We start from the raw sequence: 117,300 nt of genomic DNA, 5'->3' as shown, positions 1-117,300 counted from the left end.
TGTGTTTTTAAAACAAAGCACTTATCTCTGTCCTGTTCCACAGGGCATTTTACTGCAAGCACACAGGAACAGAAATAAAAGAAAAAGCCACTTTATCAGAAAAACACATCTACCCAGTAGCAACATTTCATGTTCCATTTGTTCCCAGACTTGACAGAAGCATTGCTGTGATCTGCTGAGTTGGAAGAGCTCCTGGCTATTGGCATCTCAATATGTTGATCATCTTGTTCTCTCCGGGAAGGAAACTTATTCTCTGCTGCCTCCAGAGGCATTTCCCCCCCCAAAATGACAACAGGTTTGATCCTGACTAAGCCTGCAGGCACAGAAGCATGTTTTAAAAGAAACGAGATCTCCTGCCACTACTGAACTGATATCATAGCTCAAATATTGCATGAGAGCAAGTATGTAACGGACTGATAATTGTATGTGGCACAAGAAGAAATACTTCCAGTAAATATTGGGTTTTTTTTAAGTATTAAGAATGATCATATGTTAAAAATTGTTGCCATCCATGTTCCTTACCATAGTTCTGCTAAAATAACTTCTCTGTAGCTCTGAAGTTTGACCAACATTTGGTGGATGTTACTACGTGGTTATCCCAGCACCAGTCCACGAGAGGGTGCTGAGAATCCACTCCTCATAGTTCAGTGTGTTTTCAGTTCATACATGTTTACTTCTGTTAGGGAAAAGTGCACAGTGTTACACTGCAGCTGTCTCATCTGTGCAAATGAAATGTTGGTGATGCTATACGATACACCATGCATACACAGACTGAAACAGAAAATGAGTGCTAGGACTGACAGCTGCTGGTGAGACTGATATGGACTTGCACCTACAATGAGCAGACAGGCAAAGTGTCCCGTTTTAAATACATCAAATAAATCATATTCTTAGAAGTTGTCAGAGTCCTGATGGAGCAAAGTCTTGCATTTTATTTAAAAGGTGTTTTCTAAGTCAAGGCAGCTGCAAGTTCTGTTTCCACATTGCAGAACTGCTGAAGGCCAGGCGACCCAAAGGCCGGGATCCAGGAGCTTGCTTTTCTCCTTCATTAGCCCTTTGAAACTGCTCTGTGAAGGCTTCCTGCACTTAACAAGATAGAGGATGCAGTTCAAGGCTAATTCATTTAAGCACTCATCTTTTGTATTCTATTTGTAGTTACAGGAGGGAAGGAGACTTGCAGCTTCTTCACAGTAGATTTTTCTGGTGACTGTGATGAGCGCGTTGCTTGCATCGTTGTTTTACCTTATTGACCCTGCTGGCATTGCAGACTGTTAATGTGGTTTGGTACTTAATGGTCTTCAAACTGCATGTTTCCAGGCATTTAATGTGGATTAATGATTCAGATGCCTCTTCTCAGAGAGGTATGCATTATCAGCCCTGTTTTTCAGATGTGGAAAAACCAAGAATGGTTTGTGTGGGTGTTAAAGTGTTTCATCTGCCCCAAGATCACTGTAAGATTAGGGCCTCGGAGCTAAAAATGACTTGCTCAGGGCTGCACAGCATCAGCTAATCCCCTGGCTCCCTTGTTCTGCTTTAATCATTTGTTTGCTTAGTGCAGTGTGATTTCAAGTGCAGCCTTAGGAGGTTTGACCGAGATACGGCAGATAAAGGCTCAGAAGCAGCAAATCCTTGGATACTCCAGTAATTAAAGCCATGGTTTAAAAATATATATATAAGGCCACAGGGCTTTGTTGTTGTTTTGAAGGCTGTCACAAAGTTGACCCACTTTTTTTCCTTTTTTTTCCCAGCAGGGTTCTTATCTAGGATTTGAGAGCCCTAAAGACGCCTCTTCTGCGGACACAGGCACTGATCAAAGAACGACAGCAGCTCTGTGTGAAGGGAAAGCCCTTCGACTGAGGGCTCTCTGTGGTCTGTGGGCTCAGCCCTAAGGGCCTTCTCCTCTTCCTCAGGGCTGTGTAACACAAATTATGGGTGCCGGTTTATGGCACTCCGCTCAGCAAGGCTTGATGGATCCTGCTCCAATAAACTGACTGCATACCTCGTGTTAAGAGTGTCTGAGAAGCCAATTATTCACAACCCTGAGAATCAGCAAATAAATCAGGCTGCCGCGATGAACAGCATTGAGAGGGAGGGAGGCAACAGCCCTTGTTGCTGTACTTGAAGATGACAGCTGAGAGGAAACATGACATATTTCTAGGAACCTTGAAGTGACTGTGCCGCAGGTCTGCATGCATAATCCCACACCCCTCCCGGGCAAAGGCATTTCTAACAAGGGGTCGGTGTCCCGGGATGGCTGCGGGTGTTTGTGCTGGGGAAGGTGAGGGCAGCACCTGTGAGGGCCGAGCTGAAGCCCCCCGGCCGCTCCCGCCATTTTCACCTCCGCACGAGGCGCGTCCCGCTCCTGACTGGCGGTGGGCGCCATTTTGGCGGCCTGCAGCCCCGGGACGGGGCGGACGAGTTCTCTTCACTCTGCTCGCTTTCTTCGACGAGGGAGCGGCTGTTTCGGGTAGAGCTTCGCCTGAGCGCCGTGGGACGCAGTCGTGAGGCGTAACGGTGAGGAAAGGCCGGGCTGGCCCAGCTGAAGCGGCCGTGAAGGCTGGGAGGGGCTACCGCCGTAGGCCCTGGGCGGGGCTCGTCTCGTCGCGGTGGTGGGCTGCGGCCTTAGCCGGCTCTGCTGTCTAACCTGGGCCCTCGTGTGGTTTTCTGTGTGAAATAAACAGCGCCACCTGTTTCCAGCCCACATGTTTGCAGGAGGGAGCAAACTTTGGGTCAGAGGCCTGTTTTGTGTTGGGAGTCATAGTGAGACTTCTGAAACGAAGCTTATGGTGTTGAGTCTGTCTGTGTGACTGTTGGACCAATAAAACCATATATAACTGTGGGTGTGAAAAAAATACCGTGCATTTTTGCTTGCTCCTTTGTGTGTAGCTTGGCATGCCAGTCTTGTTCTGATCAAGCAAAAGCTCGTACAGCCACTTTGGCACCGCATGTGCACACCTCTGGTGTGCTAAAAGGCATAACTTTGGTATTTTATTGCTGGAATTGTGTTGTTTTCAGATATAATTTGCAGGAGAGCTTTCATTTTTCTTGCAGAGCTGGCTTTATAAATAACAAAACAATGCTGTCAGACAAAAGTAAAATGTGGTGTGTATGGGGGGAGGTTACTTGTTTTGTGGTTTCTGAGTTACAGGTGGCATTTATATCTTACCTTTCCTTCATTGAGAGGAGAGAGGAGGGAGGGTAACAAACGCATATTTATTGTACCTCCTGTGTGATGTGAGCCAGCTGAGACAGACTGACCTCAGCTGCATGCCTACAGCGGTCTGTCATTCTGCCTCTCAGGTGGAGTGCTTTCATCCAAGTGATTAAAATAGCTTTTGGACTTCAATCTGGTGGTTTTATTCTGCTCAGTTAATGTCGTGGTCCCTAAAGTGACCTTAGTATCACATCTCTTTGAGCTATGGCCTTGCCCAAGTCAGTGTCCATCTCTTCCATTCTTCCCACCTCTTTGTTGTGGTGAGGACTGGGCTGTCCAGCTCAGCTCCAGTTTCAAGAGGCTCACAGAAATGCAAACCAGAGGCCCCCCACAATTAGCATTATCAGAATTAGTAGAGTATCTCCTAAACAAAAGGTGTTTCTGTCTACAGAAAAGTTCCAGCTCAAGTTTATTCTTCTGGAACTGTGCTGTAGAAAGAAGGCCACAAAACTTTTATGTGAAGGAGCTGACAAGGCGTGTGGAAGATGTGGTAAGATGACAACAAAGTCAGTCTCATTTGGCCTCTGTGGCATTGGAGAGCACTATTCCTAGGCATAGCGTGCAGAAGGATGAAGGTCTTGTGGAGGCATGTTAATGTTTTATGGTCTTGTGTAGAAAACTGGGCTAATGTATTATGTTATAATGGGTCTTAGCAGCTCTTTTCTCAAGAGCACATCAGGAGTTTGTGGGTTTGGGTTTAACTGCATGTGTCTGGATGTTCATATTTTGTAGGTTGTCTTCTGTTAAGTTTTTCCATTTTATTATTTATGTACTTGGCTCAATTTTAGCTTCACAGAGCACAGGAGTGATACCTCCTCCATGGTAGTTCAGAGCAAGTTCAGAGCAAGTTCTTCATGGTAGTTCATATTAACTGGACTGAGATGGTTCGTAGTCTTTACTGCTTATTTGCAGGGCGTTTCTTGTTATGTTTCTGTTTTGTGTGAATCTGGCACAGAAGGTGCGATTTTACTTACCTACCACCCCCTTTCTTTTTGCATAATACACAACAGCCAGCGTTCAGCAAAGACGAGCAGTGCTGCCTGTGTCAAGCAGCAGAATGAAACAATAGTAAGGTCAACTTAAATGGACCTTTTCACCCTCTGGTACTATCTTGGTGCATACCTTGCAAGATGTGTCAAAGCAATCTCCAAAAAAGAAGACAAGGAAAAATCTAGGAGGGACTACGTCATTTGTCTTCCAAAGCAAAACAGTACTTCTGTCTATTGTAGCAGCATACTCACCTCCACAGGTTTCAGAGGTGTGCATTGACAATATGTTCAGTTTCCCTGTGTTCTCTGTGTTTGTCATGGAGAGGAATCTCTTCAAGGTCGTTCTCCTGTCGTGTTCATATGCACTGCCCTTATTGTTGGGTTGTGACGTGTATTTGGGGTTTGTAGATTGTATGAGCAGAGCTGGGGGGGAGGGCTGGGAAGAAGAAGGTGAAGTAGCATTTCATTTTCGCCGGCACCTTGAGTCATCAAAGCAGTTCATCCTAAAACGACTTAGTGCCAGGGTTGTGTTGTGGGAAGTTGAACTGCGATTTTCCCCTGTAGGCATGCTAATGTACAGATGTGCTGGCAGCAGGTTCCTTGTTCCACAGTGGAAGTCATCAGGTTGTCAACAGGAGTTTTGTGATGAGGTTACAAAGTGGTGCTTCTAAGTGCTGGCTAGCCTTTTTTTTTTTTCTTTCCTTTTTTCTTTGAAGCCTTGCTGAACAGGAGAACATCCCATTTCGAATGCTGCCATGTTTGTATTTGTCATGGTGCCAGTCAGCCAGGCCGTGTAGTCTGCCTCAATAAATAAAAGTATTTTCTCACAGGAGATGTTCTGTTTGGATCAATGCAGTGCCTTATATCCACTGCCAGCTTCCTGCTGCTTTCTTGGAGGCTGCTGCCTGCATCCCTTTGCTGAAGGGAAGAATATTCCACTTGTGTCAGCCTCTGGCTGGACACGGGGTACACTGCTCCGTTCTTTGGCTCTCCTTAAAGCTGAGAGCTCTGACTCGTTTTGAGGCAGTGTGTATTTGCATTCCCTGGGTTGTCTGGGCAACAGCTAATCAAAGAATTCTATTTAAAATCAGATTTTATCAAAGCATCTGTAAAACTAAAGGGAATATCAGTATAATCGTGCTTCTTAGAAATAGAGCTAGCCAGAACTTTATATTCTGTTGAATGGCTGCAAAATAATTAAGGACCATTTAATATTTCTTAATGTTCTTAACTTTTTTTCTTTTTCCTTTTTAGATGCTCTTGTATCTTTATAGCACACCTGCAGACCCACTACCTGCTTTCCTCTCCCCTCTGCCTCCCCCACCCTGAATGGAAGCTCCAGGTATACAAACGAGCTCCTCACCCAGAGCAGTGACAGGGAGTCATTTGTATCAGAAGAGCTTCTGCTGGCAAAAGCCAGTTCTGCCCATGTTTAAAACATGAATAGAAGTGTCTTTTTTTTTTCTCCCTCCTTTTTTTAAGGAACAAACAGGGTCCCAAGCAGATCATTATGCACGCACTTGTAAATAATCACTACTTAGAAGTAAAAGAAATTCTGTACTTTTCTCCTGACCTCAAACCAAACACAGAACCGAATGGAACCTTCTGGTTTGCTCAGTCTGGTCCCTTCCTGTGCCTTGCACATAAAATCTTTCTTCTCTTTTCAAATGCAACAGACCAATGCAGGACAAAAACAGCAAGGTTTTCTCTTTTTGCTTTCCACTGAGGTTTGCTGAAAGCTGCTTTTGAACTTGGCTGGTCTCGTGGTCAGAAACCTCCTTCTAATTGTCAGCCCTGGGAGCCCAGTCCCAGACCAGGGCTTTCTATACTGGGTGGGGAGACATTGCTCAGCATTTAACCAGACTCAGCATTTGTTTCTGTTGCTGTATAATAAATGCTGCATTTACAACATGCAATTTGCTCTAACATTGGAACAGATGGTTGCAGATTGGTGAGGCCAAGGATGTGCAGTGGGGTGGAAGCACGCACAGGGTCAGCTGTGGGCAGCAGGGATCTCACCAGGGGAGAGAGCCGAGAGCCCGTGTGTGCCACAGAGTTCTGAGAACAGCAGTCAATTAGTGAAGTAGCTGCAGCATGAAGTCCTTCTTATGTGCTTATTGTGAGTTACAAGACGTGTTCTGTTAAAAGTGAGTTTGAGGGAGCTATAAATAAGCAAAAGTGGCAAAGGGAAATTATAGAGTTTAAATACCTGTTTCATAACACTTCTAATTTAGGGCTGAGATAATGGACCAGGCTGCATGCTGAGAACCAGTTTGTCTTGTGTGATACACCGTTCATTAGAAATATATTTAGCATAGTGCTTGGCACCATACTAGGCCTGGGATTTATTTACTTTTCTTCAACTGGTGTCTTGTAGACCTTGTGACAGCCTGTTGTTCCCAGATGGCCCGAAGGTCTTTGCTGAGCTTTCCAGTAGCTGACAGTATTGATGTCGACTTCAGGAGAAACTTCTGGCTGTAAAGAAAGATGAAGCTGGATTTTGCTGGGTATTCAATGTCTGGATTTGCATTTGGAAAGCAATTAGGAATCTGTAACATCCAAACAGAAAAAATTTAAAATATTATACCTAATTAGATTAGAAAAACTCATGAGGATTTTACTTGGGACCTGCTGCAGCAGGTCAGAGCATTCAAGCTAATTGAGAATCTCTTAACAAGGGTACCTGATTGCTTTTGATGTGGAAAGCTGTCATCTTCCCTCTCTCATGCCCATTGCTTGCCATTCACCGCAGCAGGATCCATTCAGAACAGGTTGCCATCGGGTGATTTCAGGTTGCACATTTCGACGTTTTGGTTTGGAAGAAGCGTTGTTCTTTGCAGGATGCCCGTGCAGACCTTGCAGCTGCCTGCTGTGGCAGCAGTGGAAGTTGGTGCCTTTGTTTATACTGCGCCTTTCAGAATCTTAAGATTACAGAAGTATTACTGTGGAATGGAGCAGCTCTTGCTGTAGCTGCATCATGACCTCTGCTGTGTGAGTCATGCTAGGCATTTGTGAGAATCACAGCTCACAGGCTAGATGTGAAGGTCTGCCTTTTCCCTCCCTCCATTTAGAACAACGTTGCCATTTTTTCTGTGAGCAGGTCTGCTCCTCTGGCATAACTCTGCAATGACTTACTAATTGTCTTCCATTTTGTATCGTTAAGGCGGAAGGATTGATATCAATTACTTGCTATTATGGTGTTTCATGTGTGTATCTGTGAGGCTGATTCCATTTCGGCTGGGTAGAGAGTGATCAGAGATATCAATATTCAGTACACTAACGATCGTGTGGCATTCAGGGAACGCATTAAGGTCTGTATTGAGCTCATCAGATTGACGCATCTCGTTCTGTGATTTGGAAGAGTAAAACATTTGCAGATAGGAGTGGGACATAAAAGGCTTCAGGCTGCTTTTGACACATTACATTGACTTGAGTTTCAGCAAAGCCTTGCAGAACTCGTGTAATCTAAGTGATGATCATGAGAAGATTTTACCAGATAGTTTTGACATGGCTCAGTATATGAAATAAATCAGTTTCTGTTTTCTGTATTGTCACATTATGTCCACTATGATGCTGAGGTCTGTTCAGAGCAGTGTAGGTCTGTGACAGCGATACTCAACCAATGAATCTATAACAATAAAGTGAATGAAGTTAATTGGAACCTTACTGATTTGCATGAAGTTTGGGGGATTTGAAGTAGTTTAAAATTTTTTTGAAAAGAGGAGATGCTCCGAAAAATGAAGTATAGCATTGGAAACCACTTGATCTGTGATGCTGTAGGCTACAGCTTGAAGTGTTTTGCAGTCATAGATGTTCCTCAGACTCGTGGAAGAAAGGGAATGAGTGTTAAATGTTGATGGGTTCCAAAATCCAATGTGTAACTGCCCTCAGATTCTTTTTCTTCTATCTTAGTTGCCATAATGCATGTTTCTTCCCATACGTATCCGGTGGCTGTAGGAAGCAGTTGTTAAATCTCCCATTAGGTAAGATAGGAGAATTAGGGTTGTTGTTTTCCTAAAGCAAGCCCAGCGTACTGATTTCACTGATGGCCACATGGAGCCTATCCTAAATGTCAGGGGAAAAAAGTATGAAGGGCTTAAAAACCTAGGAGGTGGTAAATGGGAAATATGGATTAGTCATAAACAACAGTAGAGGGTAACAGCATGTGTTTTGAAAGGCCATGAAAATGTATATGAGCAACCTGAACTTGCAGCAACAGAGGAGGAGAATTAGTACAGCAAAGTATTAAATCACGAAAGAGAAGGTCTAGAAGAATACAGGTTCAGCAGTATTCTGAGCAGAAATTTCAGTGGGTTGGGAAACTTGTGTTTTAATGGGTGCTTTGCCAAGAGAATCTGTACGATAGCCAAAGAGGCAGATGGCATTTCAGTTCTAGGGCTGGCTAACAGGCAGCTGTGGGCATCAGTTAGTAAGAACTGCACTAAAACTTGTGGGGCAGAGAGAGCAGGGAGAAGGACCCACACTTTTCTGTTCTTGTTCTTAGCGAAAAGTCTGGAAAATATTACGAACTCTCAGGAATGATTGTTTTTACCTTGCAGTCCTGGAGTGTTTAACACAGGGGAGCGCACTGTGAGGTGCTGATGCAATAGTTCAGACTCAGACAATGGAAAAACAGATTTGGTGATGTGAAGAGCCACATACTATGCATCCACCCCTGGAAATGGTCCAGGTGTAGCGGTGGTAGCAGCAGCGTGCAGTCAGCTCTACAACAGCAGGGGAAGCAGCAGAGATGTGTCTCTAGTGTCCCGTCTCACAGATGGGGTGGTTCCTTCCTTAGCTGACAGCAGGAGTTGGGTGCATTGTGTTCTTCCTTAAGCACTTGCTTTTCACTGATTTTTTTATTTTTTTTTAAATTTAATTTTTATTTTTCCTCCTTTCTGCTTGTGGAGAAAATAAATTCTTCAAGGTGGGTTTCCCTACCACCTTTTATAAAAGATTGGGGACCATTCAAAAGCACTGAATCACCAAAATGGATTATTTTTCCTTGACGTTCTTCAGTGAAATCACTGGACTTCTTAAGGACAACATATGTGTGGTGTGTTCTTGCTTTTTTTGACTGTCAAACAGTCTACAGATCAGACCTGCTTTCAGTTCAGGGACTGGGAAACTGTTGAGGTACCAAGATGCTGCCCACAGAAGCTGTGGATGCCCCCGTCCCTGGAAGTATCCAAAGCCAGGTTGGATGGGCCCTGGGCAGCCAGGTCTAGTATTAAATGTAGAGGTTGGTGGCCCTGCCTGTGGTGGGGGGGTTGGAGTTTGAGGTCTCTTCCAATCTGGGCCATTCCGTGATGCACGGATAAACTGTTCTTGTGTTCATCTATTAAATGCTAATAGAATGCAATGCAGTGTGAATGACTCAAAGTGAAAGTGTTGGAATGAGTTGAGCAGCCTGTAGCAGGTAGAGCGTATGCAGGGCTTGAAACTGAATGGGGTTTCTGCGCATGGAGGTGTGTGTGCAGTAGAAGCCAGGCTGCTGAATTCAAAGCACTTGGGTCTCTATTGTCTGCAGATTCACTGAAACAGGCACAGCACAATGGGGCTGCACTCGATCCTCCCATGAGACAGCTGGCAAATGTTTAATTAAGATGCTACATCTTAAGAGTGAAACTTTTCTTAGTGATACCAGACTCTGAACCACAAAACCAGAAAAAGGGGACTGCAAAGAAACATTTGAGCCTTGAAATTTTATTATCTTGTCTGCATCAACCAGTAATTCCTTTCAGCACCAATAAAAGACAAAAAAAGCTCTCTCTGTTGTTCAAAATACCTTGTTCTTACCAGGTCAAAGGTTGTGGTTTTCTTACAGGCAAAGAAACCAATGAAAATATTTAATTTTTTATTTTTTAATACATTTATAACAAAATGTCAGAAGGTGTGTGCTTACCATATAAAAACATTAGGTCCCAGAAGGATACAATACCGAAAAAATTATTGAAATAAAAAAAGGTTATTCTTGTTACAGGATTCTAAACCTCAGCAATAATACAAGATTTTAAAATCATCAAGATTGTATTTAAAACATGATGTCATGGAAAAGTGAGACCTTCAGTAACAATTTGAACCTCATAATAATGAATGGTAAAACTGGGAGTTTCTCAGAGCGCTCAGAATTGTAGGTATTTCTGCTCTCGTCCTGTGGTGCCAGGAGGTGGGAATGCTTCATTTCTGAGCTGATGATATGTGCTGACACCGACGTGTTGCTGTGATCTGAGGGTAGCTCAGAAACCAAACTGGAGACAGTCAGATCTGCTTCATCTGGACCACCAAACAAAGGCTATTTAAAAAATATATTATTAATGGAATTCTAAGTTGCTTAAACCTTACTGTCTTATCCAGGTTCTAGCCTGACTAGCTGAGAGTGCTTCTGAGACAAAAACCTTGTAATAATTCTTGCATAAGACAAGTCAACTCGTTACACAAAATGGCTTCCTCCAGGGTTTCTCTAAGCTGGCCATACCTCAGAAGGCTGCAGGCTCCCCTTGGAGCCATCACGTGTTACAGTTTGTTAAGCTGCTTTAGACTGCTTCAGTTAAGCATCCAGTTGGCAATGACGATAGAACTAGCTGGCCACTACTTTAATTATTAGTAAACACTTTCTCACGTAGCATGAAGCATTACTACCCTAGCCCTCATGGCTGAGCTTTGGTGGAAAGGAGGTGGCTCGGTTCCCTTTCAGGCCCTCAGACAAACAGTGCACAAAGGAACTGGCTCTGAATGTGCCTGAAAAGCTACATACTGTTTTCTGTAGGTTGTGTTTTTGAAGTGATCTAAAAGGTACTGACTTTATAAGGACCTGACATCTTTGAATCTTCTGGAAGTTCATCGTTTCCAGCTGTCCTCGTTTATGCCTTTTGTTCGCTTGTTCTAGAACTGCTATTGTAAAATGCAAACTGAACATGAGAAACAGAAGACTTTAATCTAGCTTTTATAAAAGAGATGACACATCATCTACAGTATCCATGTTGAGTGGCAGTTATTAAACCAAGAATAGCATTATCACCCACTTCTTGATGATATCTGAAACTCCTGTACAAAGTGGGGTTAGCGACAGTAGATTAAGCTTAACTCGCATTTCTTATTAATAACATCCTACTAATAAATTGTGTCATGCTGTCCTTCAGCAAAGTAGGACTGACATCTAAAAGCTATCCAGGGTTTAATTTCCTGGGAATATTCTGCCCTTTTTTATTTTGTTATGCGTATATGCTGTTACAACGTATCTGTCTAAGGCTTGTCACGATCGGTATCTTGCCAATACTGTTATTGTCGGAATGATTCTTTGTGAGATAGGGTATGGAGGAGCAGTAGTAGTGTAGATAAACTGTTTTTTATCCAGGATGTTGCTCTTCTGGAAAAGAAGGTTTCTTTACAGTGTACCGGTACATATGCTCTCTGACTTCTGCAAGATTATCAAGGCATCAGAAGGCACAGGATCGATGCAAAAAAAGCAAGGAGCATCTGTACAGTGGTGCCACATAGCTGTACCTCCCAGCATCAGTCTCTTGCAAAGGTAGATCCTTAAGACAGTAACTTAGTTAAGAACTACTTAGACTGGTTAAACGTGTGTGCACTGTTTGAAGAGAACACTTTACATCTATCCATTGAGTGATCACTGAAAAGCTTAGAACATCAAAATCTAAAACAGTTTACTTCAAATTTGAAAAAATATTTCTCAACATATTTCAAAAAGTTGACAAAAGTGCCTCATTTTAGTCAGCACAAAGCCGGTGAACTAATTTTGACATAATTTAGACAAAGTTAGTTTTACTGTAAATAATGAAACATCGTTTGGCAGTAGTTTATGACTATGTCCCACACAGTGTCAAATTCAGCTCCTGCAACTGATACTTAGTGAAACTGATATCAAATTGTAATTTACATGGTTAGGAAAGCTATTAAAAATACTGTACCTTATATTTAATCTTACTACTGAGAAATAGCTGCTGGACAGCACACAAATTGCTACCGATACTGGTTTTTGTTTTTTGTTTTTTTTTCTTTTTTAAAAAGGTTAATAAAATACAAGCAAGGTAGAAAATAGGATTAAAAGCATTGTTTCAGGTACAAGTCTTTTTGAATTGGATGGAAAGATAAGAAACCAGAAAAACACATTGCACTTACGTGCACCCTCTGTATAAAGAGAAACATACAAAGTGGGAAACTGATGGTGCACTGGGACAGTACACTAAAGTCTCTGATGCTGTAAACTTCAATTCCTAATTTTATCAAAAGGGGGAATTAAGTCTGGCTCTATTTGAGTCCCCATGGGTTACGCTTTGCAGAGTACCGCATGGTTTGGCACAGTACACTTGCAAGAGGCAGTCTCTGCTGAAGGGATGCCAGGACTGGGAATGAGGCATAGAACACATCAATATTAGGGGCCCTGGGAGAGTGTGAGCAGGGGCCTACCACCTACTGGGAATTAGTACTGCCTGGTGAGCAGTACTTTCGTGACTATGAGGAGTTTGCAACTTGCAAAATCAGGCTGATTTAAATATAAGTTCAGTTGTTTACTGTAGTTAATTAAGCCAGTACGAGAGGCTCTGCAGACTAGGATTTCTAATTGAAGTCTAATTTCTTTTCATTTAGCTCAAGCTGATTTCTAGCAGGTATAAACTAAACCATAACAAGATCATCAGGAGTTTGTGGACAGCGTAACTGAAAGAAGAGTTTGTTTAATGGAGTTAGTATGAGACTAATTCTTCTCTAATACTGGAGAGAAATTAGGCAGAAGAAACTGAGTATTGGTGAAAACACAAGGAAAACACAAGGGGTTTCATTCTTCTTCCAGCAACACAGACCGTTTTGAATTAAAATCCCTGGATTTTTTTTTTTAATTATTAAAGTTACAGTCTGAGTAGCTCGGGTCATTGGGATAAGATGGGGAGGGGGGAGGGAGCAGCCCCACATTTAAAGAGCTGCAGTGGGAAGAATGTATGAATCTTATTGTAAAACCTATATTGAAAGCCTGTGAGTGAATAACAAATGAACTGCATCTCACAGACCGCATCTAGGCTCAGCTCAAAGGAAGTCATTACTGAATGCTGAGTCACAGTTCTCTAGGTACTCTGTAGCTACCCATGCTGTGCTTTCCCTTTAAGTGTACTGATTCCTTTGGAAAATGAAGTCGATCCTGCCTTATCAGTTACACACTGTTTTATACTTCCCCCAGAACGTCGTTTATGTTAACTCTATATCTAACATGCATTATACAAGCTATTTTCCATTTACTGTTCCTAGCTAAGGCAGAATGTTGGCTCTGGTGTTACCAATAGTACTATAGGAATCTACTCACTCTACTGTAATACATATATCATCCCATACCATAATTCAGAACTGCCCCATGTGTGGAAAGAAAAAACATTACAGGGGAACTGTATTTCTTCTTAAGGGAATGACTTGCAGTTGGAAAGGTGAAGGCCCAATCCTGGAATCATTATTCAGACAAAACACTTAACAGTTCCAGTGGCAACACAGCTGGAAGAAGGGTGATAAAACATCGTAATTCTATTTTTTTGTTATCAATATCCTTAAAAGGGAGAGGAGAATACTGGTTTGCAAATTGAACAGAATTTTCCTTTGTTTCCTTTAATATCTTTCTGTAATGATGGAAGGGTTTGCCAGTCCCAGAATGCCTTGCTTTGGCTGGTATCTGATTTTTGAATTAACTTCCATTCTGATATTCCCCATGGTATCTTACTATTTTATCTCAGAGTGGCATGCAGTGCGGGCGCATGCTACTGATGCAAGCACGCTACTACAACTTCAACAGGCTAAAGAAAAGAAAAAAAGCTTTAGCTTCTTAGTTATACAAAGAAATTAAGCAAAAAACCATTGAGCAGCACTAACTCACAGACTAATTACAAACTAAATTGTGCTATATATTAGTATAAAAACATGTTTTAGTAAGAATGGCACTGGTTCAGAAGGAGTTAGGACTTCCATCTTAGTTCCATTCGGTCCACAGTGAAAACATTGTAGTACAGGCCTGCCCTGTTGCCTGAGCAACTTGTGACAGTGGCTTTTGGCCACAACCTTCAATTTCTTCCCTTTTTTTGTACTCTGTTGTTGGTACATTCTGGGGAGTTGCCTGGGTCAGGTCTGGTCATTTTTCCTAACGTGGCACCAGAATAGTTCATTCTTATCTTGTGATATTTTCTTAATACCGTTAACGTTTCCCTCTTCTAATCTCTCCAAGCTGGTCAGTTTTAAGGGTCATCTTCTCCTGTAGACACCATAAGACGCATTGCTACTGGTAGGTGGTCTGTCAAGCCTGCTAGCTGGGTGATAAAGCTGAACTCTTCCACTTCCTGCAGGTGGAAAGAAAAGTAGGAAAGAAGGAATTTGAAAATTTATCTGCTATAACACACACTAAGATTAATCTTCTGTGCCTCTCTTTAGCTTACTTTTGGTATCCTTACGGTATTAGTAGATGTATGGGACTAGTCTGGCATGGCTGGAACTGATGGTAAATAACTGCTTTGTCACACAGGGCGTGCCAGTGTGATGCAGTTAATGAGGTGCACCACTTAAGACATAGCTGTACTCTTTTCATTCTGCTTATAGTAAACCAGTGTTGTTCCAGACAGGCTTATCTGTAATGCTGTGGTAGGTAATCCTTATCTGTATGGAAATCTCCTCTTGGAAGGACCAGTTGTACTGTCTTGGGCATGGCATACAGCTGAAAGTCTGAATTCGTTAGGCTGAGATGCTAACCCTCATGGGAACATACGGTGGGCAGCACACTGCTTCTTGTGTATCAGTTCGAGCCTTTGTCCTAGCAAAATGTTGTATGATCAAATTAAATTTCTGTATGAAATACTGCTTGCTTCCCAGCTTCTGGAAGCTGAATTTAGCAATCTTAACATTCTCTTAACCCAATTCAGTTGTCCAGTCCTGTAGGCTAGCCACTAACTTTGCCAGGACTCTAGGAATGGCTTGCAGAAAACATAGAGACTGCAGTTCTACAGGAGCTTTTTGGCTAGCGTAAAGTAGCGTGCCCTAAGGGAGAACAGTCTGTAGCCTCTTCATGGCCACATATTTCTTTATGCTGTCAGCATGAGTTTTATCAGAGGCATAATCTGGGTCAGCTCTATTCAGATGTTGGCTTGACTTGCTGATTGTGTGAATGGAAGATGGGTTTATCATACAGATGTACCATGAGCATTTTTGCATCTGAAATGGAAAGACTTAAAAGAAGTTAGCTGCTCAGCAGCCGTGTGATGGATGGAGTTATCGTCTGCTGAGCATGCTGAATTGCTGATTACCTGCTCTTCTGGTAATTGCATTGGGCTATACTAAATAAGTGTGAACTAGTTTCTCATTTCATCAAGGAGTTCTGTTTAAGGCAAGGGCCTCTGTGAGGGAGCAGACAGTGCGCTGCGGGTTCTCATTCTAGTTCCTCCATGTAGCTCCTGCATTTGTATGACAGACTTGGAGATTTTCATAGGCATAATAAAAGCACATCCAGATACTTTAAAGGATTAAAGAATATTCAGACTAGTGGTATTGGGAAGCATGAACCAGAACGTTTTGTCTGGCAAAAGTTTTAAGTAATGGAAACAAGACTTTCTATTTATTTTGGAGGGCAGCATATGGACAAGTGTTCCTACAACTCCATCTAAAATGTATCTGGTAGGCTCAAACTCAGTACTTGCATGTAAATGTAGAAGATACCAAAGCACTGTGTTTGTCTTGGAATGTAAGTTGGAACTCAGGCTGAAGGGGCTGCAGCACCATCCACACAAGTCTGTTGGGTGAGCTATAGCTGTTCTTCATTAACTGTGAAACTCACCACTTTCCATTCCAGGTAGAGACCTTCTTCTGTATAAAGCATATAGTCAATCCTCCTGCCGTTTCCTTTCAGTGATGCCTTCCTCCCCTTTTGACTGGAACTGTGGTTCTTGCTGGTGGGATAGACTAAGTATCCTTTCCTTCCTTCTTCACTTTCCAGCACCCTATTTCAATGGAAAAAAAATATTACATTAAATGTTGGCTCATCCTGTGCCTTTGTGCATTACACTGGATTCTCTCCAACTCCCCAGTAAGGGAAATGCTTGGAACTGTTAAATGTGCAGCATGAAGCACAATTTCTCCTAGATGGATTTTTCAATAGTAGGTTGCACCACTGCTAACAGTGCTCTTAGAGCCTTGTTTGGCATCACTGATGCTGTGTGGTGGTCCTGCAGACCTACCCTTGTAGCCAGGAGAACAAAAATCTGAGAGGAGAACGTTGCTCGCCTGCTCTCTGCAGTGTAATGTAACACACAGATGATTTCCAGCGTTGTTGAATCCAGCAGAAAGGAAACTGTTTGTAGATAACCTTACAACACACCTAAGGACTTTTGATACTGGCCTCTGAATTCTGTGTACCTCCACTTGAAGACAGCCATATTTGCATACGGGGTATGGGTGACTGCATGGTTTTCAGGAGCTGGCATTTGGGTGTGTGATAGTTGGTTTTGAGCAATCCTCTGCATCAGGTTACTGTGTCTTGAACCCTGAGCTTACTTTACTACTAAGTATTTGATTCCTGAATGTGACACTATCTTCAATGCCCCCATCTTGCATGGAGATTACACAGCCCCACACCATGCATGTAAACAGCCAAAATGAAGAATTACTTCTCCAGGTACAAGTCTTGTGTTTGGGTAGATAAGCTGCACCTTTCCCATTGAAAATGGTTGTTTGGGTTCTTAAACCTTAACAGTGTATTTTATACAGAAGGTTATTAAGGCCCTGAGCAACTGGATTTGTTTTGAATGTGACTTTTAGACTAGATAGCCCACAAAGGTCCCCATTATTCTTCTACAACAATTGCGTGTTGCTGAGCTGTTTTGTATTGTTTTACTGGAAACTTGCTTTACAATCTTGTATTCTATTTAAAAGATCTACCACAGTACCTCTGCAGACAACAGGTGATTGTGCACACAAACGCAGGAGCAGCAGTTGTAGGATAGTACTCGGTTGATGTAACAAGTACAATGATAGCTGTTTTGCATGGTAACTGCATGCGGAGAGGGACAGACTAGGTGGTGTTTTTTTTTTCTGTCTGGCTTAAAATGCAGAAGCAAATGTTTTTCAGTCACCTCCCTGAAAATCATTTTCCTTTACTTACCTGCCAAAACCTGAACACAAGGTTCTGTGGCTTCTCTTGCAGAATTATAGAATTACTCAGGTTGAAAATGACCTTAAAGATCATAAAGTCCAACTGCAACCTAACAAAGCTTACCCTAACAGTGGTCTGCTAAATCATGTCCCTGGGTACCGCATCCAAATGGTTTTTAAACACATCCAGGGGTGGTTGCTCAACCATCTCCCTGGGCAGCCTATTCCAGTGCTTAACAACCCTTCCCATAAAGAAGTTTTTCCTGATATCCAACCTAAACTTATCCTGGCACAACTTAAGGCCATTTCCCCTCATCCTGTCATCTGTCACCAGTGAGAAGAGACCAACCCCACTTTCACTGTAAGCACCTTTCAGATATTGGAAGAGAGCAATAAGGTCTCCCCTTAGCCTCCTTTTTCCCAGACCAAACAGCTCCAGTTCCTTCAGTTGTTACTCATAGGAAATATTCTCCAAGCCATTCCCCAGCCTTGATGCCCTTCTCTGGACCTGCTCCAGAGCTGATTGCACCATTAAGCTACATCAAACTGCTGCAAGAGAAATACTGAGCCTGAACTTGGGTCCTGACAGATACAAAGCCTTTAATTTCACCATGGAAAAAAATAAAGTGCTCTTGATCACCCAGTTTAGAATACTTGACTTTGGATGATTTTTATGGGTTTGGGAGATTTTTTTTTATGTGAATATAGAGAATGAAGGAAAAACAAGAGGCAACAACTAGAGCTCCCCAACATGTTTCAGTGTTTGAGATTTAAATGGTTTCTCTGTCAAATTTTATCTCTTTCAAGTCTCTGGATGGTGAGAGAAGAGACAAAGTACTTGCTATGGTTGGTTAGGTCTCATTGATGTTAAAATCAGTAAGATTGGGTCAGTTGAGATCTGCAAGTACTTTACGTGATTTCAGAAGATAACAGTGGCAAAATTATGATCATATAGTTAGTTACTTAGTCAGAAATTGTCTGACTCGCTTTGGACTCAGCGAAGCATTGAAGATTCTTTGAGTTTACTGTAACCACTTTACATAAAAGCAAGCTTCCTTTTATGTACTGTGCAAGTTTAGGCTGTCATCTAATAACTCATGCAAAATTAGCTTACACTCTGCAACCCATTTGCAAGCTGATTTTAGAGAGCTACTGCAAATGATTCACTACCTGAAAGCAATCTCTTTGATGGAACTGACCTCTTCCAAAAATTGTATTTGTATTTGGCAAAGCCAATTAAGAAACAAATTAGAAGAAACTGCTGATTAATGCTGCGGTATTATTCACAAAAACTTGTATGCAGTGATTTAAAAGCTGAATGTGTTTTAGTGTCAGATCTGTCTGTGGATGTGAACACAGGGTGTTCCCTTTACTGAACAACCAGGAGAGGATGCATTGTTTCCAGATACCTGGAGAGAACAAATTGCAAGAGGGAGTGCAGCTACTTCTGACTAAAACTTCTGTCACTTTGTCCACAGTGGTTTGCTATCTCCCCCTACTAGAGATAGGGCTGAGTACCAAAGATCAGGCCATGCTGTTCTAACAGGTAAATGCTCACAGCTTAGGTGAACAGAACAAATTCTGACTGTCACACAACTAAATCTGATCTATTTATTTATTTTTGGAATGGTTGCCTTAATTTTTAGGCAAGATAACAAGTAATTGGGCCTTTTTTTTCCCTTTAAACATCTCCCATCCCAATTAATCTGTAAGTGTGACAGCACTGCTCTGCTGCTAGCCTGTAGTACTGGCTGCAGCTTCTTAGAACAGAGGAGCATGAGGAGCGGTGTGTGTAAGGGAGCCATAAGCTTACTCCTCAAGGGACCACCTCCCATTCAGGTAAGAATCCACTGAATCTAAGGAAGACTTTTTACTGGTGTTCCAGCCTGTAGGCTGGAGCCATTGGTGGCAATGGAGTCAGGAAAAAATTCCTTATAAATCCCTTTTTTTTTTTTTTTTTTAAAGCTGTATTGTGACGTGCTCTTCTGTTCTGGACTCTTTTCAGGGCTTATAGGTTAAAATGGGCTCATTCCAGTCCTAGATTTAAGGTGAATGTTGTGACACACAATCAGCTGTGTACATTTCATGAAGCCTCTGTGCGGAAGCGTCTAGCATTGCTGTAGGGCCTCAGGTCATTACATCCAGCTTATTAATTGTTCTATAATTACAAATGACTTGCTCATTATTTGTACCAAGTAGGTTCTCCAGTTCTAACGTTCTACATATGCTGTACTTCAGAACTGCTTAAGAACTAGTTGTTCTACTGCTTTCATTGTCTAATCAGTTTGCTAATGCAAAACGACTTGATTTTATTTATAAACTACAGAGGAGTGCTGATGTAGAAATAATTCTCTGTGTAGCTTACATTGCTAATTTACACGTCTGTTTTAAATCTCTGTAAAGCTTGATCAAAGTTTATTACTGAAAAATTCAGTAGAATTCAGTAAGAGTGGTTCAATTTCAGGCCATACTCTGTTTTGCTGGGTATCTGAGTGCTACTTGTTAGCTGGAAGGGGCTCCATAGCTTCAGTGCTGGCAATAACACTCTGTAGTCTCTAGGTACTTAATTTAAACGTTAGGAAAATGCTTTTAAAAAATGCTTCCAACATTTTTAAGGCTGTCTTGAATTAATGACTTTGAATTTAACTGCATTTATTGGTAATTTCAACAATTGCAATTACCAGTCCCTTGCAGAGATGAGAGGACAGGCTGTCTTGGCCTCTTCCAGAAGAGACTGTTTCTCTAATATCTACATATCTACATAATTTACACATTCAGATCCTCATTACCCTGCAGATGTGCATAAGAAGCTTCTGCTTTTTTCATGAGTTTAAAAGAATTATCATATATTGAAGATTGCTGAATGCTGCTTTAGTAGTCAAAAAGACTTAACGTGTGTTCTGTTACCAGGACTGGAGAATGTTTTCCAGTAATCTCGCACTGAAGGGCTGTATGTGCACTTATATGCACTTGGGTAGCACAAGGAACATTCTCAATCTCTATGGATCATTTAATGGCTAATTGTCTATCATTCACGTGTATGTCAGTGGAAGAGTTACAAGTGACTCTTAAGGGAATCAAGTAAAATATCCCCAAATTAATTTGGTGACAGATTGGCTCAAAAGGCTGCTTGAAAACAGATTTTATTTTTAAAAAAGTTTCAAGCCTGCTCTTGGAACCATAAAATAGAATGTTACTCCCACATACAGATTTGCATTTGCAAACTTGATTGTAGAGGCCAAATTACCTTACTTTTACTTCCCCAAAATCTTTTAAATATGTACTAAATTCATGTTTTTTAACACGTGAATAGAAATGTCTAAAATTTTTGCAGGTTTTGAATGTGTAGAGCAGGACTGAGTGTAACAAATCCTTATCTTTTGAATATAAATGAAACCTAGATCTTAGAAAGGAAATAACAATGTACAACAGGCATGCATTCAAAACTGCTAAGAGGAAAAGTTCAGGGGTAGCCTTCAATTGAATGTCAATCCATACAGTACGCTGCACTTTGTGAATAAAAACAACGAAGTAAAATGTGTCTCTGTGCTGTACCATTTCCATTGCACTAACTGAAGAATCTGTGCACACTCATTAATTCAAATATCTTAACTCTTCAGTATATTTTTATCTTTTATAGTTAGGACATATTTTATAGTTAGTCATGGTGATAATATACTTCGTTCATGGAACTGGCTGTTAAGGCAGAGAAGGTGCACAAAGGCTGAGCACATCATTAACTGCTGCTCTAAACTATACAAAGCTAATTAATTTTCTCCATCGGTACATTACTTAATATAGGTAATTCATATTCATAGTATTAATGTATAGGTAATCCAAAAGTTTAGCTTAGGGCGCTGGCAAAGTAAGAGGGTTTTTGTATCTGTTGGAAGTCTACTAGCACAAAACAAGTACCTCAGTATCAAACTCTTCTAAAGCTATGCTGTACGAGCATCTCTGAAAGACAGTCACATTCCTAGTTGTATCTGATGTTTTTGTTTTTAATAAATTCCTCTCTGTATTTGTGAGCTTGCTGCTTCTTATTGAGATTTGCAAGCTTTCTAGCATGAGTAATTAGTTAATGGGCTGTTTCAAACTTTTTTTTTTTTTTAAATTTGAGGAAAATTACATTTCGCTTTTGTTTCTGTCCTTTACAGTACAATGCCATTGGAGCTGACTGCCTACAGAGAGATCTTCAGACAAGCTGTCTGCATGCCCTTTTCAGCAGTGCTCAGAGATCCTCCTCCTAGAGGCCTATCCAGGTAGGACCAACTCTAGAAACAAATCACTGTCAGCAGTTGCTCTCATCTTTTCACCCACTGAAGCCAATTCTATCTGGCTTTGAGAACCAGCTACTTTTCCTTCCCTTTCCTCCCTCTACCCCAACACTTCCACAATAATAATAATAAAAAAACTAATAAAAATAACACTGCAATTGATGAAATGTTAAATAGCAAGCAATGTACTGGCTTTTTAAGGAATTGTTTAGAATATGTGGGAGAATTAGGAGTTACATACTTCTGTAGGTTGTCTGGAGTGAAGACTTCTTCATCATATAATCCTTCAGGATCCAGCAAGGTACCTGTGAACGGGAAGGGGAATGTGACTATCCCAGCACATGCCCTGGTGTTTGCCTCTCAGAAAGCTTCTGAGGTACAGCAGTCTGAGGACAGTGTATGTGGTAGGGGTGGGGGACAACACTGTTCTGATTTGAAAACACTTGCTATATTCACTCCTGTGTCACACAAGTAATATCCATAGCAGTTATTACAGAGGCTGCATCTCACACCTGGCTAAATGATGCTTTCAATCTGAGAGATTATTTTTGAACAAATGTAATAATGCAGTAGTAACAGGATGACAATACTTAGTGCCTTTTCTTTTGATGTCACCCTCCATATTTCATCTTTTCCACTTTACCACAACACAGTGCTTAGCTAAGTCTCTTCTGATTTCCTGGTAGGCATTCCAATCAAAATGAACTTTACTCTTACGTGTTGCTGTCTCCTGTTCCTTACTATTTCCTGCCTCAGTTTTTCTTTGTATCCTATTTCAAACTAGGTGCACAAGGAATTAGCAACAGGTAATAGGTTCTGATGGCAAGGAACTGTCCTGTTCATTACTTACAGTCAACAGGAGCAGCCTTTGCTTAGTCTTTCAAAGCAACTTTTCTCTCTAGACCTGTCAAAATATTGTTTGCCCCTTTTGAGTTTAAGGGGCAGAGAAACTTGCTTTCTATTACAACAGAGTAAATCCACATTATGAAGTAGTCCCAAATTTATTTATTTATTTAACATCTTCACAGTTGTAATTGCTCCTCTAGAGAAAAGATGTTTCTTCATTGAAAACTGTTCTGAGCTCATCTGATTCTTAGCATGTTTGAGTATCTGAATTCTGTGAAATCTTATATAAGGTGAGCCCTACAAGTTCCTAATGTTGCTGAATTACTAGTACATCCTCACTGTGTTTCTGTAACACCAGATTGAACATTCTGATCAGAAGGTGCATGTTTTCACTGCATACAGAAAACACAGAAACAATAATTAGGCTCTCTCTTAGCAAAGTAACCTAGATGTTATTTAAAAGGTAGAGTAAGGGTGGGAAGGCATTCAAGTAGCTTGACGCATAAGCTCTAGACTGGACTCATTTTTGAGATATCTATTTCCTTAATTAAAGTTCAACAAAACATTGTCAAGGTTTACAAAATTTGTGTTGCTGCCTTTGAGATAAATTCCTTTCAAATATTTGGTCTTTGTCAAACAGTTACTGCCCATTAGCTGTACTGCCTGCTGCTTATAGGTGCTCTGTGAGTGACAGACAAGAGCTGATAAACTGATGGCTGGAGAATGTCTTACCGATTGCCCATGGTTTATCCTCCCCTGGACCAATTCGACATGGGTCTTTGTAGTGTGTAAACAGAGAATGCTGTTGCTCCAGCTTGTCCTCTGCAGGGAAAGAAGCACAAAAAAAGACACATCAGCATCAGCTGTGTGTTGTAAGGCTGTGGACAACTGTTATGTATGTTGTACCACAAGATAAAAGGTAAGCCTTGCTACTCGGTATACGTGCATTTCCTAGAGGACTGAACTAGCTCAGTAGTTTTACTGCACAGTAATATCCTGTCTTAACCAGAAATTCCAACAAATGCTGCTAATAAATATCTGTTTTCCTACAAAGTCTATCTACAAAAGATAGGATTTATTAGTTTCTAAACTGAAGGTTTCCTGACATATTGCCTTACCCTGTAATTCGTTTGCATTGTATACACTTATACAAAACTTTTTGTTGAGATCAGATGAGGCAGAGATTTGGACTGACTTCACAGTGGCACTGTAAATGGCTGCTGGGGATGTATATATACACCTCAGCAAATTTTGAGATAAAAGCCAGTGCTTCACTTGCTTCAGAAGAATTGACTGAACGTGTTTCAAGCTGTAATAAATAAGACAAAGGACAGGCAATTGATAATTCACTTGCGATATCATCTAAAGCATTAAAGGCATTGTAAATATAATCATGACGATCTCTCAGCTTTCAAATTAATCTCTTCTTAATTGCTACCATGTTTCTTGCATTTAAAGCCAAACAGTGCATCAAGCTCCTAGGATCTCTAAATTTAACCCTAGAAAAATACACGTATAACAATTTCAGATGCTCAGTATACAAATAAGTGAGTAGTAGTTCTGTGCACCGTATCTGACATAGTGATCTATATTTGACACTAGTGAGACCAACCTGACAGGAAAATGGTATTTTAAGTGTTTGCAGTAAGTGAGAATTCACTATTTGTGATATCGTTCTCTAAAGCTGGGAGGGAGAACTTAATTTCAGAATATTTGTCAAAAGAATAAGGTTATTCATGAACCTGGAGGTCTGTGAAAACTGTACTGTAAATACATCTAAGAATAGAAGCTTGATATTCACTGCAACAGCGCTAATTATTTGCCATATCAATCTGTGGAGTGGGAAAGAACACAAAAAAACAACCCATACCCAGAATTACAGAAGGCTCATTATTGAAGGCAGAAAAACCCAACAGTTTGGTTGCTGCAATCCTAAGAAATGTCCCTAAAACAATGAGTAATGTAAAATTGGCAAGAATTCTTCTCCACTTTTAAATGCTACATTAATCTGGTTTAGTGCATAAGGAAGCAAAGCAATCTACAAATAACAAATAGCCACCTTAATTTCAGTTCCCAGGCCAAGTGAATTTTAAAGGGGAACAAAGTGTAAGTTACAGATAACAAAAACATATTTTTATAAGCTACATTTTAAGCAACATTTACAACTACATTTGCAAAAGTTTTGTTTTGTTCCTTAAAAAGAGAAGTCACAAAGACATTGATTTTTGCTTTGTACTTTTTGTTCAAGGGAGTGGTTAGAGTACCAAAACTTTTCAGGTAGAGGATGCTGACCGTACATATTACCTTACAGCTCCACTCATGTCTTTCTCTTCATACCTTATGGCCCTTTACATGGACTCCCACAGTCTGACTGGGCATACCTCTGATATGGTATGCAGAAAATGGATAGTTTATTTCCTTGAAGGATGTATTTGCCTTCAGGCCATCCAAGAATATTGTAGCTGGAACTGTCAAACAGAAGCAGCTGTGCCCATTTGTATCCCCCAGCTCCTGTCTCCCTTCACCGGGACTGCTGCAGTTGCCTCCTCAACCTACTCTTATAGCATTGTGACTAGCTGAAGATGGTTACTGACTGAATTTCCCCCTTTCTTCCCTAAAATCTCAATACTCCTACTACCTTTGTTTTGTCCTAACAAAATTAGTTTCATTGCAGCATTCTGTAGCTGTTACTCCTTCATGTTCATCTCCACTAAGCATAATGGATTCTCTGACAAGTTAGAGAACCTCCTCCAGCCATCCTGAGTTTATATCAGGTTGTACAGTTGCGATTAAATAACTTCTTGTACCAATGAGCTGGAAATGTACAGTAAGGCTGTTTTGGGGTGGTGGTCTCTTCTCAGTTAAATGTTTCTCTGACTTTGCTAAAGTCTTCCACTACAAGTATCTGATATAAGCCATGAGATGAGAGAATGGTACCTATTTTTGTGATTTGACAACACTTATTTTGCTTTGTTTTGTTTTAAATTATTGGAGTTGTTCCTCTCTGTCCCAGTGACCGAGTTTTTTTTAAGAAGACTACAGAATTCACATGTGATGATGTTTACATATTCACTTGCTAATCCACAAACTCAGTAGTCTCAAGAGGTTGCTCAGATGTGTTGTTGATGCCCCATTGCTGGAGGCACCCAGGGTCAGGCTGGATGGGGCTCTGGGCATATGGTTGAGCTGGATCAGAGAGCCTTTAGGAGTCCCTTCCTACTCAAATGATTTTATTTCTCTAACTGCTGAATCCCCAGTTGAAAGCTGCAGCTTGAGCTTACCTCTGTGCCTCTATAGGGCATTAATCTCTTGCATCTGTGTATGGGCACCATCAAAGGGCTATTAATTGCAAGAATTTATTATTATTCTGCAAAAATCCCATAGCACACACCTCTTTTATTAATAACTAAAATTACATGATGTGCTTTAGCACATTTACCTCACACAAGTAACACTAAACAGCTGGATTCTTCTCCATTGTTGCTGTTGCAACAAGTTGCAAATTACTGCCCTTTGTGCCTTAAAAACCATCACGTTTAATAACTTGGCAGAATTTGTGTGAGCTGCTGTTCTTGGCTCACGACAAGACCAGTACTTACCTTAAGATTTTTCTGTAGCAATTAAGCCTTTCCTTACACAAGTCAGTCACTACTTTGTACACTGCTCTAACCCACAAAATGAACATATCAAGAACTCTGCTACTCCATGTTGGGTTAGGCACACACAAGGAGAAGGCAAAGCTTATCTTACCAGAGGAGCAGTTATCGAAGTTGAGATCTCCGCAGATTACATCAAAAGCCACCAGCTCCTCTGGATTGGCTGTGCTGGAGGAGGAGGTAGATTTTCTGAATTCAGACAGCCAATCTTGAAGCATATCCAGTTGCTCACATCGAACAGTAGTGTCTCCTGTAGCAAAGAAAAGAAAGAAATGTCAAGAGATAAGACTTTATTTTAGCGTGACATTCAGAACATTGCATGCCTGCAGTGCATCCAGTGAAATCATGAAGGCCATTGCTCTGGTCCGGTGGACAGAGCAGATCAGGTCAGAAGCTCACCTGTTTCACTTAAAGGTTATTGAGATTAAAGCAAACTAGGAAGACAGAAATAATGTACATCTATTTCAATCTCATTTTCTCTACTTTTATCCATCAAACATTATGCTTTCAGCAGGGCAGATATAGACAACAAAATTAAAGAAGCTCCTTCTCTGGAAAATGAGGAAAGAACCCACCAAACTTAGCACATGCACTGCTAAGCCTAGACAAGGCCAGTCTGAGCCACTGAGGTCAGATTTATGAGAGATGTAAATGGTATGATAGCCTTGCAGGGCCTTATCTGCAACAGAAGGAATTTCACCTACATAATTAGCTATATTAAAAGTTCTTACATAGAATAACAAGAGATGAAAATCCAGCTTTCTGGTTATGAAACACTGCACACGTGAAGTTGTTTATACATAGGGAAGTGCCTTAATCACATGGTTTCAAACAGCTTTTTCTATGGGATACCTGGTACAGTATGAGCAGATAGAAGTCATTAGAATTCCTCACAAACACTTCAGTCAAAGTCAAATGTCTGAAATGAGTACTTAAGGGTGAACTACTTCTGTAGTTGTTTAAACATGGACTTGTTTTTGTCATTAATAATATAGTGATATTATTTGTTATGCTATTGTCAGACATCTTGTAGAAAAAAAGGTGTGAAATTAAAAAACAGGCTGGATAATAGCTCACTCATTACATAATGCTCAGCCTAGTATGAAGTTCATAAGGAACCATGTTTTGATGCTGTAAATATCTTCTTCCAGAATCATAATAGGCACTCCTAAAGAAACAGGAAGACAGGACACTGCTGCAGAAAACTGACCAAAATAATCATGCTCCTTTCCACAAGTGGAAGATGATATGGATACACTAAATTAATGACTGGGAATGCAGAGTACATATCACCCTTTAGCCAAGACTGGACAGCATGTTCTGCAGTAAAGCACTTTAAATTTAGAAAGCAAAGAAAGATCAAAAGTGAAAAATTTAACTTTCAAATGTTACCAGGATATACATGTCAACATTCAATTTACTCATGCTGTAGTAATCCATCCAAGGAAGGGTTCTGTAAGGATTACAAAGCTGAAAGTATTTCATACTTTTAAAGGTATATGTACAACATAGGCTTAGGTAGGCCGTACTTCAGAAATAAATAGCCAGATTCTTCGCTCTGGTTGCGGGAAGTTACGGAGGATTGGTCACCAAGTGCTCTGTTTGTGAAGCTGGTACAAACCAGCTCTTTTAATTATAGCAACTACCTACCCTTAATTTCAAGCACATTAGGTGACAAAGTGTAAGAAAGAATTAATCACTGTAATCATTTTAGGAGAATCAGTAAAAGCTTCTTGTGGGGAAAGAAGCAGGAAGAGACACATTCTAGAAATAACTGTTCACTATATTGTCTTTCCTTTTCTTCTGTTTTCCTGTCCCTGTGATGAAGTTACAGCTTGGCTTGTTTCGGACATGAAACAATATTCCAATTTAGGACATCACTTCTCTTCAAAGAGAAGATTTGTTTTCAAATTCCACAATCATAAGCAAAAACAGTGAGCCCAAAGTCACTTGTTCTCATTAAAATTTTCCTTTAACCTACAAACCATTAACCAAAATGGTTCTACTTTGCCAGTCTGTGATGGCTGCGAAAATGTTGTAAGTCACAATTAGAAACATCAGTTCTGTGTGTCCGAAACTGCTTTCAGTGGTCACTCAGTGTGGAGATCGTGGGTGCAGCCTGCATGCTCACAGCTTGTTAATCAGTCACCTCACCTGAGGCTGCCACCCGCACTTCATAGGCTTTTAAAACGTGAACTCTGCAACACACTGCAACCGCATTAGCACACAGATTTTAACCATCAGCCCTTCATTCTCATAGCACGATTAACTTGGGGGTGGTGCATTTTCCAGAATATGGGGGGCAGTTCTTTTAAAGTAACAGTTAAAGTCAAACAGAATCAAAAACTTTCCACCAAGTGTGTTTTGATACAATCCTAAATAAATATTGAAAAGAACACGACCAGGAAAAGAGACCCTCGAGTAGGTTCTGACAGTGACTCATCTGTTCGGAATGTTAATTCAAACAACAAATAATCTAATTTTTTGTCCTTCTAATCTTCAGTTATTCCCAACAGATCTGTAACAGTTGGGCTGTAATACACAAGCTCATACAAGAGCTTTTTGGAACTATTCCCTGACCTGCAGTTTCTAGTACTTGCTGATAACATTAGATAATACCCTAATCGCACTGCTTGACACAAATCCAGTCCACTGAACTCTTGGAAAACCCCCTTGCTACCAGAGTGCACGTACAGTGCAGAAGTGCACTTCATGTATTTGCTGATCATGCATACCAGTATACTGCACAGCACAAGGAAACACTACAGTTAAGATGTATTTAGACAAAAGCACAAGAAGTAGGTCACATGGAACAAATACAGCCCACAGCAGGTGATAGTGACTAACACAAACAGCGTGCGTGAATAACGTTTGCATTCTTTTTAACTAAAGATGCAGCTTCAGGAAAAGGAAGAAGTTGCAAGGGCCGTTTGGTAACCATCTAGTCCATCCACTCTGCCCAAGCATGGGCACATAGACAGGCCCCTCAGAACTGCCCAGTAGAGCCTGGAGCATCTCCATGGATGGAGACTCCCCAGCCTCTGGGCAGCTTACTCCCCTGCTCAGCCACTTTCACTATAAAGGCGTTTGTTTAAATGCTCTTTCTTGCATTTGAGTTTGTGCTCATTGCCTCTTGTTCTGTATGACCAAGGAGAGCTTGCCTTTGTTTTCCTTACACCCTCACATCAGCCATTCATACACTTTAATTAAAGATCCCTCCAGAGCCATCTCACTCATAGTGAAGCTCATTAACATTCACAGACCCTCCTTTTGCATCACCTGCATCTTTCTATCCTAGCTTATCTCCTTAAGCCAGCAATTCTGGCCTGCCTTGCAACTTCTAGCTTGGTGTGTATTGACAAGACTACAGTAACTTATCTTGCTCTACACAGAGCCCTGGTCATATATTACTTTGCTGTCTACGAGCTATCTAATTCCTCCCTGAATTGTCAGGATTCTGTTTGCATTTTCTTTAAGTATCTATCTGGTATATTTTCATTTAGGATGAGTGATCAGATAATACAGCCATTACCAGTGAGGGCATAAAACTACAATAACATCCTGAAACAAAACACAGCAAAGTCACTTAATAAACATAAAACTCACTTAATAGACACACAAAGGTAAAATTCTCCAAAACAGGAAACTACTGAGAAAAACAAAGAAGAAAGACATGCAAAAACATTTCAGGAAGACATTGTGAAAGACAACAGGCAGCATGCACCATCACTGCTAAAAAAGCGTTAACTGCATAGTGACATACATCTCCCTGGTTAAGAGCCGTGAGCCTTCTATAAGCGCTGCACACCAGAAAGCCACAAAAGAAAGCACTGCAGCTCTAGAAATAGACTAAGTTCAGGACCTGTGATAGTCTGCCGTTTCCAGTTCTCCCCTCTCTGACATCTCTAGTTCTCCCCACTAGAGGTCATGGAAGCAACTGCACTTAAGCGCATGAAGAGTTTGCAATGAAATGAGCTGCAGCTCCGTTACCAACAAAAAAATCCCTTAAGTGTAGCTTGAATATAACAGTTTTCTGAGATAAGTATTAAACTAGTGTTATCTGCCTTCCCATAGCTACACAGCAGGTGCTGTACATGTCGGGATGCAAAACCTCCTAGTGAGACTTTGTCTTAACAGCTCCCTGTAGCACTGGAGATGAGGGTAACTGACCTGGTCAGATACCTAAGTAGAGGAGAAGCCAAACCTGAGTCCAGAACAGTCATTGAAAAAAAACAAAACACTTCAACAATCACAAAAAAAACCCACACTGAAACAACAGCAACAGAAGTACCCTGTTGTTCTGCTGAGTTAAATTGCAGCTAGGTAAGGTCCCCAGTCAAGTACAGCACAGCCTGCAACAGCTGTGTTAGTGTAAATGAGAGGAAAGGCAAGAGCAGACTGATATGGTGTGGATAAGGTAGCTTTGCTACTTCAGACATGTATATAGAATCATTGCCTAAGGATGCTTAACAGCAGAGACATTACTGATCGCATAGCCATGATTTCAAACACTGAGAGATCTCTCCCAGTCTCGAGCTGAGTTCTGCTTAAGCTGCATATGGATTGGTAAAGCCAGTTCTGAAACAGTCTGAGTTGCCAGCACACGTTGATGACTAGATTCACAAAGCAATGCAAAAAGGAGTATGTCTGAAATTATGAGAGAGCATTCAGTGCAAATGATCTGCACCTGGGCTGCAGTAGCTTGAGGCTCCCTCTGTTAGGTCTCTTGGTATGGTGTCTAAAAGGCATGACTCAAAAGGGCTTGGGAATTAGATAGATTCCAGGCAGCAAAATCTTCCTAGAACATTAAACACTAACTGAAAAAGATAAAAGAACCACGTAAACTTAACAGCCCCCTGGAAAATAATAACATTCTAGACTCATCAAGGAACCCCTCATTTGTCACTGAGATGCAGCTGTTTCCAGAGTGGAAATGGAAAAGCTCCTTCATAACAACATTCAGGAATAGGTACAGAATTGAGAGTTTAGTTTAATCTACATCTAATTCTAAAGCTTTAGTGAAAAAGGTGAAAGTCAGCTCTGAAGAAATTGTAATTGCTTAGAACAGGGTTTAGCTCAGCACTTCTCTTCAAAAACAAACAAACAAAAACAAGCATTAGTTCCTCACTGACCAGAAACAGTTGGGTCCCTTCATTTTATACTCATGTAAGTACCAGAGCTGTCAAGTGCAAGTTTATGTATCCTCGAGGGGAAGCCAAATTGCGCCCAGTTGTGTGACAAGATGATTTAATGGCTAACCTGCAAAGCAGCGCTTGTTGCTACAGATAACACATCTCCACACAGTTGAACTTGAGGGTTTTCTTTTGACATTTTTATAAATGTGTGAAATGTTTTGAATCAGATGATAAAAGTCAATGTGTAGCTCTGCCAGACTGTTATGAACTTCAGTTTTCTATTTCATTACATAAACTAGTACGATTTATCAAAGGACATTTAGACTCTTAGATCCTTGTCTGTTCTATCTGAATGTTGCTTGAACCAGATAAACATAAAAATACAAAGCAAGAACATGAATAGGAAAATGGAAAGTTAGTTTTTTACCCTTGGAGAAGCTTTGGACTGACTTTGTAAAAAAGAATGTTAACTTCCCTATATATATACATATATACATACATACATATATCCCCTCCCACTTCTCTTTAGTATTTGAGGGATGTCATAATGTGGTTATAACTAAGGAAAAGAAACTGGACTAAAACTAGAGCTTTATAACCTAAACTATAACAGCATCCAGCTCTACGACAGCAATCTCACAGTACATTACTGTAATTCCTGAGTTAGAAATAGAAAACTAAACAGTGTTACACTGTTAAAACGTGATTGAAAAATTCATGAATCTTCTTTAAAACTCTCCGGTCTCTCTAATGCACGTTAGGGATTGGCAGTATTTTTCCCAAGTCTGTCGCTGCCACAGAAGCACTGTAGGAGGAATGGAAGCTGTCTGTCTGGGTTAACCCAGACATACTGTAAAGAATAGATTCGAAGTTCTGCATTTCTGTCTTGTCTCAACCTGCAGCATGCATTCTGTCCTCAGCTGGTCCAGGAGGGCTGCCTGGTGCACTGCAGCACTCACTCAGGAGCCCAAGAGTCACATCAAGTGAAACTAAGGATATGCATTCCTACCTTTGCACAAAGCAAAGGCTTTTAGACTTGACTGTTACTTCATTACTACACCTGTTATAAGGCCTGAAACTAATAGTTTTGATGCTGAACAAAGAAGGAAGAGAAACATCGAAGGAGAGAAACATAGAATATTTTCCATAGACATTTAATTAACAAGTGTTCATGCCAACAGCTAAAATGGAGAAACTTCAAAACATATGCCTAAGAACACTAAAAATGAAACAGAATGACCAGAAGTTACTAACTTTTCCTGCCCTCTCTTTCTGGAGTTGGTTTGTAAAATGGAGATAAAGTCTGTCTAGCTCTACCTGCTGACATGAGGAGAGCCAAGGTTCTGTCATCAGAAAGTCATAAACGTTTTTGCAATGGTTAAGAAGGAAACAAGCCCAGCCACAATCTGATAAGCTACATGAAATTCCAGTCTGTGTATAATGGGCAGTGGAATCCAGATATCTCACAGTCAGACATCTGCTATTAAAGAGCACCTCATTCCTTTTTGTTAATTCAGTGAAGATTCTTAACAAATCCTTCCAAGCCCCGCTCAACTGTATCTTATCTTTAAGGATCTTAGAAAATGCGGTTTCATACAACAAAGGAGACATAATGTGCTGGCTCATGCTGTAATGAATATAACAGCGGGGCTGCTTTTAAAACATGTCTAAGGAAAAAATTCAGCAATAGTTGGAAATTGCCAGCTGTTTATGTATGAAATTGGCAGGTAACACCAGAGAATTTAGGCTTTTCTCCACCTCTGATTTCTGATGGGAATAACTGCTTATATAACGTTAGTTTATATGCTGGTAGCCACCATCTGGGTTCATAAATGCAACTAATGGTGACAGTAATGTATTTGCTGAAATGGTAGTATTTGGTTAAGAGAGAGCAAAGGGAAAAAGAGTTCTCAAGGGAATTTTTACAGTGCATATCTTGTAATACTTAATTACTCAGACAAAAAATTGAAAGGTTTTATGAAGTACTTGTCTACTTTTCTTTTTTCACTCTTTCACCACTGTTGTCAATGCACACTGCTCTTTGTAGGAAGCACTGGATGCACATTGCTGGCAGCTTTTGCACAATACCAGTTGTAGGATAGAAAAGTGAGAAATTGTGAGAAGCAAATTAGGACGGTACCTGCAATAGCTTGCAAGTGAGTGCAGGAAATGTATCCCACAATTCTTTGGTCCTGAGGTGTACTTCCCACTTGCACCTGAAAGGAAAGGAAGAGATAAAAAGGTTATTAATGGAGGAGCTCATACAGCTTCACTACCAGCCCCAGGGGTGCAGTGCTCATACACGCCACCAGCCTTTTTCTCCATTGTTTCCACCTACCTCTCTTTGGGAACACAGACCCCTCAGGAAACACCTGATCATCACACTTGGTGTCACTGAGGTCCCATTTTGCATTAACACACACACCCTCCTTCCTCATCACCACTGCTTCAAAAAGAAAAGTGAGCCACCATCACACACAGACACAGTTTTGTCAGTTTCCTTGGACAGCTGGAAAGAACCCAATAAGAAAGCTAAGAACCATCTGATCAGTTCTATAAATGCAAAGCTGGCTTTGAAGCAAGTGAATTCAGAAGTCATTTGTACTTACCAATGCCTTGTTAACTTCCAATTTTTGGCCCAGCTAGAAAAGCATGCAATAAACATCTTACATTATTCTGTCCATGGTCTGTTCCATCCTAGTTTAGACAGATTCCAAACCAATATTGATGGTGTTCTTAGTGCTGTTTCCATAGAGTTAACCTCCTTCATGGAGGCTGAAGGCAGAGGAAGATGAGGATGTACACATAAGAGATTGATTTACCTCTAAGCCAGTGGGTTCTGTTAAACTCAAAAGAATGTAGCAGGATCTCAAAGAACAGAGAGATCCATTGGATGGCTGTTACTGAGTACTGCAGGATTTGGGCTGTGCAGAACTCTTCCTCCCAAAGGCTGCCTTGGTCTGAATGTGTCACAGTGTCAGAGGTGAATTAGAAGGAATATCATTCCAGTTTCTTCTGCAATGCATGTGGTTTCAAGAGAAACCAGGAAACCATTTGTTTAAGTCCTTTACTACCCAGGGCAGGCAGGTGCATGAATACTACTTTCCAAACTTAGTGACTCGGAATGAGAGTTTGACATCAGCACCAAAAACTGTCGTAAAGTCTGCTGGTCTACAAATTGCAATGACTCCTGCTGCAGCAAAGAACTGTGCCTGTGAAACATCTTCCATTCTTATCTAACATAACCACACTGCAAATACTGCATGTAAAGTTCTATCTCAGAGCAAGATTGTGCTGCTTAGAATCCTCTTAGTGCCTAATGCAGATGGAATCTTTTTCCAGAAAAGCATAAAAGATTTAAGTCTAAAAGCTAAATGTGCAAATACAAGTTGCAGTCATTTGAGAAAAAGAAGTCAGCTCAAATTGGCTTTAGAATTTCCTGTGCAGCCTTAATGGAGTTCTTCACAAAACCTCGTACTCATAAACAAGTTTATCTGTAGCACCACACACCCATCAATCAGAAATAAGGAATGCAGTGTCCCTGTACTTGCCTATCTAAACTGGAATGGACTTGGGATCCGTAGCTCTCCAAGAATGACAAGAAATGGCCCAGGAGGAGCACCAGCTACAGCGACCTGCAGTGGGCACAACACGCACCACCCAGCGCTGCCACCAGGGGGACAGCACCCCTTGGCTGTGCACTTGGTAGGAACAGAGCGCACCTCTGAGCGAGACGGGAGAGGTGCTTTCATGAACACTGTTCTAATCTGAGAACCAAACCAGAACAAAAAATCAAGAGCAGAAGGCATTAGCATAATTCATTAACATAATTAGAATTTCTTTGGAAAGTGCCAGAATAGAAGTATATCCAAAGCAGCTCGTCTCCCAGATTTCCCATTTCCTCCAGCTTCTTTGACTTGTGGCTTTTATTTTGAGTGGCAGTATTGATGTAATCAGCCAAGCGGAGTCGTTTTGAGTATAATTATAATGGAGGAAAATATAAATATGGCAACTACTAAGAGAGAGAAAATAAATATTCTTGCAGCCTCTTAGTCAATTCCCAGCTACAGGAAAAACATTAACGCATTAAATATGGCTTGAAATAAAATAGTAATAAAAATCTGATTATTTAGTCTAGTTTGGTATTTCACAGATGAAAAAGGATGGTGAGGAAAACTACTTGACCTCCCAAATACTACAAACCCTGTAATTTTGTGCAGAAACATTCCTTTGTGTGGCCAAGTGCTGTAGCTACATTTAGAACACTCCATTTTCAAGGCTATGTTACATTGTGGTGACTCTGCCTAACCAACTTCGTGGCAGTCCTGCAGGAGGAGAACACCCACTGTTCAGTTCAGCCTGCAACGTGGATCTTGGCAGAAAGGTTCTACTTCCACCAAACCAGGCCAGCACTTCACAAGTAAAACATACTGCTGCTTCTTAGTACAGAAGGAACTTCTGAATTCATATTTACATAGAAAATATACGTAAGTAATTAAGCCAGAGTAGTTCATTCCTCATAAGCCTGACCCTAGGTTGACTTCAGTTGGTCTGCAGTATCAATATCACTAACAGATTCATTTATATACGTTTTTTTATAGGGAAGTATTCAGATACTGCATTCTAAAGTCTTAGATATGTTGTGTACCACTTTGCTATTAATACAGAGATTTATAGTAAAGTAATACCTCAATCTGAGTTCCCCTACTAAGTCTGCTGTGGTTGTACTTGTGCCTGGAAATCAAAATGCCAGTTTCCGCTGCAAGATATTTACATCAGTTCCCTGCCTGTGAGTTAAACAAGAACTAAGTGCAAAAACTGACAGCTCTCAATTTTTCAGTCACAGGAGACTGACATCAGATACTTTCCATTAAAAGATTCCTTATCACTTTATGCCACAGAGCATTAGTAGAATACATGGGAAGTACCATGCTGACACTGTCACGGACAGTGCAAAATGGTGTAAATTCCTGTTGCTGTGTATTGAAAGCTTCCCCAAGGCAGAGTACTACTGTGTCCTGCAGTGGGTGGGTAGCAGGTAATAAACAGTGCTTGTGGAAGAAGTCAAGTCCACAAGGCTGCACTGCAAGGATTCGTGGTGACAAATTTCTCAAGTTTCAACAGTTGAAATTTTACAGCCAGAGTGAGGGAAATAACTTTGAATTCAATCCCATTACTCGCTGCCATGGGAATTTACTGAGCTAACTGGAAAATGCTGCACATTTCATGTTTACCATCTTCCTGTATAAGAAGTACACAAAGCCGCAAACATGACAGGTATATTGTCTTGAACAGTTTACGTTTATACACATCTGTCCCAGTAGTGCAGAACAGTGCTATTCTATCTGAGTCTCAATAAGTATGTAAACACAGGAACAGGGAAATGCTGCATAAACACTGGGGGCATTTCAGAACAGATTAACAAATAGCTTCAGATCTGCCATTGCTGTGTCAGCAAATCATCAAATACCTGGAAGTAAACATTCTTTTATGCTTAAAAATGGAGGCTGTGCCATTCAGGAAAAATCACACTCAATTAAAGATCCAAACAAGATTCTTAAACACTGTCCAGTAACACGTAGACAAAAATAAAGAGTTTAAGAGGGAAGCAACCTTTTTGTAGAAGCTACACAGCAGCTGGAGGCACACAACCATTCTGAGATGAGCAGGCAATTTCTCAACTCCTGTGTGTACCCTCTAATATGAAGGGTTTACAGACATACGTGTTTATAGGATATGCCACCGCCTTTTAATTCATGGAAGGAAACCCAGGTGTGCAAACCAGAACTAAGACTTTGGCATAGCAGAGAAAGAGCTGGGGAGCTCATCACCCCAGTCAGCACACAGCCAAAAAACCCAAAGGTAACATTAGGAACTATTCAGGGAGATGGGCTGTTACTCAGAACAGCTGTAGCTTTCACCATGATGATTCAATTACATCTTGGGCTGTAGATGAATCACACCATTCATTTTATCAGAGTATTTGACAATTAAATTGTCAATTTTGTCACTAGGATAAATGTGAATTGTAGTACTGATTCCTGCTCTACTCTTGTGAAGAAGGCCTGTCTCCAGTGTGTAAATAGCTGTATGGCAGACAGGTTTGTGGTCGTGACGTGAACCAAACTAATGATGTTCCTATTACAAATTAAAACTAGGTAGGCTAAAAAGCACACCTGCATTTTCCATGGAAAAAAAAGCCTCTCCTTTGAAACAAACTCAGCAGGAGCATCATCTGTGCAGAGTCCTGAAGTTACTTCATCCAGACACCACAGATAGGATCAGGGCACACAGACAGACTTTACAGTAGATGTGATAGTGACATTCTCCCACAGAAACGCTCATCCTGCCATATGTAGCCAGTTTTAGTAGCGTTAAAAATATATGAGGAGAAATTTAATGAATTACTGCAGGTAAAGCAGCTGTATGCACACACTGTGTCTGCACACTCCTGGGTCCGGCCTGGTTTGATGCTCTGAGACAGCTGTGTAGCAGCACATAGTTGTATCTCCCCTTTCAGCTGCTAGGACAAGGCCATAAGACATCCTGTGTAAATACAGTGAGTAACAGTAGTGCGGTGGAAGAAAAAAAGAAAGAAATGGACAATGCAGCTTTCCTCTTTCAACTTCTCCATGGTCTCTGAGGTTGTATCAATTTTTCTTAGAGTTTTTTCCTTCCTTTGCCTCCATTTTAGCTATTTTCCAAAGCCAAGATGAGCACCAGGTTGGAATACAGAGTCAAACTGCCCTAATTCCCCCTCAAGCTGAGAGATGATGCCAAGGAAAACTTGCAGCTACTTACACAATTCAAACATTGCTGTCCAACAGAGGCGATTTAGATTAGGGGTAACTTCCAAGAACGATGTCCTTTATTCCTGCACCCTGCCCTCTTTGTTGTAGTTATTTTTGGTGAGCACAGACCCATTGCAAAACTACGCGTCCTGTATTAGCACACTGACAACTCTGCTTTTTGCCTTCAGGGACATGTAGTGGCTTCTAAAGCAGATATGTTAGTTAAATTATTAATACATGATTATTAATATATTTAAGCATATTAAATAACTTTTTAAAAAGGTTTTACATGTCAGAGATGAGCACAAAATTCTGTTTGGTGCTTTGCGATTCTTTCTAGCCACAGTAGAACTTGATTATTTCATTCTGGCTTTTTGTAGCTGTTATGTGACAATTGCTGCTCCAGCAGCTGAGAGAATTAGCTATTTGGCAAAGCTTCATTAAGTTTATTTTTGAGGGAAAGTGGCTGTAAATTGGTGCCATGAATGAAAAGGCTCTTCCTCTTCTGAAAAGGATAAAGCCCACAGCTCACTCTCTCCAACCTGCATTTCATCCTCCACAAAAGTTTTAGCACGTCCCTACTAATGAAGGAGAAAAAGGTCATGATTAATAGCTTAAATTATATCAAGGTGAAGTAAACATGGTAAAGTATCACGGGTAGGGTTACCTCTTTACTGTATAAAAAGAAAACCACAAAAAACCTCTCAGCAAGTTTACTGGACTCCGTCCAATTCTTACATTAACATTTTAAAGCAAGAACTGAACATGTGGAAAATGTTTAGTTTACCCTCCTAAGTTAAATGGGGCGGCTTTACAGTTATCTAAACACATTCATGAACAGCACTAGAGATTTCTTTTAACATCCTGGGATAACTCGAATATGGGAGAACTGATCAAGGAGAAGAAAATCTGAAATCTTTAGCTGATCTCTTGTTGGCCTCAGCAGCCACCCTGCTTTTCTGTACAGTCTTTAAGGTTATGTGGGTTGCGCAGCTGCATCAGCCCTTTGTAACCACAGCACAACAAATTTGTTATGAGAATGTAAAGAAAGCTTAAATAACCCAAGCAGAAATTACAGGCATCAGTAAAATACAAAAGAATCAGAGAGGGTAACGTGGGAACCTTCCTTTGAACATAAGGAGCAGATGCTGGGAGAGTAGCAAGCAAGTAAATTCTGCTTGGGAGCAGTTCTGCAGTCAGAGCTCCTTTCACCATCAAAACCACATCACCTCTTTTAAGAGCAAGGCTAGGTTTGCACATAAAGCAAAGGTTGCTAGGCTTCCTTTAAAACAAAGAATAATAACATGTTCTCTGCGCAATTACTGTAATTCCTGTGAACAGCATTAGTTTTCAGAGAATTTGAAAACTAAATCTGTTAATAAGCTTAGGAATTAACATTAATTAGACACGAGTTCTTTCAGAAATTGAGCAAAACCCACAAGACTTGTAATTTTTCCGTTTTGATTCCACCAGTCTATAATTCAAGCTACCCACATAAGACTGTGCTTTGCTTTATGTTATAATACTGCGCTATAAGTCAGAATTCTTATTTTTGCTACAACTGTTGCTCTTGACAGACGCCATTACCATTTAAGGCTAGGGACGAGAAAAATCTGTCTGCAGAAGTTTTGTTAGATGGGTACATCTGGAAGATCCTGGACAGGCTCTCCAGGTTCCCAGCAGGTGAAGTTATGGGTGAATTTTCTGCTTAATAAAAGCCCCGAACTTGCATTGCATCCCTGAAAGCCATCTGAGCAAGGATATTGTTGCATACTGCTAGTACTGTCTGCAGATGAACGCTGAGATTTTGAAACCTTGTAGTAATTTACAAACTGGCGCTCTCACTAATACATTTAAACTAGATTTGACTGCAGTATCATAATCCAATTTCTGCAATGGATGTGTATTTTTAAACTCCCTTTAGACACATCAGAAATACTGAGAATTAAAATCATGTAGTGTCAAACCAGCAGCTGCAGCGAACTGAGACTGCTGCAACACTCTATATATAGTTCCATGCAAGCTCGTTTAGAGTCCCCAGCCAGGGATAGCATCTGTGTCACTCACACTTCCCTCCTCTACCTGTAGCAGAGCAGCCCTAAGAGACAGTAAGAGATATAAGACCTACAAAGCAGGCTGAAGGGTTCTTTTCTTAGGCATTTTAAATTAATGTGAAGCACAATGCCAGAACATAGAGTCACAATGGAGTCTCCCAAGGGCCCTGACTGTCAAAGTATGGAAATGGATTGGCTGATTTATATATTTGCTGACTTCTCCTCCGAGCCTTCAGCAGTAAGTAAGAGCAATGGTTCAACACTTCAGACACAGAATTGTCACTTAGGTGCAAGCTACATTTCCCCCTTATTATACGCTCTTTTTTTCTGTGACTGTGTTCCTCACATGTCCCAGTGAGAACCTGTTATGCTGCACGCAGAAACACTGCCAGAGTTTGAAGAGATCAAAGAGTTGAGTATAAATTAGTCCTCCACTAATGCAGAAAATGGGCTTTACACAATAGCTGCTCACGGCTGTGTCATCCTGCTGCCTTCATCCTGACCTGAAGAACATCTGGCTATCCAGATGAAAAAAACAACCTGTGATCTCTGTCAGGAACATGTCAGCAACTGCACCTTTTGTGGCAGGTATCTATTGGAAGAGAACAGGCCAAGACTAGCAGGATTCCTTTGCACAGGTCTTTGGATAGCTCTTGGGTAGCATGTGGTCATTAGCCTGTAATTTGCTTCCTTGTCTGTTCGGTTTGTTGCTGTTGTGACACCCCAGTTGTTAAAACCAGATTCAAATCACCCAAGCTTCCTGGGCTGTAGCTTCTCCTGTTAATCAGACAGTGACCTTTCCTTATTATGCACTTAGAGACATATGAATGAAAGGAGTACATAAGAGCCAATCATTATCATAGCTACTAATAATAACCCTTGAGCTGGATAAGTCTCTCAGGTAAAATAATTTTGTGTGACTAAGCAAATCTTTCAAATCCTTCCAATCTCAACCTGAACTTTACAACCTCGATGGTGAAGGCAGAGAAGAAAAGATGGGGGCAATGGAAAATTTCCTATTCACTGGAAACAGAACCTATTCCAAAAGGAAAAAAAGGACCTGACAGCAGGTGTCTGTTGTGCGACACAGCTGTCCCAGAACAGTTTTGCCTTTACATTCAAAATAATTCCACTTGTGTTACAAGTTTAATTCTGAGACCTTTTATTTATCTTAATAGTTACATCTGTGGCAAGGAGATAAACAGTATGCACTAACCAACCATCTCCTCCTCTGAACAGTCCTCTGAATTTAGATGTTGGGTCTTCTCTGGGGTTCTGGAAGATTTTATTAAAGGTTTCGTCCTCCCAGTGAGAGGAAACAAAGTGATTTTATTTTACTTTCAGAATGTTCAAGTCTCCCCTCACTTCCTGTTCACACTATTTAAGCAGCATAGAAAGCAACTGGTCCTTTACTCAGGGATGGCAGCTACGCAAGAACAAGCTTCTAAAGTACACTGCAGAAACAGCACTCAAGTAACACATCCCTACTCCAGAAATAGAGCTGTGCTTTCCACCAGAATCAGAAACGTAAAGAACTTGCACAGGTCAGAGACAACTAACACCGTACTACTACTGAATGCAAGGCACTTAGGATGATGGTGTATTTTTGCAAGGCTATATTGCTATCCCTGAAATCACACCAAGATTAACGTAGGATTAGATTACAGCATATACGTAGAAAGTAATCCATGAGCTGTCCTTACATGTAATACATATACGTAGAAAGTAATACATGTGCTGTATCTACAAGCAGTGACACAAGCTGTCTGTTTAGAACAGCAAAGTGCTGGTCAGATGAACCCCGTGCAGCCACCCTCACCGTACGATCGTGGTTAGCTTGCTGCTGTCCCACTGTAAGACCTGAAGAATTCTGGGGTGAAAGAACTAATTCTCAGTGACTTCAAAAACAAGCCAGTCTTTCTGCTTACTGTAGCTTTTGTCTCGGGACTCCACACACATGCAGTTACTGATTAAGCACAACATCAAGAACAACAACCATCAAACCAATTTTGTTTCAAGGCTAAAGTACTTTTTTCTTTTTACTTTTTTTTGGTCAAAGAAGGAACTGGCTACTCATAGCAGTGCACAGTTCAGAAAAAGCCATTTCAAATCAGGACAAACTCAGCTCAAGATTCAGAATATTTTCTGTATAGATGCAGTAATTCAGAATGACGCAGAGCCCAGGTAAAACATTCTTTCAGCAGGGACAGAATTTTGTGATATTTTAGATGTGGTAGTCATCTTTGAATCTTCATATTAATTGGTCCCTATTCCCTGCTTAACTGTAACATTATTTAACAACTCGAATCTCTAATTAAGTTCATCATCCCAGTGGAATTTTTAAAAGAGGCTTAATTTTCTGCAAAAGAAATGGAGACGCTGCTGTGTGCCTAGCAGGGTAACAAATCAATGACTCAGCAACAGGCAGCTGAAGGCAGATTGTTTTTAATCCCTTAATCTGTAATATATGCATATGCTGAAGGGTAGCCTTTCTGACCCTGCACAACACGTGCGTTTTCTGCACCCAGCACTTCGTGATGAAAGAATCAACTCCAGCTGGTTATAAAAAGAGAGCAGTACAGATCGTTTAGATCCAGATTTTTGGAAAACCTGTCTTCAGACATAGACGGGCTTTTGTTTATGCCACATACTATTACAAAGAATGCAAGAGCTAATACTTGATTTCTTATGCAACTCACAATAAAGCAGGAGGTACAAAAACTTGTTACAGTACATACTCTCCATGGCTAAGAACGGCTCTTGTTGAGGATTAGTGAGCGTATGCACTAAAAAGCACATAACATTTTGAGTACTTGATATACTTGGCTAGCATTAGAACAGAGTTCTGTTTGTAATGCATTTCACTCACTAAAAGCTGTGACAAACCAGCAAACCTGACATCCTTATCTTACTTGCTAATAGACGTTTGATTGCTCTGATTCCCTCATAAACACATAACACATGGCCTAGTATCTGACAGTAATGCCCCTGAGTTACACTTGTGTTATGAAGTTTAGAACAGGTGCGTTTTGTTTGATGAGATTTTTGCAAAAAGAAACTAAAATTCCACAAAAACTACTTCAAATTTTGGCACTTAAAATTATACTCTGGTCTTACCTCCCTCATTATTCCACGCTCATCCAACACTTCAACATTCTCTCTAGGCCACAGAACTTATAGATAGGTTATATCAGGTAATCTAGACCTGAAAATTGCTTTCTTCAAACAGAAATGACTGAGAGAAAATAACTTGTCATGTGTGTGTGCAATCAATATTTATGGCTTCAAAGAAAAGGCTCTTACCTTGAGAAATAAGGCTCCCTTGGAAGCCAAGGAGTCCGTTCCTCTTCCATTGGGATAACAGTGATAGGCAGCATCCATAACAGGATAGCGGCTGGCAAAAAGTAGACCACTGTTCACAAACTTAAAGCTACAGCAGGCATGGCAACCGTAGACCCCAACATCATAGACAATGTATTCAAAATAGTGATGAAGCTGCTCTTTCAATTTCTCTGCAGCTCTTTTGTCAAACACTTCCTGCAAACACAGAAAGTCCAAGTTGGCAGGGAAGAAAGCAGAGATCTCGTGATCAAAGGTCTCATCCATATGTTTCTTCTTCCGTACTGAAGTCTTCTTCATGATTGAAGCTTTATAGAGGAGCTTGTTGTTAACAGTGCTTTGGTCCACTGTCCCATCTCCAACACGAACCTTAACTAGTGACTCTCTTGAGGCAGAGTAGCTGTCCAAACTGCCAGAATCTCCATCCTTCTGTTTGTGGTTGGGTGTTTTTGAGATCTCCGTGTCGCCTTCCAGCGCGTGTTCTGCTGTGCCGCTGGCATTAGCCTGGCCGTTGACAATGTCTGTGTCTATGTCTGACATGTGGCTGTTATCCTCTCCATTTATGCGGACAATGCAGGTGTTTTCCTCTCCTTCATTCAGCTCTCCAGATCCAGCTTTATCATCTCTACCATCCTCACTGTTGTTGGAGCCGGAATTGTCTCCTTTGTACTCCATTGATGTTGTCCTTTTCATGCCAGCGTTAACAGTACGATTAGTGCTATCTCCACCCTGGGGGGACACCAAGCTGCTGAAACTTGCTGCACTTATGGACGTGTTGGTAGGAGAATCTATATATATTTTGATCTGTGGTCTGCTTGCCCCATTTCGGATCCTCCGGCCAATCTCTTTAGCCCTGGCCTGTGTATTGAAAACATTATTAAATCTTGCCAGAGAATCTGGCAGCAGGCAAACGTTGGCACTGCCAAAGCAAAAGCTTTTCCCATTCCCTGCAGCCTTCCACTCACTGAGCAGTGCAGCTCCATTGGCATGGCTCTTGTCTTGTAGTCTGGAGTAGATATATGGTCTTCTGGCTGACTGGAGAGGGGACCATAGCAAGAAGCCTATTAGAGCAAAAGGAAGAGAGGCCACCAGCAGCGCCAGGTAGATGGGAGTGGTGATAATGATGCAGAGTGCATGGAAATAGCATGGATCGTCTGCTCTTTGACGTTTTTCATAGGTAGTTGGAACAAAAGAGGCCACAAGCTTATCTGCAAACCAGTAACATGGGAAAATTAGGCCCCAGGAAAAGGAATGCAGGACTGACAGAAAGCTGTTGGGAAATGGGGAAGTATATAAAACCATTGCAACTTAGTTATGACAACAATTCAGGGCCTACTACATGGTGTCACTGTATCAAGCATCCATAGCAACACTGGGAGAAGTTTGGGGGAAAAAAAGGTCCAGTCAGGAGTTTGTTTCTTCCAGTAAGAGTCAATAACAAAACTGTAAGAGCACCATTTCACTGTGTTGGAGTAAAAAGAATAGAAGGCCACTGTTTCTGTTTGGCTTTTTGGCATCTGTATTTGTCAAAGCATGTTACTGTTCACTGGATGCTGCCATAACGAAACGCTCCAGAGGTGAAAAGAAAATCTGTAAGAACAAGAGACATAATACATGTGGAACAGTTACTACAAGTTTAAAGCAAATTTCCTCATACTGACATCCCTTACAGTCTACATTATTTCCCTTTATTATTTAATTTAGAATTTTCAGCAGTCTGTTACAGAGCACGGATCTAGAGCAGCTCCAACTATGAGAGACTGGTATTTCTGTAAACTATGAGAGATGCTCTGAAAGCAATGCCCCCTGTTTCATTATGTTGGCCCAGGATGCCAGAGGCAGATGTTGGTGGTACTTCAGTAGAAGCTGAACCTTCCCACCAATATTCTTTTATGTTTTGTTGCCATGAGACAGATGGCAGCAGAGGAGCAGTCTGATTAAACAGTGTCTGAGATAAGAAAGGAAGCAACAGTGAGGAACTGAATGCCTCTGTGCAGAAAAAATGGCACCCACTGACATTACATTGATGCTGAACATTTCCGGGGAGGTAACAGTGGATGTGAGCACAGCGAGGCAGTGGGTGCTGCATTTCAGCAGTGGCAACAGCAACAGCGGTCACCTCTGATGGTGCAGATTCTTATGAGTGCAGCGTGCAGGCTCTTGTTCATTGCTGGCAAAAACGAACAGCTACTGGCAGTAACTGTTTTGTAAAGTCGTGTCTTGTGGCTGAGAATCTGCTCTATCACACAGTACTGTTGTGCTCCTTGTGTCTGCTGTAGTTTCCATAGACATAAACAGGAGGCATTACTTCTGGAGCAACCTACGTATTTCAGTACATTGACCATGCAAAGGGCTCATGTTGTCATAGAGGACATTTCTACTACACATCTAAGCTTTAAATTGAAATATACTTTGGAGCATCTTTCATCCATTCATGTTAACATTCATTTATTTGTATCAGCTGGCTTCAAACCCTTACCAGCAGTGTGGAGCAGCTCTCTGGGCAGCTCATATTTCACCACTGAAGTTAAGCTTACATAAATTGCCAAAGTTCTTGGAGAAATAAAGCATTCAAGAGCAAAAGCTGCAATTGCTATAAAAATGGTTTGCTTTGCTGCACTTCACAACAAAATGGTTTGACTTAATCGTAACACTTCATACAGTTGGGTACGGCTTCAAATATTTAACATTCAGTGCAGTAAAAGCAGTCAAACTACTTTGCTTTAGTATGTAGGTATTTAACTCTCACTGTATGTTTAGAGCTACAGTGGAATGTTGCACACTTACAGTCCACAGAAAATGGAACAAGATTGCCTACAGACTTCTTATGTATTCTGTGCTTCCATTATTTGGTGCGTGCTTAAGCAAAACTTGAACTATTACAGTTAATGGCACTGTTTTTAAATTCCAGTCTTCAGCCTCAAATAAAACAACACTAACTGAATATATAAAACCAGAAGCAACAAAGCAACAAAAAAACCAACAGTTTCACCTCTTTCCTCTAAAGACAGAGCATGTCTTTCAGGCACTGTCAAACCAGATGCACTGTCTGCACCTGAGGCACCTCACCAACGCCATCGCTAACCAAAGATATCGAGATGCTGGGGGCACCATAATGGATTCATACAGCTTATATATTGATTATAAGTCCTTGAAATAGTCCTAATGGTTTTAGCACAGGTTTTGATAACGTGAAATTTAAATGTTTCTTTACTAAACACGTGACCATATAAATCAAACTTCATGAACCTTGACAATACGCTCAGCAGTTAACGCAGTGTCACTCAGACTGAACTGTGATGTTGTCCAGTAAGAGCAACTGGAAAAGAATGGAAGTGCAAAGAGCAGAGCAGTTGGATCACACTGCAGAAGCACAAAAGTAAAGAAGGGCAGTTTTATAACAAACTGTTCTCTTCAACAACAAAGTGACCAGTGAAGGCAGAATTCCCATTTATCAAGTATAAAACTTAGCACGCGCTGAAAGAAAACCGTTCACCAAATAAGTGGGAGAATGAATTCTGGGCCATGCTTTAAAATTCTTAAGTTTTGACATCTCGGATTGATGAAAATTCCAAGAAATTTTTTATTAGCATAAGTTCAATTAAAATCTGGGGCTTTCAGAGAGCCAAATTCAGGAGTGGTTTGATGCGTACTTCAAATACTCTGCGGGGCACATGGAGACAGATGGACATTTCTATTTCTAGCTAGCGGCAAATAAATCAGTGATGGAACAAAGCAGATACAGTGTTATAAAGCAGCGCTGCCTCGCTATCAGAATAAAAACACAATTCCTCTGTTTTCTGTCACCTTTTAGATTTCCGCTCCTTCAAACGAAGCCCTCGCAATGATTTGTGCTCCTACTGGCAGCATGTTTTCCATTGTGGTACATATGCAGTACCAGACTGCCTACCCAGGGTGCACCGCACAGGTCAGCAGTGATAAATAACGCATTCAAATACATAGCTGAGCTAACTCTCTTTTTACCACACACATTTTTGCTTAAAGATGATAAGAAAATCCTTCCTCCAGCCCTGCTGAAAAGGAATTCAGACCGATCACAGCCTGAGCACATCAGATTTGCAGCCATTTGTTTTAGGTAGGCACGGTGGATTAAAAGAGAATTTTAATAAAGAAGTAGCTGAAGATGAGTTAGTTCTGCGGAAATTTCTTCTGTGAAGGGCAGCCCTGGGGAAAGCAGTAAGCGTTAATCTGAAACTGGAAACTGGAAACAGGAATCAGTGCTGAAGCAGAATGAGAAGAATCAAGTTGGGAGGGGGAAGATGATAAAAGTCTTCAAAAGCGAAAGCAAGCAGCTGGTACCTGAATGCCACAACAGCGGTGGTCCAGTTGCTCACAGCCAATGACACATCCTGCTAACAACAGGCAGGAGGGCCTGTTTACTAGGATCCATGGCCCTGTGTATTTTGCCCTGATGGTATGATGTAGGTAGAAACTGCAGAAGTTGGATCAAAGAAGGCTGTTCTTCTTAATGACTAGCTTAGCACAACTTCACAATGTTATACGTGTTTTGGGTTGAAAGAAATAAGTGACTAATCAAGTGCCAAGTAACAAATGCTTGTCATTTACTACTTAGCAAAGGCATTTTACAGTGATAATAAGGAGCCCAGCAGATACATTTTTCTGCAGCATTTTTAGGACTCTTTAGTAGGACTCCTCAAAGGAGACTCTGGCATCTGCAAATCACATGTTAAAAATAACTGTAACCCTCTGCAATTGTGTAATTACTATTATACAAGAAAAACTATAAGAGACTGTAAAGAAGTTATTCTCTTATACTGCTTAAAAAGCTTTCCAAGATCCCTGATGGTTTACGTAATCACTGCACAGACTGGAGGCTTTCTTCTTTACAGCAGTCCCAAGGATAAAGAATCGCTGCTGGCTGAAGAGGGGATGGACTGCAAACCTCACATTCCAACTTGCAAGCAAATGAGCTTCACTGTCAGGAGCTCAGTTGGGCTGCAGACCGTAACGTCAGTTTGACCTTTGCTGCCTTAAAATCACATTCCAGGAAGAAAAAAAAGCAGAACTACAATATATTCATAACAATATGCCTCATGCCATCCTCTGCAGGTGACTATTTCTGAGGTGCACCATGACGGGCTGTTACAGCTCCTAGGAAACATGACGCCAAGTGACAGTTCTGTAGAGTAGCCAACACCACTTTGGTGATGCGATGCAGGAAAATTCGAGCCAAGATGCCTCGTGTGGGTTCTGTTATGGACTGCAGCATCAGGAAATTCCAGCATCAACAGCTGTCCAGCAAACCATAGAACGATCAGCCAGAACAGCTTCAGAAAAACCATTACTCAGACTATGGGAACATACTAAATCTAACTGCAGACATACTACCGTATGTATTAGTTAAAAGGAAGAAAAATGAATGTAATTTGAAATCCTTCTGATTGGCAGGACTACACAGCAAGTGCCATAAAGCAAACTAATTAAAACTGAGATCTGTTTTAAAAAGCATATAGCAGGAATGTAATTTCTTGTAAACATTGAGGATTAAATGATGGTTCAAGGCTTGGTGGTGATTCCTGCCCCTCCTGTGCCTCACACAAGGATGGCATCTTTGAAAATCATGGGAGATCTGCTGGACGGTTTCTGTCCAGGTTCTAGCCCAGTTGTGGTGCGGAGGCAACAGGGACGTGCGCCATCCACCTTATGCTATGAATCCTACTGGTGTGCTCACAACAAATGGTGCAGCGCTACCAAAACTCCGGTACCAGAGCACATTTAACATCGACATTTGGAGAAAAGGAGGAGGTGATCTGGATGTCCTTCAGTTAATTCTTCAGTACTGCAGACAGAAGACATCGGCACATCAGGACCCTAATTAAAGAGCAGCCTTCTTGGAAGTAAAATGCTATTCTGATTAATAAATCTTATAGATGAAGGAAATTGCAGAGTTTGCCACAGCTCTGTTACAGACTTTCTGGCACACACACCAACAGGAGCTTCATTTCCTACTTGTTTCTTAGCTGCAAAACCATATGCTTGCTAGTGCCTGAAGGCAACCCAAAGGGGCAAGAGAGAGTCATGAGAAACATGTCTTACCATCTCTGCAAAGTCTGGAAGGGTTGGGGAAAGGCACCACTGAGTCAGCTGCAACTTGGAAAACATGACGTCAGTAACATTTCTCCTAATGCAGTGGTTCAGATGGAACCCAAAGCTAAAGTGCCTAATTCCTCCTGATGATGGGTATTACTTGGTAATCCAGTGCTTTATTCATGGGGGCTTGAGAGATTAAGGGAGAAGGTAAAACACTGCAGTGAAACAGATATTTGTTTTATATGCTACAAAGAGGTAAAACAGTCCCACTTAGTTGTTTTATTATATTCTAAGTGTTTGAAGGCTAAAAATAGACCTTAATTTTTTTCTTGATGGTGCCAGTATAGAACAACTCAAATTCAGTGATAACAAGATACCAGGTAAAAAGGTTTCAAAGGTTTTTATAATTGTGCCCAGAAGTGCACTAGAGACATCACAGATCAAAAGAGATGTTCCTAACTCCAACACAGCTTGCAAACTAAATAAAGGGCCATAGAAGTTGTCAGATAATAGAGAAAGAGAAGGAAGACAAAGGTTGTAATAATAAGGTTAGGCAGTCTAGAAATGGTCAGAAACTTTTTAACTTCCTATTTCTCAGAAAACCCAATTGCATTTTTGAACTCAGGCAACTCACATTTCTTCAAGTTCACTGTTAACACCTCAGTAGTTCTTAAGAATACATGGAAAGCACTGCAGGAGCACAGGTTTAAAGAAAGGAAGTTGTGAAGTGACTGACTGACGTGGGAAGTTCCTCACTGTGTACGGGGTTTATCCATGTTTACATAAATGCGTTACAACTTGCTCTTATTGAATCCTGACAACTGCTTGGACCCCAGTATGAGCTGTAGGAGCACATTTCTAAAACTGGATTACAGAAAAACAGCCTTTGGGAATGTATCACATTTTTTCTTACTTTCATTTTGCTGCTGTCAGCTGGTTCTCATTTGCAGTACAGAAACGTAGCTTACAACAATGCAGCTGCTGCACCGTATGAAACTGCACAACTTAAGTTTGGAAGTGAGAACAGGCAAAGTAAGGATCTGCGTGCTGGTTCCCTTTTCCCTCTCTCTTCAGAATCACAACACAGGGGATACGGAAGAAAGAAACAGAGCTCCCACACAGCTTGAAGGGAACAGACCAAAACGAAAGTGAGGGAAAAGTGGCAGTGGCTCAATTTGATGAGCATGGCATGCAGGCTCTTGTTCACTGATGGCAAAAATGCTAGCAGAGGTGACTGTTGAAAAGGAGTATTCTGTAGCTGAGAATCTGCTCCATCGAGTAGTGTTATTGTGCTCCTTTAGTTTCCATAAAAATAAGAGGCATTACTTTTGGTGAAGACAATGCAATCATAATAATAGTTTTTCTGACTTTTGGGTTGAGTGCTCAAAAGGAGCCTCTGAACTATTGATGTCTCTCACTGAATTAATGGAAGTTTCACATTTCAGCTCACAAGGAGCTGTTGATCGCAGCCTCAGTAGCTTCAGGGACCGGAGCAAGGCCTGCGAGGCGCACTGATGTCACAGAGCTCATGGGCTGCCATGTTCCAGCCTACCTGACAGGCACTGAACCAGCAGGACCCCTGTGTGTGTCTGTGGGAGGTAACAACCCTGCCCACTCAAAACAAACTGGCTGTGGCTGCCCTCCTGCGTAGTGACCTCAGCAGAGAAACCAGGCTTCACACTGTCATGGCATCCCATAAAGCTCCTCGTCAAAGTGCAGGCTTCTCTACTGCAGAGCTGAAAAGCTGCTTGTGATCAGACTGCTCAGCATGCTCTGTCCTTTAGATTCATGTGGCATGGCAACAGATTCTCATCTCCAAAGCAAATCATGTCAAGCTGGTAGCCCTAGGTCACACTTTCCCAGGCCAAGATGAATACCCATCCAGCTTTGCTATGCAAGTTAAATAGTCTTAGCTTTTAAACTTTATATTAAAATATAATCATATTAATGTATGGAATCACATCAAAGATACTTAAACATAACTGATTGAAAATGTTAAAAACCTTTTTTTCCCCTTTTTTCTTTCAAAATGGATAGAAAATTGGAAGCAGTTCTTGCAGCAAACAACTAGCTTTTGTATTCCTGTGAGCTACTTGGAGTCCACCCTGACACAACAGATGTTTCTTGCTGAACCCTTACTTCTGGAGTTAAGATTCATCCCATCAGCACTTTTATCTTATAAGCACAGGGGAAATTATATATATGTATATATATATTTTTACATACATAAACTGAAATGAATATACAATCATGTGCAGCTTTACTGAGGGATCCCAGCAGCCCTGACCCAGACCCAGAAAAACCTCACCAGCCAATTCCAGGTTCTAAAACACGCTCCCAAAACTTGGTGCGTTCTCTGACATTCGGTGCACCAACCCTAAACATGAGCTGCTGGTTGGGAGCTTTGTGGGATCTCTGTCCTAGGATGTTTCATTCCCCTCCACTGCAGGGGCTCATCTAAGAATCCTAACTCTGGAAACGTCTGTGAGTTATTTTGGTGTCAGTGCCAACAGAAACACCCAGTTTCTGGAGCATCTCAGAAGGGTCCATTGCACAAATGGACCTGGTTGCCCCTTCAACTCCCCCATGGCCATGCGATCTGAGTAACACAGTAACTACTTACAGCCGCAGTAAGCAAGGATCTTACTTTGAAACAGGTTTAAGTACATCATTTAAGTAACTCGCTAAGGGCTTGATAATGTATTTATTTACATGCACACATAATCCCATGTATAAAGTCCTAAACTGGCAGAACTGTATTTTCTCATACAGGAGGCAGTCACCTATTTCAAAATTATTAATGCTTATTTATGGCCTAGGAACTGGGAATCCACTGGAGGTGGAATCAATAGCAAATCCTTTTAAGGTTTAAAATAACAGCAAACATTTCCTACAGCTTGAAGCTTTCCTGAACGCTTTGCTATCAGGCAAGAAGTAGTCAAATAAATTCATCTGACCACTTGGTGATCTCACTCGGTACCTGGAAAGGTAAACACTCCCTTTTCTGAGCCCTTATTTGGTGCACTTCGGTAGTGAGACAACTGCAGCATACGAGCACATGGATCTGGGACAGCAAGCTCTGTTTATACAATAGAAATGGAATGGGCTCTATTTACAGAATCACCTTTTGGTGTGCTTTAGCCTCATATTTTATAGGAGCTGGCATAATTCAATAATGGCCAAATAAATCTGATCTTTGGAGAAGGTTTGTTTAATGAAGCTTAGTGAGATGGAACAATATTAGCTTTGGGTGCCCAAGAAACAATTAAAGATAAAATTTTTCCTGCTCATCTTTCACCTTCTAAACCCTCCAGAGGTCTGACTGCAGCCATGGCTGGCCCATTAATTGTCAGGGGTCCGTGCTGCCTCGAAAATGAAAAGCTGTTCTTCCTCAGGCAGCACTTCAAGCCTTCAGGCTTCTGGTTAGCCCAGTCTGCCTCGTCAGATAGAATTATAACGGCATCCGTTCTCCCCAGAGTGCACATCTTTATACAGTTGAAGTTATTCTCACCAGCTGGCAAAGAAGTTACTTTAGCCTGCAGTAAAAGCCCAACGCAAACTCCTGCCAATGAACCCCAACCTTCTAAAAAATAACAAATAAAGCTCTCCTAGAATTCTCACAATTATACACAAAGGAAATTGGGATACGGCACAAATCAAAACACAGGAATCCCTGTGAAGAAAAATCAGGGTATCTGTTCATCTACAGAAGGAGAACCCAAAAACATAGCATTTGTATCTGAAGCTGATTTCCACGGGCTGGCTGAGATCAGATTCACTCAGCACTGCTTTCCTGCTGCACTGACAGCTGTGTTTCATCCAGATCCACACAGGTGTAACTGTGTGTTGCCTGCTCACACAACAATCAACATTACTCAAACCTCAACGTATGAATACTGACCTGTCCTCCAACACCTGCTGTCAGCTCCTGGTGAACTGCATGAATGCTACACAAGAGTTCAAACTCAGCAGAATTTTAAGCTTAAATAGTTTTGAGCTGCATAACAACAACAGAAAGCCCACTAGCATTTCAGAAAGCCCACTAGCCTTTCTCAGGTGTTAAATAGCAATTTGTGTCTCCAAAAAAAGAGAAGAAAAATGAAGCAAACAACACAGAGCCACACTCTACGTTTGAGTTTTTAAAACGTGCTCCAAGTCCAGTGAAAAATACAGTTTTGTTTCTAGGTGATTTCACTGTACGATGCTGTTAGACACATAGTGCAGTGCTTTCCTTTCTTACAGAACAAGAAATAGAAGCAGTTAGCAGTTCACAACTTTTCTTTGCAGTTCGTACTTTGTCTCAGGGAACACATTCACTTGTTGCCACCAGATATTACAAAGCTGTTCATTTCTCAATACACGAACTGGATATTTAAAAGCACAGGATCTGTTTGTTGATTTGAATTAAAACCAATCCTAAGCACAGAGAAGATTTCGGACAAGTTCATTCCCTGTCACAGCTGTAACACCGAATGGAACAGCAGTGCAGACCTGTCACCACCCTTCTACAATGGGGTCATCATTCCCTATTCTGGATACTCTCCAAAGAACAGTAAGCGTTACCTAACAAGCAGCATGCCAGGAATGCACTCAGTATCCACCTGTGCAGCTCTGTCTGCTTCTGTACATTTCCAGACTCCATGCAGCACTTTTTTGATGTTATTTGTCAACACAATAGTACTCTTGGAAAAAAAAATGCTAGACTCGTCAGAATGCAAAGCAGAAGGACTGCAGCGTGTCTTCCAGTCACCCAAACCTTATCCTGCTTCTTTTGAAGCACTGGCTTATGCAGAAAACACTGATCCTCCCTCTCTGCCTTCAGACACATCCTGACAAACCAGCAGACATGCTCAGCATGTTCCAGCCGCCTTTTGGTCACAGCACAGAAGCAGCATTCAGTCCCAGAGCATCCCTTCAGTGATGGTTTCTCACACTGTACTAAATTGCCTAAAACTCCCCTTGTTTTCTGCTGGTAAAACAGACCTCAGCTCATGGCAGGGTGCTTCCAGCTTTCCAGGTTCCACGTCTTGAGATCCCCACTCCACACACATCCACGTGCTGTTGTGCACAGGTAGAACAAAGTAAAACTTCTGCCTCTTCTACCTCTAAATAAGATACGAGCGTAAGACAGTAGAAAGATTTCACAGCACTGTAATGGAGAACACAGTGAACTAGTGGAAATGGGCAGCTACTCTGTTCAGTTCTGCATACCTGAATACAAAGCTCAGTTTGCCATTCCAGGGCCTTTTGATGTAATGTTAATGTTGGGATTTTTGTGTGGCTTTTGTTTTGTTTTGTTTTTTTCCCCCTCCATTCTTAAATGCAGTTCTAAAGACCAGGACCATCTACAGGTATTTCACATCATGCCTCCCCGCCTGCTCCAGTTCTCCACACCCGCAATGAGCAGCAGAAACAGAGTAGCTTATCTGCATATTTAAAAGGAATCCCTGCAGCATTCTGGTACCATCAGCAGCAGGTGATGCACACCGGGTGCCTCTCAGCCACGAGCAGAACAGTTTGTTTAAATATGCAGCATGCTTTCCACAATTTCTACTGAGTCAAACTACCATCAGCCTTTTCATTGTGCCTGAAAGTAAAATGTTTAATTGAGGTAACAGTTCTTACATCGCCAGAGGCCGCGTGCACGAACACACAGTATTTACAGGTTGTTTGTGCACTGGAATACAAGTCTAAGGAAGGCACGTTTTGAGAATGGGGAGCCTTGACTCCTGAGTAGGCCTGGGCTCATCCATAAACAACTTGGCCTCACTATTTCCCTTAGGATGCACAGCAAGCATCCAGCATCCTCCCTGCTGCTCTCACTCAGTCCACTCAGCTTCACTGCTTCATCTATTTAGCAAGAGGGCAAGACCACAAATGAATACTGCCATTCTAGTGCGTGTGGGGGGCAAACAAACAGCACCTGAGCATATGAAAATGTGGTCAGTAAAACAAAGAAACAATAATAGATACTTATTTTTCAGCCATCGGATTTGTGAGGCACGCTCAGAATGGGTGCAGCTCCTTTGAAGTTCACTGAATTAGTTTTTAACAGTCTGTGCCATTAGTTCTACTGCCACAAGTTAAAGGGAGCTTTGGTTTTGTAGGACCTGCATTGATAGTTGCCAAGTTTGTTCCATTCCCTGGACCTCATGTACAGCCTGTAACTCACAGAAACCACCCTCAGACATGCACAACTCCTATACACATTAACCAGGGCTATAAACGTGCTAAAAAGTACATCATTTGAGCAGTATATTCTCTGCTAGTATGGATGCCTAAAGCTGAAAATGCCTTTGCTTCACCTTCTGAACCAATGCAAAAAGTCTTATCCTGCCTTTAAGTAAAGCTGTGATTCAATTCACAACCCAGTATTTAAAAGAGCCATTTTGCTCACCAGAAATACACTGTCTTCCTAGACAAACAGGCTTTCATATGTTCAGCAGTGTCATCTTGGAAGTGAAGCTGTCTCAGCAGTGACATGAAATGCACAGTCTATGTAGATGTACGTTACCTCTTTGATGCAGCTGGACAGCTGACAAAGGAGGAGGTGCAGCTCATGGAATGCTATGTGTAGGACACACACAGCATCTCTTTGGCCCTGGGTTACCCCAGGCTGTCACAGACCAAAATCAGAGTCAGTGCTGTGAACAACACAGCTTCAGTGTAGCAGGATGGCAACTTCCATAATCTGAGGGACACCCTGATCTTTATTAGCTGGTAGCTGCAAGCTGCCCCTTGCCCTCGCTACAGTTTGTAGGCTGTGCAGTTACTTGAGCATCACAAGTGGAGATTTGGCTTGCTTGCTGGCCATGGCCGGTACACCTGATTTGCCCTTAATATGGCTGCTCTCAGAAATAAATTGTGCTTGCAAAGATAATGCACACTGGGAAGTAACAGAGCTGTGGTATAATAATTTATAACATTCTGATTATTATGTATCCCAATTTTTCTAAGATTTGAAGTGATACAGAAGGAACATACTGTTAGTGTCTTACATAATTCATCCTTGAATAGTTTCTTAAAACAGCATCCCTAGGATGCCAGCTTTTGAAGTTTAACGAGGTACACATAAAGAGAGTAATAATTATAATGGGGGTGTGTAATGAGCTTCACCATCAATGGGAGTCAAAGTACAGCAGATTTTTTATCTCAGGTAATTACTGCTATGTGCAGCAAATGCACCAGAAGTGATGAAATTCAGGTTTTGGATTTCTTGTGACAGAAATCCACAAAGAACCTCCATTTTTATAACTATCAGACAGGTGTTAGGCTGATAAATCGAGGGCCAAGAACTCCAGCTTTGTATACTGACATTGCACAGGAAGCAGGACTTCAAATTCCACTGTGCCTTGGCTACAAACCATAGACACAATTGGTTTCTTGTTTGTCAAACTTTCCACCCAACTTATGGTAATGCAGCCTAGAGAAATAGCTCCCTTACCTGTGGATAGCAGACTGCTGTCACAGAAATACCACAGAATCCACCAACTACACCGTTATCCCGAGGCAGATGGCCCTTCCTGGGGAAGAGGAGGCATTTACCTGCAAGTCATGTTCAGTCACTGTTGAGCTTAAAGCCCAGAAGAACCAGGAAGTTCCTGATGCCCGTGGCCAGAACAACCAGGAAGTACACAGACGCATTTTACTGTAAGTGCTGTCGGATCAGGGCCAGGACCATTGAGTTTACACAGGGTGCTGAAAGCAGGTACCAGCTGGTTACAAGCTGCATTCATGTTAAAAGGATTATTAATGTGCTTTGATGGGAAGAACAACAGAGGAAAAACTCCTGAGGCTGGCACGTGAAAGATTAAGGCATCGTATCTTGTCAAGGACAGGAAATCCTCTTGCTAAAAAAGAAAATAGGAAAACAAAGTTTTGTGCTCTGTTCTGCTGTTGTTCTATGTTCTGTTTTTCTCAATGACAGTTGTTTTGTATCTCAGACCATATTATACATTCAAATAAGTCACTCTGTGAATGAGATCATCCCAAAATTACTAAGTTGTTATCCTGAATTACCTGAGAATTGCGACTGACTCCAGCAAGGCCCAAGCAGACAAAGCTTGGCTGCTCACTTGGCTGATGCTGCAGCTCAGCTTCCAGTTAAGAGAAGTTAAGCAAACAGCTCAAAGTGAAGCTGCTGTTCATGGTTGAAGTCATTTGCTAGTTGCTTAAATGCAGGTTTACCAATTTCTTTTTACCACAACACAGGATTCTATGTACTGCAGCGCTACCTGGAAACAAGCAGAACATTAACAAACAAAAGCACTAATTCTATGTCTGTTGGTATTTCTCAGATGCCAAATAGGTGCCTCCTTTTACCAGGTTCTTCTCTCTTCAGCTGCAAGCGCTCTATCAAATCATTGCTCTTATTATCAACATTGATCTCTAATGGCAAACGTGTTCTGGCTGTTCATTATGGTTAGGCCTCAATAAGCTGCTGACAGTTACCAGCTACGTTACATCTACTTGCTGTACTTGTGTAACACGCCTATTGATGTGTTGCATTTATACAACAACTGTGCACTGGAAACTGTTCAATATTTGCTCTAACTCAGGATCCACGCTTTAAAGGCCTTCAGCGAGTCCACCTACAGTGGCTCTTGGTTACAGATCTACACAGCTGATCTGCAGCAGATAATTCAGCCAAGACTCAACCTTTTTCAAGCTGTAGCTGTGCTTTAGTAAAGGAAAAAAAGATGAGAAACCTCAAATTTTGTATTGCTGAAACAGCACAGCCTCTTATTACCTTACAGGCCAGAATTCAACCCCAACCCCAACATTCTCTAACACATTGCTGTTAGGGGAGCATTTGGAAAGCTGATCTAACAGAAGGCTCTGAGGACTTTGCAGAGAGAAGTTTCTATTAGAAGAAAAAACATCATACAACAAACAGACGCATCAGAACAAGTTTCCTGAACGTCTGCCTACACAAGAACATACACAGCTTTCCCCCAGGGCTCAGAACAAGACTTTCTTCTGTAATCTCAGGGTAGATTATTTTACAGAAACATGCTCAAAAGCACAGATTAATACTCATCAGTACCACTACTATACTGATAAATAAATGTCAGAGTCAAGAGTTTGAATAATACTGTAAGTGCTCACTTGTCCTCTTATTACTGAACGTAAAGGTGATGCTACCTGTGGATTATGTTAATTCCACAGCAGCTGAATGCCAGCTTCTGTCACCAGGACACGAGAGACTGGGCTGCGGGTGTCAGATGCCACAAATTCCTCCAGGGGAGATCTCCTATTACTCACACTTCTCCCTTAATTTGATCACACTTCAAAGAAAGGCATGTGAAAAACAGCAGTGAAAAGGCTAACAGGGCAGCATGCAGAGAAGTTAAACAGAATTCAATTAAGACAGCTCGTATGTAACACCTGCAAGCTCAACCACAAGGAAGCATTGAGACAAGTGACTCAATCCTTACTCCACTGGATTTTTGAATTATAGGGACAACTCACATGAATCTGGAGTAAATATTCACCTCCAAAAACCCAGGCTTTAATAAAAGTACTGCAAGTAGGGAGAAACAAAATGTCCTCAGCACGTAGAAGGTGCTAGGAAGAGTGATTATATTCCATTGTGAGGAGTGACCCTTCCTTCAGTTCCATCACTGCAGTCATCATCCACATCTCTAAGGTCCCTTCCAACTCGCATGATACTATGATACTATGATGATGATACATGGACCCTTGCTGACACTAACACACATCCCAGCATCCAGTATCAAAAGACAAATCTGAAGACAGGTCAACTTGGTTGTCCTGGTGCATCTATCATTCTGGGAAGGCTCCGGAGTGGAAAAGAAACACCTGAAAACCAACAACTTCTCTATGCCTACATTTAGCTCGAAGAGCCACCTACTGCTGCCAACCCCCGGCTTTGTTTGGAGGGCAGAGTGATGGCACACTTAACATTGTGAAAGCTCGGAATGCTGCTGTTCGTGCTGTGCCAGCTCCTTCTGTAAGCCTAAGATTTCAGTGCCCAAAATTCTCTACATAAAAGATCCACATTTTTAAAAGAGAATAATCTCTGGAGCAAATCAGGATAACCAACAAACCATGCATACTTCCATACCAACTGTGCTGACAACTTGCTTATTTGCTATGTTAGTAACTAACTCATTATTATTACTATTTTCATTCAGTCTTCTCTGCACAGTGCAATGTAAAGAGAAAGGAGCTTTTGGGAGTTCTCCTCAGCTGAATCTTTGCCTTCTCTTTACAAAACACACAACGTCTCATGCTAAAATAGCACCAAAAACAAAACAAAAAAACACCATTAAATAATTTTTATGATCTAGAAAGAAGGCATTTGAGCACAAGCTGACACAGGCTTCACACTGCAGCGCTTCCCATACAGGCAAACTCTCCCATATCAAAATAGCGCTGTCATCAGCATGCATCGATATTGAAAAGCAAAACACGTTCGTACTGTGAATACCCCCAGTCTCTCTACAGTTACCTATGAAAGAGCTGCTCTCTGAAGCAACACACTTGAGACTTCGCAGGAAGTACAACATGCAGGAACATTCATCAGCTGTAACTCTGGCAACCACAGGGAAAACAGTTGAGGAGGATTATTGGATATTGTGCCTCGTGAGGAGGCTGCAAGCTGATGAGGTTTAACCATTGTAATTTCAGTTTCACATGCTGAAGCTAGGACAGACTTAATGCAATGAAAAAAGGTCTTATTTATGAGCAGATAAGCTAGGTGATCAAATACTCAAAGTAACCAGAATGGAAGATATGTGACTTCACTTTCTGTTTTGTTTCACAGTACAAATCTGCTAGCCCTGGTTTACTGGTTCACTAGCTGTTATTGGGCCTGTTGGTTCCCATCTCTCTCCCTATGGTCTCTAACCATATCTTTCTTTTCCTCAGAAGAATTCTTTTAATCACTCCTATTTCTTCGTATTTCAGGCAGTCCATCTATAGTTGTCTGCACTTTTTCCCAGTCTTCCTTTCATGCAGACAGGCATCAAAGTACTGCTGATACTTCCTATTCACTTCTAACTGTTCAGCATACCAGGGCTTTTAAAGTAGCACTTTCACCTCCTTCTAGATTAGAAGCTCTACCTTCAGGTCATGCTAAAATAAGGAGAAAGAGTAGAGCAATGAATCAGAGGTAGATCTCGTCTCCACCGTTCATCCCAGAGGCAGCAGTAATGGCAGAATGAAAAACCGAATGAACTGTCAGGCCAGGATAAAGGACGACCTCCCCAGTATTCTAATACCAAAATTCTAAATAACTCCCATTATATTTTATATGTGCATCTGTAGGAAAAACTTCATGACCTGAGAGAAGACCAAGGTGGCCAATATAGGACAAGGTATCAGCTGATAACCTTCTAAACTTGCTTCACTGTTTTTGACACTGTGTTGCACATGGTTCAAATGTAAAAGCAGCCCTGCCTGTGTGCTCCTGCTCAATGCAAGCAGCTGAGCCACGGTGATCCAGAAACTGCTGAGCAGCAGCAGGAGCTGAGCAGAAGCAGGGATGTGAAGTGTGAATCAAAGAACTTCCCTTGCTGAGATCACTTAGTCTCTGGCCCTGTGTCTCACCATTCACACTGTAAGCCTTTAGGAAAGCAGTAACCATGTAGCTAGGTGTCTTTGAAGAACCAAAGACTATTCATTATATAAGATTTGCCATTATTATAAGCTACATTTCAGACTGATGACATTCAAAACTGACACATTTTCATCAACATAATTAATGTTTGTTGTATTGTCACTCAAATAAATACATACAGTTGTGACTGGAGAACAACACAGCTGTAAAACAGCATTCTTCATCTGCAGATCAATGAAAGGCAGCTGGGAATTCAGCTCTTGTGAGTGGTCATCAGCATGACCTGCATGTTAACATCTCAGCCAAGGAGCAACATCTAGAGGCGTTCTTTTAAAGGTTAATGAATCAGCTCAATATGTACTTCAGCAGTGATTATTTCTAAGAAACTTGTTAAAGACGAATGGGCCTCACTTGAATTTTAATTCAAGTTACAGTTTAATCTGAACAGTTAATATAGGTGTTGCCTGATTGTTATGAATATACGTTTGTTCCTGTTCCTGTTGGATCCTGCTTAGATTTGTTCAAATTAATTGCATATGGTGTTACTGATTAAATTCACTAGGAAAGAACACAGCGCTCATATATAATGACTAATTCACTCAGCCTATTGATTCCGAGTTCAGTATCACTGCGTCAGTTCACATGCAGAATATGTGAAATGCCTGCTGTTGGTTCACAGAGAAAGCTCGTGCCAATAGCAGCCCTAAGAATTTTGCATTCCAGTGCCATACTGTTTACTTAATTTTACATTAATTTAGCCACACACTACAGTGTTTTGTTTGGTTTTTACAATATACATGCACATAGAGCCCAAATATCCATTTGGAAGCGTTTGGTATCAATATATGTTTATTACTATATTACACTCACTATGCAGTCTCCCACCGGAGTCCTGAGGGAATGAAAAACAGGAGCACGGAGCATCAGTTCCAAAGATCTAAAAAACAAAACAGAAAACACCCACCTACCCAGGCAGCCCATCAATAACGCTCTACCTGAGCTGTGGCTGCGTGAAATTTAGAGAAGACTGCAACAGTTACCAGCTAAAAGTAAATAAACGTGTCCTTCTGCAGCACGTACCTTCCTCTCCCCTCCAAGATAAACCAGCTTCTTTCTCCTAGAAGTATCACTGCAAACCTTTTGAAGATAACACTTAAATGATGTGAAAGTGCACCAAAGGTAGCTAAAGAGTATGTGGAATGAATGACTACAATCTTAACTACTTAACTCTCTTAATTACATTCATTTTAAGAATATATTTATGATAAACCTATCTTGAATTCTAAATATTCCATTAGTGGAGCACATAGTGCCTGTACCAGTTCAGCTGATCAGACACCCTGGTTGGGAACACACAGGTTTAGCCAACAGCAGATCAGCAGCCATGTTTTGAGTCTTTCCTTCTGCCACTGAACTCTCACAGTGCAGCTTTGATCTTATTTCTGCGAGCAGCTCATGTTTGAGCAAGAGGGAGCGGTTTGACTCCATAGAATCCATCCAGCCATTCAGCACAGGGGCAGATGACACCAAGGGGGCTCCGGGCAGGAGCTGGGACACTTATCAAAGAATGACCTGCAGCACTGCAGAACTTGCCTTCAAGAGGGAACTTCTTCTGTACCGTGCTAACTGTGCTCCTGACTTTCCTCACCTAAGACTTCTATATGAAGTGATAAGTGTGTAGGTGTGCATGAACTTTCATTTGTGTACTTGCATAGATTAACTCTGACTAGTAAAATTATTAAGCTATTTTATAATTGTACAGATAATAGCTGTAGAAAAGAACTGGCGGTGTTATTTTTTGCACAGGTGTGCATTTTAATATCACCAGTCTATCCTTCTCGATTGTATTAAATGTTCCAGCGAGTGGTTTCTTGCATTCAGACAGTGGGAAAATATTTTAACTTTATGATATAAAATCTTCCTAAAACCAGCAGAAAGTAATTAAAAATAATCACAGATAACACACAATAAAACAAACCATCAGGACGTATCCTCTGTGTGTGGAGATGGCAAGGGAAAAAGGACCAGTGGAAGAGGAAACTCCCTCCTGAGTAAATACCTTCTGGGGATGAACTCAATGGGGTGCATCCCTGTGGATTAAGGAACTCCAGGCACAATACTGACACTTAGCTGTTCATTTTATCCCAAATATGAAAAAATAAACAACATACCCTAACATAGAAACAGAAATCTGACTCTTTTCCACACATTAAGGAGCTAAACAACTGACTGCCCCTTTTATGGCTCTGAAAACTGCTCCTACTAAAATCAACTTCAACACCACTCTCACAGGTGCCAGTCTGCATCCTGTTACGGTAACACATGTAGGTTTTTCTCAAACAAAAGATGCTGCTTTTCCCAAACCAACTGAAATGAGCTCGTGGGATGTCACTCACCACATACAGTTGTACCACTAGGCCGTCCTCTCGTAATTGTCAGCCATCCCTACTGAGGGTAATTTATGACACGCAGTGAAATGCTCCTCATAGCTCAGAGTGCTAAGAGCTGTGCTTTGGGCAGCTGGTTTTCAATACCCTCTTGATCCCTTCCAAGCTAGTAGAAGGAATATGTGCCATCTGTGTGCCAAGCCTGGGGCTTGCTTTTGCCTTAAGAAATGGAGCTGGTATTAAGTCTCAGTCTTCTGAATTCCATAGGTGCTTTCTTTTTTTTCCCCTTCACTATTTCTGTAGAATTTCAGTCACTTCATTTTCATCTTAATTAAAAGTATTTTTTACTATTGAGTTTTGGAAGGTGCCATATCTCTGTTTGGTGAGCAAGGGTACATAAGAAGATGCTCCATGGGACTTTATGCAGCAGCTCTGTTTCTCTGTCTGTTGCTTATAATTGTGAGGGCTTTGTATTTGATAACCCAGATGGTCCCTTCTAGTCTTACATTCCTTGCAAAGGACACAAAGTACTGTGAACTGGTGCCACGTGGTACAGAAAAATCACCCTTTTTTTTTTTTTAACATCACACAGTTACTGTTTGAGTTTTAGGTTTCGTAGCGTAGTTTCAATAAATGAAAAACACGATTTTCAAATGAAGTTTGTTTTAAGGATATAAGCTCTGAAATCAGAAAATTAAGCTAGCTCTAACGGGCAACAGAGGTAAGAATGCAGCATCTCTTCCCCCAGACCTGCAGCAGGATATGATTGCTGAAAATAAATGCAATCCTGAAAACACAGGAAACAAACATCTTATCTAACATGATGATGCTAAAGTAGTTACAGACTTATTTTTCTGTAGAAGCGAATGCTTCACAAATACAAGAAAAACAACCCGCTGTCACTGATCTACATCTTGTCCTGAAAGGCTCATGTTAACAAACACAGTGAGGTTCTGACCTCACAGGAACTTTACATGGCAGACAGCAAAAACAAACAACAGAACTCATTTTTAAAATGACAAAAGGGAATGGCAGGCCCAAGATTGGTCCTTACTCAGTTATCATGGCATTGGGTATCAAGACTAGCAAGTGCTTTCAGACTGATAACCTGACCACTGCAACCCCACACATGTCAACAAAACATAATTCACTCCTGTAGGACTTGAGCCAACAGGGCACAGAAGTTAGGAAGAAACTAATCAGGAAATGCCATCAAATGCAGTTTGCAATAAAAGTGAAGATGCCGACTGGAAAATATAATACATTGCTATTTATGTAACAGCAAGAACTAAAGCACTGCTGTCTGTTAGGCACCTCTTTCAGAACACGCTGCTCACCGCTCGTCCTGCTCAGACACCTGGATCAGCTTTCCAAACAGCTTCTTTATTACCAAGGATGTGTTTCAGAAAGCATGATTTGTTTGTAAGCAAGCAGCTATTAGATTAGAAATGTTTGTCCTGGAATTGTGAAAACAGTATGAAGTCTTTCCAGAGACTTTCCTATTGAAAAGCCTTTCTAAACCACCTTTGTTTTCACATGAGAGATTTTTAAAAGCCACAAAGAACAGTTTGGTACTCAAATACCTTTAAAATGTCTTTGACAGAAAGCCACCAGGGAACTCGTTTGGTGTTACAGCTCTTTTCCATCCCTACAAATCAGAGCCTTGTTTCTCCTCGACAAAAACAGCAGCACAGATTTATGCAGTTCCTCAGAATTAAGAGTGAAATATGAACCTCCTTCCATAAAGCATCAGAAGTGGGATTTGCTGATCTCCATCCCACCTTACAGGACTCAGAGAACTTAACACTGCCAGTTATCAGCAATGGTAACAACCTGTCCCACCAGTCCAGATGTGGTCTTGCTGAACCAGGTCAGCTTAAGAGAAATAATCAAAAAGAAGGTGAAAAAATCTTTAGAAGTCTCTGTAATAAATGGTAGCAAAGGTGAAAACGCAGCAATCGGCCAACTCAAACTTTGCACCAATAAGAGCTGTTTGCAGACTTACATGGGGAAAAGGTAACAGGCTGTCACACCCATGGCAGGCAGCTGCTTTACAGTAATACTTATTGTTTGGATTGCTTTCCCTCCCCATGTTTGCTCACTAATGTACTGCCTGATGTGAAACTCAGGAACCGGGCCAGGAAGGGCTTTACAAGACAATAATTTGGTTGTCTTCCTATAACTCAGTAACTAAAACAATCAATATTGCCCCAGACTTTGAAATGCTGCTGTTATATAAACCGCTGAAAACAATGACAACAAACCAGCCCCAACCGTTTCAACAACTTCTGCCAACCAACCAGAGATGTGGGTCAAACATCCATCATAAAGCATAAGAACTGTTAGGTGTGAATTTATGTTCAAGGTTAACATCCCCTCTGGATCGAAACCAAATATAACATGCAACAAATATGGACAGTAACCCCAAATCACTCTCAAGATCAGCTTTTGAAAACTGCTCCAGTTTACTCTACTACATTCCTACCGAGCTGGAAATATTTTACACTGATCTGCATCAGGAAACTCTCTCCATGCTGAGCAGCCATCACTTGCCTGCAGAACTGTGCAAGTCACACAACTCTGAAAACTGTTTGCTGCGAACTGCTGCTCGCACACACAGCTACCATGTGATACCAATGAAAAGAGCAAGTGTGAGCAGGAGGTTATTTGGAACCTCAGGAGGCAAGGAAGCCTTAATAGAGGCAGGAGCAGCAACAATATATATATGTATATATGGAAAAGACGAGGCTAGTCTGCTTTTCATGTGTGTACATAAAAGTCATTAAAGTAGGTTTTTACCTTTTACATGGAATATATCATTGATACAGTGTTTACATCCACGCATTGTTTTTGCAGCCTTTCCATTGCCATACCCCTAAAGCAATTTAAAACACTGCTCCAGGAAGATGCTTCTCACCTTCTGATTTTGATTTAAGCCTGCTAATGCAGCCCTTTTATATAGGCTGAGTTTATTCTGTGGTTTGAATCTGCAGCCAGAAGTAACAGATTACTTTCCAAGTGGGAGTCTAACAAAAAGAAATCCATTTTGCTCAACCTTTATGTAAAGCACGCTGATCTGTCAAACGAGCATTTAATCTGCAGCAATAGAAGACTAAATATTCCAAACACGTAGCTGTTTTTCACGCAGGCAGTGGGTATCCAACTGCATTGAGAAGCAGCTTTCATTCAAACGGAAGTGTGAACTATTCCTCAAATTCATGCTTTATTAAAATGCAGTTTGCACAGGATTAATAATTACACAGAAAGTACAGAAGTCGGGATGAAATCAACCCTCAAAAACGTATGTGAAGGAAGAAGTGATGTGTTTGACACAGCCTTTCTGGGACGTTAATCTCTTTTACAACGGAAGTTCTTGCAGCATATGTGAGAGAAGAATCTGACCACAAGATCATGATCATATTGCTGCCACAGCTTTCCTTAAGAAGGGAAAAAAGAAGAAAAATCATCACGTTCCCCATTCTTTCTGTATTCCGAGACAGACTGTGCTCCCTTGTATCTAATTACAGCAACGCAGTGAGTTGTGATTCATTTTCATATTTCTGTCTTTTAAATGTGCTCTCAAAATGGTATCTAATCTCAGTGCTTTAATGCTGCATTGTCCTGTCGCCTAAAGCAATGCTTGGGAAGGGAGTAAGGAGGAAGAAAGAAAGACAGAAGGTTATTTTCTGAGGATGGCCTGGGACAAGCAGAGAAACTGACTGTGATCTAATGGAAATCTGCTCACGGACACCTGAAAGTCACTTTATTGAAGTTCAGATGCCTAAAGGCGAAGCAGAGAGGACCCCTCTGAAATTAGACCCTTTGGTTTCCTGGGCAGTTCATACTAAAAGCTACCATTACAGTTCAGAATTCAAAATCAACCAATAACACGCACAAGAAACTAGCTGGAATTAGCTTCAGAAGACATTATGTTAAAATTCTGGCAGTCATCGCAGCCTTTATAAAGGTGTGCTGCTCTTGGCTGCTGCAGGCTTATTCTTCCAGTGCAGACGGGCACCGATACACTAGTTTCTAAGGAAATAAGAGGAGCTCAGTTAGAGACTTTTCAAGAGCACTCACCTAGGAGCTATTCTTATTGGTGGAGTTTCTGGACTAGGTAATAAACACCAAACAGTACTGGAAGTAGAAAATGGAACACAGGTTGGAGTCCTGTTCTCTATCTCCAAGACGATGTGCTGTTCATTCCTTACACCCCAGACACTCTCTAGAGAATGTAATGGGAGAAAATGACAGAGCAGAAATACTTGAAGAGTCCTCATAGTGTTGGTCAGGGCTGCAGTGCCAGTAAGGTGCTGGTGTACAGCCACACTTGGCCCAGCAGGCTAGGAAAAAGGTCAGAGGACAGCAACACCTTAAAGGGATAACAGAAACTTGCCTCCAACAGCAAAGGGCCTTTCCTAATGCATGTATGAACTAAGGAACATTTGAATTATTGGGGTATGTGCTCCTGATGTAAAAACTTTGCCACACAGATAAGCACCAGATGCTAGATTTGAACCATAGAATCACAGAATGGCCTGGGTCAAAAAGGACCACAATGCTCATCCAGCTCCAACCCCTGCTGTGTGCAGGTCACCAACCAGCAGCCCAGGCTGCCCAGAGCCACATCCAGCCTGGCCTTGAATGCCTGCAGGGATGGGGCATCCACAGCCTCCTTGGGCAGCCTGTTCCAGTGCATCACCACCCTCTGTCAAATTCAACTCTAGATTTAAAGCTGTGTCTAACGTTCTTCTTTCCTGGCTTTCCATATTCATAGTTGCAACTTTCTAACATTCACTGCCTTTCCCTTACATATTTGTTTTAATATTCTAAATCAAATCAATACAGGAGCGTGAGGGATTATAGCAAAAGAAAGTAGTCATGCAGGCTGATGTTTGTGCTTTTACAAGCATCTTTAAAATACAACCTATTAAAATGTGAAAACACGTAATAAAAAGGTGATTCATATAGTCGAAGTCAGTTATTCATATGCAAACACAGAACAAAAACCAACGTGTTTGCGAAGGGGTGAGGAAGGAGCGTTACAAAGAAGACCAACACAGAATTTTTCTCTGAACTGTGTTGTTAAAGTGAGAGAACACTTAGAAGGCAGACAGTATAAAGGAATCGTAAATGAGCAGTCTGAGGAAGGCAAAGGCTCGTTCATGTCCTAAGAGACACCCGCTGGCACAGAACAGACACTGATGTGTGTAACAGTTAAATATTCAACACGGAGCTTGGGAGGCTGCGAGTTTCTCTCACCACAACTTCTTATGTATTCTCTCAGTGTTAAGTCGTGGCTTAGCAATCATGCAACAAAGCCTGAACTGCAGGTCATGTAAGTATCAGAATAGGTTGATACATTATTGAATTCACCAACGTACTGAAATTCAAAGTTTTCCTCTACTCAAATGCTACAGCGAGTTCAGTACTCAGTTTGTGGACTGGTGAAAGATGCTTCAAAACAAAATGAGCTGCCATAGGTTACACTGCAGGGAAAAAACATCTCAACTCTTCAGTTTCAATTAAAAAATAGAGCAGGAAATAGAAGGAAATAAGGAGGGAGGAGCAGAACGGTGCACTGAAGTAACTGGATGGGCAGTATGATGGTAAGGCTTCAGAGAAACAAAGGACAGTGTACAAAAAAGTTTGCCACACCTGGGGGAGGTTCTTCCTCTGCAGAAACAATAACCTGGATTTGAATTCTTGAGAAGAGCAAACAGCAAGAAATGTCTTTCTGTGACACACTGCCCTGTTTTATACATCATTCAACACCAGCCACAACCAGTCTAGAATCCTCCAAAAATAACACTGCCTGTCAGAATCCATTTGGACAGCTGCAGTCACTGCAAAATGAAGAAGAATGCTGCAAAATATACCAGCTGGAATGGAGAGTTAAAACATGAGCTGGGTTTGAGTAATGTGTTACAGGGCATTTTCCAGAAAACAGAGAAATAAACTTGCACTTGTAAACATTTCACCTGCTGATAGCAAGGCTGAAAGGAAAAAACTCAGCACGTTAAAACAGTCAATTGATTGAGAGCTTTCAGAATCCAGAAGCAAAAAAACCCCAGGAATCTTGACAAGAGCACCGCAGTCAGAATGCTGATGGAACACGTGTTGCCATCCGAGCACAGACAAAAGAGGCAAAATGCTGTTATGATTTGTTATTAACAAACTCTGTGTGCCTGGATGTCCCTTTGTGCAAACAAACACTTGCACAGCTTTAAGGAAAATATAACAACAGAAGTACGAGCATAAACTGTAGCATTAATGCAAAAGCAAACAAATGACAAAAACAAACAAAGCAGAAAATAAACACAGCATCAGCTCTCTGTGACAATGAAATATAAACCTGGGATAGAGTCTGCAGCGTAAATCCTGTCTTTTGTTTACGAATTCAACAGCACGGCCTTTCACATTCTACACATCTGTGTTGAATTGCCTTGCATTAAAAATGGAAGATGTTTAATAGCACCTCTTACATTTCTGGTAGTCATTTTATGATAAAGACGCCGTATGTAATTGCACTTGAGCTGCTCCTCTTGCACTGACCACATTCTATGCTGTGCCCTGTTATTTCTTCAGCTCCCCCATTCACATTTAATATCACTTTTACTTCCACTGTTTTTCATTATTTATGTATTTCCTTCTCACTTGCCATTACAACCCCTCATATTTAATTGAGCTGTTACACAAAGCTCCATTCTGAAAAGTCCAGTACATAAATACACTGTGAATAACAGCACACTAAAAATCACACACGAGCACCACCTCTGCCCAGCAGCTCAATGGATCGTGCTGTTACTACTGGATATTAATTGTTGCAAGATGAGCCACGTTGACATTCTGCATTTTAATTCATGAATGCTGTGAATAAACTCTTCATAGCTACTTCAGTCCGTTTAACAGCGTTACTGTAGAAGCACCATAAAGTGACAGTCAGATCAACTTTCCAACTACTCTCCCAGCCAACATTACTAAAATGTTATGTGTTGTCATTAACAGAAAACCTCCAAAGAGAGAAAAAAGAAAAACATCAGACAATTATCAGAAGCCTATTTACGTATTTATTTTGTTCTAAGCAGAGCTATCTCCTTACCAGCCTTACCTTATTCAGCCTTTTATTTTTTCCCTTTCCATTTTGCCAATAAACAAGCAGGATCTGCTGGCAGGAATTACCAGGCAGCCTTGCTAGCAGCGAAAGAAAGTAACGTTGAGACCTGACAGGCAGCGTCACAGGAAAACCTGGAACTACTTCCCTCAATATCAGCAATTAGAAGCACATGACAGAGGTCTTAATTACTTTATCAGAGATAGAGTTCAGCTCGAGACTTTTTTCGCTTGGGCAGTAATTAAGTATGGTAAATTTTATTCTTAGGTTTTAGAATTGCGTGGGGATACTCAACAGGCCTTACTACTGTCTTGGGAAGTTCTAATCACACAACTCTGCCACACTAGTTTTAAATATTCAAGAGATTCCTATGAGAGCATCCCATCGCCAGTTTAATATGAATCATCTCCACTTCCAGCAGTAGATCAGCATCAACTCACTGTGTGAAGCTCATGTGTCCTGCTCCCTTTTCTGCCCATTCTTTGGCTTTAGTTTTCTCCTTCACTCTTCCTTCCCACACTGCAGCTTATTTAGCAACACAGAAGCTCCATTTTAAGTACATCTTGCAGGATTTAAGCCTGAAAGCAGCTCAGCACATTAAGATTAGCACAAGCACGCCCAAGGATCAAGCTGCAAACTCCGGGGCTCTGGTCTTTGACAAATGGATCCACGAGAGGAAAATTCAAGTGACAACCTGAAAGCGTTCCTGAGGAAGATGGGAGTGGATAAAGGGTAACATGCTAAAAAGAAGGTGTCCGTTTATTAACGAGATGTTGTAATATACTTTCTACTCCTACAATGCAGTTAGTGTTAATATTTATGAGGTGCACTTTCAATCAGGTGGTTAATTTCCGCATTCAGACAATGCAGTGCTTTTTAATTCAGAGGCATGGCTTCTCTTACACATCAGAATGCCGAGTTCATTTCCTGTGTAGGGGAAGGTACATCGATAGAGCGCACAGTTCCACTTGCATCACGATTTCAGGTGTTCTGCCTGATAATGCACAAAGTAAAGATTAAAGTGCCTCCTGTGAGCTCATTCCCTGTGATCCATAATTAACTGCTAGTTAAGGCTACAACCTTCAGTAACAATTCTGGTACCTGCGATTCATCTCACTGTCATATCACAGAATCATAGAACGGCTTGGGTCGGAAGGGACCTCAAAGTTCCTCATGTTCCAATCCTGCAGTTGCAGGCAGGGTTGCCAGGTAGATGCATTACTTTTTGCAGAAAGTGCATTCCTGCACATTGTTTTACAGTTACTGCATCCCAGGCCTGCTCAGTTCATTAGCTAATCCGACCAAATCACAGCTTGCTGAAAAACAATCTTCCTTCAATCTGCAACACAGAGATAATGGCAGAGCTCTTTTTAATGCAGTTGCAGCAGGCATCCAGGAATAGCATCATGTGGTTATTCTGCTGGAGAACAGAAGTTTCATTTGAGTACCAGCTGCAGAATTTGGCCTTGGAAGTAGCAGTTCAGTTGTTAAGATGCCCACAGAAATCCCAAGCTGGTGATACAACAGAGCCAAAGGCTTCTTTACAAGAAAAGAATCTGCGAAGTTGATACGTGCTAATGGATGTTTTCATCAATTGCAGCCTTCGTTACAATTCCATGCAGCTGGTCAGAACACAACTCGTACAGCTCACAACCTAAAAATACAGCCTCTCTAAGGGATTTCTACAAAAATATGAAAAAGGCACATTTTATTATGTTATAGGTCCAGATTCTTCAGCTTAATTAATTTATACTTTAACAGGAAAAGAGTGGGGCTGTGAAAATCTCTGTGAAGCCAGAATTACAACTTGTTCTTTCATAGCTGAATTTTGTAGAAAAATAAGAGCGTGCCTCTTCTGCCCAAGGAATTCATACATCAGACTGAGTCACACAGAGATGGCCTACTGTGCAAGTGTGGCAGCCCAAGACAGATGGTATCTATCAGATATATATCCAAGACAGAGAGCTGTGCATGTCACATAAAATATATATCGTACAAAATTAGTCAGTCACCTGTGTGTCATCTCAGTGTGTATCCATTGTATCAGCTAACAGCTGCTGTGCAGCAACTCCTCATTAGACCTTCTGCACTCACTCCTCTTTCTCTGGTTCAGGCCTCATTAACACGATGCTTGAGGACATCAAGAACAACTTCAGTGAACCTGGTGCAATACAAAGACTTAAATACATGAAGCTCAGTCTACCACCTCAGGAGAACGCTGACAGAAGACATCGTCAGTCAATGGGATAGACTTGTAGACTCGGATGCAGTAGTATTCTGAGCTATCTTTAAACTTCAGTTTGTAAATCTCCAGTTTAGCCAGCTGTACCCAGCAGATCTAAACCACCATCCCCTGCTTTTGTTAAGTTTCTAAGCATCCACCAGCAGGCCAGCTTTTAAAACTTGGGTTGTAGCATGCATGAATCCTTTTATAATTGCACATAGCTAACAGTAATGGACGTAGTTACTTTTTCTTGGCTGAGATGTTACATTTGAGCAGCATTTTCGGTGTTTAAGAATAAACACTAAGTGCACTTGAACACTGCTTAGCGTAACCATGGACTAGAAGGAAGGAATCCTCATTGGGACATTACATAAACGCAGTTAGCATTAATTCCACTCTGTTGCTTTATTTCTTTACCAAAAACAATATGTAAAAATATGGTAATTTAGCTATTTTTAATTAGCTGCATTTGAACCAAAGGCTGTTTTCTGTAGCATGACCCAAGAAAAATCAAAATAGACTGCTGAATTTTGGAGCTACATGAGATTTAAGATACTTCAGGTCCAAATCTCCCAGGCTGGCATTTCCAGTGCACACAGTAACCTCTTGGGAGTTGAACAGCTTAGTAAAATATCCCACAGAATTTCTACTTACATAACCAGTTCAGGCCGTTCCAGGAAATTTCAACTAAGTAAACCTGGCAAACTCAACATGTTATAAACAGCTCTGACTGTACTTTGCATGTATGTGTGAGCGGGTTACTGAGGAAAAATAAAGCAGTGGCAGAAGAAAATTGAGCTGTTTAACTCATAAGAAGGGTTTATTTCAAGAACTGTTCAAGCCAGTGAATGTATTTACAGGCGCTTTCCAAATCACAGCCACTAATTCAAAATTCTCCAATTGGCCAGTGCTGTAGAATCATAAAACACAGTTCTGACCAAGGTCTGCAAAGGCCTTAGAAAATTATGACTTGCTTCAAACTCTACTGAGAACTGATACTCCTTAACCACATCATCTCCCTCAGTCCCAGAAAGCACAAACGTGGTGGGAGAGGAGCACACAGAGCAGCACTCCTCCTGAATCTATGAAAGGAGCGCCCGTGTCACGACAGCAGGCTGGGACTGCAGAGCAGGACACAGCATGAGGTGAACACCTCTAGGGTATTAAGTAAAAGGAGGCTTGTCTTTGGGATTTGTCAAATACCTGCAGTCAGTTGAGGGCAAATGATGAAAAATCACATGGTCAACACAGAAACATCCATAAAGAAAACTTTCTCCTGCACCAGCACCTCACAGGTTGGCTTTGCTAGTGGTCCTTTTGTGAAGCTCTGTGCTTGTTTTTGTGTTGGCAGCACAAATAGACTGCAGGTACAAAGTAAATGAACGCACAGTACAACTCCCAGTAACTTTACAGGGGATTTGAGTTGGAATACATCACACTTCACAGCATCACATCCATTTTATGAACCCTTTTTGTGCGAAATTACTGTATTCTGTATGCTTTGAAATGCTAGGTGCTCCCAAGCGACATAGAAGAAAGAACCTGAAGTGTGAACAGTGAGGGAGAAGAGAACAACAGAAAGACCAGACTGATGCACAACACTATATTTTACCATTTGTGAAATTAATGCACATCAAAGCTGCACATAATGCACAGCTGTATGGAGAGGTACCTCCCCACCTATCACACAGAACTTGATTTCACAGCATTCATCTCTTTGTGGTTACACCCTCGGGAGCAGCGTTGGCATGGTAACCGCAGGCTCCAGGCCTGCCTTTTTTCTCCCATTACCACTCAGACACGGGTTTTGTTCGGTTGAGATTCAAATAAATTCAGACTGATAGCACCGCATATTTGGGGCAAAAAGGAGACGAGGGGATTTATCTGAAAACAAAAGCAGCCCTGCAGGAGGGAGATGGATAAGCACAGCTTACATTAAAATAAATCAAAGAAAGCTGTACGTGGCTGTACTCAAAATAACACTGGGAGAAAATATGAAATACGCTGTTGAGTGAGTGGAACAGCTTCCTGTTAGTGCTGTTCTTTCCTACCCTCCTGTTGTACCGCATGCACAAACCTGACCCACAGAGTGCATAGCATACAACAGAATAATGCATTGGACAGCATTTGCTGTGGACGTGCTGTAGGGATGGTATTGGGCTGCAATATATCCTCACAATGTAGGATATTTGATGCTCAGTAAGTGAGGGAATTAAGTAATCCTGTCAAACTGAACGTTAATATAACATTATTTTATATACGTCAGGATTTACTCTGAAATTGTGCTTAGTAAAGTTACTCTCTATGCATTAAAGCCACCTATAAAATGGGATGTCCATTGGCACCTTCTTGTCATTATATCCCCATCTCTTCTTGCAGAAACAAGATGCGCTGTCACAGTGCTGGCCCAACTGCAGTTTGCTCTTCAAAGCGTATTTCATTTCCAGATGATGATGTAAGAAGCAGAGCAGCAAGAGATTCTCTTTTAGAAGTCAAATACATTTCAAAAGCCTTTTATCCCTTTCTGTGATACTGTAGTCTAGGCGACCCTTAATCAAATCTCAGCTTCTATCTTTTCCAGCTCTTTACATTCTAAACAGAAGAATACACTAAGAAGAGCAATATCATTAAGAGAAACATCTTGGCTACTTTTAAGATCTCTCTCTCAGCTTCCACTTTACCTCCCATGTTCTCTAAGGAGCTCAGTTTCTAAAACCACTGTCCTTTCTTATGACACACCAGGGAAAGTGACCCTCCTCACATTCATTCTGAGTGCTCTGGCCACCAGCACTGAGGACAAGTGGATGTGGAAATACTTCCTTGCTCAGGTTTCTGTAACACAACAATTGCTATCTGACAAAGGGGAGATGATGTCTGTCATTCATAGCGCTGTGTGCTGAACGCCTTCAGAAATAGCATCCAAATTGCCTACAGGTGCATGAGGATGGGGGCTTAGTCTCAAGTTCCCATGATGCTGTATTGTACTCTTTTGCAAGTTTTGCAAGGCTTGAAGAAAATGCGACCAATTGTAAACCAACAGCAAAGCACAGCATTCTATTTCCTGCCCATTAGAAAAATGAGTACATTCAAACAAACAATTCTCCCTTTCCCAAAGAAAACTCTTTAACAGAAACAAACTAAAACAAAACCCTAAACCTAAGAAAGAAGAGGATACAATCTGCATTTCAAAGTAGCGTTTATGAGAGGAATAACCAAAGTGGCTTGGTGCGATAAATGCATTTTTATTAGTAGGAAGAAGTATGCAGATTTGTTTTGATCAGTATCTACAATCATTTCAGTTTTTCTGAAAAGCCAGATTCCCACTTATGAAAAAGGCTTTTATCAACACACTGATTCATCAGGTGTGACCAAAAGCCAACTAGGAACCCAAAATGCGCTTTAGAGAGTTTTTCTTCTTGGTTGAACAATAAGGTCCTTTGCCTCTGCCTGGGCCCAGGTCAGCTTCATAAGCCTCACACTGTACAACTCTGCTGTTTCTCTGACTGTAAGAGTCCAGGCTTGCTCAGTATGGGTTAAGCAGTACTTCTGACTCACTGAACCATGATCTGTGGGGTAGCTTTGAAACAAATTTGCCTTCTAAAAAATCTTATTTCTTCTACAGGCATTGAGAATGAAAAAAGAAATTAGAATTACTTTCTCATGAAGTGTAACTGTTCACCACAGAGTTCACTTGCTTTCAGAGCTACTGCAGGTACATATGAAGGGTGATAAGCTGAACATCAGTGCTGATCAGGAGGAAGCAATGGCAGTGAACGAGTCATGAATAAGATACAATTTCTTCATATTCATTCACTTTGGAACAGTTGAAACGTTTGAAAGACAGAAGGTCTAATAAGTGCAGTGTCCACATTTCAATGCACGGTGATTTATCAACTTCCAAAAACTATAACAACAACAAAATAATAAAAAAAAATAGAATCAAATCAAACCCTGCTCAGGCACATCCATCGCTTTATTTTCCATGCTAAGACTGATTAACAAGATAAGACTGTGCCTTCTTGTTAACAGCTTGAGACCAGTTAAGCAAGCAAGCCAAATAGCCATATACTAAAATCCTGATCTATCCATCACTGGTCCTGTTCTCTCTATTGCTTTTCCCCCACCCCCCCTTCCCCCAACTTGTTAAATCATCAGGAAATCTAGATATTTCTAATACGTGGAAATTAAACATCTGCACCGTGACAGTGAGCTGGGCAGTGTGTTCTCATGTTCTCACCTTTTTCATGCAGAACTATTTTTTAACACTAATAAAAATAAATCTCTACAACGGAACCTTTACCACGTTTCTAAGGTGAAACTTTACATACGCTTTTTAAACATAATTCTAGAACTGCGATATCTAAGAGATGCTCAATTCACATAAAAAGAGATATACAGAAAACACTGAATAGGAGACCTGGTTTCTCTCAGTTTCCTATCCACATTACACTTAGACCAGACTGATTATCAATCACATGGGGATTTCACTGCAGATAACGTGGTATCATTACCTCCAGTCATGAGCTATTTATAAGCATTTCTGCTCTTTGTATGTGAAGATTTTTTTCTGTATGTGCTAGTTTTCACTGTCTAGATTAATATGGCCAAAGTCATTCCATAGAGCCCCTTACACCATGTTATTTCATAGCATGACCTAATCATATGCTATATCAAAATAAGATTTAGTAAAGGCAGTACAGGAAATAAAGGAAATAGGATTAGAGTAATTCAAACACTGAATAAAGAATGGAATGACTGCCTTAATTCAGGCAATTTGAATTATTAATGAACTGTTTGCATCTGTAGAGATTCGCTCTATTAGAAAGATTTCCTCAACCATCTGGATCAGGAAATTGGAAACTCAACTTCTGAAAGGTCAGATGCAACAGACTGGAAAGGGCTGCTCCTTTCCAGAACTTATTTTTGTGGCTCAAATAAAATTATCGCACAGTTCATCCTCACCAGTGGGTAACAAAGTGCCGAGGGGACACTGGCATAAAAATTAAATACACGGCTCCAAAATTATTCTCAATCTTAAGGAAATGGCAGTTCTAAAACACCACAGAAACAGGCACAGTGTCAGTTTTGTACCTGGCTCAGAATCGTTCCTGTGCATCTTCTTACCATCTTTACTAACATTTTCTTTCTGACTTTCTGGCTTTTTACTTTTGTAGTGGAGATGGGAATGAACTGCAAAAAGTCAACATTCCCATTCCCAGCCTCCTTCCTTTTCTCCTAGAAAATGACAGAACAGAGATGACATGAATGTGAAGTCACTGTGGGGTACTTTGGAATAAGGAAGGGAAGTGCAACGAGAAAAATGCAGACAAAAAACAGGTCAGAGGAGCAATAGGTTTACCTAATCCAACATCCCCCATCATATACCACATATACCAGAGACACCTTACAGCAGATTGTTCAGGGCCATCTTCAGTTGAAGCTCTGATTATCTCCCATGCATGGACATGCCTTAACCTCTTTTAATTACTGTTCTATGTATTTGACCCTTCTCATGGTGGAATATAAATTCTTACTGCATTCAGCATACTATTTAATTTTATTTTCAACAGTGAATGCACCGCATTTACCTACATGAACTTCAAGTTTATTAAAAAGTATTTTCCAAGAAAGGGAACTGAGTCAATATATTGACTACATCAGCTCCGTAAAACATATCTCGTGGCAGTGTGCGCTTCTGTCATCATTCACTGCAAAATCATCACTGCAAGAAATAAGTGACCCTGCTTTCCCAGGCACCTGACTACCCTGCCTTCCACTCCAAAGAGATGCGTTTGCCATGAGAGTTGATAGAACGCACCGGTTTTAACCAGCCTATTGACTGCTTTGAGAGCAGAGAGAATACTTCTCATTCATGAACAAATATTACATTTATTTCTTCCTTCTCCCACTGGAGAACTGTAAGACTTACAGCATCTTAGATGTGAAATCACTCAGAATTAAACATACCTAATTTATACACTAATAGACCTTCAGGCATACAATAATCATCTCATTTGTTTCTGTGCCGAGCCAATTCTACTTAAAGAAAAGCACTGTTTGTCTATGTCTAAATTTGATGGAGACTTCCCTTGAGAAATTTACTGCCATTATTATTGCCAACATCACTAAAAGAAACCACCTGTCCTTCACATTAGGCATTTCAACCCTTTAATCTTGCTTAATTAAATCCTTTAAGTCTTTTATTAATTATTGTTCACCTCTATACATGCCATTTTTTTGATAATTTGTCAGTCTTCTTTTCCTGGTAGTTACTTTCACTTCAAGAAGTTTCCTCCTTCTTTCTAAAGGTGCATTTTCCTTTGAAGTGGAACTCAATATTCAAACCTTACAAGGGCTGTGCTGAAAGCAGTGCCTCCTATTTCATTATGTCAGCCCACGATGTCAGAGGCAGATGATGGTGCTATGGCGGTAGAAGTTGAACATCCCCACTGGTAGTTCATTATACTTTGTTGTCATGTGAGAGATGGCAGCAGAGGGACATTCTGAACAAATGGGGTTTGACGTGGAAGTGTGAAGGAAGCAAAGGCATTGAATTCTTCCATGCAGAAAAAACATGGTTCCCACTGACATTCATCAACACTTGCTGAACGTTTATGGGGACTAAACAGTGGATGTGAGCACAGCCAGGCAGTGGGTAGTGTGTTTCAGCAGGGGAGACAGTGAGTTACCTCTGATGGTGCCTATTTTTATGGGAGTGGAATGCACTGGCAAAAATGTGTAGCTAACAGTAGTGAGTCTGGTGAAAAATAGCATCTTGTAGCTGAGAATTTGCTCCAGCAAACAGTATTATTTGTGCTCTTTGTATCTGTTGTAGTTCCTATGGAAATGAACTATGATTGTATCACGATACTTAAGAGAATTTCTGTACTAAGTGTCAGAATTTTACATCTGTAAGCTGATAAGTAACCACAGCATACATGCCCCATCAGATGTTGGGATATGAATATAAATATACCTATACACACACACACACACGTGTATATCAAATGCACTGTAAGAGCTTTACTACCATCTGCATTGAGGAAACAAAAACAGTAAACTCACTTTCATGATGTTTGAAAGTCTAATGGTACACAGATAATCAGTGTCAGGTTGGATGGGGCTTAAAGAAACCTGGTCCAGTGGGAGATGTCCCTGCACACGACACGAGCAGTGGAACTATATGATCTTTAAGGTCCCTTCCAACCCAAGCCATTCTATGACTCCATGAGTAATTTTCCCATCCACACTGTAAAAACCTATTGAGGGTACAGTATTCTGCACATCCTAACACTGCAGCTTCTAACATTTCTTGAACAGAAATCTTGCAAAGACGACAATCAGGAGACAAAGGAGCAGCTGGTATTAGCAGTCTAGCATCACCGAGGCTTTACAATAACTACTGCCCTAATAGCTTTCCCACACCTCACCATACCATACTGGATCTTTTAAGTATTTATTAAATGACATGAACATTCTTGGCATTCTCATAGCAAATCAGATAATCAAGAGTTTCACTTAATATTAACACATCAGTCTTGATGCATACCTCTATAGTTTTGTTCTACCACCAAGTTCCACAGACCCCAGATGGCATTATCAGGTACCCCGTGCACATTCCCTAGTAATCATGGTTTCACAAGGACTGTTTCTAAACTAAAATTTGCTCTTATTACTTTGGAAAGTTACACCTAACAAATAAAGTTGTACAGATGGAACAGTTAACACAAACACTTGTCAAAAACTCTTCATGCAGTTCCACACCGTCATTTACTTAAGATTGGACGTCTTACTGTCATCATTTGAATTGTGTAAATGAACACATGGCACAGAAGTGATAAGACAAAACAGTGACTGCTTTCTATTGTGCCACTGAACTACTTCATTCTGAGGCAGCCAGCCAGAAAGGCAGACATACTGTTCTCTTCAGAGACACTGATTCAATGAGAATATAGGAAAAAGTTAACTCTGCAGCTGCATCTTAAATCAGCAGGTATCAGTAGAAGAACACGTAACTTCTCAGAGGCTTCCATATATTATTTACAATGTTAATAACTAAGCTTTATTTCCAAAGTTTATTCAATATCAGTGTCCGTAATTATTGTTTAATGTCCTATATCACATCAGAGGTTTCTGGCCTTTTCTTTTATAAAATACATTTTAATACATCTGCTGTTCAGCAGACAGCTACAGCTATTTCCAAGACTGGGCTCAACACCTGTGTTCAGTACATGGTTTAATTTTAATACTGCTGGAAAACCTGCAAATTATTATTGTAGTTTTGCAGAGAGATCTTGACAGTAACCACTGCCTGTTACACCAATGGATAGAGAATACCAGGGACTCACTGAACACTGATGGCATCAAAAAAAATCCCCACATCTTCCAAGACAGGCTGGGAAATACACGTCCTGTCTTCCCTGGACTGAAGAATGTGGCTCCAGTGTACAGCATAAGAAGTTTACTATGTTATTCTGTTAATGTCAGTAGCAAACACAGGTGAATTTCCACATCAGGTCCTACACAAAAACTCATTTTTGATAACATGGCGCAGGTAAGAACAGCCCTCCGGTTCAGTGAAAGAAAAAAAGAAATCTAAATGGTTATGAAATGTAAAACCAATTTGCCAATTCAGATAAGGCGTCAAGGAAGAAAATGTTCCTAAAACTCTACTAATACAGACTTTTATCTTACGTGCCTCTTCATTTCCATAGGTCTTACACACAAATCTTTGTAAACACAGCTATAAACAGCTTTCTTGAATACAAAACAGAAGTCCTCCCAGCAGCCTGCTTTTGTTTCATGGCTACTGCAAACGCAAACATTCCGGAACACCTTCTGTTATCAAATTCTTCAGAAGATTTAAAAGACAAAACAGAAGTAAATCTCAGCCCCAACCCTCATACTTCAGTATTTCCTCACAGAAATCCCAAGCATGCTGCTGGTCCCAGGAAATAATAATTTTGGACACTAAAGGGTTCTGCAGCACATTCAACCTAATGCTCCGCACGTGATTTCTGATGAAAAACTTCTACAATTTAATATCAGAAAACAAGAACTTTGTGTATTTTCCAATAAACATATTGCTTTCTAATTTTACAGACCTATTTGCAAATCATTATGCAGCAACCTTTTCTTCTCAGTGGGATTTAAGAACAGATTAGCAGCAGTTAAAAACCTGAGATTTGTACCCTGTGGTTAAGTAAAGGAAAAAGACGCTGGTTGCTGATATTTTGGTCAAACCTGACTCTGAAGAAAATAACAAGCTTGGAACTACTGACTGTGACTTTACAGTTGTACATAAGGGAAGTTCAGCCTTTGTAATAACAGGACAAATTTTTGATGACAGGTTCTAGAGTCATTCTAAGGCTTTCTTTGGGGGGAACAGTTGTACATAGAAAAGTCATGCTGCTGATCACTGCAGCCGTTTGTGAGCTTGGCTCACATACAAGTGAACTTGCCCACCTGCTGACTTCTCTAGCAATTGCATCTGGCTTTGCACGAGCAGTACCTGAAAATACCCTTTTACAGTATGTCTGCTACTATAGCTGAGCTCCTCATTTAAATTTTAACTCACAATGCCTCTGTGAGTTCTTGAGAGGTTAAAAGAGAACATACACTCGAATGTTATGTTCTGCAAACACAAAATAGCCTTAAAAATTCTAAGCCTACTGTGAGAATCTCTGGAAAACTCCATTCAAAAGAAAAAGAAAGCAGCCAGTGGTAATCTCCCCTAACAATAGAAAAGAAATGTACATGCTAAGTGGATTACGCTGTTTACAAAAATATCTAGAAATTGTTTTAACCTTCTATATTTTCAGGAAACTAGCTTCAAATTTCTGTCTTCCATGTCAGTAAAAAAGCAAGAAATAGCAGCACTGTTTTATTATAGACCTAAAGACATTACCAAAGCCCTTCATTGGGGTTTCCTTTACTGGTTTTCTTTCAGAATGAACCTGACTTTTCCAGAGACTGGAAACCTCTTCCCTCTGGAGAAACTTCCTCTAGGTACCCCCCACACCCAAAGCACCCTATTCATGACATGGGGAACCTCTAGTCCAGTGTTCTCTTTTTTTGACCTGTCAGGCCACAACACTGATGTGAGATCAGGTTTTGGCCAGATTTGCTGTTTGGGTCATTCTGATTCCTTTCCCTTGGAAAGCACCTATTCCAACTGTAAAGTTTTTCAGACAAATTTCATCTCTTGCACATCCGTAAATGGCCTCAGAATAGTCATCAGGAATTATAGCAGCCCAGCAGCATCTAGAAATAATGGAAACTACAGACAGTACAGATAAAGACCCTGGGCAAACTGGTCGAGCTGTGGTGCCCCTGTTTATTGCTGGGGAGTTGGTCTATATGGATTTCAGAGGTCTCTTCCAACTCTAAGGATTCTATTTTCTAAGGAAAAAATTCTAGGGAACAAAGGAGGGGGAAAAAAAGCACCAAGTACAGGAAAATATTAACAGTAAGGGAAATTAAATGTAACAAAGCAATTATAAATTTCTGAAGAGACAACAAAGATGAGAGAATTCTCACATAAGGGACAGGATAGCTAAAACATGCAATGCAACGTAAAGGCTCTGGGAGAGGAGATCCCTTCCCTCCCTCCTCAACTTATGCCTTGCAATTACTGACACACAGCTGCTTACTTACATCCCTAGGCTGATGTCTACAATCTAGTTTTGTCTGTGCCCCTGGCTCACGGCCCTCTCTGCTTTGCCACGTGTTCTTGGAAATCTGGAAAGGCAAGAGTGACTTTTTGGGGAGCAGGCACCGCCTTCCTGTATTCTTGGACAAGATGTGGTCAAAGATACTAGTTTATAAAGATGTAACTACTAACAGAATGCTCAAAACCAAGTATTTGGCACTGCTGTGTATTAGAGTTGATGCTGATCACATCTCTGCCATGAACACAGTCATATGAAAATATATTTGGTTTGACAAGAAGTTTAAACCATGAAACATTTTGTTTTCTGTGTACTCCTGGGAAAAGCTCTGTGGGAAACTGTTTTCCCAAGCCAGTAATATGCTCTAAAATAGTGAAGTATTTTCCTCCAAAATGGAAAATCTTCAGCTGATTAGGCCTCCAACTTCAGTTTTGGTTAAAAACCATTTACTGAATTTGAAATAACTGTATCTTGTCCTTATGGGTTTTCTTTTCCTGTAGAAGTAACTTTTGAAATTAATTCTTAATAAAATAAAAAATATTTCATTTTGAAAATATGAAAGTGCTCAGTGATATTAATTTGGATTCTTCTTAAGGCAGGAGATTAACAGAAAAGAATCCTATTTGGAAAGATGCTTTCAATTAATCCATACTTTGACATAGACTTCCCTGGTGAATGCTTCTATCTTCTGCCTGCAATACTCTTCAGTAGGAACTGATGATGATTCGGAGTTTGCATACTGAAATCTCTCATTTCACAGAGCTTTCAAAGTCTTAGAGAAAAAAACATGAACTGGCTTAAGTAAGAAATAGGAAGTGTTAACTTCTGTCTGCCACCTCTCAACCATCCGAAGGCTGAGATGACACAGCTGTGAAGAAGTACCTGGTCACTATCAGCATGCAGACAGTCAGATATTTGGACCAACAGACCTAGTTTAGATTTGTACTTCACATAATAAAATAAGCCAGGAAATCACATTTTATACTACATGGATATTGACTGCATTGTTACAACTTTTATTATACAGTCTGTACTGCATGCAAGAATCCGACATATTCAACTTGCCTTAGTAAGCAATAAGAAGTTTCATTTTTTCACTGATGCTTGAACTATGCAGTCTGCTTATTCCTTGGTGTTATTACAGCTGCCCACCACGCCAGTAAGTACTAAGCAGTATTTACATCATCGGATTTATGGGTAGAACTCCAGTTGTACTGCCCATGTGTCAAGCCACCTCCATGAAATAGTGACTGGTGCATTCTCATGAGCCCCATTAATACTTGCAGTTCTCGGGATTTGTTTATTCAGAATCATTTATTTAGGTTGAACAAGAGGATTGTTCAGCACCAACTCTGTTTAGAAGATATTGTAACCCATATCACACAGAAGAATTAGTCAGTTAAAAAATGCTTAGCTCATTAAGAATGAGCTTTTCTTTTTTTCTTAACTGAAGGTTAAGAAAAAATGTGACCCCCCAGAAAGGTTTCAACACAAATTAATATGTCAAAGTCCTTATTTTCCCTCTCTGTGCTCACAGGATCAAGGGAAATTCGAGTTGGAAGGGGCTTCACAAACCCTGCAGTCAATCTCTTATATAACACAGGGTCAGATGTGAGGTCAGACCAGGTTACTCAGGGCTTTATCCAGCCTCAAGTCAGTCTTTCATTAATGAAAACAAGGATACACACAAGTGTATTTAGCCCATTTAGCCACTCTCTGGCCTGGCACAGTAGAAGCAAATCCCAGTGCCAGAAGAGCAGACAAAGCTAAGCTGGATCCACATGACCTTAGTTCATTCAAAAAGGCCTCAGCAGGGCTGAACTGATTTGTTTCACAGCAACTCACCATGAAATAATATAACACTTCTGCTCCACAAGCTAAGAAGCATGCTTAGACCTTGGGTATTTATTCCTCATACTTTAAGTATGGGCCATCAAGGTAAGTGCTTGGCCATTAGAAAGACTACTAGCAACAGAAAACTACCATTTCTTCTTCTAAAAACACCCAGGCAACCCACCATGGTTCTTAGGCCAGTTCTTCATGGTCTGTTACACAGAAACACTATGAAAAGGAGCAGATCTCCAAACTTAAACAAGATGTAGGTTGATGGTTGTGTTTCAAGCTTTTTTTACAGTCCTCCTTGTTTCTGCATAAATAAGAAATTAGATAAATACTGCTCAGAATTATCTGGGAGTTAAGTTGTAACCCAGGAAAGCAATTTCAGCTGTTTTTTGTTTTTTAAATGAAAGTTAGAGTGCTTGTAACAAGTGCACAGGGAGAATTTGCAGAAGAAAGCTACGCAGCTTCACTTGGAATCAGCATCTTTTACAACAGTTTCAGAAACAAAGGCTTCCAAACTGCCCTGACATATTCCAATATGCAACCATATTTCCCTCAGCTTCTCCTTTACACACTGTTCCAGCTCTATCTTTAAGTAATTCACTTAAAAATGTCATTTTAATCAAAAGTTAACAAGAGAATCATTAAAATTTAGGATTTGAAACATTTTCAAACAGACCACATGTAAAATATCCAAGTACATCACCTTTCTCTCCCTACAGGTCAAAATACATGAGATTTCCTTAAATAGATGCAGAAATATAAGAAATAAGCCATAACGATGCTGATAGATAATCTGCACACATACATGATTTTGCCAGTAATGAACAAAGTTGCAGAATAGAGAGACAGGTCTGTAAGCTCCTTGCTGTAGTTCATAAAATTTAAGCAATCCAAAGAGAGAAAAAGAGAAGTTTATGTTCACATATTTCTTGCTGTTCAAATTTAGTCCCCTGTTAAAGCTCTATTAAGAACCTTTCAAAGGCAAACAATGGGCTTTTCAAAAATAAGACAGCAAATCTCTGATAAAAATAGACAGCCAATTTTGCGCCGAACAAATGAAGACTATTAAACATCTTTTTAATAAATGAAAGCATAAAAGAATTTTTTCTTCTTAAAATGTAAAAATTCACACATAGCTATCAGTCAATACATATCAGTAGATTTAAAGGAAAGCATTTATTAACTTTCTATTTAAATTAGTTCATATGTGTCTGACTGAAATAATCCAGCAGCATATTACATAATTAGAATAACAAAGCGCCTTTGTATTTAATTTTTTCAGTTGACTATTTTGAGAAATAAATGCATTTTGCATAGAGAAAAAAGGTTCTAGAAGCAGTTACATAATAACCATACTGCCTCTGAACAGTTCCTTCCTGTTTGTGCTAAGTGCAAACAACAAACTTCTACCTAACATAGCAAAAACAGAATCCATTAACTCTGAGACTACAGATAAAGAATTATTTCAGTGCAATGACTACTTCAGCCAACCACCTGCAAAACTGGCCTCTGAACTTCCCCTGCAGCACTTCTAAACCAGTGTGAGAACAGAAACACCAAAGCTAGAGAGCATCAGCTGCCTACCAGGGCCTGAGAACACTCTTTAATTTCAATTTCTGACTACTTTTTAGACATCTACATGCATCCCATCACTTCAAATTAATAACTTATGACCACGTTATTAGCCACAATCTTTTTCTCATTGAAGGGAGCAGCAAATGACTTCCATCAGTGTTAATGGATGCATGAACAATAGCTGCTTCCGCTGTTGTTAGGTCTCTTCAGCAGTTAATTCTTGGCCTACTTCTGAGGAGAAACTAGTTTAGAAAATTAGGCACTTTCTTCTTAAGCTTACTACTATCCTGACTCACAGCCAATTGCTAACTAGACAAATACAAGTTAGGCACTGAAAACCCACTATAACTTGTTTGCTAGTAGCAGTGTGTATCTTGTCCACACGCACCCTAAAAGGGCCATGAGAGTTGATCACAAACCCCTATTCTTTCTGCAAAAAACATATCTGTTAATATTAATCAGTATGTATTTGTAAAGATAGGAGGGAAAAATAAAGATGTAATAAGTGTTCAAACGTTACTTTTTTTAAATAAAGGAAAACCTTTGTAATTAAAATTTCAGCATAATGAGCACATCTGAAATTTTCTTGCACCAAAACAACTCATGGGCTATATTTTACTTTTCTATAATCAGCAAAATTAATTTAGAACGAGTGAAGAAACACCACAAGAAAGAATAATGCCTGCAAGTATACAGCATGTCCAAAAATTGCCTATAGGTATATAGTATGTCCTTATGCAAACAAAGCAAGAAGCAGAACTTTCAGCCTAAGAAACCAGACTGACACTGGCCAGGTCCTTCAGCAGGATGCATGCCAGACAATAATATTAAGCTTTGTGTACTCTAAGAGAAATTGTTCCACCCCAAGACAGAACATCAAGTAAGGCTGTATATTATACACATGAGACTAAGTAGGGGAAGATGTACTGTATTTTCCATAGACAAGCCTTAAATATCTTCTTTACTGGCAACTTGAAGCATAGTTTTCTATATGCAGTTCATTTGAGACTGGTATATCTTTTTTCCTCCTCTTACAAACAACAATACCAAAGCCTCTTACTTTACCATATAAAATACCCTACGTTTCCCAGGTCATTGAATTTGAATATAAAAAATTCATGCAGAGAAAAGTATGATGAGAATCCAAAACTACAGAATATGGTAATTGTAAAAAAACAACAAAAAGAAAAACAAACAAACAAAAAAGCCTCCATTCTCCCAGTTCTAAGTCTGCCAGTTGAAATCAGCATATAACTAGAAAGGAACACTCAGAACACAACCTTGAATTAGAGTCCATCTTTCCCACAAGCCTTTATTGATGCAACATACATAAGGGCCAAGGCAGGCTTGAAAGCACTGGACAGAAGCAATGCCATCCCTGAAACAGAGGTACTCCTTTCTCTCCCCTTACATTTGTTATTGTAATTTTGTGACTCCTTTACGAGGTCACACCACTCCCACAGTAAATGTAAGCAGATTAGCCAAGATACCAAGTGAATATAAATTAAGAGACTTGGGAAACAGATCCCTATATTCCTCAAATTAGTTACCTTCAGTTCACAGATCATGTTGCTTAACATACTATTATTACTCCTAATGTTGTGTTATTGCATAAAATATAGATATACAATCCTTGCATTGTTCAGGCACCAATTATAGAAGTGAATTCCAAGAGAGGCTGTACAGAAACCTGGTATATCACATGCAGTTATGAGTGTGCTGTGCCTGAAAGGTGCACACTTTGTAGCTTATGTAAAAAGATCAAAGCCACCCATCTCATCCAAAACCAAATAAAGGCAATTTCTGCACTTTACAGGAGGTGAAGAAGGAACGCTGTAGCTCTCTCACAGTTTCTATGGATGCAATTAGTATCTCAAGGTAGCTACCGAATTTTCTTAGTCCAAAACAAACCTGTTAAATATTAAAACCTAACACAATAATATTTGATTTCAGCATTTTATTCTCCTCAAAAGGCTGAAATATTCCAGGCTGGGACCTGAATCTAATGTAACAGGTACAATAAACTTGACGAGTGACTTGCTGAGCTACAGTTTCAAAAAAACAATAATATTACAGCACTGAAAAGAGATCTGCCTTTTGAATTCAAATTTTGCAGGACAGAAGGTGCCTTCTTGCTATATACGTTACCAGAGTTTAAGAAAGCCCAAAAAGGAGTATGAAAATCTATTCAGGGTCACGCATTTGAAATCCACAAACATCAATCTCGCTAAACTCTGTTTATCTGTTCCCTGCCACTTCAGTTCCAAATAAACCAAATGTTATATATGAAAGCTTTAAATTAGACCTTAAGTAGCACATAAAGGGAAATACATAAACCTCCGATTCCTGAGTGAATTGCTAACGCTGAGTCAGTGATAACTTTAAAAAATCAAAATCAATTCCAGACTTGATTATTCATATTGGAATAGTTGGAAGCAGCAGTAGAATGAAAAACAGAAACCACCAAACAAGAACAACGGATAGACCAGACTTAAATAAAAACAAAAATCAAACTGAAAGCTTTGGAGGTCTCACGTACCACAGAAACAGGAATGAAATGGTGCTACCGCCTTTCAGTTCAGATAGAACACAACCCTTTCTCATACAGCTGCAAATGGCTCTTAATTCCAACCAAAGAAAACACGCTACTGAACACAGTCATTCCTACAGACACACCAAAACCACTGTAAAACCTGAATACAAACTCAAGAAGTTACTGCAGTAAAGCATATTTTTCCTCCTTACATAGGACCATGCTTGAAATCAGGAGGAGCTGCAGAGGTTGTGCCTAAGTAACAGAATAATTCTGTTGGGAATATAAGTGACTGAAAACTTCTTTTTTCCAGTTTTCTAATTCCCAGCTAACTGTACTAAAAGCTGCAGGATGAACTGACACACGTTGATATGATGTTACTTCCAAAACATCACCTACACATCACATTACTCAACACTGCTCTGCATCCAATACTCAAGGTATGCTTAAGATAAAAACCAAGCAAGTAACCAAAACACACACATACATACAAACAGAAGCACACAAAAAAACCAGAACACACCGAGCATTATGGCAGTGTGAAGAATCACCTTTTATCTGAAGTGGCCCCAAGCTTGAACAGCATGTAGATATCTTTAACAAAAAGGTTAAGTCATGCTCAAAAGTTTTTTCCCCATAGAAGATACGGCCGTAGAGAAAAGAACGCAGATCTCAGTATGTGTCCAGCAGTGCTTGTAAAAATATTCTATTCAAGATTGATTCGTTGCTATTGTGGTGACTGGCACAGAGCCTAATTACTGTGGTGAAAAAGAAAACTGGACGAAAAGTGGCCATGCGTGGCTTTAACCCTGTAAGCTCTTTCTGACTCAAGGATCATATTTACATTTCTCTGCTTAAGAATATCTAGGATTGCTGAGATGTTACTGAGGTATTGTAAGTAATAGTTCAGTATGTTTTAAAAAGTAAAGGCAATAATTACATTTTGTTAGTAAATAAACTAGCAAGTCCAAAATTCCACTTTTCATGAACTCTATCCGTAAACATCTCCAGTTATTTCAGATTCCATTAAAGTTTCAACTTAAGCAGAATTTAAAGTGGAAATTGCTTTATATTTTAACTCAAGCGAGACACAAAGTAACCTCAGCAAGTTTAATTTTAAACTATATTTTGTTTTAGAAAAAAAAAGAGAGAAACTCCAAAGTCTCCAATTTCTCTGTCCTTCAGCTCTTATTCTCTGGCCTGAACATGCTGTTAACTCCATTCAAATGATCATCCGCTGATTTGAGCGTACAATCAGTTCTATAACTTAATATTAAGCCTGCTTAACAGATGGTTCAAACTAAGCACTTAAGTATTTTACCTATTATCACACAGAAAATGATCCTGCAAGTGCATCTTCAGATTTAACACAGCTTTCCAATCTGTCAGCACTGACAGCAGACAGGTAACCAAGTAAATAAATCTCTGAACTAAAACACATAACTTTGACAACATTCAGGTATTTTTTTTTTTCCCTCAAGTGTAATAGTTCACAAAAACTAACTATATTTGTTAGAATTTCTGATACAAACTTGAAATATAATATATCATCAGCTTTATTCAAAGGAATTAGCCGTGGGAGTTGTTGCAGGATATCAGTTTGTACTTGTCTCTTACACTGATGCATTAACAGCATTTCTGAAATTACAACTGATCTGCACCCCATCAGCTTTCTGTTTCACTCATTCTGCCAATGAGAAACAGATACGAGGCTCGCTGGGATGTTTTTCCTGTCAGGCAGTAGAATGGGGGAAGGCAACAGGCTTGCAGACAGCTCAAAAATGTTTTATGGACAGCATGCCTATCAATTGCAGTTAAGGTTATGACTGTTCCCTAAATCATATTCCTCTATACTGCACAGCAACTAAAGTTCATGAAAAGAAATCAACATCTTTCCTGATCAAATCGCACACAGTAGATATTAGAAGCATTACTGGAACTGCAACCTAAAGGTTTGATATGAAAAGAATTAGTGATCTATCCATCAAGTTACTCAATAGATGTAGCCTGTTGTTTTTTTTGGCATGAAAAGGTCTACAGAAAGTCATGTTCTAGCAGGGCTGCAAAGCAATGCAGAAGCAAAGCGTGTGAAAAAAGACGCCCAGAAAAGTTTGTTTTGCTGTCAGAAATTAATTATTGTATTCTTTTTCGACCGGTAAATATTGGCTATGAATATTAGAAGTCTTTCATGACAATATTTAACTATTTCTGGTCTTGCCTCATGAGAAAACACCTTTTTTTCTTCTTTACCGTCACAGTGACTTAAACACTGAATATTTTTAGGAAATAAAGCACTTTAAGGATTTATTTTATTTTCAGTTTCTTCCTCTGTTGCAACCCTTTAGAGCAAAGTCTGGCAAAAACTTAAGATCTGCCTTCAGTCTGATGGACATGTGTCCACATCCACAAGTTCCATACACAATGAAGGCATAAAGAGGTGAATTTCTCCTTATTTTCAGCTTCCAAGAGCATGGCTTTCCTCCCATTGTTAGTTGCTCACTGTAATAGGTTTATATAGATTGTCTGCATTACTGCTGTGCTCCTGGTAAGTGGTGATGGCAGGCAGCTAATCATCTTCTCCTTCCTTCCTATAACCCCTTTGCAATACAAGTTGTTCTTGTTTTTTTCCATCACCCCACTTCCTGCCCTTACACACCTATTGATCTTCTAACATTTCAGAAACAGCTGTAGAATAGGTAGCAGGCTGTTAGTTCTCCTATTGCATCTCAAGCCTAATCAAATATATAATTCTATCTTATAGCTTTAAGAAATCATTACCACACTGTAAAGGATAAATCAGTGGCTCTGCTTTTGGTATCATAAGGAACTGAAGCTGGATTACAAGCAGGCGACAGAGCAATTCCAGTGACCATGAGCAGAATTTCTTACCAATTCTTCTCTAAAATTCAGACTGAGATTGTTCTTACTGTCATCAGTTTGAGAGAATAAACAGATGACGGTACATCATTCCTACCCTTCTTAATTGAAAATTAAGAAGGTAAATAGTAACAGAGTAGTCACCTCCTGTATCAAACTATGTTTGTATACATTCTTCTGAAATGGAGTTTGGAAAGGGCACGAATAGAATAGAACCAAAAATCAAGCAGATGTGGTGCTGCTCTTCACAACTTGCAAGTCACTTCCCAGGAGCAGAATACAAACAACAAAACAACAAACGGCTTTAAAAGAGCTGCTGCATCATTACAAGCCAAAGTGTACGCTACATACATCACAGTTCACTGCACAGATAAGATTTTTCTGTATTGTTGTTTGTGGGTTAAAGAGATAATGAGCACTCTCTGTTCTGGATGAGTATCATTTTGTAGAAAATAGCAATGGGGATTTTCCTCATTAACAAGCCATGACAGGGGGAAGAATGAAACTTGAGACAGCTAATTTTTCCAGGATGATCGTGTTCTTCAATTTTGGGTCATTTCAGTTCTATATTAATTACAGAAAGATGGAAGCTTTTCAATCAACCTGCTCCCTCTCTCATTATGTCTGTAATTGTAAAAGTTACCTTGCTTTAATAAAACATTAATCTCTCTACTTCTTATTATGGAGATCAGACTTGTAGTGATGGATGACCATATATAAAGGTGTATTCTCACAGCACACTGTAGTTTCACCAAGTCAGCACGTGACATGTGAAACTCCAACAGTCTTTGCTAGATTACACCTTTTTAAACTAGCTTGTTAAAGTAGCTTCTGAGACACGTCAGATATAGAACTACCTGACATTTTATTTGAGCACAGTTAGGTATTACTGAATACTTCTGTACAAATAGATAGTGCTGTAATGACCATCAGCACCACATTAGTACCAATGGCATGGCATTGCACTGCAGATGTAATGACTTCTCTGTAACTTGAATGCACACATGCAAGATACATTACAGAACCCTTTCCATCCATTTTATCCAACACAAAACAAGTTTTATCTGTCCTGCAGCTAGGACATTTTAGTAACACCACATTAATATTAGTTAAAAAAACAGGAAGCGTTTGAAGATCAAAGCATTTATTATTTTTGGGGCTCATGCAAACTGAGTTAAAGGTTAAATTATTTTACCTTGTCAGTAATTATCAGATAAAACATACAGCTATACATATTAGCTTTGGATGAATTTCTTAACATTATGCTAGCTTAAAGCAGAGGTAGATCTTTCACCATCACTGGACATTATTCTACAGTTCTATCACTATTCCTGTAACAAGTTTAAAAACCACTCGTGGAGAACAGATTCTAATAAATGGACAGTTCATGTGGCCATTTCTTCTTTGCAAAAGCAAACATGCTTTGCTGAGAGCTATCTGCATCCCATGTAGTGCTTCTGGATTCAGGCTATAGAAATCCAAAATCAGGCTTTTAATGTAGACAACATAAACAGATCACATGCTGGTTATTTATAACCATGCCACAAATGTTCCGGACTTGTTGCATGACAGGTACAAGACTTCAAGGACTCAAAACCCATTGATTTATTCAGTATTTTGCACTTCCCATCCTGGTTCAACTCAGCAAAACAGAAGCAACTGTCTGAAAAACACAATTTTTCTTATTATTTATATCAGAAATCACGTCGTATAGCTTTTAAGTAAAACTGCTATGCCCTCTCTCTCTAGATATTTTGTTTGGTTTTAGTTTGCTTTAATTAATTATCGCCTCTGGTACAAGCATTAGAATTAACAACATAACACCTCAACACACATCAAAGAAGGGGTAAACAGAGCCATTCAGTAACAAAATGCTCCACCTTTAAAATTAAATAATAATCTGCTGCATAAAACAACCATATTTTGCCAGTACCAGAACTCTTTGATTGCAATGAAGTCACAACGTTACAATGAAGTGCTACACATTAGCTAATGCAAGCTCTAACGAGTGATTCCTTCTGGGACAAAACTTATGCAAAGAAAATCTGTTCTATGTTTAAGCATACTTGGCACACAAGCCCTGTGCTCATCTCTATAAAGTAGGTATTTTTACTTAGATTTATGAAGCTGAAACAAACTGCACACTGAACTGCTTATGTCTTTCCACTGCTTATAAAGGCTGTGCAGATGATTTGCTCAAACATGAGTAGACAATGTGTTTATACTGAAGGTGCATAAAGCTAGTCAAGTTGAGTAACACCATCAGTACTCCAAGTGTAACCTCTGTGCTTTCCCTGGCCTTTAAATCTGCTCTGAACTACTCTGTTCTGAACCTTTTGACAGAATATCTGTTTCTTTGTCCTTGTCCTCTTGAAGCTACCAGCAGAAAATGTCACTGTACTAATTAATCCATGTCAGTTTTAAAATTTTAACTGTAATTATACTGTAGAAAAGAACTAAAGCTTTAAAGATCAGTTTTATCTTTACAGCAAGTACTAGAAGTCAAGAGCATTCAAAGTTATCACATAGGACAGCACAGGGTCTCCCAGAACTCATCTATGAAAATAAAGCTACACAATGCATATGCTTTCTAATTATACTCTGTACACTGGTCAATTTTCCACAAATAATTCTCCAGCATTTCTAAATTCAGCAGAGAACAAGCTTTCATATAAAGCAAACTTGTGATAACATCAGGGAAGGAACCTAGACCTCTCAATTCCTAAATCTTACATCCAGGTCATTAAATCAGTTCAGTGCTTTCCAGAACCATTAAATACAAAAGTCTAAAGTATGTGACTTTCAAACTCCTCCTCCCCTCCCAATTACTTTAATGCCATCATTTTTAACACCAAGTATTAAGACTAAGAGAGATCACTCCAGACAGATACAGGAGGGGGAAAAAAAAACAGCTGAAGAGATTAAAAATTTATTTTGCCTTAGTTTGAAAAACAAGAGACTTTCTCAGAAGTCTGATTTACAGGGGAAAAAAACGTGAGAAAGTGCAAACGGAGTAGCAGGAGTTATTTTTGAAACCAGCACATTCTTTCAGTGTGAAACGTTGGTTATGTTTGAGATAAAGCCTGAATAACCAAAACAAACCAACAGAAAAGCACCACACTGACAGTTCTTTCACAAGCTGTGCATTATACACAAGTTCTCACTAGCTGCTTATTTGTCATTAATGCTTTGAAAGCAAAAGGCAGATTTAGAACAGATGTGATTTTGTGGTCTCATTTATTTAGAACTTCACATAAAGAAGTCATCAAAATAGTCCAAGGAAGAAACCCAGTCAAGAGGAACTATTTTGGAATCCAGATCTCTGATAAAGAGGTTGCATATGGCAAAACAGATACACATTCAAGTAATTCAGGACTACTTGCTCATCCCTTCAGCTTTCTCCAGTTTCAGAACTGCATTAAAACTAGAATTTAGAATATTTTTGGTTTTAAAGCACCAAAGAAGTCTATTTTTTAGCTAGTAAGTAGGTACCGTTTGCTACCAAACACTAACAAAGTAAGTGCTAACCAAGGTAAGTCAGGCCAGAATCTGCTCTATCTGGAGCTGAAAACATTGTTTCCCATAGAGGCCAACTATCTCAGGGAAAAAGAAAAAAAAGAAGGACAAAAAAAGAATATCCAAGTACAATATTTAGTAAATACAGATCTCACAACAGCACTTTCCAATAACAAATGAAAATATCCTCCAGAAAGCAAGTAGTGGTTTTCATTCGAGATCCTCAGCCTCCTGCTGCTTCACGTGCCACAGAATCCTGAATGACAATTTACAAGTTTATTTCCAATGAAAAACCATAATGGTAAGAAAATCCAGTATGCAAAATGCATAACGTACAGTGATGCCCTAGAAGTAAAGTTTCTTGTTGTCAGTATTTTCAAGGATCACAGAAAACAACCCCGCTGTATTTTGCTCAGTTACTCAGGCAACATCACTGGAACATACAGACAACACACCGGAATGATGTGGCCATTTGTACAATAGATTGGATTGCTAACTCTGCCAGTGTTCTGATGGAACACAACAAGCTTTTTATTCAATAATCCAAATAAGTATCTCCTTTCATGTCTTGAATCAATAAAGCTACAGGGATTCACACGGTATTTTCCAAAGGAATACAGCGCAAGACTAATGCTCATAGCTCCATTAGAAACACTTAAATGCTAAATACTGCTTTTTCTGATTGTGAATTTCTTTTGAGATTCATTATTGCCCTCCTGTCTGAAAAGAGACTCTCGGGAGCTGACACGTTCCTCAGTTAGCATTGTTATATCTGACAGAAGACATAAAAGGCAAACCACTTTCCCTCCAGCTTTCCTCCTGAGCCAACCAAACACAGAAATTCTCAGACTCTTCTAATTTTGAATTCCAGATTTTGAAGTTTACAGAATAATTGTAGCTTTCAAGCACAGAATAACATTGCCACATAATTCATACCACCACAGAGAAACGTGACTGGTGCTCTAAATACCATTAAGAACAATAAAAAAACAAATTCATGTTGTAGGCATATCAGCCTGATTAAAAACGCATATTTTTAATGCTAATGCACATTTCATTATGAAGGAACCTTACCCTTACCTTCCTATCAAAAATAATTTATAACCAGACCTTTTCTTCTTTTCTCTCACCTTCCTTTCCCAATAGCTTTTCCTTTTTAATAGCACTTCAGAATCATTCTGATCAGAATTGCATTTCCTCATTTACTAAGCAGCACATGATTTCCATACTGCACATTCAGGTGTGTTTGTACTACACTGAAACCATCAATGCTTTAGTCTTGAGTCTATCCGTACTTGACAGAGGCTAAGCAGGCTACCCACTTTTCTTTTATACTTTTTTTTTTTTTTAAAAGCAATAAAACATCCAGAATTCTGATGGGAAAACAAAATCCATATACAGGAATCTTGGGAGGACAATGAACAGAGCTCTCACACAAATACTTTCTGTGTAAGTGAATATGGATAAGAACATGTAGAATTCAATACAGTAATGAGACAGACATAAAACCCACTCTAAAATCTCATCCACCATTAAAATGAGCTGATATTAGAGGTCTCTTGCAGATGCCTGGCCTCTGCTTCTAGAAGGGAGCTGATCAAATGTTTCACTTTATTTTTTGGACAGCAGCACAGAATGATGGGACAGTAAATGCAGGAAGCTAATTTTGAACATCATGATAAGCACCATTCAACCACGGAAAAGACTCTGTAGATATCACAACAAATGAGTTTCAAAAGGATAAATTTTAAAAGAAAGGTGACCTCGAGGGATGTTTGCAGGCAACATCTAACCACAGGGGAGAGTAAAACAAAAGAGGCTTGTTAGAAAGCTTGACAATTAAGCACCTAAGACACTTGACTGCTCATTTATAGTTCAGAATAAAAAATAATTCTGAGAGACAATAGAAGTGGCAGAAGAGAACACAACTAAACAGCTTGTTTTGGAAGTATCTGAACAGGTTCTGCTTTAACTTTATTTGAGATGTGTTGAGAAACCATGCAGGGCAGCTAAATCAATAATCAAGCTAATGACCTTAGTGACAGAGTTCTGCACTGGTATTAACTGCACAAAATTGGATTCAAGATTCACAGAGGAGATTTCTCTGAGTCAGGGAGAACTGGAAGTCTGGCACTTGGAAAGCTTTTTTATTGGAGGGCAAGAGAGGTCTGTGCCTAGTTTTGCTCCAGTTCAGCCAAAATACCATGGCAAAATATTACCAGCAACAACAGTTAACTTTCCCATAAAATACAATGCTTAAGAAAAAAAATGCCCTTCCCCCAAATCAAGAGCGACATCTCAAGCTCCATCTCTTTACCCCAGACTTCATAAAAGTTTAGGAGCCACCTAAAAAATAAGGATCTGTAAAGGTCAAGACAAACAAAGCACCAGAAGGGTACTTTATCATGTAGTGGGATGTCAGGAAAGACAGAGTTGAGCAGGCAGTTTAATCTGGCCCAAGTCTGCAAATAAAAAGCAGACACCTGAGCTGGCAGCAGTTCAAGCTGATGCAGCCCTATGGCATAGCTCAGCATGGACACAGCAGGAAACAACATGGCAGTTTCAGTGCCAGAGCAGTGGATTAAGGTGACAACCTGTGTCTCTCTACAAGCTGTACTTCACCACACCCACCACTAGCTCAGCAGTTCTGTGCTGCAGCCCATTGCTCTATATTATGCACCAGCAACCAACCACATTCAGCAGTAACTGCAGACATCTGTTTCCCTTTACCAGGCCCCCACTGCAAACATTTCTGACATCAGCACAGTCTCCATAGCACCTAGAACACTTACGGGATTTTTTTCCCAGTTTTAAAGCAAACCAGAGCAGAAAACTGGACAGATTTAAATGCAACATGACATTTAATAATTTAATAAACTACTCCAAACAGCAAGGAGTAACTGAACTATGCACAAGCCCATTTTTCATATGTTCACAGAAGGCTTAACTCAGCCAATGTGAACCTGAGCAGCCACCAGAAAGGATCATCTTGCACTTATTCTCTTGTTTCATGATTTCTCTGCTTATCCCTTGGACTGACAGTAGCACCTCAAGCAGCCCTGCACAGGCAACTAAACCAAGGAACTGATCCTTCTGAAATCTACATGTAGCAACACCGACTTGCACCATCCTAAAACCGAGTATGACCTGCATGCTGAAAATACTATTCTGTGTCAGGGTGCACCACTATAACAAACAGCTTCAAAAGGTTTGTGTGAATATTTAGAGATTTGGTACTAAAAACTGTAGAAAACACTAAGAGGAGACCAGCTATGACTTGCTATTCCGCACGTTGCTAGTTTTCCTATTCACATAGTACAGGATCCCTTCCTCTGTCAAAAATACTTACTCCATATATCTCAAGTTTAGGATGTGATTTCAGAAGAGAAGGTGCAGTTTCTGTCTCTATTTCTGTCACTTTTCTTTGATCTCACTCTACTGTACAAAAAGAAGTATCTCCTTCCTTCTCAGGTTTATTCTGTCTTCTTAGGCCACCAGTCCTGAAGAATAAAACACACTCAAAGAGAATAAAAATTCTACAAATATAATTCATATGGTCTCCACCCCCTATTAATAGTTATTAGTTATTATCCCTCTGCTTCCTCTATTTCTGTTAGTTTACTGTGGCACGTTCAGTACAGTTTTGCAGTGAAGAAATCTGAAAGTGTGCAGGAGTTTCTCTAAAAACGAGTCTAGTGAGATCCCCCAATAATCAGTCTTACAAATTTCTACTCATGCAACAAAAGGATATTTTGGAAAGGCACACAAAATTAGTGTCTAGTATCTTAAATCTCAGAAGACAGTTACATTGGTTCTGTATCAACGGTAGTAAATATTTGTGATGTCTACAGCAAAAACAGATCATTTGGTTTTCACAACTGAAATACCAAAGCAGAAAAAAACACTTCCAAATGTTTGTTTTAATAGTGTAACATGTTATTTTGACAAATGAAATAAACACAATCATCAACAAACTGCTTGATCTTACTGCATAACACCTGTACTGAACTATTGCAAACAATTCAGGTTGTACACACCTGCATTTGTGACAAGTTCCAGTCTGTGGGCTGGAAGAACAGGTGACAGCACAGTAATTTTTAATACTTTTTGGGAACACCTTCAGAGCAGCCACTTGTAGAAAACGGTCTTTTGATAGATATCAGTGTGGTGTATTTTTCACACACACACATATATTTTTTGTTTTGCCTCATTTCAAACTCTTGTGATGATGCTCTGGGTGTGTACCCTTTGTTACTAGGCCACTGCTTACCTGCATGCCTATAATTAGAGACTAATAATGCCATAATAGGCTCACAATATCAGTGAGGTGCAAGCTGAATCTGATTCACTATATTAGTCTCAGCAAATTAAATTCATTTGCGGAAAGACATTCAAGGGAACAGACTAGAGATGTAAAATACAGCTAAATTATCCCCCCTCCTAAAAGTGTGACAAAGGAAGCTGCAACTCATCAGAAGCACATCAAGAATTCTTTGCCCAAAAGGAATGAGGCTTGTGACCGGTGTGAACTTCTCTAGTCTGATGTGATCGACATTTCACAGTTTGGTATATTTTTAGTCTTTGTGAAAAAAGGAGAAACGATTTCTAAAATATTACCCTTCCCCACCTAATGTATCTACCAGCACAACAACTACATACGTGCCATAAGAAATGAAGTGCAATCGCCCGATAACACGTCTAGGAAAATTGCTTTCAGCGATCTGCAGAGCACGTGCAGGCTATGCATTGCAAGCTACCTTCTGACCATGTAATATGTGTTTAACCACTCAACATCAAACAGACACAGTCATTTTTAAGGGACCAAAGACAAGTTCCAAATCCCGTCTTAATAGACAACATTAATTGATTTTCAATGTAAAGAAACTGTTTAGAGGTGCAAAATCATCTAATGTGCTGGAACCTGCAACAGTAAGTCAAACAGCTAGCCAGAAGGACCTCACAGTTCAATATTATGACTCTGCCAGTAAAAAACGTTGGCCAAATGTATCAAACAAGCTTTCCCATTATAACACATTACTTTTGTTGGTGATGCAGCTATGTTTTATATAGGGCTCAACACTGCTAAATCAAACAGCCTAAATCAAATTCAGCAGGAACTGCACCACTGATTACAAAGAAGGGCAATCAAAGATAAAATGTTTAGCCAGAAGGCAGTACAGCTCTAGAAACACTGGCTGTATCATAAAACTCACAATATTAATGCTTATGTAATTTTTAATTAAGATATTTCATTCCCATGCAATCCCAATCACACATTTTTTGCACTCTTCTTTTCGCAAAAGCCCATGCTTTACACAAAAACATAGACAGAATGAAGGTAGCAAAACAATAAATATATCCTTAATTTCAAGTTTGGTCTGAACACGCCAGACAGAAAACGCTGTCCTGTTTTGTGCAGGGTGTCTGAAATGAACGAAGTCCTTCTGTTTGTTTTGCGATTATTGCCCTCACAGTGTTCTAAGAATGTCATTCTTAGCTATAGGGAGTTGATTTACAACAGATGAACTTGCTTAGGCACAAAATTGAACTGTACAAATCTTCACTAGAACTCAGCACAGTCAGCACCAACCTCTTTTCAAAATCTGTCCCCAGTTATTAGATGCCGATACTCAAAAACTTGGCTCTGTGCTCTTAAAAATCTGATTCTGTAAACTCAAAACCAATATTGCAGTCACTGAGTTGTGGGCACTCCTGGCAAGTATTCCTGTCAGCGGAGGAGCAAAGCAAGAGGCAGCCTGTATCAGACTGAATAAGTCTTCTTCAAATGATCAAGCTTACTACTGCTGTATTTACTGGCACTATCTGTACGACAGTTTTGGTTTTAGCCTGTTTTATTTGCATATTATTCTTTCTCCTTATCAGTTTGTCACCATGTTAGCCTAGCACATTGCTAGAGGCAGCAGATCTAGAGCCAGAACAGAGCTCACAACTGGCCTGAAAGAAAACGATAAATACCTCCTATACTCCTGTATCAAACCAGGCCGAATCTTTGTAAATGAGTTTAAAAGACACTGGCAGAAAGCATAGTAATAAAATATATTCATCCAACTTCTTAATTTATACAACATTTTGCTAAATGAAAACACAGCCATTTGATAGTTAAGTGCATTAGGATGGTATATACTCCACAAGTCACTTCCCAAAATAAATGATTATGCTTTCATACCTTTGAAATTTCATATCAAAAATGATATACCAAGGCTCAGGTTCTGCCTTCAGCACAACTCTTGGACCCAAAGGCACTGATAAAAGTTGCTTTGTTATTGGAGTTTCTTTTCTAGTTTCTTTTCCATGCTGAGGATATTTGAATGTAGCAGTACAGTAACAGCTCCCACCTTTGTGTTCAAATGTAGAACTGAAATGAGAGTTTTGGCCAATTCATACAACTACTCATTTAAAGCGTTCCCATTAGATCCCTGAAGCACCATACAGCACAAGTAGAAGCACTGGACTTATCTGCACGCAGTGATCAGGGCTATTAGAAGTCTCCAACCATCTGTTAATGAAACTCTTGCCTTACATGCTTAACATTTAACGTGTCAGTGTTTCACATTTTACTGCAATCAACTTTAAACATGCTACTTTCTTAACATAACCCTTTTTTTTCCCCTCCAGTTAAAATACAGGCTTTTAAAGAGAGAACGTTAATTCTAGCCTATCTAAACATAGGTGATTCTTATGAGACAACAAAAACATCACTGACTTAATGTAAAACCCATCTAATACCCTAGCGTATAATTAAGTAATTCATTAGCAAGTAACTTCAAGTGGGTGTAATTTAACGTTTCCTTCCTGCACCCTGAGCAAACACAACACAGAATACTTAATTCATTTGATCCCAAGCCCCTAAAAGCCACTGACTTGGCAAAATCTCATACAGAGTCTCATATGAAGAGCTCCAACCCACACCTCACGAATCATAAAGGCTTACTTCACTTGTAGGTTCACCACCTGCAGAGAAGGGAAGGAATGGTAGATTATGCTTTGTTGATTTTTCAGCAAATTCTGCAGCAAGAAATTGCCCCATAAGACTCACTTATCTCCTGACCAAGCTCCTGTTCTACAGGGCAGGCTGCTCGTTCACAGGGTGTGCTGCAAACAGGCCCAGTTCTGCCCTCACTATTCCACCTTGAGGAAAAACAGCAAGCAGGCGGCACTGATCTCAGCTCTGTAGTGGGCAGGGAGCTGCACGTGGAAAAAAAAACAGGGCCATAGCGAATTACAGAGTCACTCACTTGAAACAGCATTTAGTTATTTAATAAAGGCACAAAAATACATTTGTATTTTTAATTCCTTAGTAAGCCTGCTGCCACTGAAATACTTTTGATCCATACTGCCCAGCATGGTTCATTCCACAAGTGACACAGGAGAAACGGGACTAAGAGACCCTCACAGAGAGCAACCTGCACCATCAGCAGGGCGCCATGCTGTACGTGATGTGATGATGTGGGATACCGGTGATCATAAAACCACGACAACCCCTCAGTTCTCCTCACACCTCCGACTTTGCCTCTCCCGCTATTACCGCACTCATTTAGGCCTTTGTTCTCCCCTGATTTTATTTTTTTCTGTAAGACTAGCTTGAGAATCAGGAAAGAGATGAGGAAAACGAAGGTTCTGTTACTACTTAAGGGCTCACCTCTCCTGAGGAGAAGACAGTCGTAACCCCGCAGGCTGAGGAGACTATCGCGACATCCCGCCTTCTGAGCGGTGCGACAGAGAAGAGCCTGCTTTCCCGCTACTCGTGCTCTGATTGGCTGTTCGTCCGCAGAGCCGCAGGCGCGAAGGGAAAGCGCCAATCGGGGGCGGCGGGAGCGCTGTGAGGGGAGGCGGTGCTGAGGGGAGCACGGGATGGCGGCGGGAGCCACGTGAGGCGGTGTTTTCTCTTTCTGTGAGGTGAGTTTGTTGTTCCTACACTGTTTCTTCCTAGTGAAGTCGTTTTAGTCTTGTGAGGCTCTCTAGGGAGAGCGGTTAGGTTTGTCCTGGTGGCACGAGTGAGGTACTGCAGGCCCTCGCCCATCTGCTCAGCAGGAGGGCTGGCTGTGAGGTCTGGGCCTGCTCGAGTCTGCCTGCCGTTAGTGAAGAGCTAAATATTGCTTAGTATATTGAGCTACAGTGCAAGTTGTATGTTACACTTTTCAATGTTATTTTTGTTTGGAGATATTTAAAGTTGGCTTCTAAAGTAAAATATCAGTGCATTCTGGAGGAATAATTTTTCATTTCCTGTATATCTTTCCAGTACTACGTAGCCAGTCTCTTTAAGATCTCTTCAGTTTTTAAACTTGAACAAAAGTGCATTGGTGTTGATGTTTTAACTGATCGTGATTAATAAATCCTGGCACTGTGGAGCTGCCCTGGCAGGCTGTTAGTGCTCTCTTCGTGGTTCCCCAATGTACCAATGACAGAGGTGTGGAGTGAGGACATGTGCATGACCTGGGCTGAACGCTGCTGCGTGATGGCAGCACTGCCTGGGAGAGCAGATGAGCTGCCCGTTACCTGTTTGATCCTCTGGTACTTTCCTTACATGTGTCTCCTGGGCCTTCTAAGGCAGCTTTCTTATCTTCTTGCTTTTGATTCACATTAGTACTGCTTTCCTGCAGAACTAGAATGCCATAAGAGGTTTGGAGGAAAAGAAATAAATAAAAAATGAGATAGTGTGAAGAATAGGAATGAAATGAAAATGTCTTTTAACTTCGGGTATATCTATAGATAGAAAGTGAGGGCTGCTGTTGTTTGGGTGTTAATTTGGGCAGGGGGGTGAGGAAGAGGTCAATAATGACCTAATTATTGACCTGCTTGTTTTCACTCTGTGAAAGAGGCTTCCCATTGATATTCTAGTTTTCGGAGAGTATGTTTTCATGTAAAGCTTGTACTACCTGCTCTTTGAAGTGGTTTTAGTTGTCGATTTTGTAGTCCTACTGGTGATGGCTTTTGCAGTACGTTTTTTCCTTTCAACAGATTTGTTGGCTTTATCAGTTGTATTGGCTTATTTTTATGCTTGTTCGTACTTTGTTTAAATCTGTTTTCTGTGCCTAAAAGTCTGGGATGGGTAACTTGGTAATTATGTTGGCTTTCTGCATTAACGTGTGATCTATAATGTTTTGGAGCCATCACATACTCTTATTTAATTAGGTTGCCTAGCCTGCATATTAAAAACAATCTTTCTGCATCTTGGAAAGTAATTTAATTTTCTGAATACCAAAAAGATAATCTTATTCTGTAATAAATTTGATGGGATTTTGAATATTCTGTTTGTCCATGGCATAGCTGTTGCTCTTCTGCAAGAGTGGTTAAAATCTCAGCAAAACTTGAAGAATTTGGTAAGAGCTGTCTGAAACGGTGTGCTGTTCTGGAACTCTATGGCTTAAATGCCCTTAGTGTTAAGCAGTATAAATGCATGTAATGGAAACATCATATACCAAAGTTATATCTGTAGTAATACGGTTTGAAATCCATAAACACCTTTACAGAGTTTGAAAGAGAGATGTGTTTTTTTCCCCTTGTTATCAATAATTGGCAGCAATAATGGGCTGGAAAAGTACTTAATAAAAAGTTAACGGGCTAATCAGTATAAATAATTGTTTTTCTTTTCTTAGATGCTCATGCATCTCTATTTACTTGAGAACTGTCACTTCTTATGAAGATATCAAGTGCTAATAAAATTCTTATTTCTTTTCCTAAGACCTCAGGGCACCTCCCTTTGCATTGCAAAGCTGTAAAGTTCTCAAACTTGTTCTCCCCACAACTGCTATCCCCTGTGCATTTAAATTGCTCTACTTCCAAGGATGTTTATGGGCAGGTATTTCCAAGCAAGTCTTAAGATGCAAGTCTTACATGTACCTGGAATTTAGTTACAGCTGTGAGAAACACTAGGTTTGTTCAAACTATTTTCTTCCTAGTGGAGAGATTTTAAATCTGGCTTCTTCACTGTTTTTAGCATTTGACACGGTTATTTTGGGTGAATAATGAGCTATCTCTTTGCAAATTAATTTTAGATGATAGATCTATCCAGTGCTTATGAGCATTTGAGCCCTTGCACTTCAAACCACGTATGTTTTTGAACTACTTGCTGCTGTTTCTCAGGTAATGCTTGACCTTTTAATCACTCCTTTGTCTCTTTGCTTCTGTGCATTGCTGAACTGCCAAGCTTGGGGTCTTATGCACTGCCTGTAGTTCAGCACAACATCCACAGTTCTGCAGAACTGTTGAAATCACATGATTCCTCTCACTTCACTTACATATTTGGCAGTAGTTCCTTTATGGGTATAGCTGTTTTTCCTCCCTACTAGTGAATGTTCTAGCTCTGGCAGTGTCAGTTCCTTCACCAGCCATCTGTCTCCCTGGCTGAGCTCCCTTTCTTAGAGTAGATGCAAGTCCTACTGAGTACAGCATCAGCTGTTAATTCTTTATTCAAAGGGTTTTAAAGCAGCAGCTGCTGCACACATCCTGTATTTCAATTTTCTTCTCAGTGATTATCGCTTTATGGTTGCTGTCTTCAGCCCCCACCTTGCTCCAGGTTATTTGCAGCTTGCTTGTCTATTGCGTCACTTCTCTTCCTGAAATCTTACGTTAGTTTCTTCACTCTGACAGCGTAGATTGACTCTGAGTTTTGTCTGCAGTGTGCATGTCAGAATGCAAGTACAGTCTAGTCCACTTCTGATTGTTGTTTTCCAGCAACTGCATTCTTTTAAAATGTTGAAAGAAGCATCTAAGCACTGTCAGATAAATATTACACAGGTCAGGTTATAGCTCCTGAAAACAGAAGGTTAATGTTGTAGTTACTGCCAAGAATTAGGAGAACAATTTTTCTTCAGCAGTGCCTGTTATATGTGACAGGTTGTCATGTAGCTCAGAGACTGACATATTGCTAAGCAATCTAGCAGGCTGTTGTTTAATAAAAAGTCTTATTTGCTTATAAGCTACTCAGGTTTGGATACAAAGCTGCCTTATGAAACCCCAATTACATAGTATCCTTACGTACTAAAATAGCAGTCACTTTAAGTTGTTTACTGTACCTATGCCATATCTTGCCAAGAGCTAAAGTTCATCTAGGTGGTGTCTAGAGCATTATAAACCATCATTTGGCGTTAGCACAATTTTCAAAAGTAGAATGAACTGCACAACAATTTCAGTAAAGATAAAGGCTTATCAGATTTCATTAATGAGTGTTGATAAGCCTTTCTTAGACTCTGTTCCTTTCCTGGACAAATGCAAATATTGTTTATTGCTAATGCCAATTAGTCAGCCAAGCATCTGTAGCTGGCAGCTGTCCTCCTGAAGGCCTCAGGAGATTAAAACTGCTGGGGAGCTGATTTGCATATTAGATGTTCCTGTTTGTCATCTTCTAAGGGTCTTTCATACATGTTGGTTGTTTCTCTAATGATAAAGAAAAACTAAGTGTGTTTACAAGAGTAACTAATAATTAGTAAGCCGGATTTTATTTTTCCCTGTACTCAAGATCTCTAGGGTAGACTTAGACGTGTCATGTAGTCCCTCAGCAGAGGTATTATCTATATAAGAGAAGTTTGCTTCTGAACTAAACCACTGTAGCTAAAACAGCTCCAATACTATTGTGGTGTTACACTAATAGAGGTATGTTCACAATAGATTAGTCAATTCTGGATTGGGGAACTGAAGCTATTGTACATTATTGCTAATGGGGCTTGTGCTGGTTGAATAATTCCAGTAGTGTAGAGAAGCTTGTAGCCTTATTAAAAGCTGTGTGGTTTTGTCTTTCTGGCATTGCCAGGTTGGTCTTGTGCAGTCTTGGAGAAAGTGACAAATAACTAAAGAGGACAACAGCATGGAAAGCAGTAAGGGTGTAAATTAATTTCTAGTCTGTCATCTCCCAGGCAAGTTAACTTCCTGCCCCCAGGGTATAACTTTCAAATTCGAAGCGGCACAGTGATAGTTCTTCAGTCTGTAAAAGTTGGTTTCAGAGTGCTATTAAAAGAGGCTCTCAAGTGTGGTCATGACAATATGTTCAAGGATGATTATGAGACAGAGGAAGTTAAGATGCCCAATAGTTTGCTCTTGTGAGTTGATAGCAAATAAACTTCTTCTCTCAAGTGAAGCTGCAGGTACCGCATTCTAAAAAGAGCAAGTAGTCAAAGCAAAGAAAACTGTAGATTGTTTTTATTCTTTCTTACTGATCTCTGCTCTCTAGCCTAGGTTCAAACTGAGCATTGTCTTATTAGAATTAAGATATATTCTTAAATGAAGACTGTGCCCTGTGTTCATCTGCTGAGCTGAAAACCAGTACATCTGAACAATACAATATTCAACACAGTACAAGTGGAGAGGTATTTTTAAGATCAGACAAAATCAACTTGCATGCTAGACTATGGAGAAGTTAGTTGCTACTTAGTAATGCAGAAATTAAAAGAAATCTTGGTTAATAATATCTTCTGGAGGAAAAAAAAAAAACACATAGGCATCATAAGATTTCAAATGTCTGGGCTTTTAGTAACCTCTTACCAAAAAAATGCCTGCCAACAAACTGGTCAACTTGAATCAATATAGGTAAATTAATAAAAACATGGAGAAGTAAGAACTTTTTGGCTTAGATTTATTCTTTCCATCATGGAAAATACAGAAACTCTGGCTTTGTTGTGTCTTTTAATTTAATTTTTATTAGAATACAGTATAAAAACTATCTAATAAATTACTTTTAGTTGCCAAGACATGAAGTGCTCTTTTGCAGTGTCCTAAAATAATAGGCTCTACAAAATGTTTCTATTAATCTTTTTCACACACAAGCAAGGCAGGTTGTTCCAGCTACCTAAAATGGGTTCAGTAAGAAGTTAGGTAACTTTTAACATCTTGATCAAATGAACTCTGTGATAGAACTTCTGTTCTGGAGCAGACATGAAGACTGTAGAGGTGAGTAGTGAATGAGGAGACCTGGAACTGGGCCCCACAGCACTGTCAGAAGTAGCTCTTCAGAGGCAGATTATGGAATCAGAACTGTAATCTCTGTTTGACAGAGTTAATGTGCAGTCTTTTCAGGGATGAAGCTGTCTACTGGTCCTTCCATCTGTCAGGATTTTCCTGGCTTCTCTTAGAAATAAATGTATGGATTTTAAAATGGGACTGCATAGAAGAGAGCTTTCTTTGTGGCTGTTATATAGCTCCCCTTTAAAGAGTTGTAGGTATTCGGGAGCTGCTAGCAGACCACCACCTGAGAGACTGAATTGGCCACTACAGGATTTCATGGATTTCTAGCCCACTTTCCAACACAGCTTTGTGAATATTTGAGTGATTGGAGTAAAGTGACTACTTATCAACTCTTTTAACAAAGAAGAGGTTAAAGCAAGTTATTCACTTAGAAAGTGAATACTGCCCTTGAAGCACAGTGTGGATGGTAATGAACAAAGTGACAGATTATTTCAGCACAGGATTTGATTCTCTCTGTCATTCTTTTTTCAAGAGTTGGGTTTCTAGGTAACCTCATAGAATAGAATCGGTTACAATGTTTGGAAGCAGTTCTTGCGTCTGAGAAGCTGTGGTCTAAGTTTTCTTTAAAGCCATAGAAAAAACAGCTAAATAAAAAATTGGTTCCGATGTGTAACCCTTCAATAGTTCCATCATGGGAACAGTTTCATGTGACTTAGTCTAATTCTGCAGACCTGTAAAAATGAGATTAAAGCTACCTAGATTGCTGTGAATGCATGACCAAAACAAATGCTAACATCTATTAGTGTGTAAAAGCTCACAGAGTTCAAACTTGTATTTATAAAGTGTAGATTATTTTGATATGAAGCACGTGATCTATTTAGTTTAATAGCAATTAGTACAAAATAAATAGTGAAGTTTCATATTTACTAAATAACGCTGATAAATGTGAACTGATTGCAGGCTTTCTGTCAAACAGCTTGTGTAGGAAAGTCAACAAAAGATCTGCAGAAACAATCAGAAAGATCTTATGTATAAATAATCGTTGTGAACATTGGGATGGGGCAGGGAAGAACACCCTGTCTGCTGCTTATCTTCTACTTCAGTTTGCACTGTAGATATGGGAATGTATATATTGTTATGTAGATATGTGGTAGGATAGGAAATACAAGAATCTGTGTTGATAAAGAATGATTTCTGAGGAATGGAAGTTGAGTAGATAGAAATGGTTACATGAAGAGTGGTTTAAACATTGCAAATGTTTGTCACAAGTGAAAAGCAAAGTTTTCTCTTAATCTGTCCAAATATAGTTCAGCCTTTGGATTTTTATGCAATGTTTAGCTGTAGGATATTTGGTTAATACATGGTTTACTGTGTGAAAAGCATATTATTGCTTGTGTCCTGAGGACATTGTACTATGTAAATGTGGAAAAATGTAAATCATAAGTGAAAAGAATAGTTAATATTCAAGTAATAACTTCTCAAGGATTGCACTGAAGTGTAAGTGACTGGAATAATATTGTGCTGGAAAATTTGTGTAAATACAAATGTGTACATATATTCACTGTTTGCTTATGGTCTCTACTCATTACTTTAGGCATACTTGCACTGAGTTTTATAATGCTTTGTTTCTACTGTAACACTGAATCTTGGTGGCTGGCTCTTTAACAGTAGTACTGGATGGTGGTAGTGAATGGTAGTGCCCAAGCCACAGTTCAGATGTATGTTGGTGAGACTTTGCATGTGCTGCCTTTTGCCATCAGGCTTTTATTAATGGCTAGTGAGGTGAAAGACTGATTCTGATCAGTCAGGACAAAAATGGCTTCCTGTGGTGAAACAGTATGTTGCTTTCAAAGAGGTAGAAGACAACAGGCTATTCATTTTCCAGTTTTAGGAGAATGTGTATAGGAGCACTTTCCAGAAGGTATGCTCTAAAGATCATGAAATACTGAGGATTTTCTTGGCCTCAATTAGTGTTTTGTTTCAGTCTATAGAAACGGCTGAAACGGGAAGTTCAGACCATGAACAAAATGTAGATTTCAAACACAGGTCAAATGTCAGTTAATTAAGGAACTTAAGTTTTGACTAGAGTTTGGATGTATGGTGCTAAACATTTACCCTGTTACTGGTTCAAGCAATGAAAATATATTCACCAACTGCTAGCTGTTCTTCGCTGTTAGATTGCAATGAATTTTTTTGTGCCTCTAAAATGGAAACTTTGCATGTTGTAGTACTCTGATAATTGTATCTTGATCAGAAATCTATTTCAGTGTTAGCTTGGGGTTTCTGGATCCAGGTGAAATTAGCATTAAAGGAATAGGTAGACTTCTTTATAAAACAGAAAATAACATCAGTAAAGAACTGAACCACTCTTTCTGGGAGGTTTCCTTGGCAGATAAGTTCAGTGAATCATATTTGGCTTTTTAGATGATCTACTAAAGCCTAACTTAAAAATCTTTGTTTAAAAAGAAAAGGCAGTTTTATATCTATTTATTAAAAAAACAAAAAAACCTCATATTATTGATTGTCTGTGTCATAAAGTGAATAAAATATTGTTCTATTTAGTGTTAATGGAAGGAATTATTATTAAAATATACAGGTCAACCATAATGTACATTCCCTATAAATGAGTTAATGGTAAGGAGGAAATGGGAGCTGGGGTCCAGGAATTCAGTGGGATTCATGGCTCTCACTTCACCTCTTTTATTTGAAGCCAACGTAAGGCTCTGTGCCTAACCCCTGGGCCAGCTGAGGGCTTGTGCTGTTGACTGGAGTGGATTAAATCTAGTAATAATGAGTGACTAGTAAGGCTTGAAGTGTCTTGCTCTGTGTGACACAGCAAGTTAATGGTGTGACTGAAAATGTACCTGGACATTGAGTTTGTTGCCTGCTCAGTGAACCATGCTGTCTCTCCAGAATGACAGCATTGACCATTCTTGTCTGTGGTCAGGTGGATAATAATTGAAGTGGCAGGGAAGACTTGCATAACTCATGGATTCAATTGTTATTTGAAAGTCTAAGGATTAATTGTCTTGTTTTTGTAACATGGTAATGCTGAGTTAATTGAAAATACTAGAGGGTAAAAATGATTAATTTTTTTGCTAGTAATTCAAGTTATTTTGATGCAGGTTGAGTATGATTCTTAAAATTACCTCTCTGTGGTGAGGTGCAAAGTAAGGTATATGACCTAACAGGCTGGTTAGAGCTCTGCTGCTCTCAAGTGTTGTGGGTTTTTTGTTTGTTTGTTTTTAATTAAATGTTGCTATACTCCATCTGAGTAGTCTTTAATTTTCTGCCGTGGATGTAACGTGCTGCTATGATTCAATCAAGAAAGATTTTTTGATTCCTTCATGGATGTGTGGGGAGTTCAGTGTTGGAAAGTGCGATGTTGATGTTTCTATATTGCATATGAAGGGGTGGCATAGTGAGAAGCCGTGGTCCCATCTTCACTCTGGACTACACAGGATCTTTAGTCCCTGTAATTTAACTCCATATTTACACTGGGTTCTGTTTTGATACATCTCCTTATCTTTAGTCCTACATTGTAACTTGTCTCTTACATCTTTTATTCTCGTTAATTTTGTCCTTAATTTCTGAACCTCTCAAGTGTCATCCAAGCACCAAGCAGCTTTCCTCTTCCTTTCCACATAGTCTTTAGTTCTCCTCAAGCACTTGATTTTTGTCTCTCACTCCTCTGTGATGCTTCCTTTTATTTGAAGCAGCATTGAAGTAGGCCTTTTTCCTATCAATGGCTGAAAACCAATGAATCAATAAAACGGATCTAAAATGCAAAGTTTGGAAGTGAACCTCAACAAGTATGAAGAAAACATAAGCATGCTCATAATGAAATATTAGCAGCAAGATATTCCTTTTCCCGAGGGTAAAGGAAGGGAAATCAAATGTTTAGAAATAATTGAGGAACAGATGGAATCCTGCAATGCTATCTCTTTTCCCTGAGTCAGTTTATAAATACACTCAAAGCTTGTATAGTTTCAAGTGACAGATATGGTTTGTCACTTTGGAGGTTATTTTTGCTATTGTTAATAACAAAATAGGTTGTGCTTGAGTTACTGTAGTTGACAGAAGTACCATGGAAAAAATACTTACATTTATCTCAGTTCTCAGATTTAAGCAGCATCTTATGATTAAACTACAAAATAAGATTAATGGAATATTTTTTTGATTTTATGCATTCCAGAAGTAGGTGGGGGGAGGGAAGGAAGCGGGATGGGAAGCTGAACTTCTTGGTAGCCTCAGGCAGGTCTCAGAGTGGAGTAGAAACCTGCAGGATGATAGAATTGGGTTTTTTTGTGTGTAATTCTAGTCCAGTCACATCCCCTGTGCTATCTGTAGAACAGCTGGTGAGTGAAGAGTGAAACCTATGAAGTTCTGTTTCACCTGAAGGCAGTAGGCCTGCAGCCAGGGTGAATAATCATCATACAGACAGGAGCAGCAGGCATGGTGCCCAGGCATCCATTCCCACTGAGGAGACTGGGGTCAGCTCACACATAAATGCTTTCTTTGAGTTCTTTAAATATACTTGCCAAGCCTTAGATCTGTAGCACGATAATTGACAATATGAAGTTTCTCAGTCTCCCTCACCTTTGCTGAGATCTTCTATAACCACAAAGTTAGCTACTTCTACTTTGACTTATGGGGATGTTTGCTGGTTGCTTTATTGAGGTCTGACAGCATCCTGAATGATATTACAGTAAAAGCTGAGTGACCCTGGCAGTGCTTGCATGACTAAGTCAGGAATTGCTGAGATCTGGTGATCTCCCAGTGGATAAATACAAATTTATGTGCAGGCTTCGCCCTTTGTGCTGTCTTTGTTTTCCTACCCCAAGTACTTAAAACTAAATTCAGTGGAACTTAAGAAAATGTTGTACTTGGTGCAATTCACCATGGATACCATTCCCTCACCAGAAGCATCTTTGCACAAATTCTTGTCAGCATTATATTGTCAGCTCAGATTATAGACTTTTCCTCTGTGCAAGAACTTCACAGTTCAACTGTGTTCTAGTGTTCGGTCTCCCAGATTTGGTTGTACTTAATGGCAAGCATTGCTAGAATGAAAGCAGCAAACTGGGTGAAGTTAATGCACCATCTCAGCCACAATCCAGGGAACAAAAGAGCATGCTAAATTTATGTTTATAGTAACTCAGAGTACCTCGGTTCTCTTTTGTAAAGGTATGTCTCTTTCCTCTCTCATACAGTTAGCAGAAAAGAAACACAAGCTTGCTTTCCATTGACACGCGTTGATTTTTAACTTAAACATTTTCATATCGATTTTGCTTATAGAGATTTAGATGTTGAAAACAAAACTTGCAACATTGTTGCATAATGTGATTGCAGCAATCATTTTTTGTTTAAGACTTTCTGAAAAATGGACTTCTACTTAAGTGTAATAGAAATATTTCCATGACTTCAGCAGCTCACTACAGAAGATAAAATAAACGTTTCCATGAAGAGCTTGCAACTGGGGATTTTCTGCACTGTGCTTTATGCATGATAACTGGACAGGAAAAGTCAGTGGATTCTGAATCAGGAAAATATATATTGCCTGAGCTGGCATGCAAGCAAATAACATGTTCTACTTGTAATAGGCTTTAGTATATGCAATGTTGGGGTAATAGAAGTGTCCTTTTAAAAATATTTTAAGAGTAGATCATTGGCTTAACGAGGCTAGGATAGCCTAGTTTAATAAGCACAAAGAAGCTTTGTCTTTGTCCTAACTAACCAGGTAAAAATATCCTTGTGGCAACACGCAGATTCTCAGTTTATGAATTATGGCAATATAGGGGTGTGGTCAGAGCATGGTGTTCAGCCCTTCTGGTATTTCAGTAGCTCCTCAAGGGTTGTTTCAGGCAACAGCAACTAAAATGTCTAGAGTGCAATTCTGGTATTAAGCCTCTTTCATTCCTGCCCCAAAAGAAAATCTATTTTAAGGTTTAACAGTGCCCTTTAATTTCAAAGCTAACTGCTACTTTGAGGCATGCAGGCTGGGTTAGGCTGTGTATGCTATGGATAGCACTGCTGAATAGAGCTAGGTCTGTAAAGATCAAAATGGTTGACTTGTCACTCCATAGTAATTGTTCATGGTAGAAGAAAATCAATAACTTAACTTAAGTCACACATAGCTGATCACATGCTCTGAGGCTTCTGTGGTACTGAGACTAAAAGCCAGAGGTGGGGAGGAGCTGTGTCAGGAAATCATTTTCATTTGGACGGGGAGAAGCCTGCTTTGCATACAGTCAGAAGCACAGATTGATTTTTAATTTTACAGTAGTATGTTACTGTAATTGTTAACTTGATTCTTAAAAGGCTACTTTTGAGAACCTGATGTTATGCCCTGAATATTCAGCGTTCTTACTGTAGGGGGTTTTTTGGATATGCAAGGACTGTGAGATGGTGCCCAATCTGTTCAACTCTTATTATAGTCAAGCACAGGAACTGTTAAACTGCTGCCTAGATAACAAAAAACAAATGCATTCTCCTCTACTGGAAACAAATTGCATTCCCAGAGCTTAAAATTATGATTTAAAAAAGAAAAGAAAAATGAGAAGCGTTAAGTTTCTGAGTACATTAGACAATCCTTAATGGCATGACAACTAATGCATGTCTTGTCAACTTGCTTTTAAATACCCACCTTACTGAACCCAGCAATTGCCTGATGGCATCCTTCTGTTTTAATACATGATACGGCAATGTGGGGAGCAGGGGTTGCCTAAATTGTATTCTTTCTTAACACAGGAATTATTACTTTAGTCTTTACATTTTGGTTATCTAAAGGAAGCTTTCTTTAACCCCTGGTTTAGTTTTCTGGTTTCCCGTTGAAATCAGCACAGAACCTATTGCAGTTCCTGCTCTGTCTGCATGCATTCTCCCCAGTTAAAGTTGCTTCTTATGCTCTACACACAAGCGAAGTGCTGAGTTTCCCTTTTGCCAGCCTCCCCCTTCCCATGCCACTCTGAAATGAAGTAAATCTATATTACCAATGCAACAGAAAATACAGCTACAGTCCTGTTCTGAGGTAAAATATGCAGTCTTTTGATAGCCAAGGAATACTCACCAATGCATTGACAACAAGCTACTCCACATGCACAAAGTTAAGAACACTTCCTGCTTGATTGTGCACATTGAATGTTCTCACCCCATTCCCTACCTCATCACTCAGCACTAAGAAGCCTGAAGCACCATGCATAGCAGCACCGTGCTTGGCTGCAAATGACTTCATTTAAGATGTAATTTATTTATTTTTTTGTCATATATAGTGGAATTTTTTCCTCCCTTTTCTGACACTTCTTTACAGGATCACTATATATGCTGGTCTGCCTCTGACCTTCTGCTGCATGCCCCAGCTCCTCAGTGTGGCTAATAATCCATGTAGAAATATGCAGGCAATCACTGCTGTGCACAATCTATACAGGCACTACGTACAGCTGAGGATATTCAAGGAAACCATTTTGCAGGCTTGTCTGTAGCACTACCTGTATGACAAATGCTGCATTTATTTTCCTTTTTGGTGCTGAGCTGTGAGAATACGAGCACAGTGCCAACAGTAGATTAATCGAGTTAGTTCTTTTCTTACATATAGCTATGCACAGATATTTGCAGTAAGAAGCCTTTTATCTCTTCTCCGTTCCCCACCTCCCGGAAATTAAAGCAACGAAACTACTTAAAAAGCAAATGCACTGCACCGCTTTGTTCTTCGCGGTCCCCCTCGCGGTGCACGCTTCTGCCCGCCAGCTCGCCTCCCCACTGGCCTCGACTGGGCAGCAGCCCCGCGGGCGGAGAGGCGGGGGGCCGCGGATGCAATGCGGATGGGTGGGGAGGGGGGGGGGGGCTTTACCTGCCGTGTCCCCCCGCGGAACCAGAGGCGCCTGGATCTGCCGCATCCGCGCCGGGGCGCGGCGCTCAGAGTGCCCGGAGCGGGCGGCTGAGCGCTGGAGCCATAACCGTGCCGGGGAGCGGTGAGAATGGAGAGCCGCCGGAGCCTCCGTGAGCCGGGGGGAGACTCAGCACCTGGGCGCTGAACAGCTCCACGGAGCGCCACAGGCGGGGCCGGCGCCGCGCTCCCCGCCCCTGGGCGCGGGAGGGCCGCGCCGCCCCCCCCACCCCCCCGCCTGGCTACGCGCCTCTGCGGCCGCCCCGCCCAGCGCCCGCCGCAGGCGGGGACCCGGCCCGCGGGCGGCGGCCGAGCAGAAGGGCGGGAGTGGCCGCGCTTCCCAGGCGGCCCCGCGCTGCGAGAGGCGGCCCTGCTCCCGGGGGCTGCGGGGAGTTGTAGTCTTGGCGCGTGCGGAGCGGAGGTGCTCGGCTGGGTGACGCCGAGCCGAGAGGGGGCGGTGGGTTCCAGGCTCGCTGAGGGGCGGTGGCTTTGCGGCACGAGCGAGGGGAGAGACGCCGGTGCTGCCGCTTTTGGTGGGAGCCGGACGTAGCTGCGCTTTGTGTTGCCTCAGAGTGGCGCTCCTCCTGCCCGGCTTTAGCGGGGCCGAGGTCGCCCCTCGCTGGTGTGTCGTCTGTGGGCAGTCTGCGCCTCTTGCCTCTTAGAAGGCTTAAAAA

The 117,300-nt window shown here is 40.4% G+C and overlaps 1 protein-coding gene and 1 long non-coding RNA gene across 4 annotated transcripts; both read right to left on the bottom strand.

Annotated features, from left to right (window-relative positions):
* Positions 1 to 9,895: 9,895 nt before the first annotated feature.
* On the bottom strand, positions 9,896 to 116,842 carry SMPD3 (sphingomyelin phosphodiesterase 3). Of its 3 annotated transcripts, none has more exons than XM_072346264.1 (8): positions 116,591 to 116,842; positions 43,394 to 45,019; positions 33,386 to 33,461; positions 26,205 to 26,360; positions 23,187 to 23,276; positions 21,850 to 21,913; positions 16,019 to 16,181; positions 9,896 to 14,534 (listed from the first exon to the last, which is right to left on the bottom strand). In XM_072346264.1, the coding sequence occupies exons 2-8, from the start codon at positions 44,729 to 44,731 to the stop codon at positions 14,433 to 14,435; spliced, it is 1,989 nt and encodes a 662-aa protein (XP_072202365.1). In that variant the 5' UTR covers positions 44,732 to 45,019; positions 116,591 to 116,842; the 3' UTR covers positions 9,896 to 14,432. The 3 variants fall into 3 exon arrangements, with proteins under 3 accessions (XP_072202365.1, XP_072202366.1, XP_072202367.1); XM_072346265.1 differs by lacking the exon at positions 116,591 to 116,842 and adding an exon at positions 115,811 to 115,884; XM_072346266.1 differs by lacking the exon at positions 116,591 to 116,842 and adding an exon at positions 89,982 to 90,055.
* On the bottom strand, positions 102,691 to 103,582 carry LOC140257470 (uncharacterized). The gene is made up of 3 exons (XR_011905024.1): positions 103,484 to 103,582; positions 102,881 to 103,029; positions 102,691 to 102,795 (listed from the first exon to the last, which is right to left on the bottom strand). It is a non-coding gene; the product is annotated as an uncharacterized lncRNA (long non-coding RNA).
* Positions 116,843 to 117,300: the final 458 nt, after the last annotated feature.

Source organism: Excalfactoria chinensis, chromosome 11 (genome assembly GCF_039878825.1).
Source record: "Excalfactoria chinensis isolate bCotChi1 chromosome 11, bCotChi1.hap2, whole genome shotgun sequence".
NCBI lineage: Eukaryota > Metazoa > Chordata > Aves > Galliformes > Phasianidae > Excalfactoria > Excalfactoria chinensis.
The sequence above is the reverse complement of the archived record's forward strand: the minus strand, read 5'-3'. Positions and strand labels throughout refer to the sequence as shown.

What these genes read in the sequence shown, in the direction of transcription:
- SMPD3 (XM_072346264.1), bottom strand. Translation starts at nt 44,731, where the DNA reads ATGGTTTTATATACTTCCCCATTTCCCAACAGCTTTCTGTCAGTCCTG. An exon ending in TCACTTGCAAGCTATTGCAG is followed by an intron (nt 26,361 to 33,385) that starts GTACCGTCCTAA and finishes TCTTTGCTACAG; the next exon opens with GAGACACTACTGTTCGATGT. An exon ending in ACTCCAGACAACCTACAGAA is followed by an intron (nt 16,182 to 21,849) that starts GTATGTAACTCC and finishes CCATTGAAATAG; the next exon opens with GGTGCTGGAAAGTGAAGAAG.